This window comes from Lytechinus variegatus, chromosome 11 (genome assembly GCF_018143015.1).
Source record: "Lytechinus variegatus isolate NC3 chromosome 11, Lvar_3.0, whole genome shotgun sequence".
NCBI classification, from domain to species: Eukaryota; Metazoa; Echinodermata; class Echinoidea; order Temnopleuroida; family Toxopneustidae; genus Lytechinus; species Lytechinus variegatus.
Window position 1 is genome coordinate 14,496,481 of NC_054750.1, and position 106,819 is coordinate 14,603,299.

Here is a 106,819-nt window from a genome sequence, read left to right on the forward strand (position 1 = left end):
TTGCCTTGCATGCATTAGCTCCCAGGTATATCTTAGGGTCAAATCACATCAGAATACTTATACCGTGTTTACACAGTGACACGGCTCGGGGGTCCGACACACGAGCCGTGCTCAACACGGCAATTTTATGCTGTTTTTTCGTGTGTAAACAGAAAGCCGTGTCGAATTCCCTTGACCAGGTCACTGCGCGCGCTTTCACTTTTGGCATTGTTGTTGTTCGCACGGACAAGATTCGATTCCAGCGGTGAATTTCCCGCATTTAATTTGCGACGTCATATAAATTCTTCTTCCGTTTGAGATCCGCGAGCCGTGTTGAACTCACCTTTTTATATGTACGTATAAACGCGATCTCTGATCCCTTCTTCGCAGTGTTCAACCCGGTTCGCGGATTCAACACCCGAGTCGAGTCAATGTGTAAACACGGTATAACTGGATCCCTTCATATCCAATTAGTTAGCGGATTGAATTCACATCCAACTGCCAGGTTTCTTTCATATCTGATTAGTTAGGTGTCCATTCACATCTTGACCTGATATTAAGTTGAATTCACTTCTGACCAATGAGCCTGTCTAATTCACATCTGAATAGTGAGGTTTTAATCATCATACTATTTGGCTGGTTTCATTCACATCTGACAAGTTGGCAGATTTAATTCACATCTGACTAAAAAAGCAGGTTTAATTCACATCCAACTAGTCAACAGGGTCAATTCACATATGACTAGTAAGCAAATTTAATTCAAATTTGACTAGTAAGCTGATTTTATTCACTTCTGACTGGTTGGCAGATTTAATTCATACATATCTGATGTTTTAGCATGTTTAATTCAGATCTAAGTAGCAGATTTGAGCAGCCACCCATTTGCAAATTATCAATCAAGATCACTCACAGAAAATTCTAAGGAATTTAATATGCTCATCAAATATATTGTGATTTTCATGTTTTATGATTCAGTATTGCTTAATACGCCTGTAACAAGTGAGGGGATATTTGAAGTGTGCCTTACATAATTAAAGCATGCCTGACATAGCAATACTCATGATTCATCATTGCACAGCCCAATGAATATTCCTTTCTTTCACCTATCCTCACATCGTAACTATTTTATGATAATCAATTGGAATAGTGATAGATGCATAGGGGAATTTACCAATTGTAAAGACAGGCTTTTAATATTTCTTCATCTTCATACGCTTACTTAGTATTGAGTGAACATACTAAACCCGACATATAAATGTGATATTAGGTGGTTTCAGACCGCCTCGAAGTTCGTCAGTTCCAGGTATTCTCTGATCGGGAAATTTACCCCAATCAGAAAATACCAGGTATTTTGGTAATGTGAAAGCAAACTACGCGTAATTTCCCCGAAAGAAAATACCCGCTAAATAGTAGGTACTTGGCGAAATTACGAGAACTTTCGCGGGGATTTTTCCAAGGTCGCAGGTATTTTGGCAATGTGAAAGCAATTTACTGGAACTTTTAGCCCAGCATGTCATTGGGCATCGTTGGGGCGCAGGACCTGTGGGTGGCTGCCAGGCTAGTGATTTTGAATCTCACGCCTTGCCTGCTTATCAGACCATACTGCGCATGCTCGTAACTTCGGGAACTTATCCCGAAGGGTATGTTTCGGGGCGGTGTGAATGCAGGAATAATTAATGGGTATTTTTTAGCCTAAAAAAGTTCTTGTAATTTAACGGGGATTCTCATGATCGAGGCGGTTTGAAACCACCTATTGTGCAATTCAACCCATATGAATGCAAGCCAAGTCCATGTATTGCTCCAATATAATGGAGTGGCAACCCCGAATTGTCATTATCTGATGATTAACTCTGATTCACAGTGATTCACTTTGACTTAGTTACTGGTTCCCTCTTGAAAAACATACCACTTTCCAATCTTCCCTTGGATTTATATTTATGAACATGATTCAGAAAAAAAGGTGAGTACTATTTGTGCAAGATACATCAAATCAGGCTGAAGGGGGGGGGGGGGTGCCCGATAAAAAAATAAAGGCAAATGAAACCCTTAATGTATGTCTATAAGGTCATCAGTTCATGGAATTCATATATTTCATCACTTGAAACAAATGAACAAAATTTCCTTTACAGCAGCCATCACATTGATAATTCAGAAATGAGGGTTCAGGAGTAAAAATCCCCCTCCCACTATCTTTTTATCGGACCCTCTCCATCCTTATCCCTTTTTTGTTTTCTCATTATTTGTCCCTCACTTTCTCTCCCCCTCCACTCTCATTCTTCACTCGACCTCTTATCCCCTTAGCTTTGTGCCTCTAGTACCCCTTAAAATGCTCCCCCACCTTAATAGCTTTCTACCTCTAGCGTTCTTCCTCTAGTACCCCTTAAAATGCTCCCCCCACCTCCTCACCTGCCCCTATAACTCTCCATTCTTGTGGGTATTCAGCGGAAGTGAGGGGGAAACCCAATATAGGATCACAGTCTAACAGTCAGGGTCACCGAATGGTGAAACCTCTAAAATAGGACCAATCGCCAGAGAAAGGGCCTGCGAAGGGAGTTACTTTTTCCAACTTTCCCCAATTCTGTCTCACATTGGAAACTTTATCGCTCAGCACATGATTTTTAATAATTCATCTTTTTTCATAAAAATAAAAAAATATGCTGCATTTGCTCAAAGAGCTTCAAACAGACTCTTTATCTCATTAGGTGACCCTAACGAAACTACATGAAACCAGAAAAGTGTTACACATCCATGTTTAAACTGAGAACAATATGAACTCCCAGGAAACGGAAGGTGTAAAAATTCAGTCACTTACATGCAAAACATGAATAGCACATTTTTCATCACATGCAACTAACTTTTAAAAAAAATTGAAATCTTATCAAAACTTTGCAGGATAAACTAAAAAATAATGTTATGCCTTTATGTACAACAAAAATGGGGCTTAGTGAGTTGAATGGATAGTTTGTAGTCATTTTTTATTCTCCTAAACTCTGTCCCTATTTTGGAATACATCTATTTGGTACCATACAGAACTTAAGAAACTTCAAACTTATTTTCTGGAAAGGCATCCCATTCATCCAGCAAGAAAAGGAAAGTCATAAACATGGCGAAACAGACAATGGTTTTCTCACCATAAAATTGAATATCGGCAAAATTACAGGCCTATAGTTCACTTGGGCATCACAATGACAGCAGTACTTCAAACGTTCCCTATAAATCATATTCAATTTACATACAGATTGATGAATAAACAAAAAGAATCACACAAATCTCTCAAAAAGACTAGCTTGAAAAGTCAAAGTAAATAATTTGACATGTTTTGGTCCATGGCTAATGGATATTTTATATCCATTTCATCTGGTTCCAGTTTGGAATGTTCCCAAAATCTGTGATGAAGCACGGGGAGCTTCCATCACTTAATTTATTGCTAGCAGTCATATCTTGTATGAAAACTGTACATTGGCCATTCAGTAATTCCAAAATACATTTGATATCACTAACCTTTGAAAGTTTTAGTGAAAGGTATAATAATGTTTAATCAAAGTAACAAGTGGGATTAAGAAGAAATCAGTAAAAGTGACTACAATATCAAAAACAATGTAATAGTTGTAATTAGAGCTTATTTCCTATGGTAAATGGAAGGATATAAAGAGATAATAAAGATATAGACTTGCATCACTATAAACACAAATTAAAACTTTTAATTATTTTATGTAAAACCTGAACGATCACATAAGGAAAGAGACAAGCATACAAATTAGTATGTTCAGACAATACAAAGATGTACCTAGTTATACCAATTCATTTCTTGACAATGCAAATTGCCAAAGATTCAAGGGGAGAAATTGTAGTATATGTGTAGTAAAGTGTTGAAAGATGCATGAAAAGTAGGTCGGAGCATCGTTTAAAGATTTTCAAGAACAACAAAACCAGCTCCAGACATCCTCAGGGTAGATATAGATTTTGTTTCAAAATACAAGTGATATTCACACACGAGAATATAATCGAGCAACTTGTCACATGATTTCTGAATACCACAATTTGTAACAGAATACAGCATTCACATTTTTTCTTGAATAGCAGAAATGTAAATATGTTTTGAAAGAAAACTTTGGGTAAGACATATTCTATAACCTTCCAGTGCACGCCCCGGGCTTGAAATTCTCGTTTCTCAAAGTGATCTTCAACTTTCGGTGGAATATTCCTACAATGTTATAAATTTGTGAAATTACGATTCATAGATTCTTGTTCATTGACCTGCACTCTTAGGCCCTTATGCTGAAGCTCAGTTTAACCAGGCACTATACCAATCCCTGGTTGAACCCAGAGTCGACCATGTTTTAAATCTGTCAAAAAATTATGAGAAGCCAAAATGTCAAAATTTTGTTTAAATTGCGTGTTTTTCATGTTTACTGCATGGCATTTCTTCTATTATGGTAAATAAAAAAAAAAATCATGCCCACACAATTATGAATGATTTGGGAGTAAAATGAGCCTCTACTGCTCTAAAGAGATTTTTCACAATTATATCCATGGTTAAACCAAAACTCTTGCCCACAGATTGAATGCAACCTGGGTCAGAATACATGCCTTAGTCTCTTATTTGTAAGAAAATGAAAAATTTGGATCGAAGAGGTGCAATTATTATTATAAAATCTTTGAGGCTCTGAAAATATACTGACATGGCAAAAAGGAAGACAACACAAAAGATATCCTTACCTTCATGTGAAATAGCAATCATTAAATTATAAATAAACTCCTTTTGACAATGACACTCCATGGATGCAAAGTGTGTCAATTGTGTGTACATCTCAGTAAGATGTGAACTAATCGTCATATGGTGTGAACTCACTTTCTTCAAAATTTTAAACATGTAAAATGGAATCCAACACTGTAAAAACTGTGGTGTTAAAACTGACACCAGTTGGTGTTAATAGAGGACCACACCCTGAGGTGCTAAAATTACACCCTAGAGATTGAACATAACACCAGAGTGTAAATGTAACAACCAAAGGTGTTGTAATAACACCTATGAGTGTAAAACTAACACCACCAATTTAATGCAGGTGTAAAACAAGTGGTGTAGTCCTCTATGTACACTGGTTAACACCACAGTTTTTGCTGTGAATTATCAGTGAGGGCTGGAATATGTAAAAAGACTCAAGATATTTGATTTCTGACTAGATAAATCAGATATCATAGGATGATACACCATGAAAATTTATTTACACCCTCAAATTCCTCATAAATCTTTCATCATTACTGCATGTTGTTTTATGGCTGTTTTAATTGGTTGATGCTGATTGCAGTGTTCCACAGCTCCCAAGCATTAAATGTTTCCCCACTTCCCATCACTTCTTGGGAACCAAAAGGACACTAGTAAACATTGATTACTAACTGATATCACAAGCTTGTGCCCTTCTTGCCTTCCACGTATACTACTACTAAGACCTTGCTGAAGAGGTCATGCTGATTTAGTTCAGATAAAAGCATGAACTTTATTAGAATGTGATTATATAATCAAGTCCCCTTAATTGTCTACAAGGCGATTAAGAATGTCTACATTACCCCAATCATGTTTCTGAATTTCTCTGGATGAAATACAGCAAGTACATGGCTAATTTTGACAGTAGATTTAAAGAACCATAAAAGTTTATAGAGAACACAGCAATGATGCAACTCTCCCTAATATGGGCCTTCAAACCGATTAATATATGGTGAAGGTGTAAGGTTGAGTTGTAGTGCCTACATAATACAATAAATAACATGTAAAGTATGTTTGTAAAATATTCTAAAAGTAGAACTAGCATAGTTACACTGCTGTTTAATAAACTTTTTTTTCAGATTTGTACACACTTTAAAATACAATGAGAGTTCTTCTAATTTTCAAGTCCATTACCCTAATTGTGTTAATTGTACATATGTCCAACATTACAGAAGTTCATCTTTGAAAAAAGAAGAGTGGTGAAAGCAGCTCCTTCTGAAGAAGATATCATTCTGCAAGCTTCAAACTAACTACAAAACAACAATCAGTAATTCCAACCATTCTGTGTAAACTGAATACGAGCCTTTGTTTCACAACCAAATAACTTAAATTGTCTTGTGAAAACAGGGGCTGTAAATGCAATAAAAACATTGAACATAATGGATGATGCGGTCTGTAGCCTGCTCAAATACTCAGAGAATTGCTTCAAAGAAAGACTATACACTCAAAAAGTGGGTTTTTATTGGGTAAGAGGGGTGTTAAAATCCTCTTGCTTTTGTGTTGTGATATAAAAGTGGTTGTTAAGACAGAGAGCCCTCCTGTAATTTCCCTCATGTGTCTCGGTAAATAAAAAACTGAGTGAATAGAAACAGTGGTATTAAGGTGATGAAAGATGTATTCCATTAGAAGGCTAGACACAATCCCTCTCAAGGGGTACTAACTCAACTCTAGGGGTACCAACTCCAAGGCAGAGGGGTACAAACTCCATTCCAGATGGTAAGCTTTCTACCTGTGTCTGACAATGGCTTTCAATGATCTACATCATGAAATTGAGCCCAAGGAGTGTGTCTTGGTACATGCTTTCAACCATTATAATGAAAGCTACCAGATGCACTCTGAAAGTTCTTTGAATCAAGCATTATCACTGCTCAAGCTCCAGAAACTTGTAGACCATAGTGAATGAAAGTGGTTTTTGTTTTCACAAATTATATCTGCTGTAAAGTTTCCAAAGCCTTAACATCATGCTCTCCATACACCAGAGACATCTGTATTGAAGAACATTTTTGACATGTCATGAGCACTGAGTTTGCAAATGGAGACCTACCCATTTACAGGACATCTTACACAAAAACAAAAACAAAATATGGAAGGAGCTAGATTTTCAAGGAGACATGAATGCTAGCCCCTTTTTTTTGGGGGGGGGGGAGGGGGCTTCTAAATTATGATGTATATGTAACTTGAGGATAAAGAGTTATTGAAATTAATTTGAATAGAATAAGTTTTCACACTGTCATAACAAGTTCTGACCTTCTCTCTTGCTCACAATGGTAGATAATTTAAGACAAGTTTTCCTCAAATTCATTGCTAAAATGATATACTCAACTCGTTGGCTTGTAAGCAGTGACTTAAATTTGCATTCTTGACATAGGCCTAAACCTTTAATACTAAAAAGTTTTTTTGTTATTGGAGAAAAAAATAGGAAGCAATAATATTGACCACTTCATTCCCAATGAAAAGTCAGTCTTTTTTACTTGTCTCCAAGTCCGCTAAATACACATAGACAATCTATTAAAACATACTTTTCTAGAATTCTTCGCTAATGACAATAAACATCAAGCCTGAGTCATATCGATTATTTTGAAAACCGGTGTTCGACAGCTCTAAATCGATCGAACATCGATGCATCGAATATTGAAGGCGGGGAAAATTTAGTCTTGTTTTTGCGTCGATGCGATGCGCTTTGCATATTGCACTACGCACTGACGATATGCGCTGGCGTTGGCCGGGTGAGCGTTGCACAAGCTGATGACAGAGCAAAGTTCGTTTGTATTTTCCATGATCACAAAACACACAAAAAAGGCCGGGGACCAAAGCAGAATTCTTCCCAAAATATCTTCAACAATGATATTTGCAGATGACAACATATAAGTTTAAAATGAAACAATAATAAAGACATGAATCACGCAGAGTCGATCCGAATGATTTTCGGTCGACTAGCATTCGCAGTCCATTCTCCAGCCCCGTCCGCAGCTAGTACACTCACTCTCCCGAAACGACAGGCGTGCTTGACGTCAGCGCCAGCAAACAATTGCAATCAACGGAGAGCGCTGTAACTTGCCTGAGATTGTGTAGTTGGATCCAAAATGGGCTCCAAATAAATTTATGGGAATAAATACGTAATTTTCTCTGGATGGTCATTTGAATTGCTATTCAATGCTGATATAACGATTGTGAGGAAAGATTGTGGAATATGAGTTATGACGATGTTCGAGAATTAATCCTGATAATGACAATCCAGTTTTTTGGACGCAATTGAGCATGCGATCAAAATAAATACGAATGTTTCGAATCGAGCCCTAATTTCATCTAAATTATTACGATTTAACAAGATTTTATGGTCATACTAAGAATATTGACGATGTCAGCAAAGTATGTTATGTTCATATGGAAGAAATAATACTGGGATTATTTCTATTGTTATTCCATCTCTGGACGTCTCCTCCATAAGCTCCGAGAAAATATGCACAATGCGCATGCGTGTTTGATGACGTATGACATATTTTCCCATTCATGAAATCAGAGCCCAAAGTTGGGCACAAACTAGCTTCAAGTTGATGGGAAAAAATATCAAACGCAATTTTCTCTGTTTTGTCATGTAAAATGTTATTATATGGTGATATTACGAACTTGAACAGAGTTTTTGCATGTAGACAATGTTCGAGAATCAATCCTGACGTGATGATTATTTTTTTTAGACAAGTGCACTAGCTCGACTCAAGAAGTCAAGTCGATCGTCATGAGATGTCCGCCATTGAAAATTGAAACGAAATACCAACGTTTCACATCAAGCTCTAAATTCATATTAATGATTATCATATGCAAATTATGGTTAAATATTACGATTAAATAATGTTCTATGGTCATGATTTTAATATTGTTCATGAAAGCAAGATTTATTTTACGTTGATCGCGTCAATTTCCGGCCATTTTCTGGTTTGATTAAAGAACAGTACTGCGCATGCGCTATGCACGATCGATGGCGGCCATGCATGACTTCCATTCATGAATTCATCGTGCATAAATTATCTCGGCACGAGCAGACGAGTAAGACTCGAACTATGATCGAAATAAACTTCAAATTAATGGTGAATAGCATCATAATTACTCATTCGGTTTCATTTTGGGGGCAATAGAAATCAAGTAAGTAGTAGTAAAGTTGGACATTACTGATATTTTGATGATTGATTGTGTAAACCAAACGAATCGGCCGGCCGACGTATTTTTTTTTTTTTTTTTTCGATGCACCGATTTTGCAAAATCTGCACCGGTGTTCGATGACATCGATCGAACACCGATTTTAAAATCGATTCGACTCAGGCTTAATAAACATATCTCAGTTTTTTTGGCAGCGACTTCAATTAGCGTTTTACATGCTGATGCATTGTGACAGTAACACAGTCGATTCTCAATAGGTGGTTTCAGACCGCCTCGAAGCTCGCCAGTTCCAGGTATTCTCTGATCGGGAAATTTACCCCGATCAGAAAATACCAGGTATTTTGGTAATGTGAAAGCAAACTACGCGTAATATCCCCGAAAGAAAATACCCGCTAAATAGTAGGTACTTGGCGAAATTACGAGAACTTTCGTGGGGATTTTTCCCAGGTCGCAGGTATTTTGGCGATGTGAAAGCAAATTACGGGAACTTTTATCCCAGCGTGTCGTTGGGCGCGGCGGCGTGGGTGGCTGCTGGCTAGTGATTTTGAATCTCCCGCCTTGCCTGCTTATCAGACCACACTGCGCATGCTCGTAACTTCGGGAACTTATCCCGAAGGATGTGTTTCGGGGCGGTGTGAATGCTGGAATAATTAACAGGTATTTTCTAGCCTTAAAAAGTTCTCGTAATTTAACGGGGATTCTTGTGATCGAGGCGGTTTGAAACCACCTAAGTGCACACGCCTACCATCTCTGAACAAGAGCAATTGCAACTTGGAGAGGGAAGCAGTGGGATGACCTCTTTGACACCCTTGAACCTATGTCTGCACCCCTAACAGCAGAGGTGATGACATGGTCTTGGCCCTCTAGGGGGAGCTGAGGTAGAACTGACTCATGTCAGGGTTCTCCCCGAAATATATGGCTGGCTGGGATACTGGAGTTGTTGAAGAGAATCAGGAAATGCCTTCTCAACTCTGTTCTAAATATTAGATCTCGTTAAACTATTTGATAAACCAATTCTTGCATTACTTCTTAGGAACATGTCAATTTTTGGCTAACAAATCTTTTAGTGTTTCTTTAGAGTTAATTCAGCATCACACTCTGTAAGTTTATGCCACAACACTATAGGGAATAATGGCATATAGGAAAATGTGAAGAAAGCGTCTGTGTGCCGGATATGCAACAGACACAGGGAAATTACATCAAGTTTTTTTTTCAAGATGAAAGTCACATACTTACTAGGTCATGAAGCTTACTAATCCCAACATGATTGACAACCAGTGCATTCTTTTCCTGATGCAAAACCAGTCAGAGATAAGTATGAAAAGCAATCGTTCAGCAGATCGATTTTGATAGAAGCGGGCGTTTCTCGTGTTTATATACTCTAGATATTGATTGATAAATGATAATCGTTATGCGATAAATATCAATAAAACATGCAACGTCTAAATGACATACAAATGCATTCATGTAGAATAATTGCATACCTGCAGAATGTGTACAATGAATAACTGGGCAGTTCCTTTGTGGGGGTACATGTAGCCTACTTATTTTACTACTGTCGTATTACCTTCACAAGCAAATGCCATATAGGCCTACTCCCAAAGTAGAATGTACACTGTACATGTAACCTGGGTTGAGAGCGTCAACTCACATTCACATTACCTTGCCAGATGTTTGTCTTGTATGAAACAGCATTGTCCTATGATGAACTGAACTATCATACCAGAATACAACTGCTGATACTAAATAATAATGTTTTCATTTCCTGATGATGCTTGCATACATCATCCAGAAAATAAATCAAGATTTCTAAAATCATCAAATTTGTTGGGAGAGCATGTTAGTCCAACTTACAATCCTACATCACACACAGCTGGTTGTATGGGAGGAATATACTCCTTGTGTCAAGTGCGCCAAGATGACACCGTGACCTCTGACCCAAAATGTCTTTTCCAATTGACCTTCTATCAAACTCAAGCTTGTTAGGGGTTTGGCAGTTTGTTCCGAATACTTTGCCCGTATTCCTGCAAGACTCCACTAACAATGCATAGTCATGTATACTCGAAGCCTTATTTACAATTTTTATTGAAACAACCAAATGATGAACTGTAATCCGTTGTATAAAGTTGAGTAACATCATAACAAGTTTCCTCCGAGAACCAGTGTCAATTAAACATGTTTAAAACTGACTACCAACTTGAGTCTATTTCAGAGACTAATTTGAATGTTCAGTCTCATATATTCACACAAATTCATCAATAGCTAACTATCTGAAAGACATGCCAAAACTTGTTACAATGGAATAAAATTGTATGTCGAAATGACACTTTTTTAAATTTACACCTATATAATTTCATCTTGGTAAATTAACAAAATATCTGATCTTCCATAGACTGCTATGGAGTGTATGAAACTTGTGCTGATTGTTCTTGTTAATAATCTAACCAGTTATGTTGAAAACAGAACAGGGAGGGATTTGGATGTTGTTGTTTTTTTTTGGGAGGGGGGAGCCCTTTCCTAAAATAAAAATAGCTATCAAGAAATTTGTATATATTTTGTTGGATGGTTGCATTTAATTCATCAATATCATTATTTTCATTGAATTGAGTGAGTTGAATGAGTTTATACAATAGGCCTATTTGACTTTTGTTCTTCAAATTGTCTTATTACATTATTACAACTTCTTTCTTTCATTATTACAAAACGTAAACTCTACAATTTACCCTTCGTTTCAAAGGATATTTCATAAATCATAAATAAAAATTGGTGTAGACCCTACACATGTAGAATACTCTCAGCCTTCACAAATAGAGAAACCCCTCTACCCTGGTAAATTTAGGGTATCATTATTGTTCACAAGATGAGTCAGCGAGAGGCCATTTCCTCTACGTTTCTAATCTAGTCACACTCCTTTACTGTGTAACATGTACATGCCGAATCACTAATATGATGAATTTCGCTACAAGCCATAGCCATAAATGTACATTCAAATGTAGATATGTAGCTATGGCACACTCATGTGTGCTAAAAACAGTGCAACTTTATGGAACACATTTGAAAACTAAAAAGTAAGTTAAAACCAACAAAAGAATATTAATCTGAAAATTTTTTTTTTTTGAATTGCTAATAACTATCCATTAAAGCATAGATGTCATTTTGAATCACTTATTATTTGTTATAGACAATGGAGCTTCTATATTGAATTATTTACTTCTAAAGATGTATTCAAGGGCGTAATACCAATATTACAATAAATGTATTTTAACATCTCAGAAATTGTCTTGTATGGTAAGCCAATATCATGAATATGATGCATGATTTCCTACAGAAGCCATTTTTCTACATCCATTCCTTTCATACTGTTTTGTGCTGAACTATATTACAATAAAAAAATTATAACGCTCTAGTGTAGCATAAATGGTTACAAATGACCATGGGGTCAGATGCTCATACACCCCAAATGACTTCCCCCTTCATTCTTCACACGATCACATTAACATTCTTTGACAAGCATCATCCACTTTCCTGCACAGTAAAAATGCTGTTTGAAATTTTATACAATGCTGTTTACTATATGAACCTTACAGTATTTCTTTAACCGTTTAAACAATCATGTTTAATTTATTGACAATTATATATTAAAAACTAAACTTTGTTGCTTTAAACAGTTGTTTAAACTGTTTAAACAATTACTGTAAGGTTCATATAGTAAACAGCATTGTATAATTTCTTTTTTACTGTGTGCTGCCCTCCTCTCTCTTTCTTTATGTATGTCATGGAAAGAATCAGGTTTGACTTAATTTCATAATTAGGATAATGTCTGTAAGGATATCATCCCTGTTTAAACCTTGCTACACCCAATGTTTCTAGAACAACTAAGCATGCTAACCAGTGAAGGATAGAACAACCTTACAGTCACTCAACATCAAGACATCCTCAGGCCTAGCCTAAGGTTGCAGCCAAACCAATTCAGAAGAATGAGATAAACATGAAACCAGCAAATCAACCTTGACATATCATATGGCTACCCTCTCTGCCAAGTTTACATTTAACGTCTTCACCTTCTTACTTCTTGCCATTGCCCCCAAAGGATTTTAAAGGAATAGAGCCCAGGTATAAACCAACAGTAAGTTGACTTGAAATAGTTTAGGAAAGTTTAAAAAATGAAACAGGCATTTTATAAACTACTTGCAACGATTTAAATCTGTTAAAAAGGGGAAAAACAAACCTCCATATATTTACACTTTTTCTTTGAAATTCACTGAACATAATTTCATGGCCTTCCTGGTGTGTCATCTTGTACTTTTCTTGTAGAGACCCAACAAAAGTCAACAGAGAAATTGGTTAATACCTTGAAAGGCAGAGATGAGCGACATCTTTATCAAGCAACCACCCTTCCCATCTCCTTGTTTCTCCATACCTTGGTGATATGCTAGCCTGACATTTCCTGTCATTCATTAACACCGAGTCTTGGTGATCTAAAGCCTTGGGCGCAAGCCTTGCATCAAATTTGGGGAGAGGTCGAAAGCTCAGAAATTGTTTATGAAAAACAACGAGAAAAAAAATCAATCCTTCCAGCAAGAGACAGGTGAATAAATGCCAATGTCATATTTCTTGGCTTAGCCTGATCCAAGAAATGGAAACATTCTTTGGTTTCCTGCTTAAATTACTACATATCCACACACTGGAATATATTAGGGGGCGGGCTACGGAGGGTCCTAAACCCATACAAGTTTGACAACCATGCACAAAAGAAGGAAAGGAAAAGGGTATTATTTTGTTAATTCATTGTCTGAAAATCATATCAAAATCATTTTGTCCTCATTTCATAAAGATTAGAATATTTTCTCCCTCGCTTCTCTCGCTCATACACCATGTTCAGCGACCTTAGAAATTTTAAAAATCATTACACCACAGTATCCGCACATTGGCTTGGAGTGGTTAATTGTCATACTCTCTTCTTCATTATTCTTACAAGAGTTTTGTCTCCATACATGGAGGTAATCTATATTTAGCTATTGATTTGCATTAATTTCACTTATAAATACAAAATATGAATGATTAATATTTAATAAACAAAATTTTAAAGTGAAATGGAATAGGAAACTTAACTACAGGGCTTATAAATAAATCCACAAGGCCTTGTACAAGGTGTAATGGTAACAGAACATGACAATAAAACAAACAGATGACAAGAAGCTTGGTAGACTATAAAACGTAGGCCAACATTCTGAAATCCCCTGGGTCCCTGGATAACAGTCAGCATCACACTGACATACATGTACATTCTCTAACAATTGAAAGTAGATCAATTCATGTGGATTCTAAGAATTACCAGGGTAAGAGAGGAAAACCTGTGTAGCCCTTCAAACAACTACTGGCTGAAAGTGCAAGGTCATATTAATTTACTTCAAATGACCACCTACTGCCATCAAAGTGGTACAAATATCTTAAAGACTGTAGGAATGTTGCTGTATAGAAACCAGACATTTCCTACATGTACAATGAATTTTTCCACCCATGGGACCTGAAGTGCAAAAGTGAAAAGCATTTATAACAAATGACTGAATAAAAATCACACTTTTAGGTTAACACTCGGTACAAAAATTGTTTACCATTTCCATCAGAGATTGATGATGACCAAAGCTAACAAATGCTTCAATCTGCCATTCTGACAAATCATTGACTTCATAATTATGTAGGAGGCCTTAAAGTCGAACAACTGTCAAACTCCCCACTACTCCAGTAGAAAAGGAAGGAAACATGTCCTAACCCCTAACTTTTTGGACTTGTTGGAGACGTTCAAAGAGTAGCCCCCCCCCAGCACATTTTACACTTTTCAAGAAATTCCAAAGCTCTGCATAATATAACTCATTCACAATTTACTAAAGGATGTACATAAAAAATGAATAACATCACCCAACTATTAACATCATAAAGAGATACTTAGGACCTCCATCTTTGCAATGCAATGGAGAGACTAGTAAGGAAGAAATATTACATCTCATAAAAAAGTGATAATAAATAACATTACCCAATTATTAACATTATAAAAAAATATCTAAGACCTCCATCTTTGCAATGCAATGGAGAGACTAGAAAGGAAGAAATAGTACATCTCATAAAAAAGTGATAATGAATAACATTACCCAATTATTAACATTATAATAAAAAGAAATATCTAAGACCTCCATCTTTGCAATGCAATGGAGAGACTAGTAAGGAAGAAATAGTACATCTCATAAAAAAGTGATAATGAATAACATTACCCAATTATTAATATTATAAAGAAATATCTAAGACCTCCATCTTTGCAATGCAATGGAGAGACTAGTAAGGAAGAAATATTACATCTCATAAAAAAGTGATAATAAATAACATTACCCAATTATTAACATTATAAAAAAAAATATCTAAGACCTCCATCTTTGCAATGCAATGGAGAGACTAGCAAGGAAGAAATAGTACATCTCATAAAAAAATGATAATGAATAACATTACCCAATTATTAACATTATAAAGAAATATCTAAGACCTCCATCTTTGCAATGCAATGGAGAGACTAGTAAGGAAGAAATAGTACATCTCATAAAAAAGTGATAATGAATAGCATTACCCAATTATTAATATTATAAAGAAATATCTAAGACCTCCATCTTTGCAATGCAATGGAGAGACTAGTAAGGAAGAAATAGTACATCCCAATAGTAGGTCTGTATAAATGGTGCAATTTACACTTTTTGCTAGTAGGTCCATGTGTGTATAGGCCCTACATGTGAACTATTGCGTATATGCAGATTGAGGGTAGCAGAAATATCCTAAATTTCACTTTTTGAACGCATATTTTACCAAAAGTCAAAATTAATTAAAATGTGCATTATTTGTTAATAGGTACCTGAATTCCAGTTAAAAGTAGGAAAATTATATTGGCATCTACTGGCATCTGCCAAATCGCTGTCAGTCCTTGTCATTAAATCCCCCCCCCCTCCGGAATAATATGCAGTGTACAAGTATGACGAGGGATAGTACATTCTCCGCAGAAAACATTACATACAATATGAAGAAGAAGAAAAATAGGTACAGATTTATTCAAACACATGAAGAAAGTAAACCATTTCAATTTTGTAACTAACTTGAGAACATACATGTACAGTAAGTCTTGAATTTTGTAACCTTTTTCCTCTTCCCTAAAAATACTAAAATGTACATGTAAGTTGATAGTCTATCAGTAATAACTTCTATTTAAGGAGTATATCTAATGTTTTGAAATGTTTGCTGAGGAATGGAAACATTATGACACTTGATATTACCCTCAACTTAAAATGAAAATGATTCTGGGGGCAATGATGCCGAAGAAAAAATGAAAAAACACAATATTTCTATTCCATTAACCTAATTTTCTTAAAAGGAAGAATGAAGATCTACTTTCTATATATCAGTTTTCAGATATCATGTTACAAACAGAAACTGATGGTTTGGGGGAAAAAAGAGACTGTTCGATTATGTTGCATAGGAAGATATAAACATCAATATTCAGAATTTCAGAGTTAGATGTGCTTCAATATGGAAAGAGCGATATTTCCTCCAAGAGTAAGCCCACCAAGAAATATCATCACAGATGGTTCTAAAATCAGAATCAGATGTTAGCTCCCTGTAGAATAAATAGGTCATTTGTAGAGAGCTAATATTCATGTCAAGTTACTTGAATCTTTCCATGCTTGTTTAACTACACTTGCGCACTTCTCTCTCTTCAATGAACTACATAATCTTGTTAATATTATTGTCTCTAATATTGTTTTTTTTATTTCATATCATTTTTCCATACATGAGAGAAAATGGATGCATATAATATTAGTAAAAAGAGAAACAGAGTACAATGCATAAAACAAAAGAATCAAATTTGGTAACATTATATATGAATATTCTGAGACTCTGACAAGAGATTTTGTATTAAAATTAGTCTTGTTAGTTTTTTACCTGTATGTAGAACTGCTTTTCTGACTATTATTGAAGATCATGGAAAATCAAACATATTGACAAACTTTTACTATGAAACCTGAAACCTAGTACCACATATTTTGCAATGAATGTCAATGGGAAATTTGCATTAAAAAAGACTATTTATTGCCTTTGAATCTGATTATTATTATTTCTTACTTACACTGCACTTTTCGCATAAAGCTCTGAATGTTCATACTGATTTAAATTGTGTATAATTAATCATGGAATCTTTAAACTACAAACAGATGGTCTAGATTTGAAAGAACTTCCTGTCCATAAGTAGGATATAAGAGTATGGATTCCCAGCAATTTGTTCCCTGAAATACGCCCCTTCCATATTCACGGAGTTACTACATGTTGAATACTACTGACAGATACTGAGCAAAGATGAGCAGAAGCAGTCGTATGGTATCCTTGAAAGTGAAATGCGATGATTAAAACTTTCCTCCTGATCGGTGAGAGACTTTCGTCACCTGTTGCGAGCCGGTCAGTCTTCTTCCGTTGGCTCACTCTCTGGCTCTCTCACTGAATGTTCCAACAAACTGACTCTATATGATAGACCCTTTCACATTGGGATTTTCAGATCGACTACGGTACAATGGCGTATATCACTCTTAAACCATTTGCACCACAGAGAAAGACTAATGGAATCCATGTGTGGTTTTTGTGGTTAAGCATTTTAGAGTCATTTGAAAAATGCATTTGAATTGCAATCCAATTATGTTTGTCACTCTAATTTCTATTACACTAATATTAAAGATCACTCTCATATTCATTCCTTACATTAATGCTGGATTACCTTCATCTGAAAACACTCATACAGACCACATAAAACCTGTGTTATACCATGGTTATCCAGTGAAGTGCACAGGGATCGCTGAACATTGATTTGGAATCTGCAGACAGTGCCAGACACATGTGGTAATGTACTTACGGAGCCTCAATCCAAGACGCTGCTTAACTAAACTTGGCTCACACCATCGAACACAGTGTTGATGGCTGTACATGTATGCTACATGTATAAACGATATGCAGTAAGACCACATGTCTGTTTGAAGTTCATTGGCAAAGTATAGTGAATCGCAGTCTTACTCATGAAGTACATGTACATTCATGTCTGCGCAGTACAGACTGCATGGACATACTCAATACATTAAAGGGAAATTATCTGTGACCTGTGATGACCCAATTTCATTTCATTCCATTTATACCATTATTTTCCCCTTTGATATTAATAACTGTTAAAAAGTTTCTTGGCTTATATTTCACTTTGGTTATTCTGCATTGAATCAGCATATGAAATTGCTTGTTACATCTTGACCTAAATTTATTGGCAAACATAAAACAAAAAGTTCCACATTTTGCTTTGATCATCCATAGGCCGACATTTCTATTTTGAAATTGTCAAGCATTTATAAACATGATTCAAACATGGCCCCATAGCACAAAAGATACAAAACAATTGAGCTTACATGTAGGCAGAAGTACTGTAGAGATAACTGTGGGGATAGCTACTGTCAACGTCAACCAAACAAAACTATGAACAAAGAGTTTAACTAAATGCAATTATCAACCAATGCCTGCCCAGAGTGAGATAAAAATGAAAAGATGGTAGAAAACAATATGAACATCAACCCTGTATATCAATATCAACACCTTTGAATGCATGGGAGCAGTTAAAGAATGGTTAAGCAATTGATTCCATGCAACATGTATCAGGGCCCAGAAACAAAAAGCTAAGCAATTGATCATGGAATGGTTTCTACCATTGATTCCATTGATTATCGTGAATGATGAATTGTAAAAATCAGCCTTACGATCAATCATGATGTTTTATGTTATGGGGGCCAGGGTAGTCTGTATGATGGAAGTGCAATGACAAGGAACATACAGAGACCTCGATAAGGACAGGACGCACCCTTTCCATGATTCACTGACGAGGCACGGCAAGGCTGCAGACATACATGTTAGGGTAATATAGGAGTTAACACATTGATATCCGATTTCTCTCATTTCCCATTCACTGTTTACGGGGATCTTTCAAATTTGTAGGCAAGTGGTTAACGATTCTTTTAACTCTTGCAATGTTGATGGCACAGGGACTTCTAATAAATGCGTTTTCTGATTTCTCTCATTTCTCATTCACTGTTTACAAGGATCATTCAAATTTGTAGGCAAGTGGTTAACACTTCTTTTAACTCTTGCAGCGTTGATGGTACAAGGACTTTTTGTGCATTTTCTGCATTTTTAATCAATCATTCCTTCTCTTAGAATAAAGGTGATGAAAACAGATAAAAGGGATATGCCTTATCTTTTAAAGTATCCATGATATGCTCCCATTTGAACTTCTAGAAGTGGTAGATTATTCAACGAATCTAGTCTTTAACAATGACCAATAGAGAAACACATCTAAAGTTAATAAGAGATTATATGCCCAAATAAGTATCATACAAATGCATTAAAGTTGATACAAACTAGGTATTACAAACATTTCCTACCATTTGAAAAAGTTACATTTATTCCACATCATTTTAAGTGACTGTTTATAAATTGCAGGGAATTCAAAAATAAGTAGGACTTTATGATGCAGGATTCATAGAAATGTTGAAGAAGTGAAACCCCCTCAGAATAAAGAAGGAAAGACTAAACATGCCAAAAACATCCAACTTCAGAAGAAAACGTAACGAAACACCCACATATTGTGTAGGCCCTACATATAATTAGTTTCCAAGTACATATCAGTCTGTTTTCTTTCTAACTGCTTTTCGAATTTGAGAAGAGATGCTTACAAAGTGAGTTTTATCACTATCCCACAAGTTTTTTTTTTGACAATGTGAGTGATTCTCACTGAGGGACCTTCAGGGAATGTAAGGAAAAACAATTGGTCTGACTACACTTATCATTACATGAAACTTTATTGAATTAATTTGAGTTGATCATCTCTATAGCCCTACATCTTCTTGTGAAAACAAGTTCATAAACTAAGCCTGAGCTCACCTCTTTTCTTTTTCATTCATATTTTCACTTCCTTCCACAAATATATTTTTTAATTAACTGAAATTAACAACAATTGATTCTCATATTCAACATCTCATATTTTCCCACCCTATTAAACTTATCTAAAGATAAAAATTAAAGAAGCTGAATTATTCTGCAAATTCTATATATTTGTACTAAGACGAATCCTCAGGCTGATAAAAAGACATCCTTATAAATCCCTCTTCGATTATATTCAAATCAAATTCAATCAATTTCAATGATCTCGAGAAGGGAACAATCTTCACTGGCAGCTAATGATAGTGCAACATACACTCACAAAAGAATTTCAAACCGTTATGCCAATGAGTACAATTATAAAGCCACCTGAATAAATAATCACTTTTGGTTGTCTATTTCAATTATATCAAAGTGAAACAACCTTCACTTGCAGCTAATGGTGTAATATAAACCAAGAAAAGAATTTCAAACAATTATGACACTGAGTATGTACATCCACCTCTACGCTGAATACTTCTGACAGAACCCATCTCACAAAGCTTCAGAAACTGACAGATAAACTATATCTCATCTTACAACAGACAGAGAAGAATAAAAGAATGAACAGACAAGGATTTAAATTGGAAAGTGAATAGATTGTCAGTGTGCCAATGGCATTATTATTCTTTGACGTCAAGCAATGGTCATACAGGGTTCGTGCTGAAGAGTAATCTTCAAGATCCTAGAAGTTGAAGAATGTGATGTGTGAGAAATGACTTTCATGTCTGTAATGTATCCTTCCTGGGCCCTTGTAACATACAGAGTAGCGATTGATCACAAGGCTGATTTCTTTGACAGATTGCATTGATCATTGTACAGGATCAATCGTCAAAATCAGCCAATGATCAATCACTAGGCTTTATGATACAGGGTCCTGCATGGAGCATTGACTGGTGACATTGACAACCATACCCTTGGCCTTGATTTGACGTATTAACTCTTTGACTACCAAATTCTGTAATTGCCACAGGCTTTGTATAGGACTGACCAAGTTCAATAGGCAATCAGTTAAAATGTCAAATACTGAATTCTGTAATTCTCATTGACTTTATACAAGGATTACAGCATTCAGCAGGCAAAGGGTCTGGTTTCAAAACAGGTGATAATGATCAACAGAAACATATCAGTAACAAGAGACTTAAAGAACAGCATGGTAAATTACATGTAACTGACCAGGTTGGCGTTTCATAATGCTGTTTGTAATTCATGCATGACTTTATACACACATTTTAATACCAGTTCTCGAAGCTATATTGGATTTTCAATCAATTTGATTCCTATCAGCTCAACTTGGATTCCAAAATTTGTAGATAAGAAATTTTGCATCTTAATGCAAAGTTCATAATTTGTAACAATTTGATGATTAAACTTACAGGAAGTAAGTAACTTGAACCATGATGTTAAAAGGAGAATTAATTGAATTCTCATAGACAGACCCAGAAGCTTATACCTTACAACCAGTTTTATAAAAAAAAATAATACCCTGGCCCTTGAAAACTCCAAACATCACCCCACCCCCTCCCTGAACACACACACAGAAGTAGACGTATAAGTTTAGACTCTACTTTTATTTACTGAGTGATGACAGATATGATGAATCTTATCTTCAAAAATTTTTCCTTCATCAGGAATCATCCAGGATACATAGAACTTTCTTGAAAAAGAAATCCTTTGATTGGATTTCACCAGATTATGACACTGGTACAGGGTGGAATATGAGATGCGAATCTCAAGAGTTTCATTCAGTTTAGCCTTGAGATTTGACAACAAAAGTCCTCTGAGAGTTCTGGGTAATTTGAATCTTTATAGGGCTTTTGAGCTTTCATATGATTCAGCCAGCGGAACCGAAAGGAGAAAATCAGTTGTCATTGATAATCCAAATGAATTAGTTTAGTGCTGAACCCCTTTCTAAACCTACTTCTCACTGTGCTATTCACTGCTTTATGAAGAGCCCCACTTCAGACCAGTAAAGCTCGCACTCGCAGAACACAGGTATTGACCACACTCTATGCTGTAGAAAGGCAAAGCAAAGAAACGGAGGCAAACTCTTCCAGTTTTGAAGTGGACACTTAATGAAACCTGTGATCACTTCTCACAATGATGATCACACATCACAACAATCACAATACACCCTGAAAGAAAGGAAAACTGAAGTCAACCCCTCTGTATTATATTCTACAAAGCGAATGGACAGTAATTGGGTTCTTCTGGTGTTAGATTTCACACTTCAGGCATGCACAGGTAGAAGACTGCATAAAGATAAGAAAGAGAAACTATTCTGAAAATATTTAGATAGAATAAAGTTGTAGTAATAGTAGTAGTAGTAGAAGTAGTAGTAGTAGTAGTAGTAGTAGTAGTAGTAGTAGTAGTAGTAGTAGTAGTAGTAGCAGTAGTAGCAGCAGTAGCAGCAGTAATAGCAGTAGCAGCAGTAGTAGTAGTAGTAGTAGTAGTAGTAGTAGTAGTAGTAGTAGCAGCAGCAGTAGTAGTAGTAGTAGTAGTAGTAGTAGTAGTAGTAGTAGTAGTAGTAGTAGTAGTAGTAGTAGTAGTAGTAGTAGCAGTAGTAGCAGTAATGTATTAGTAGTAAAGTAGCGGCAGCAGCAGCAGTAGTGGTATCAATACCACCTAATCAATTTTTTCAAGTACTGTCAACTGAAAGACAAACTTATACCCAAATGTAGGCCAAAATTTCACTTCAGGATGGCATTTTTAATAATTTTTTAAGAAAGTGTGTTACATATTGATAAATTCATTTTAAATCTATACTAAGATGTTATCAACCATGGTTAATAAACAGAGTATTTTCTCTCCCACACATTTTATTCTTAACTTTACATTTTCCTGATATGCATTGCATGGACGAAATATTCTGTTATTATTACTCACTGCTCATCTATCAAACTACAAAAAAAGGAATGACAAGACAATTCTGCTGACAAGAATGTTATATTGGAGCTCAATAAACCAAACCTCTTTTTTCACTACAAGTTTGAATTCAAGTTTATTGCCAATGACCCTATTCTTTTCTCTGTAAGAGAAACATACATAAATAATGGTTTTGACCTTTGACCTTCCATCAATCTGCCCCAGCCCAATCTTCTGCTGACAGACTTACAAAAAGGATTTTCATTTATGGCTTTACCAGACAAACTCCCACTGTCTGATAATAACAAATTATAACCTTGGGGCTTACTTTTTCTTCTTCAATCTATTCTTGATTGAAGAGGTAGGATTACATTTTTTAATCATTCACCCTCTTTCTAAACCATATTCAAATGTTCTTAAATATCAACAAATCGTGCGCCTGAATTTGAACTAGTGCACACGTTTGAATCCAGAATCTTGTCAGTTTAAGATATCAGTTGAAGCAATTGCTTTTGAAAAATAGTTTTTCAAGCATAGAGACTACAGCACTCTGCAAAACAGATAGAGGCCTCCAAAACTGGTCAAACTGCTGACAATATCTCCTGGAATAAGCACATTGTCTTGTTTTCATCTGTTTAAAACCAAATTCTCCATCTAACCCCACCCTTCCTATTTCTGTCTGTTTGTCCCCTTCTGCACTCTCACTCCTAACATGGATCTACTACTCTGTCAGAGTCGTAGGTCCATGCTCCTAAGTACTACACTGTAAAAACTGTGGTGTTAAAACTGACACCAATTGGTGTTAATAGAGGACCACACCCTGAGGTGTTAAAATAATACCCTAGAGATTGAACATAACACCAAAGAGTGTAAATGTAACAAGGTGTAAACTAACACCACTAATTTAACACTGGTGTAAAATAACTGGTGTGGTCCTCTATGTACACCGGTTAACACCACAGTTTTTGCTGTGTATTCTCCTTTCACCCCCCCCCCTCTATGCATTTCTCTATTACTAATTTTGCTTGAGGAGGCACAGGCCTCTACATCTGTCATAGCTCAGGAAATCTCTGAAAATTTGACCAAATGACTTGACTCTCAAAAGAGGATTTATATTTCTGCAGAGGAGACTGATTTTTGGCAGGAAAAAGATTAAGGGAAGGAAGAAATAGGGGAAATAACACTAGTATATGCAGCCAGAAATCATAAATCTGGAAGCACTTAAAATGCATGCTACAAATTTGATCAAAATGACAGGTTGGACCAATGCCCAAAAAGACTATTGTCCAAATGTGGAAGCAGATCTAACAGCTATTTATAATTTGAACATTAATCAAGACAATATGTTGATGTCAATATATGTTTTTTATCAAACTTTCATTCTATGCAGGGTAGAAACACAGAGTTTAATTTAAAAGAAACTGATTCAAGCCTTTTGAATATAGAAGGCCTATAGGGCATAAATTAGACCAACATATCAATGGAAAGAGTGCTCAGTAAAGATGTATCTACAGATAAAACACTACTTACATCGTTTAAAAGACTATAAAATCAGTAAAACAAAAAAGGTTGAATGAAATATTACACATATTGGAGAGACCACAAAACACTGTGAATTGTGAAGTAAAGGACCAACAACTAGTACATGTACTTGCTAAAGCTAAATACTTATTCCGAGATACAGCCTACAAGACCTATTTTTTATCATTGATATTCAACAAAGTTTTACACTGGCAGTAAATCATGGGTTTCTATAACTTCAAATAATGACTTCATCATATTAACTCAGGTAACAATATCATGTAACCCCATCTTCAATAAAACAGAGAGTGTACACTGAATAGAACTTTTCATGCCCGATGATTGTGAACAACAAAACTTACAATCTGAACCCATAGGATGACTAGGAATCAATCATTTTACATGCTGAATAATAAGACCAGAAGAATAGCATTGTTATTGAGAACAATTTTTGAAATGATTCATTTTCGTCGTACGATCCACACCATGGATGGATGTTTTGAATAAAACACAGTTTGCCGTAGAGATCCTTTAACCAAGGGTAATGACATAGGCCTGTATGTACCTTGACATCCATTAGGACTGTACACCTTGGATCTGCATTTGCAGGTATATAGGCCTTCACAGCCACCAAAGCTCACTTTATGTACATTTTACATGTAGCACACATAAACTTTTCCGAAGGGAGTGCCTAAACAGTAAAATGCCAGTTTATTACCCAAAACTTTGTTTACCTTTCCCATGGATGCAAAAGGATCCATTCAAGAACTCATAGAAGTCCAGTACAATTACAACTAATTAACGAGATGACAAGCAATGTATTTCAGACACATCAAGCAACTAAAAGTTTAAATAAAGCATCAGTTCAGAACTGGAAAGGTGGAATTAATGTGAGATTTAAAGAATAGTACAGCATTTAAGATGATGAGAGGCTTATCTAGCCTTAGGTGAGCTCTAATAATGTTAGGAAGCCTGCGGATTAGCACATTCAATAACTACCATGAAGAACTCTTCACTGACAGGTCTTGTTGCTCTCATTGCTTCTTACAGCAGCCAGAGTCTATAGAAGTCATGGAGCCAGGCTGTGTAATTATCGTTCTTCATATTTACCAAGGATTAAAAGTGAAAGGCACTTGAAGCGCCAGCCTCTTCTTTCTTGCCTCTGACTTACTTGTACTGGGAGGGGGTGCCTCCAGGAGGCCAAAAGTTCAGCTGAAGACTCAAGTGGTTTAAAAACAGACATGAATGACTAAATCCTTGCCTTCCCTTAGAAAGTTTTTTTTTTCATGCCCCCCTTTACAATCATAGTCAATTCTGTCTCATGGATCATTATTTCTCTTCAGCTCAGTTCTATTCAGAAGAGTTTAAAAAAAGAGTTTATTATGATATCTTGCTTGACTAAGTTATTAAAAATTCTTAACTACTGAAAGAAGATACCACAATGCCTACTAGGCATAGTCCACACCATCCATCACATCATCACTGAGAATTATATTCCAAGCCCTCTTAAACAGTTCAGTTCAGTTCAGTTTATTTATTTTCTCATCAATATAAAAAACAATATACAATATGTACATGAGTAAAAATTACACAAAAAGAGAAAAAAAGGAAAACTACTTAAAAGTTCATGAGAACTTGTGAGTTGTAGCTCCCGAACAATAACAAAAAAAAACATATAAAGATCAAATGAAAAATAAACACACAGCATCAGCAATCACCAGCATACATACAAGGGGGGACGGGGGACAGTCAGGGGAAGTGTAAAATTAGGCAGAAAAAAATTATTTTGAATATTCACTTATATACACGTTTTTTAACTTGGCTTTAAATGAAGTTAATGTAGTTGAACTCTTGATAACATTAGAAAGATTGTTCCAGAAATGATTTTGACCATATTTTTTGTTGTTATTTTGGTATTTGGCAATGCATTTTGAGAAGTTATGAAAGAGATAGATTTCAATTTTTCTTGAATGTAAGCCTACTATTTATCCAAATGCCTGGATTATTTTTTATATTGAGAACACTGTTATACTATCAGTTGCACTCAACCTGATCGATTAGCGTTCATACATAACATTTCTAATCTGTATAGCCTCAACACTGAATCATCAACTGTAATATAACATCCCAGAGCAAAGTCTCCAAGGGCAGCATAGGCTAAGCCGGAGTGGTCCATAGTGGATGGGTGTTCTGCTGACGTGACAACATGTTCACATTGAATATCCTGTAAACATGGCAGACTTAATATCTAAAACATACTCCGTGCCTTGGCCATGTGTCTCGATCTCGTGGTTCTGATTATTACGAAAACTGAAACCTCATGGGGGGGGGACGTGTGGGAAAGGAATGGTGATTCATACCAAGTTACTCGGATCAAGGATGGAACGGAAATGAAGAACTACATTTGTCATAGATGTTTCTTGAGGAAGTGCCTACGCTTGTGGTAATATGGGGCCAGCCCTACATGTATTCCATATTTCTTGCGAATGCTGAAAAATGGAAATCTATGAAAATGTGCAGCTCTTAGCCAACCAACTAGCGGGTTTCAGTGGCTTATATTAGCATGTAACTAGCTATTGCTAGCATGCTGGCCATGGACTTCTGTAGCTGGTTGAAAAGTTTGTTTTTGTTAAGTATGTGGCACACACATTTCATAACAGTTCATATATAACTATCAAATAGAGTTTTTTTTTTGTTCACTTTTTATTCAATACCATCTTTCTTTGAAAATCTTTATATTGAGGCCACAATTTACTAGGTCACCTCTTTTTGAACCAGTTTGTTATCCATTAGGACAATCAGACAAAAGTATGAAATAGCCGATAAGTAATTGGTAGCAAATGTATCCTGATTCCATAAGCTTCATAAAGTCATAGCTTTAAAAGAAGAGTTCAACCTAGATCTTGGCATGTCCTATAAGACTTACTTTTAACTGAGCATGCCACCTTCTCCTCAGTATCTGGTTCCTGCTGTTGAGGGGGTGATGAACGCTTGTAAATGACATGGGGATGCCCCTCAAGCACATACTTTTTATAATGGTCCACAGGCTCCAACATATACTCCTCTCCATCATGAGATCTGATATATCCATGCTACAAAAGAAAAACAAAATAAAAAATATATGATAGATGTAAACTAATCAAGATTCAGACCTATATTCAGTCTCTGCATCAAAACCAACTTTGGTTGTTAATACTGGCTGGCTCCACCTGTCACATCTAGAATTGATTCTCCCTAAATAGTCAGCCTCTTCACTTCTTTCTTTTTTTCAGTATATGAGTATTTTTATGATAGTGGAGAGTTTTCCAACAGCGTTTTGAACTTGTCATATTTCATATATTTTAAGGTCAATTGTGTTGATTTTTTTAAGGGATCCTCATCTCATGATTTAGAGATAGTACAGATAAAATTAGGCCTAAAGACAACGTCAATTCCTTTTTAAGGCTTTTTATGACAATAGTCAATCTAAGGACATCAAAATGTGACATGCTCAAACAGGGTATACATGTGATGCAAGTTATCAACATATTTCATATGCATTTTGTTGTAATTGTCGTCATTATGTTGTCAAGTATGCAGGGAATAGCAAAACATTGCACATGAATTGTAAGTAAAGTTTTTAAATTACCGATTTCTAAAAGTGGAACACGCGTTACTCTTGGTGTCCACCTTGTTTTGGGGTAACAAATGTTCCACAGCACAGATAGAATATGGACTGGCAAATGAGATACCTTAGTAAAACTTCAATTTGAAAAACTCCTTCAATAATGGATAAACAATGAGAAATTGTTTTCATAATCTACTGAATGTAATAAATTCTGGGTATTTGGTGTCCATCATAACACGCGTTCCGCATCCATTTTTTTTTGGGGGGGGGGTCATAGTTCTGTAGTTAATTTATAATCTGCAATAAATACCCATATACAGAAATCTATAGCACAAAGGTCTATAAAAACAGATATATAAAATCAATCCAAAAAAAGATTTTTAAAAATGTGGCAGCCATTTTCATTTTGGTGTATACGTTTGGGCACTTTGTAACAAATGTTCCATGCATTTTCAGAGGTAGGAGAAATCTGTGAAGGGAAGCAATGGATACAGCCATGTTTGACTGGCAGGATATAATATGTAATCACAAACCAAAAACTTTTGAGATGTTGAACTTCTACATGGAGAAAATATAAGCCAATTCTCTAACTCATGTAACATTTGTTATGATGGACACCAAGCATAATTCATGAAAATGCCAATAGAAACACCAAAAATTAAAAGTACCGGTAAGTTCATATCAACATAGGCGGCGGAAGCGGGGGGACGTGTCCCCCCTAAATTTGGGGAGGGGGGACGGTCCCCCCTAAATTTGGGGAGGGGGGGACGGTCCCCCCCTAAATTTGTTGTTGATGACCTTTTTTTTTTTTTTGCTTGTCAAAAAAATTTTGGTTGTCCCCTCCTAAAATTTTTGGCTTCCGCCGCCAATGCATATCAATGGAGACCACTTGAACTGCCTCCCCTGGTTATATGGATATCTCATGGATGTTAATTGATAACTCATTGTGTTCAGAGCATTTTATGAATGAATTTATATTTTCAGTCTAATGTCACACTTTCCCTCCCCAGTATTGTTAAATTTATACCTTTGTTAACAACTAGCAGAACAATTTTCACCATTTGTAATATCAACAGTAGAATACCCTTGAAGCACAAGACTGAAAATTTATGTCATTTTTGACATGTTCCACAATCAGTTTCAGAAACCCAAACCCCATTCATGCATAACCATGTACAAAATATGAAAGTGACCATTTACACGGTCAGCCCCCCCCCCCCCCCCCCCTCACACACACACTTTTTTTTCAAGAGGTCCAGTCTGTGAGTTATGATTGCATCAAATACAAAATAAGGTAATATCTATTTTCTCAAACATTCTGCACGATTTTTAAATGACCAAATCGAATAGCATCATGATTGACAGTAGCCAGGATTTGAAGAAAAAGAAAAAAACAAAAAAAAAACAAGTGCACACAGTCATAGTTGCCAAGAATGCACGATACAGCATTTTCATTTATTTGAATGAAGAATAAAAGAACAGTGTTAATCAAAGCCTTGCTCGCAACCTCGCAGGCATAAGTGTCGTGGCTGGGGAGTGAAGACAAAGTTCGAACCCCGGCCCCACTCACACGTATTGCGAGGTTAATATTAGTATACTAATACTTTCAAGGAAAACTTTCAAGGACTTTCAAGGAAACTGATGGTGAAACCCACTCAAGGGTTCATTACATGCCGCCGTGCACAGGTTAGTATAATAATACTAACCTCGCACTAGTGTGAGTGGGTGAAACCATTCCGATCACGCCATATACTTTTTTGTTTTAAATCGAATATACGAATTACGATTACTGCTAGCGATCCACAGGGTTGGAAAGACAACACAAAATGGAACTCGTGGGACTGAACAGAACGACAAATTGTTGCAGTCGCCACTATCAGAAGCAAACAATTTTAGATCTTATGTTTAAATTGAGAATCTTGACATGATACTACAAACACAGTTACCTGATTATCATTTTGTAATATTTGAATTGTACACTAGATGAACACCAAAAGTAGAAAGTCCCACGAACAAACAACTATTCGCCGTCGCATGCAGGTTTAACCAAACTCAACGAATGCAATGCGATATCGCGACAGGTGCGTGCGCAGCAGACAGCGAGCACCAATAAGCAAAGGCAAGCAAAGGATTGTCAGATCTTTGTTGGCATGGTGAATAACTTTCGACCAATGAGTGAAGTTGTAATGTGTACCTCAGGATGCGCTGTGTGTTGATAATGTTTGTTGTGCATGTGTGCAGTGCAGCTTTTCATCATAGATATTTAAATGTTTTGTCGATTAGCGGTCGGTCTGTTTATAAACATGGAAGAAAACGAAGGGGGGCGGGGGATCTCCCATTCTCCTATTCATAGCATTTGAATAATAAATTATCCAACATTCTTCGGCTGAGCATGGGCTGAGTTACCTACATAAACATGACCCTAAAGCTTTCATATTTCATTCTTGTCAAGTTTTCTCGTTTAACTCCAATCTACTGACGAAAAGTACTATTAATAGTTTGCTTCTATAAAATCACAATCCAATTCCCCTTTTATGTATTTCCTACTATTCAGATACACACGTCATAAATCGTCATAAATAGGTAGCCTAGTTTCATTCTTAAAAATTGTTAAGAAATCGCAATTAAAAAAATGGTATGGATCATAATGTATGAAATATTATCACAAGAGTTTCTGCTAACTGTGACGCGGAGTGAGCTTGATTTACGGAGCCAATGCGGATGTTCTTATGAAACTATTTCAGAATATTCGTCATTTTCATATTCACTTGTCTGCAACAATCAGGCTAGAAATTAATAGCATAAATAAATATAAAATTAAAATACCAACAGTCTCAATATTCTGTGGGCACTTCCTGATAACCTGATAGATTTTCAACTGATTATAATTTCAGCTGAACACATAATAAATTCGTTCACCTACCTTGAGAATCATACTAAAATTCTTTCTAAATAAAGGAGTTTTTACATTAGAATATAATAACGCTTTATTTATTTTTTTATACAATAATTTGACCAGTTCCTTTTTATGTCATCCTTCTTTCCCTAACCCTCCAGCTAGGAATAGTGTTGTCTTTCGCAGAAACAAGGGACCCGCGGTTCGGAAAGAGGTATAATTTTAATTCCTGTTTACGTCACTTTATGTTTTATTTAGTCCAATCAGTTCGGCTTGATAATGATATCTTAGACAGTAGTCAACAAACAGGTTGGGGTCACGTGTCTGTCTCAGTTACCAGTCTGTCATGATGTTTATCACATAATCAAAGCATTAGGCACAAACCTTGCCTCGAATTTCAGCCCATGCAGCCCAAGATTCCCGACGTAAATGCAGTGAAGTGATTCCTTCGCAATGACAGATTATTTTTGGCCAAATTTAGTTTAGTCTGGATTTCAAATAATCATCCTCGACGTCAAGTTCGGTAAACTTTATTACAAGCTTTCAACAACATTATTTATATTACAAAGAAAGCCACCATCCTTGCTTCTTCGTCAACAAACATATATCTCCTGCAAATTTTGCACCGATCATTCACTAGTCACACAAAAATCAGAAAGAATGAAAGTGTTAAAACTTCAAACAGGAATGAATTAATTCACGATTATCCATATCGATAGCAGATACTAATAACGATAAATATAATATAAAAGATGGTTTAAAATATCACGCCGATACACAAACCATCCCTTTTCTATACCTATTCCAATTTCCAGAGTCTCCACCCCCCCCCCCCACAAACAATGCGGAAAAAATGGGGGTATGAAGAAATTTGGAAAAGGGTCGCATAAATCATAACACTCATTACAGAGTCAGGCAATAAGCAATCAAGAAATCCCCGAAGTGAAAAGGAAATTGTAAAGTTTAGATTTCCATCCCTGGAAATTGAATTGTCCGAGAATTATTGGGGGCACGTGACGGCAGGCAGCCAATTAAAAATCATCCCCAGGGAGATTGGTAATAAATCTATTTTCTGTCAATGTTCACGTATGATATCCTGAATGCATATCACTTTCAAACCAATCATCTTCCTACCTTTGAAAGGTATGTGATGGCACCGCAGTCCTACTAATAAAAAGTTAACCACAGACAGAGAGAGAGAGAGAGGTTTCTAAAGGCGAAGCCCAATTATTTTATAATAATTTTTCCTTCGTTCCTTGAAACGCTACGACGGTAGAACGGAATATCTTTATTAAAAATCACGATGATAAAATATGATCACTATTTAGAATAATGTTGATATCCAGACAGAAATGTCATCTCGTAGACATACACTGTGTTTTCTTGAAGACCCAATATTTGAATACTTGGAAGGTTACTTTTTGTCTGCACGTGGAAAGTGTGAGAACTGCAAACTTTTGATCGGGATTAATCAGCTCACAGATTATGTGAATTGTGTTTTAGGAATTAAGAGCAATTATCACTGGAGCTAAATCATGCCATAAAATCATCCTAGTGATTGTGGTGTTGGTAATTGCTAGCATTTTCTTTAAGGAATAAGAGGGGATCATAAGATCATTCTTCAATAATTTTCGACATCCAACGAGCCCTTATCAAGAACCGGGGAACGGTTTTGAAAGAGGGGGGGGGGGGGGGGGGTGCTGACCATGTAAAAATCACAGTTAGATGGCAATCTGTACGTTTTGTACGTACGTTTATTAAAAAAAGTGTGAGGTGAGCCCTGGTTCAATGCCGTCTGTACACCTTCCATGGAAAATGATAGAGAAAGAAACTTTGCCTTCATAACATTCTTGATAATGCCAATCTTTCCACCTTCTGCTTCGTTCAATTTCCCGTTCAGGCTTCAGCAGATACTTCTTTCATTCAACTGGAAAATGTCATTAGGAAATCGTAAACTTCAAATGATCCTTTTATTACAATCCCAAGTGGGAATTCAATGTCAATAATTATGGTTATTACTGTCCTCTTTGGCTTTTCATAATTCGATTCTTATGGTAACCAAGGATACTACGGTAAACATGGCAAAGAGACCTCTGGGTAATCGTTTCATGTTTATTTTTTCTCTCTAGTCTTCTGAACACATTAAAAAGTGCATAGCAACCGCAAGTTTAATTCACTTTAGACCACAACACAACTCTGAATGTCTCTATGAAAGATATTATAACCATGGAAATACAAACTAAATGTTTTAACTGTAAAAAGAAAAAGGACTGTGGTGTGATACGGGTTTAAAAGGAAGGCGGACGTCACATCCAGGTTCCCGTATCATTAAGGTGTGTGATCATGGTGATTATGAAAGAACCACTTTGATCGGTTCCTGATGGTATTACCACAATAGCTAGGTTCCTCGGAGAGGAACTAAAGCCGTTCGTACCCTAGAAGCTTAAAGCTTAATTATCTGGCATTGCCAATTGGGCATTGTCAGGGTAAGCAATGGCTAGAGTGAGGAAAATGAAATTACACTGAATTCTTTCCAAGTTTCACTGCAATACAATATAATTTAACTGAATTTGCTCAAGTCTTTGGCAAATAAATCATGTTTACGAAGCCATTTGGTTTGATGTAAGAATGTGAGCATAGCGCCCTTCCTCACTCAACCTGCCGAAACCGTTTGAAGTTTGATTCATTGTGACCTGGATTTGTAGCATGGTTCAATTTTATACTGAGCACGGAAGCAGTTCTTCTTTAATCTGGGTCATCAGAGCCCTGCCTGACACGGAACTGCCACGGATTCAAATCAAACTCAAACTTAAATTTATCTGAAATCATATCTATTAAAGGTAAGCCTAATCACCAATTGTATCCGATTGGAAGGATCCACCAGGGGGGGCACAGCCGGTTCGTGCCCACCCCCCCCCCCCCCGAGGCACAATTAAGATTTGGAATGTGAAAATGCCGTTATAACACAACTGTGCCCCCTTGAAAGTGTGGACCTTTTTTGGGAGGTTGTAAGACATGGCTTTGGTGTCGAAAGAAGAGTAGAGCGGGACTCTTGTATCTCACCAACTTTGAAGAAGAATTACATTTCAACAAAAAATCTACCTGAAAAGGAGCTTGCCATAAAAAGCCTTTCTGGACTTTTTGCAATTGGTCCAACCGAGACCAAAGCTCGCAAGTCCAAACCATTTCCTTTTTCACAAAATCAAATTTTTTCTTCTATTCCAGTTCTTTTCTCTTTTTTGCCCACTTATGCAAGAAAGTTATGCATTAAACTGCAAACTTGCATTAGGTTCAGAAGAATAGTGATGTAGGTTCTATAATTAGAAGTAACGGTTTCACTATTATTCGCTGCTCCGATGAATTATAAGCCGAAGATTGATTGCGGTATGTAAAGCCTTTGAGCTTTGATCGTGTCAAACATTACATTATTTGTTACAGCCTGAAGATGGCTGACTTTACAACTTCGTTTCGTTTCATTCTCATTTCTCATGTTTTAGCTTAAACGCACTTTATTACGTGAATGAATTAAAATGAAATGAAAATATTTCTTGTGTTTGACGCTACAGCGACAGACACACCAATGAAATAGACTTGAAACTGATCGAAGGTGTGCCACTGGAAATGGTTTATTTCCAATTCGTCCAATTGCCAACTTGTCTTCTATAATTTGGTCTAATGGTCTAATTGCCAATTCGTTCACTCGCCATTTCGTCTAATAACCTGTTGGTCCAATAACCATTTAGTCCATATAGCATTTGGTCTAATTGGACTAAGTGTTAATTGTGCAAAATGAATGAAAATGAAATGGACATTAGACCAACTGGTTATGAGACGACGAAATGGTGATAAGACGAAGGCCCTGGATGATCGGACCAAATGGTTATTAGACGAAATAATGATGGACGTAATGGCATTAGATTGAATAAAATTAGACCATGTGAGGAGTGGACGAGTTGGCGATAGACAATATCGTTATGGCTTTGATCGATCTGGAGTTAGTTTCGTAGGTAGGACTGCTGCTTGAACGGTGGACTGGAATGAAGGTGGAGTAAATGATGGGGTCCGTCTCAATTGATGTTGGAATTTATCCTGTTGACACACGGCACACAGAAAATCGGACTGTTCATATTTGAGAAAGACCGGCTTTTGTTTATTCGGGCGTATTTACAACCGGGGGTCTCTGACCGGCTTGAAACTTCATAAGCCTGCAGAGACGGTTCCCCTATATACTATCAAACCCGTACCTTCCATAGTAAACATTCGTTTCTGCTGAGAAGGTTGTCATGTTCAGATGAAAAATTGCACGAAGAAAGGTTAGATAAAATGCGTTGAATGATCAAATGCTGCTATCTAATTTAGATATCAATACATCGGGCAACGGTATAGCGTTCTCTTCTACATAATATGTGCTCCGTTCCCCTTCCCCAACAGATCCATAGTATGTGTGTGTGTTTGAGAGAGAGAGAGAGGATGTGTGTGTGTGTGGGGGGGGGGTGGGTGTGTATGCGTGGGGGTGATGATGAGCGGCCATGGGAAAACGTAATCTTGGCCCATGCTCTTCCTCTTCACCCCGTCTTCACCATAAACATAAATACTCCAGGCTTTCGTTTTTTCTCTTAGGATTGTTCTCCTGGAGAAGTCAGCAAACTAACTTTGTTACACATCTTATGATTCTCATCTTATTAACATCTCCTAAATTCACACCATCTTGTCAACATGGTAAACCTCTGTATATGAAATAGGTCAATACTTACTAATCCACGGCAATTGCTGATCGCTACACTTGATTTCCTGTGACCCACGATATGGCCATGATAGTGACACACGTCGACGTTCCGATGTCGCCTCTCGACCCCCGTCGAGTTCAAATATTCGACAACGAACGCTTTAGAAGTGAGTCTATGATTCAGCGTTAAGTTCAAGTGAAATTCATTCCCGTATGCGGAGAGTTTGTAGTTCATTCGACCATGGTGAGGAACGTAGTGGTGTGGTCGACCGTCGTCGTCGGCCACGTGCGACGATGACGACGATGTGTGTTCTTGCTCGACATCGTTCTCACTAGGAGCATGCCTTCGAGTCCTTTTCCTGCTGTTTATAACATCGAAAGATAAGAATTCCCCTCTGTGATCAACAAGGGTTGGGATTATGATTTCGTGATCGCCTACGCGTCTTTGAAGTTCATCTGTGTTTATCCCAAATTTATCCCATGTAATATTATACAGATGAAATATTCCACACAAAAAAACATTTCATCCAAACAACACAGCCCAACGTCGACGTCGAAATCATCGAGAGTTGGCATCCACATCGAGGTAATCGGGGAAAGCATCCATTGATTCCCAGAAACATAACGGATTCCACAACCACATCAGCGATGGATCGACAACAGTTTGGTAGATCCAAGGTCAGGCATCACCATATTCATAGCATCATCGGTAGTCGATTTCATAATAAAATGGGAAAGAAAAATGAGGAAAATATGTTAAAATATGAACACCAATCAGTTCTATAGACTCATGGACATAAAATATATCATTTGGCGGACTCTGCTCACACTTATTGAATCAATCATGTTTAAGCTGATGATAAGGGTTATTGGGACATACTTATCCACTACAATCATGCTCAGATACATTGATTTGTTTACACACGTGCTTCGTTGTTTTGTTTATTTTGGAATTCAATAACATTATAGTTAAAAGCCATATAACCTCACAAAAGTGGACATAATTACACTCATAGACGAAGTAATCTATACAAATGAGGGGATGTCCTTATAATAATCTGAGTATTACAAACTCCCACATCTCTACTTTGGAATTAGTCATTGCAAGCCATATAATTCTAGCAACAACTTGCAAAAATGAAAAATCGATAGTTTCTCTACAAACTGTAGGCTAAATAAGATTAATGTGACAGGTTTTGTATAGGACGAAGAGACTAAAAAAAACACCGAAAAGGTTATGAAAAGGGCAGATTATTGCAATATGAAAAATTGAAATTCCGCTTCGTTCGCAAAGCAATTTATCCATGGAAACATCCCGACCTCTCAGACGGCGACGACAAGACAACTCGAAGCTTTACAACTCACATTAAAGCTTTAAATTACTCTTAAATCAAGGGGAACTTTTATTCTGCGTAGAAGCGGTAACTTGTCCTCTTTAACAACCCAAGTAACCTTATTCCATGGTTATTTTTGTGGGCATTGTCGGAGCCAGACATTTGTTAGAGTTTGTTGGGTATCGATATCGGCTAGGAAGGTGTTTGGGGGATAACAATCCCGGGTCGGCTTTTCACAATACGTGCGGCAACAATGCTCTCTATTGACGGGAAATTTCACGGAGACGAAGCCGAGTACAATGGCAGAAAATCGCTTTGATATTCATAGCGGCCTCCGATGAATATTATCTGATATTAAAGGTAAGCAACTTGGTGCAAGATCAATCATTCACATGGCTAACCAATGCAAGGATCATGAATATTACTTGATATTACTGCACCCATGGCCCAGGCACATGACTGCCTGGCTGATGTGATTCGGAATGTATCTGGTCACCGTGGTGACGTTATCTGGCGGGTGGGGGAATGGGGGGGGGGGGGTGAAGAATCCTGGAAGGGTATTTGGACATTGGTCAAGTACAAAATTAAATGGAACATTCATCCTGTCATCAAGCTGGTGTTCATGATATGAGAAAAACATATGACTAGGCCCTATAGATCGGACGGAAATCAATCAGGGAATAACATGTCTTCTTTAAAAAATCATTTTCTTACTTTTGTTATGACACATGGGGGGCAACCTATTCAATACATGTTTTATGCTTACATGAAAACCAACTTGAATTCAGGGCGGGCTTATCGTTTACAAATTATTTTATAAAGAAAATAAAATTCAAAATATGATATGTTTTCAAAATTCCTGAATATGACAGTCCCGGCAATTCCCCCAAAATGCGGGAATTCTGATAAAATAGAGAAAGTTATTTGCACTTTTCACTTGTGTTATTGGTGGGGTTGCAAAAATATTTTGCATGGCGTCATAACATGGATCTATAAAATTCATAAAACAAGCTAAAGTGTGGGAGAAAATTTTGCAGTGTAACGGTCTAACGGGAAAGTCTCTTTGGCCAAACTTTGTATAATTTCTGCACTATCATTTGGCAGTACTTTTCATATTAAGATGCGACAGTGCGATTTATCTGCCTTTTTCTTAAACTCTATCTCTCCGCGATTGTGTATCATTTACAAAAGGAAAAAACCTTAGAACTCTCAGTTTTACCAGGTTTTACGATCGCCGTTTGAAAGGGATGGGATAATTCCAAGCACCAGAAAAGGCAGGTACCGTTTCTTCATTCACCCTCGCCCTTATCACCAATCCCTTGTCGGGTTTTATTTCTTTACACCGGTTTCTTCTTCTTTTTACCCTTTATACAGAAATAAACGCCTTAGAGTATAGATGGGAGATGCAGGGTATTGAAAATGTGCATGCCCTATGACTAAGAAAGGAAGAAAAGGTAAAAAGAGCGGACTATGAATAGCGATGAGAGGTGAAAAGGTTGAGTGCAGTAGACGGTGATAATCAGTAGGAGTATATATTCTGTGCTATATACCAGTTTGCGGGTTTATAATTACAGCTATCTTATTGCGTTATTCAACGGTGTACTATTAATGCTATATCTTCGAACTTTTTGGTAAAAGCACGTATCCATATTGTTATAAAACTCATTATCGGCATCCGTTTACCTCACCAAACCCATAATAAAGTGACGCTGTGCTGTCTGTCATACGTACGTCACAAAATGTTTGTCCAATTGTTACGTAATCTATATATCGTCATCCTGCCATTCCTGCGATGATGGAATTGAATATCACTGACAAATTAGTAAGAACATAGTACGTCAGTCCTACAGGTGTGCTCATTATGTGAATTTGAGTTAAAGGTCTTTACTATGAAACAGGTGGGATTGTTTTAAATAAAAAAATATGAGAAACTTAAAATTAAATCTCCACAGGTTCACCCAAGAAGTGTATCGCCTTGTATATATATTTAGACCACCTTACACCAAAATAAACACTTTATCAACAAAGGGAAAGGTGTCTGGAAATTGTAGAGGTAGAGTATTACACGGGGTCAGGCAGGGGGCATGGTTACCAAAGTTCGCGACGCAATCACGGAACGTAAATCATGAAGAAATATATCGAGCGGGTGCGGAGCTAGGGGCATGCGACTGTTCAGACTATTTTTCATTTTGTTCTAAATATGTAATACTGTATTTGCAACACTTTGTCGCTTTGATACCATCATTCTCGTCTTACATCATATTGACTTCTATTTAGAAAGTTACAACACATTTTGATGCAGTGAATGATCGTAAAATTAGTACATCGAATCATGACATCACTATCATTACAAATTCTACACCTTTTCGATATTGTTTGATAACGACTTGGTGTAAAATTGACGAATTGGTGTTACCCCCGCGGTGTTATAGTAACGTTCCCATGTAACGTTCTTGTAGATGGAATCCATTAATGCCATCTAGACAGTCATCGTTTTAAAGAACGATTTGAAAGTTTAACTGAAAGTTTTTTGGGGAAAAATATAGAATTCCACTTACAAAGTCATTAGATGAATTCAACATATTATGGAAAATCACATAACTTTCTATCATAACTATGATATATCCTCTGCGATATGAATCGGCAATCAGTGATTCATGTATACTTTACAGGAATAGATCTTCCTTAAAAACCATGGCGAAGGCTGCCAAAGAAAGCACATGGCTTAAATATATAAAATCATGTTTCATACTTCAGGGTGACATAAAAGAGAAGTCTTATTAACCAGGGAATTGTAATGGAGACAATTCCCTTCATTAACTCGCTATCCCATCAACAGTAATAAACCATGGACCTATATGCTCATGATTAAACCGACATCAGTCATCGCATTTGAAACATAGAAGTAGGCCTAAATTAAATCGATTATCGATATGGCTTAGCTACGATGAGATTTAGGCTGAAATCCCAACTGTAGGCATATTAACATGTTATGTAGATCGATCTCGGTCAATCTCAAATGCAAGTTTATTCGAATCACCTGCATGGCCCGAAAGTTAGCACAGCTTTGTTAGAATGTCTTAGTGCTACTTCAATATAGTAATTAAACAACATATATCAGCAATGTTGCAAAATTTACTATCATTGTAAATCATGATAACTTTCTCTGAAGTTTCTTACCGTGATAGTGAGCGGGAGGGATAATTCGTCCACTCAGACATTGAGTCAGTATACCTAGCAGACAGCCGAGGATCAAGGCAAAGTCCGTTATATCCATTGCGATTTGGCTATACTGTGTACATCATCAGTAGAATACAATCATACACGTGTAGTGTTGCATCGGCATATACCTGTTTGAACAGTATGTGAAGGGTAGAGCCCCTCTTAAGTTAAGGTTTCAATGTAATGTACTGCAAAAGACGTTACAGATGTAAGTGCACAGTTGTAAGTTTATGGCGGGACGCATACGTCCCATACATTTAAAATGGAGTGCATTCACTCAATCAATCAGTCAATCCATATAAATTGTTATTATGGGAATGAAAAAGGCAACAAGCTGGATGGTTTTAACATATTCAGCTCACTTTAACCCTATCCGGGTTGTAAGTAGTCTCGACGTTGATTTCACCCGGATCTCTTAGGTAGCTCGAGGTCTCGGTCGTCGGGTCACTTGTCTCTCCCCTTTACGCTATATTTCCCAAAACATTTTCTTTCTTCGCCGGCCTAGTAGCAAGAATGAACGGTCAGCAAATGACCCACGATGGCTACTTCTCACCACTATAAAATATACGATTCTTCAGTGTTCCGCAAATCAAGGATACAACCTAATTTGATATTGATCCACTATTCCCGTGTGCCTCTTCCCTCAGCTAATGGTGAAGGAAATTTAGCGTTCCGATTTTCCAATATGTTGCCTGAGTAATTTGTCTTGCTGAGCTTATTTCCACATTTAAATCCTGGGTCTGCGTGGGTTCGGTCTATCCCCGATAGCTTGAGCAACGATGTGACACACTAAATGCTAGGCACACGAAACTTGGCATAAGTTGATACAGAGATTCAGTAAGTACTGCTGCTGAACTTGCGTACATTCAATACTCGAAGAACTCGATGTGAGGAGTCTTCACCGTGAAGTTATCTGGCTGTGTTGTGTTTGTTGTCTTGCTTGTCCGAGGTAAAACAACAATTCAGTTCTGTTCTTCTCTCGTAAATCTGTAAACAAAAAAAAAAAAAGACCGGAATATGATTACAAGCCCCCTCCCTGCTAACATAAGTAGCGCATCTAATTTTGTCTGAAGGAGAGCAGCAATAATAGACATTCTACTTTGATCGATGAAAGGCTTAGTCCTACAACATCGTTGGAGTAAACTAAACTAACTAAACCGTATGAAAGAGATGATGTGATGGACAAGAGAGAGAGAGAGAGAGAGACGAAGGGTGAGAGTTGAACAAAGAGAGGGGGAGTAGAGAAAAACGATATATAATGAAAGCAAAACGTCATCGTTATTACATGTTCAATTTGTCAATATCATGATCAGCTTACTTTTTTTATCAGAGTTAAAATTTTGTATACGCGTGTATCTAGCATTAACATGTACTATTTAGAAGTTTCGTGGATAAAAAGCATGCAGGGTTACAAAAAAGCTTGAGGGAGAACTTCGCACGTCTTTGATCACTCGTGTGGACGATTGATGGTGATTAAAGGTCACAAAGCAGACTCCATAAATGTCATTAACGGTGAGAATGAACCTGGAAAGCCCTTGGCAAATTACGCTTTGGGGAAATGGCAATAATATCATTTTTTCTAGAATGACTATTGTATTTGTATTGCAACGACTCGAGCGGCCGAATAGATTCCGAACTTTGATGCATGGATTTCATTGTCGAGTGCTTTTTTTATTTCATCACTAAACAAACAGTAATATAACAATAATTGCAGAAAATTACTGCTTCTAATGAGAGGGAACTCATGAACCGTGCAGTGAGTAATACTCAAACCAGCTTCCATATGTCACCATAAGTTCAGGATATAAATATCGTGATTTTAACAATACAAATTATATGAATTATTGTTAACATAATACTGCTTAATGAGAAAAACACACGAAGCAATTAATTACATTATCCCATAAGGAGTCTGCTAATAATATGTACCCAAAAAAGTAAAAAACCTAAAATTGCAGTGGATAAATCATTTGCATTGTCACTCGGTGGATGATAAATTACCTGTTCACTTACTTACCTCGTAAATACTTATTTACTCTGTCTGGTTATTTCCGTTAATGTGTTGCAAATGAATTTACACCATGACAAAGTCCAAGTTCACGAAGTGAGAGATCAAAGCAGAGTTAAAAAAAAATGATTCTAGACTTCAACCAAGGTTATGCAGTCCTGAGCTTTCCAAAATCCACCTGTTAGTTCAAAGAGCTAAGAGTTTGTGTGCTCACCCGGTTGAGAGTAAATATACACCTATTCTTGTGATTGTGTTCCCTGTAAATGAACACCTATACCGACTCTCCAACGTCCTTCCCTCGATAGATTCAACACGCTGAATGAGATGATATTTCGGAAACACCGTCTCTAATCCTGCAGATTCTACCGACTTTACCGCTGAGGGCGCATGCCAAATCGAGACCGAGATTTCTCCTCGGCAGATTGAAGACAAGCATTGTCATGATTGTATTCGAGTTGTGGAGGAATGAAAGACCTCTCATTTTGTGTTATGGGTTGTTTCTCATTTATTTAAATCATAACCATCAAGTGAACTAGCGTACTAACTGGGGTTAGTTGTCTAGACCCAACCACGCGCCCCCTCCCCCAATAAAATATAAATAGACAAATAGCAAAAAGATAATTAAAATTTTGTTTTGTTTTTCATTGCTTTATTTTTAGTCCTATTCAGTTATTATGGAAGGCTATCGGAGGTTTTTTTATTCTCTTCCTTTGCTTGCGAGTAACTCCGTCATCTTCTAAAATGAGAATCCAGCATTGGTAATACAATGGTTTTGTGTTAAAGGGGAAAAATACGAAAAACAGACTATAGAATAGGCTTTAAGATATTTTTAGCTCTTTCGCTTCGTCGTCGTGACTTTTATTTGTACATCAGATTAACTATTTTCTTATTAAAAAGTTCTTTGACTAAGAAAACACATTTTACCTGAACTCGGGTTTCCATTTCCATTATTTCCTTCATTAAAAAAAAGAATAATTCTGCTTTTCGCTGTCGCATAATACCGCCTCGAATAGGTTTTACCACCTCTTATAAGATTCTGAATACAATGGACTGATTACAGAAATGATAGAGATGAAATTGATGAGAGTAACTAGGCCAGCGGAGCATGATTTTCAATGTTTTCAGTATCATTAATCATGTCGCTCTATTTAATGTTCGACGGCCGGGTATCTCTAAGACATACAGGCATCAGTAACGGTACCATGTGACTTTCTTGAACCGTGAAGATGATAGACTAAACATTGAATACTCGTAGACGATAACATATCACATCTACCACCCTATTAGACACGTTCGAATCATAGAGATGTCGGTAGACTCTCGATATTAGAAAGAAATAAGTCTTGAGAGAGAAAATTTTGGCATTTTAAAGATGTTATCATCAATTTGCCACAAAGCCCCTTTGTCATTTTTGTTTTTACTTACTTTACAAGGTGCAGAGTAGACGCGATAGCTCAGTCGGTATAGCGGGGGTTTCGGATTCCGGTGGCCCTGGTTCGATGCCCACTTGACGTGCTAGTGCTCTTTGAAGAGGCATTTATCCTCATCGTCAGGTCCCTCGGAGAGAAAATTAAGCCGTCGGTCCCTTGGTTGTTTCTCGCTTATAAGCGTTCATACCCTCTTAGCAATGAACAAAGGGGATCGGTGGGGGAAGGAAAAATAGGAGAAAAGGTAAGAAAGAATGGAGAAGAGTATGTAAATGATAGGCCATACACAGTCAATGTGTCTTTCTAATACACCTTTATTTGACTGAGAGACAATGTGACATCACATTTCGGTCGTTTTGCTCCATCCCACGAAACATCGTAGCTCCGCCTCTGTAACTTTGCATGGTTATGGCTCTACAAGCTGACCACATTACTCCTATCTATTATGATTATACCTACCACAGGGGCGGATCCAGCTTTCGCCAATAAGGGGGGGGGGGCGAAAAATATTTTCATCAGCATTTTTCTCGATTGGCAGCTATAACCTGATTTTTTGTTGGTTTTTCAGGGGGTAGTCCTAACTAAAGACTGAAGTTTGAAGTATATGTTAGTTTTTCTTGCTATAAATAATGTAAGGTATCTCATGTGGTCTTAATATATAATGCGAGCGCGAGCGATAATTTTCATGTAAAGTCTATATTCCAATTCTTCCCCTCACCTTTTTCTTGTTTCCTTTCGGGGACGGGCCGGCCGTTACGAGGCTGTAAATTACACATCATGGGTATAATACCCTTTTCTTACTTTTCTTTCTGTTTTTCGTAGTTTCTATCAAGTTAAAGAGTACACTTTTTCTGCAGATTGTCAAAAAATAGGGGGGGGGGGCGGGGCGGCTCGGCCCCCTCCTGGATCCTGGTCTTAATATATAATGCGAGCGCAAAGCGCGTGCTAATTTTTTCATGTAAAGTCATGTAAAGTCTATATTCCAATTCTTCCCCTCACCTTTTTCTTGTTTCCTTTCGGGGACGGGCCGGCCGTTACGAGGCTGTAAATTACTCATCATGGGTATAATACCCTTTTCTTACTTTTCTTTCTGTTTTTCGTAGTTTCTATCAAGTTAAAGAGTACACTTTTTCTGCAGATTGTCAAAAAATAGGGGGGCGGGGCGGCTCGGCCCCCTCCTGGATCCGCGCCTGTACCAATCAACCCCCACCTCACTCCTTGAAAGACACCACCCATTATCATGATTATGATCAATAATGTCTCACAATATACCATTAAAAATATATATATTTCACGGTAATCTGACAAGCATAGTCTGTTGGAATGTGTTTCATCTTTACAATCACGAGGTTACAGACATGATGTATGCTAAATTCAAACCATTTCCTTTAATGTGGTGTGCCAGAAACCGTCGTTTGCTGCGGAAAGTGGACCAAGGTGATCACAGAGGCGCCCGACGTCGATGATTGCGGTCAACCGACAACGAAGCTACCTCGTTTGATGACAATCGCGCTAGTCATGACGACATATTTGTTTGCGTGGTCAGGGGATTGGTCAATATCCTCAAATCTCTCTCACTCCCTCGAGTGGCGCACCTATAAAAATAATGATGTAGCGGACTAAAAATCAGAAAAATACAAAGGTCATCAAAATTCTATCTGGGGTTGGGGCACTCCCCCTGGTCACCCCCCCCCCTCAGGTAGGTCCTATACTGATTCCCTGTATTTCTGGGAAAGGTGTCTTGAACTTTTAGTCCTCGATTCAGAATAAGTTTTAAGTGATTGATTTTATTCGTCAAGAATATCGCACGATATATTACCATGACTAGGAAGAATACCAGGATAACCCTTGAAAGCAGTGGCTTATTTCCAATGGGGTCCTCAAGTATTTATATCAAAATAGAATACAGAACTTATCCTCATCCTCAAAATTTGTCATATTATCCATATTTTTGTGATAAAGATTCATACATCAGTCAGTCTTAAGAAGGCGATGCTCTAATCTCGAAGTCCCACTGTCTTCAGGCAGACAACCACTGAAGGATTGCGGATGGAGCGATTTTTACCGCCCCCATCTTACCCCAAAAATGAAAGATAAAGAAGGTGCCAACTGAAACATGCATCATACTTCCTTCCTAAAATAATTTTCCCGAAGGATGATCTTCGTAATATTCTTATTTCAATTCATTGAACATGTTGAAGTTCAGTTCATATGTTTTACCCTCACTTTCCCGTAATCAACCAAATAGTCAACGGACATATATTTACAATAGCAAAATGAAATGATAGTAAATGCAGCAATGGTTAATTGTATCGCGCAAAATATAAGTATATTGATAAAATTAATGATTGGTCGTAATTATGTAGCCACCCCCCCCCCGAAAAAAAAGATGTTATAGGCTTAACATTGTTTTTTATCACAAGATGGTAGCAAGACTATTTGATTATATTACATGTGAAATGAAAATGATGGGCATATCTAAAAAGATAAACTTAAAAAATACGTTAGGACTCCAAAAATGATTTGTCGCAATTTTAATGTGTCCAAACAAAGATTAAACATTCCTGATTATTATCCATAAGGAAATTATGTTTATGAAGAGTCAATATGCATCAGTTTGATATGTATTCGTTTCATGTATACCTTTTGTTTGTCTGCTTGTGATTTGTATAGACATGTGGCTCTTCGTCTTGGTTTGTGATTAATATGGGGTTTAAACCACCATGACCATCAGTTGGATCATAATAGGTCTATGGTTGGATGTAGCAATTTACAAAGATCTACCGTCTTTCATGTCTTTGGTCAAACCTGTCAGCTTGAAGGTGGGCACAAAGAGATGACCTCATCAGCGTCTAAATAGACTATTTTATTTCATTTCACTTCTTTTAATTTCAATCCATTTATTAAATTTCCTTTCATTCCATTCCATTTCATTTTATTTATTTCATTTCATTTATTTCAGTCCGTTCTGTTCCATTCTATACATTCCACTCTTTTTCATCCTATTCCACTCCACTTCCTCCATTCCATTTAATTTCATTTCCTTTCATTCCATTCTATTTCATTTAATTTCATGTCATTCCATTAAACTCCATTTTTAATTATTTCATTCAATTCCACTCCATTTCATACTTTATTTCATTTCATTTATTATTCGGCAATTAATAGAGCATTTGCATCTAATTTAATATCCTTCCATTCCATTCCATTTCGTGTCATTCCATTCAATATCATTTCATTTCCTTTCATTCCATTCCATTTCGTGTCATTCCATTCTATTCCATTTCATTTCATTTCATTCGGCAGTCATTAAAACATTTGCATATAGTTTAATTTCCTTTCATTCCATTCCATTTTATGTCATTCCATTTCATTTCATTCAATTCCATTTCATTCAATTCAATTTCATTTCATTCAATTCCATTTCATTTCAAGATAGAACAATATACAAAATAAACAAACTCAATTGCAATGATAAAACCAAAAATTCGGAAGTATTATCAACTGGAAATTTATGGAGTCTGATTCGGTCATTGACCTGTCGAAGCCAACTCAAGTTACGTTACTAAGAATACAATATATGTTTAAAAAGGTTTACATTATAAGTCAGACAAATTATCGCCTAAGTATCATGTATAGTATATACCATTCTTTAATCGATATCATAAAAAAACACTAATCATTGCGCAAACCTAATCACCCAATTCATGTATTTTTTGGTGATGCCTTAAGTCCACACAAACCCCCCCCCCCCCATCGATCGAATGTCAGTGCTTTGGGTAATTGCAGGACGAAGGGTGTTAAACTGTTGAAGATATGTTTTTTTTTTTAAAATCAAGAATTGTGCCTTTTAATGATTTAACTCCCCAAGCATTTGAATTAAACAAATTATAGGTCTGTATATACTGTCATAATCCCGGATTATGTCGGGTTCCAACACGTAAAGAAATATGCCTGTGCTGGTTGTAAAAGAAGATGGAGAAGGAAAAGTGAAAGCACCTATCTCTTGTGGTCCTACTTCTTGACAGTTGACAGTATCCTGTTGAATGCGTTGTAACAAAAATGGATACCCTCAAAAACTGAGACAATGGTATCTGCAAGAGAGGACCTATCTATTTTGGTCCTACTTCTTGTCAGTTGACAATATCCTGTTGAATGCGTTGTAACAAAAATGGACACCCTCAAAAACTGAGACAATGGTATCTGCAAGAGAGGGTTGGTCCTGATGCGACAGTCACACCAATAAAACCGACTCCTAACCGATTGGTGTTATGTCATTGGTAATAATGTTACAGCTCCTGTTGGTCAGGAGTCGGTTTGTGTGACTGTATCAGTAGTCTTAACAAGGAGTTCTCACAAATCAGGCTTTACATATATTTAGGATCTTGATAGGGTCTTGCAAGGCCAGATTGTGCCTTGCAATGGTTTCGGTTCTTATTAGCGGGCAACAAAGCAGATACCTGAACAATAAGATGGGCCGATCTTTATTCAGAGAATTTGACACGGGGGCTTTGCGACTAATCCCCGTACATGCTGTAATTGTTGGTAAGTCACCAGCAGAACAATTTAGGATTACCCCCCAAAATAGGCCGAATACAAGCAAAATGTTCTGCTTCATGCAATCGGCGCCATTGAGTGGTGCTTGGATGGGGAGGGGGGGGGGGGTGGCACCAATGGTAGACCCCCTACCCCGGATCGAAAAATAGGGGGTCACAAGGGGTCCAACTTCGGCAAATATCCTCTTAAAAATCACAAAACCCTGCAACGCGCGGGGGGGGGGGGGTTGTTAGACCTGTTTTATTGTCCCCCCCCCACTGCATTATTCTATCCGGGGGGCACTAGACGTTCGGTATCTTTTTTGTTGGTAAGGTTTGACAAAGGCCATGCATGGATGTTAATAGACTATATGGCCGTTATTAATTTTACAAAATCGATTTATTTCAGTAGCCCTTCTTCTCTTTATACCGTTTGAATACTAACACTTTGCATGACGCAATTTAATCATGAAGTATATTTTTGATGATAATTGTTCTAAATTAATCAGGATCGGGTTGTGGGCTGTCGGAATTTCTCCTTTTATATCTGACAATCTTTGCCACCAAGTTCCGTCGGATTTGATAGTCTGGCCTGTAGCCCCTTTTAAAAATTACCCAGCAACACCCATTTGCCGCCTCTCCTGGCCCCCGCATCGTCATTGACCGTTTCGGAAACAGACGTAACAACGCATTTCAATTAGTCTAGTTTGCATCATTTAAAGGAATCAATGCAAACAAGTTCTCAATGAATCATTCTATAAGCTAACAGGATGTTTTTTATGTTGATAATACAAAGAATGCAAAGATTTAAATGAGAGGAGTTAAAGAAAAAAGGGAATATAGAAATTAATGATAAAAATGGTAATGGTGAAAAATATTCAAGAGAAGATTTGTGTGGGGCTGGGGCTTAAAAATAGATCAACAAAACAAATTGAACTTTTCTGACCACTCCCCCTTTATCAAACCATTTATCGGCCTCTGCCTTTATAATGATACATAATTTTCTTTCATTTTCGTCATTTTTCTTGTGTTGCTACGCAACGAGTTATACCGAATAAGCAAACACGTTGTGTAATTAGTCTTGGTCTGTTAGAACCTCACTGGCCAGATCCGTTTCATGTCATTAGGTAGAGAGATTAAAGACGATGGATTTAAAACTGATATATTTCCCCTTAGTGACAATGAAATGTACTAATGTTCATTACGCAACATATGTCAGCCCAAATTAGGTCATTTAGCAAATAGTTTCACACTGTACATAGTCCTAGTCTGCAGGCACAGACCCTGATTGGAACTTTGATCAATAAGTGTGCCTCCAAGCAAAGACTAGCACATATAAAACTTGCTGTTACGAGAGAGCCTTCAGTACTAAAGTCATGAGTAGGCTGCACATATAGCCTTAACTCGAGTGAAGGATTTGCCCAGCAGCAGACTAACATAGGCCTGTGGGTTTTTTTACGCACTAGGAAATAATGCTTTAAAAAACAAGGGTATTTGTATAATTTATCATTTCCTATGACATGTTTATTACTTTAACTTAAAGATGGCAGCACAGGGATTCTAATGTGTATCAAGAAATGGAAAAAAAATTAGGAGAAAGGGAAGAAATAAGGACAATTATAGCTCAGTGAAGGTCTTCCGACTTTGAACCACTATGTCGGTGTTCAAATCCCACCTCAGCACCCGAGTCCTTTGGCAAGGCGTTTATTTACATACATTTGCCACTTTTCATCTACATTTTGACACTCTCTATCCAGGTAGGAAAGGTGTACTCGGCAGGAAGAAATGCCTTGCATGCTCCAGTGCCCAATCAAACTTTAGCCGTTCCAAAGCCGGGGTGTACAACTGTGTAACGCTTAGAAACATCGTATAAGGCGCTGTATAAAAATATGTTACATGTTACTATCATTATCAAGAATGTAAAAATAGGCTAGGGTCGTAATATCCCTATAATGAAAATAAGAGAGAAAAAAAATATGACGTCACATTTGGTCGTAGCCCCATAAAGATCGTGCGGCCCGGCACCACCCCTGAAATTCCCTTGCCCGAGTTTCCAGGATTTTTTTTGAATGAATGGACTGGCATCCTCTTTTTCAAAGAATACTGAAAGATGAAAATCACAACCAGGATACAGGTCCAATGAAAGAAAGATCTTTTGATGTCGGCATTATCATTAAAGATCCTGTTCCCCTAACTAGAAGTGTGTAATTTGTCAAAGTCAACTGGACGCAATTAAACGTGCATCATGATTTTAAAATGTGATACAAAAGAATTTTAGAAATGTATACGTACAGGAAAATGATTGATAAACCCTTAGAAAATGGTGCTAATTGAAACAAGCTCTCGTCATGATTGCTCATAACGTTCCTAAAATCACACTATATTGGTATATTACTCTCCTGCTGCGTTTCCTGTATTGATATGCCAATTCTATCCGTCAGGAGACAGATCCGATGGTAAGGCATCTTGAAATAAACTATCAAAAGAAATTTGTCTCCAATAACGCAAATAATTGTCTTTATCAGTGTCTGGATATTCTATTTCTACGGTGCATGGTCAGATGGCGATTCCGGTTGTATATTCTTTTGGCCCTTGGCTATATAAAAAATGACAATGGAACAGACAACCTCGCATTGATTCTTAAAAAGAGGACATCATCATCATCATTATAGATAATTATCGACTGATCCATGATTAACTATATACTACCACTGCATGATGATTAATGATTTCAACTGGATGATCTTCCTTTGACCAATGACGTCATATGAAATGATGGCGTCAACCAGGGCCGGTGCTCGGCAAGACAGTAATGTTGATGGGGATAGGGAGGCAAGACGATTTATATATTTTTAAATCGATTAAAATTATACGACTCAGACCCCCGGCTCAGACCGTTCTTATTGCTACCCTCTTTACCCTCTTTCCTCCTATTTCACCAGACAAATCATTGGAGCAGGGGGGGGGGGGGGGGGGGGGGTAACAGTTTCCTCTACCATTTGTTTGCTCTGCCCCTGTGGTCAACAAATGGTCGGGGCATCTTTCTTTGACAGAACTTGAGGTGATGACAGGAGGTTGCTATCTAATCGTAAAAATATATTTCGATTATTTAAAATTCTTAATCATTATGTATTCCCCTCGATGGTCAAATTCATTTCCTCTTAAAATATAATTTTGTGGTATGTATATTTATTATATATATATTATTATATATAGAAAATAAGATTGAGGGGTATACTAATACTGAAACATGTGAATTAAAATGAAACAACAGGTCCATGATGAAACACAATGGACTTAAACAATGAACATATTGAAGTTTGATATGATCGCGGTGAGGTTGTGATAAAGAGCACCCACCTATCAAGGCTCATATTTGTAAGTTTCATTCATTTCGATAAAAAATAAAACAATTAATATAATAAATGAGAGAGTCAACTTAGGCCCCTTTTGACTCTCTTATTTACTCCATTGGCTCTTTTTTTAGACAAGCAGTTTACAGCAGCTTCTTTTTGCAATTAATATAATACTGCGTCATGAAAATAGGGATAACATATTCAGGCATCACGACATCGCCACAATCCACGAATTCTGCCTCATTGACCATGCTGTCGTTGACTTCAGAATTTGGATTTCCTTTTCTCTCCTGTGCTACATTCTTTTGTTATTCACATAAAGGCACAGTACAAACTTTATTCAAATGATTCATTTAATGATTTATTTCGGAACTGATGCTTTGATGTGTAATGCCCAAGGCCAGTGATATATCAGAGACCATTCTCTTTGAAAGTGAAAGAATGAAATTTAAGTAAATATGCAAATAACGCTTTATATCAATCTTTGACTCCCACTCCCTGTCTTGTTTTGTTTCTCCCTTTGAACGTAGTTCTGCTTCTCTCTATCCTGTAGCCTATCCAGGAGCTTCCCTGCCCGAGGCAGAGATTTGAAAACATTGTCTCGAAATCGAGTTCCCCTTTCACTCTGAAATAATCGACTTTTATATGATTTGGTGAAAGGGGATTCATGACGTCATCGTTGCCAAGCGACTTCACAATCTGTCTATACCTAATTCAAACATATTCTATTAAAGTTTTTCAATTACATTATAGTCCTTTATGACTTTTGAATACTGTCCCGCCATTGTAAAAGAATATGAAGCTTTATATCATGCACCTCCAATGAATCCAGCAAGACACTCTTCAGGTTTCATCTTCGTCCATCCGTGAGGGCGTATGCAAACATTAGATGAAATCATCAAGATAACCTGTTTTGTTACCATTTACATAATTGAAATTAATTTAATTCGCTGCTGAATAATCTTTGAAATTTGTCATCTATTGGTAGGTCTATAGCACTACATACACAGCAAAAACTGTGGTGTTAACCGGTGTACATAGAGGACCACACCAGTTATTATACACCGGTGTTAAATTGGTGGTGTTAGTTTTACACCTATACGTGTTATTACAACACCTATGGTTGTTACATTTACACTCTTTGGTGTTATGTTCAATCTCTAGAGTGTTATTTTAACACCTCAGGGTGTGGTCCTCTATTAACACCAATTGGTGTCAGTTTTAACACCACAGTTTTTACAGTGTACCGTCGTGATGAGTTTTCAAGATTTAAAAGGGAAGATCAGGGAGGGGAGTGGGGGGGGGGGGGTACGTGATTCACCCCATGTGTGCACTGCTTATTGTAGATCCGACATAATTATAACACTACCTCCACGATTATACGTATATATGTATATACATATAGGCCCTATAGAAAAAGATACATAGTAAGATACAAGTAAGATTTTTAAAAAAGCAGCCAAGATTCTACAAGGCTATTTACAGTACATGCATAAAAATGAACATGAAATGTGAAGCTGCAAAAGAACGAAGCAAAATGTTGTTCAATAACAACCCCTCGGAAATTTGCAGATTGTACATGTTTTTTTTGGCGATATTATTCATATTGATGATTAAACTAATTTATAAGTCATCTGCAATTAAATTTGCAAAATTATATTCATGATGGTATCAAGCATACGCCAATCTAGTAGCCAGAACCAACAGCATTTGGGACAGCAAGAAGACTGGTCATTAGAAAAAAAATGATCAGATGATATTGTAAAATCGATTTTTGATGAATTTGAGTGACGAATCGTATTTTCTGAAGTAATCATTCGATTTGTCGATGCCACTATTTTACCACTATTGCGAGCGGCTCGGCAGGTCATTGTAATGGAGGTTAGAAATACTCTTGATAATTATTGTGACGGTAAATAAACATTTGCTATACCACGGGCAAAAAAAATCATATCATGTCTCGCTCGCTCTGCTCACTTGTAATACATACCATATACTATAAATTTCCCCAAACCCATCTTCATTAAGGTATATAATCTTTACATACCTAAATCAAGATGGTTTTGGGAAGTAAAATCTGAGCCAACAAGGTGTAAATTAGTTTGGCAAAATCCTTTTTTTCCCTCTGATCCATTGTTTATTTAATATATTTTTTAAAATTCATTTTTAATCATTGAAGTTCACCTATGCATATTTTTAAGGGGTGCTGTTAATGATGGGGATCATTTTGCCTCCTTTCCACATCCTTTCAACAATTTAGGCCTAGATCTACAATTCTACAAAGAATATTGGTTTATCCATAGTAAGTTACTTTTTACCAGCTTATATATTGCGAATGTTGTACTTATATTGCCATATTTGTCTTATTGTAACTTAGTTTGGGGTAGTAATTCCCGTCTAACCTAAAGAAACTTGTTACAAAACAAAATAGAATAGTTAGAATCATAGCTGGAGCAAGCCCAAGATCTAAAGTTAGCACATTATTCTCTGAGTTTAAACTGTTTACTTTAGAAGAAATTACAACCTACCAGCAATGTATTTTTATTTATCAGTGTATCAATCGGCTTATGCCTGTTAATTTTTCTCAGTTGGGAATGTTTGATACAAATCATAATTTATATAATTACAATACACGCTCCTCTTCATTAATTAATTTGCCAAAACACAGGACCTGTTCTTATCAACATAATATTCGTTTTGAGGTAAAAAAGTGGAACAATTTACCTACAGACATCCGAAATGCACCAAATTTAAATTAATTAATACTTAAGAAAAAAAGGAAAAAACTTATGTCTGGTCCCCAAATTTATTTGTGGGATGATTGGTTTGACAATTTATTTTCTGTTTCAAATGACATACTAGTATTTTATATAAAGTTGCCTTGCCCCCCTCCATTTCCCCTCTTGTTTTGTATTGTACTCTGTTTAGATAATTTTTTTTTCATGTACTATATTGTTTACATGTATGTCACGGTGCACTCATCACAAGCTGTGCTTTCTGAGTTACTCCCTCCATTGTTTTGTTCAAGTTCATAAAATGTATTGATGCTTTAATATCGTTGGAAATAAATGTACTTCATTAATTAATTAATCAAATAATTCATCCATCCATCCATCCATCCACCAACCCTCCATCCATCCATCCATCCATCCATTCATTCATTCATTCATTCATACATACAGACATGTATAGGCCTACCTTTTTTCTCGACATGACACCGTATTTTTTTTTTTTTTTTTTTTTTTTTTTTTTTAAACAAGTGCACACCTAGTTACCAATAATGCATATAGCATTTATATTTATTTGAAAGCAAGATAAAAGAGCTTTGTAGATTAAATGCTTTGCTCACGGGCATTGGTGCCGCGGCCGGGGATCGAACCCGGACTTTCCATGTATAGCCATGCGCCTTAGACCCCTCGGCCAAGGCACCCTCACGATAACACGATATCCATTGATGTGGTATCGTTTTGAGTATCGTCAACCCTCAGAGTTCCACAAAATGACGGACCGAAAATTGCAGAAAACCAGCTTAGTGGATAGGCCTTTGAGCAAAGGAAAGAGCGAGGTTAGTTCTAGGTGTTGATAGTTGTATGATTTTAGTCAAAAGTACAATATAACTGTCTGGGGTGCATGTTATTGTTGATTTTGCGAAGTTGAATATATGTCGAGTCCCATATACCGGGATTTGTGTTTGTAGATGGTGACTTTGCTTTTGGAAGAGAGTGGACATAGTCTGGGGGGTTTGGTGTCCGGACAGTTTATCTTTTTGAAGCCTTCTTTTTTGTCTTTGGATTACACTAAAAATATGAATTAAATACTTGTTATCATCATCTTCTATTTTATTCTTTATAATATTTCCTAACATTTGCATTTTGTACTAAAAATTGATGAAACTTCGCTTGTATTTTTTTTCTCCAAATTATGACTTTCTAAAAATCGTCTGGACACACAACAACTGGGTATACATGTTAACGTGTATGACAGACCAAAAGCTTCAGTCTCTGTATTTTTGGCTCCACTCACCAATACATAGACTGAGGAGCTTGGAGGCCTGTACGTAGATCTACAGACACGTATTATTAGCAGTAACGTTCGACCTAACTTCATTCGGCGGAAACCCGATCGATTTTCGGAGCGCTCTACATAAAATGTCACATTATAAAATAGAAATTACATCCAAATTTACAGAAAAATATATAAAATTCAGAAATATCGTACATGTACCTTAGACCGCAGTTACTGCAAATTACTTTCAAATGATGATCAAAACACAGTCATCTTCGATCCTTTCGTTGGTCAACATGATAAGTTGCCATCTTGGATGATGTCATTATCCTTACAGAAGTATTTCCCAGTCGCTATACAGTGCGTGTAAAAAAAAACGGGACAGATTTGAAAAGTCTATAAAATTTTTGTTTCAAATAATGATGTATATATTTTGGTGTTAATAGATGCTCTAAGGTCTTATCTTTGAAATGCAATTTACAAAAATAAATTTTATTCATGATTGAGCGAACACGGGACATTTTTGTTTGGGGTTCAAAAAGAGGCTTGCGCCAGAATTGCAGAATATGTGTAATACAATGATCAGACTTCTTGCTAATCAGGAGACTTCCTCTTGACCTTTTCATTATCTGTGCCACAATTTTCGAATTATGCTCTCAAATTTCATTTACAAAGTTATTTATTAGATTGAATTATTTCGTTTTTTCATTTAATCTTCTCTTACCTTTTAATTTTCCTTCATAAGTAACTGCGAAAAGAAGATTTTTTTTGTCAACCCAAGCAAGAAGATTTGAATGATTAATTGGGAAAACTTGTGATTATTAAAATTGTTTTATTTTGTGAAACAAATAATGTTATGTACCTTTAAAAGACATGAATCTATTTTTCAGTGGGTCATTAATTCCTTGACCAAGTTTAATTGCTTGACAGGAAACACAGGAAGGGATTCATGTCTTTCAATGACAATGGTGTATTGAGTCAATTTTGAAGGAACTAGATATGGCAGATCGGGTAAAATGTATTAAAAAGTTGTGAGCGAGCGAAGTGAGCATGCAAATATTCCCACTTTTTAATTACAATATCAAATTTTGTGACAGATTTTGACATAATGTTCAGAAAATGATATCATATTTTACTTTCTATCTGTCCTTTTATTTCCTGTCCACTTTTTTTGGTCATGATTTTTTTAATTGGGGGGGGAGCAACCCGAGTGCCCACCCATCTGTGTGGCTTTGTTCAAAAGGCACCATAATCTTTGTAGCACATAATGAAAGGATTTGAATAAAAAAATCCATGCTCTCCCATAATTCGGTTGGAAAAAAAATAATTTTAGCTTGAAGAAGGAATATTCAAAGCTAACAGAGAGCATATTAAAAAGAAATAACAGAATAATTCAAGCAAATAAATAGATCTGAAAATGAATTTTGACTGCATGATTTGAAAAGTATGGTAAAGATAATGAAAAGGTTAAGAGGAAGTCTGCTAATGAGCAAGAAGTCCGATCATCATATTACTCATATTCTGCAATTCTGGAGCAAGCCTCTTTTTGAACCCCCCAACAAAAACGTCCCGTGTTCGCTCAAGCATGAACGAAACTAATTTTTTTTTAATAGCATTTGAAAGACCAGACCTTAGAGCACCTATTAACACCAAAATATAGAAATAATAATTTGAAACTAAAATTTTATAGACTTTTCAAATCTGTCCCGTTTTTTTTTATACGCACTGTATATTGGGACTTGTCCTGCTGCTTTGCGCTCGTAGACATAGATGTGCTTGCAATCGGAATTTGTCGCTCGCATTGATTTTCCAGGATCTATCGATAATTCTAATCGGAAAGCCTTGATAAAAGCATAACTCATTGAACGTAGAGGGCAGCAACACACAGCTGCCATTTTTTCCTCTCCGGCAGAAAAGTTGAAAATATAAGGAATAAATCATCAGTAACATATATTTTATTGCAATATGTATAGTATCAAAAGAAAGATAACAGTCTAACGAAAATATTGTGCCTTCGTTTAAGATAATGTAATGTCACTTAGAATTAAAAAAAACAACTCTTGACAAAACCTGGTAGCCCGAATGGGGAGAAATGATTACACATGCAGGCTCGCACTAACACACTACCTTCAGTGAATGGGGATGACAGTAAAATGTCAGAAATTGTCCCCAGAAATGACGGTTATTCCTGTCTACGTGTATGAAGGCGGGAATACTGGGGTGACCATAATTTGTGCACATTAAAAAAATTATTAAGTTGATTATCAGTTAAATATTTCTCACAGTTCTCACAAAATAAATTAAAATTTCATGGCAATCGACAAGTGCGCGCTCGGCTCAAAAAGTGTCATAAAAAAGTGTGACTTTATTTTGCACACGATCGCAAAGCTTTAGAAAATAAATCAAGCAGACAAACATAACTAAGATAATTATATCAGATGGAGGTTAACATGCCATAAATTCGGTTGGTATCACATTTTACTTACTTACATGTATTTGGAGACCTCTGCTTGCAAACTGGCGATTTCTTGATGCTTGTCGAGAAGATTAGATTTTCTTGGAGCTGACGTAAAAGGTAACAAAATTTGCTGTTTTGTCAATATTTTCACAAATTGAGACCTTTTCAAGAAAAATACCATTCTGGGTAATATTGGGTCACTTTTTCTGTTGGTGATCAGTTTTTCAAGATATTAAAAGATATTTGACTGTGCGCAAAATTAGGAAACATGCAAATGAAGGTCACACCACCATAAAGCTACGCAGTCTATTTACAAAGGATAAAAACTTGACAATTTGAATATTTGAACAGATAGTTTTGTTGTCTCACCTGCATTGCAGAGTGAGACTATAGGCGCTGCTTTTCCGACGGCAGCGGCGTCAACATCAAATCTTAACCTGAGGTTAAGTTTTTGAAATGACATCATAACTTAGAAAGTATATGGACCTAGTTCATGAAACTTGGCCATAAGGTTAATCAAGTATTACTGAACATCCTATTAGAATTTCATGTCACATGACCAAGGTCAAAGGTCATTTAGGGTCAATGAACTTTGGCCGATTTGGGGGTATCTATTGAATTACAATCAAAACTTTAAAAAAGTTTTTGGATCTGATTCATGAAACTTGGACATAATAGTAATAAAGTATCACTGAACATCCTGTGCAAGTTTCAGGTCTTATTATCAAGGTCAAAGGTCATTTAGGGTCAATAAACTTTGGCCAAATTGGGGGTATTTGTTGAATTACCATCATAACTTTGAAAGTATGTTGGTCTAGTTCATAAGACTTGGACATAAGAGTAATCAAGTATCACTGAATATCCTGTGCAAGTTTCAGGTCACATGATCAAGGTCAAAGGTCATGTGAGGTCAATGAACTTTGGCCACATTGGGGGTATTTGTTGAATTACCATCCTATCTCTGTAAAGTGTATTGGTCTAGTTCATAAAACATGGAAATAAGAGTAACCAAGTATCACTGAACATCTTGTGCGAGTTATAGTAGTTTTCAAAGTCAGCACTGCTGCTATGTTGAATCGCGTGATGCAGGTGAGATGGCCAGAGGCATTCCACTTGTTCTTATTTATGGTTAATATTTTAAAGTTGATTAGGCTAGTGATTACCCAGAGGAAAATATCACAATAAATACTCAAAAATAAAAACAAAACTTACACTATTCTTTAAACACTGACTGATTTTGCTGCCGGAAGCGAAAGGGAACCTAATTATGAGCATAAAGCTATTTACATGTATTTATTTCAAATATTTAAAAGAAGGGTAGCCCAATCAGCAACAAGCTGGTTTTCGTTGGGGCCCTTCATAAACAAACACAAATATAAAACGTGGTTACACATTCAAATATAAACAAAGAATAGAGTATAAATACTATATTGAAAAATTGAAAAAAATTAGATAATGAAATAATCATAATTAACTATGGAAAATAACAAAATAGATAAAAAAATATGATACTGTACAAATGTTACCTAAAATTAAACAAAAATTATATATACACATGAAAATGATAAGATATGTACAAAATGAGGAGAAAGAATAGAATAGATTCCACTGTTAGTCCCTATTACATATCAAATGTTTTTTCCCATTTTGCCATTTCCCGTTTAAACTGTTTAATGTCTTCTATGAATCGGAGGTGTTCGGGTAATTCATTCTAATGCAATGGGCCTGTGACAAAAAATGATTCTGGTAAAGGTAGTATGAGCATATGGCACCCTGATTATCATCTTATTTGTGCTCCTCGTTGTTTGAGAGGATATGCACTTGAATTTTCATGCAAAGAAATTGTATTTCCTGTGTCCCGATTGTAAAATGTGATAATATTGTAGGAAAAGAAGAAAATAGTGAATATAAACCCCAAACTTCAAAGAGTTTTTGGTTAGATCTAGAATCACTGCATTTTGTGGTACAGGCTACAGCCCTACAAAGTTAGAAAATTGGATAGGAATCCAACACCCTGCAGTCACAGTTCCATACACATACCTCTTATTTACTGCAACCAACCTGCCTGTGGAGAATCTTTATTAGCCAGGATGTTCCTAGAGAGTATAAATCATTCATTATCGTGTGCTTACTCCAGGAGGGGGGGGGGGCACTCACATATATTGGTGGTACCATACGGGGATTTGGCGCTTTAATTACCCCCTCTTCAGACCTAATTTTCAGTTCTCTAGATACTCCGAATGACAAAATTTCAGTTCAGAAGCTGCCCAGCCCTGCTCGCAAGACCCCTGTTACGAGACATCTCAGTTCCCCAGCCCTCCAAAAATTGTCAAGCGCGAGCATGATGCATGTACGGCTTTACAACTCCCTACATATAACTAGTAGCCCCTCCATGCATGGCGAGTGCATCCACAGCGCTCTAAATACAATGCCGCATTTCCGTTCCATAGGTCTACCCTGTTTTTCACACACTACAATATATATTTAGTTCCCAAGACCCCGTACTTTACCTATTTAGTCAGTTCCTTAGACCCCCATTTCAGAGCTTCGTGAGGCATACCCCAATTGAAAAATAATTTGAGTAATTTTCTCTTACACTTTTTCTTTTAATCCACAGATGAACATAAGTACCTTTGCCCTGCTATTTTCTGAAATGGTTCAGTACTGTCAGAATAGAGTTTCATCGGTTCCAGAACTACAAAGCAAGTAAGTTATCTGCCACCATCTCTGTGTGTATACATACAATGAATGCATGTCCCTTGAAATTGTTTACAATTAAATGTTGATGCGTACTGTTCATTTATCATTACATTTCTTTTGGTGCACCATTCTAACAAATAAAACCTGTGGGTGTTTTTCACAAAGAGTAAAGTTTGACTTAGAGTCATGTGTAAACACCATAGTGTACACAGTCTCTAACATGTTTCCGTCCTATTAGAATGAACTGACCAATGTGATGATGCATACCAACTGTGAAATGAAGTGAAAATTTTAGTCAAACCTAAATCTTAATGGACATCTACGCAGTCAGGAACCAGTGTGTTTGACCATACCAACTTGACACTAATTATTTTTATGATGTCGTTGTTTCATCATCCTTTATACCCTTATCCTTATTCCTTGTTATCGAAAACGTCTTTATCGCTAGTCTTGTCAATAATCGCTTGATTTTTGCCACTTAGCGATATCACTAAACTTTCTCTCATTTTCGATATTCCCTATATTATGTAGGGAAACAGTGATATCTGGAATACACGGAAAAAGCCTTTTGAAAGTGCATTTTCAAATGGAAAATCACTCAAAAGTATTTTTCCTCAAACTGCACAGAACAGCAGCAGAAATTACTCCAAATCTCAACAAAATACGAATCCAATGCTAGTCACAAAACGCGATCTCACCCCCACTTTGCTATAATCATGACAATGACAATCCAAATATCCTGACTGCACTTGACTCTATTCGGTTGAATCAAAAACATCACAAGCGCAAGTTCGATTTTGGCGAAGTACCAACTAACGTAGAAGGCAACACATGGTCGTTTGTTGCTGCCCTCTACGTTCAAAGATGTACAGCACGATATCATGATGGCGGATAGGCAAAAGACTGACTGCTCAGAACGATGTCCAAAAAGCCCCCAAATTATCGATAAAAATTCATCCAACCCTAAAATAATGCTAATAACGTGAAAGGTGAGGATGTATTTATGCTAAATATATTATGTAATCATTTACATCTGATGAACGCGGATTTTAAAGTGTTCTTGGTACAGTGGCAGATACAAATTAATGCATAAAAAAATGCGTATTGATTATGTTCTTTTGTTGATAGTTATAGATATCAGTAAGATATTTTTAGTGACATATCGACAGAGAATTTAAATAATGATAACATCTCTAGTACTTTATATTGTTGATGTTATATGATCCTCATGATTATCAATATTAGCGTCATCACTATTCTTTCTGATTATTGTTAATATTTTATATTCAGAAATCTTTTTGAAGCAAAATGCATATGAGTATGCATGTGTACACTGTACTTTCACTTGATCCAATCTTTCAATTTTCCTGTTTCCAGGCTATCTGACATGGGCCAACATGTAGGAGTTCGAATTCTAGACCTGCTATTCATCAGAGAAAGGGGATTGAAAAGGGAAACCAAACTTCTCAACATTTTGCTCTTTATCAAGTCTAATGTGTGGAAGGTAAGTACAGCAGTGCCTTTCAGTTGACAGTGTGTTTACTTTGATGGTGCCTGTCCCCTGCATACATGTACATGCTTATCAAAGCAGACCAAAAGTGTCCTGCTCTAAAGTTGAAAGATAATTTGATGCATGTATACTAATTCTTTTCTAGACTAAAATCGGTTTTAAGGAATTTTTAGATGATGAAAAGGGGGACCAGATGCCATTTTCTTTTTAGTACATTCTTTAAAGGGGAAGTTCACCCTGAAGAAAACTTTTTTGTAAAAATAGCAGAAAAAATAGTAAAAAATATTGGTGAAGGTTTGAGGAAAATCCGTTAAAGAGTAAGAAAGTTATTAGAGTTCAAAGTTTTGGATTTGTGACGTCATAAACGAGCAGCTGCCCCATGTGTTATGTAATATAAAATGCATGAAATTCAAATTTTGTATGGTTCCTGATGCCTTAATTTTGTTTTCTATTCATGATCGGGTGTGAAATGATTTGCCTATTGATATACAAAAGGTTCAGTGAAAACCATTTTCAATTTTCTGAGAAAATGACATTTCATTGATTTTTTTTACCATTTGCTATGTAGAAATGCTGCTCGCATATGACGTCACAAATCAAATAATTGAAATTCTAATAACTTTTTAATTACTTGATGAATTTTTCTCAAACCTTCGGCAATATTTTTTATTATTTTTTCTGCTATTTTTACAATAAACTTTTTGTCAGGGTGAACTTCCCCTTTAAGGTGTTTTTTTGTGTGTGTGAGTTGGAGCAGGAAAAGCCCAAACTTTTTGAGCCAACCAGCTCAACTTTGCTACATTATGTTACAGTTTACATTGGACTATATGGGAATTTTAGGGGCTCATGTTTATTGTTCTAGAGATCTTGAGAGCATTTTTGGGGCAAATTTTCCCCAAGTCCCTGTGCAGTTTTTTGTCTCACCTGCGAAGCAAAGTGAGACTATAGGCGCCGCTTTTCCGACGGCGACGGCGGCGGCGGCGGTGGCGTCAACATCAAATCTTAACCTGAGGTTAAGTTTTTGAAATGACGTCATAACTTAGAAAGCATATGGACCTAGTTAATGAAACTTGGCCATAAGGTTAATCAAGTATTACTGAACATCCTATTAGAGTTTCATGTCACATGACCAAGGTCAAAGGTCATTTAGGGTCAATGAACTTAGACCATGTTGGAGGATTCAACATCAAAATCTTAACCTGAGGTTAAGTTTTTGAAATGTCATCATAACTTAGAAAATATATGGACCTAGTTCATGAAACTTGGACATAAGGTTAATCAAGTATCACTGAACATCCTGGATGAGTTTCACGTCACATGACCAAGGTCAAAGGTCATTTAGGGTCAATGAACTTTGGCTGAATTGGGGATATCTGTTGAATTCCCATCATAACTTTGGAAGTTTATGGATCTGATTCATGAAACTTAGACATAATAGTAATCAAGCATCACTGAAAATTTTGTGCAAGTTTCAGGTCTCATGATTAAGGTCAAAGGTCATTTAGGGTCAATGAACTTTGGCCGAATCGGGGGTATCTGTTGAATTACCATTATAACTTTGAAAGTTTATTGGTCTAGTTCGTTAAACTTGGACATTAGAGTAATCAAGTATCACTGAACATCCTGTGCGCATTTCAGGTCACATGACCAAGGTCAAAGGTCAATGAACTTTGGCCGAATTGGGTGTATCTGTTGAATAACCATCATATCTCTGTAAGTTTATTGGTCTAGTTCATAAAAAGTGGACATAAGAGTAACCATGTATCACTGAACATCTTGTGCGAGTTAGAGTAGTATTCAAAGTCAGCACTGCTGCTATATTGAACTGCGTGATGCAGGTGAGACGGCCAGAGGCATTCCACTTGTTTCCTGGTGGGACTGCATAATGGTATTCTTGTACACAAATTGTCATTTCATGCAATTTGTATGAAAATGCAAAAATTTTGATATAAAACAAGATCTACATAATGTTTGTTTTATTTGATTTGGAAGCTTGTATTTGATTGCAGAAATATACATGCATGTATTATGCATTGTAGTTTTCAATAAAAGAGCCCAGAAAATCTCCATTCACTGCAATGTTATTGAAACTTATCTTACTTTGCAGGTTTATGTAGTACAAGTGTCAAGATACCATGTAGGTGTATATCATATTTAATTGCAGATATTACAAAGATATAGAGTTCCTAAATTGTTGAATAGCCAGTGTTTATTTTGATTTGATACCTGGACATGAATATGTATGTTACATTCCAAAGGTGAAAATCCCCTTTTGTTTGTTGTTACAGGTTCTGTTTGGAAAAGAGGCAGATAAATTGGAACATGCAAATGATGATGAAAGAACTTGTATCCTTAATGAATGTACAATATTTTGCATACATGTACAACGTAAATCCAGTCTTGCAAGAGTGTACATGTACATGTTTGTGTTACAGGGGATCGTTTCATGAAAGGACTTGTCGGACGTTTTATCCGACAAGTCCCATTTTATCCGACAGTTACCATAGTAACAGTGCCTCACAGCCAATCAGAGTCAGAGAAAGATGTCAGATCTGACAACTTGTCGGACAAATATGTTGATGAAACGCTCCCCAGATATACCAGTGTTGCTACATGTACATGTACAATATACATTTGTACCTTCCTTGAAATGTATCAGATAGTCAGCTAAAGCTGGATCAAACACTTTAAAAGGTGGTACCATCAGTGTTTTAATGTATTAATATCATATTGGCATTTTGTCAACATGTACACCTTTAGAGAACTTTAACACAAGCACATTAAAATGGCCTTGCTCCTTTGTCATTTTATAAAATCCTTTGCATGATGTACATATATTCAGACTTAATTTGGGAGATATTGGTTTGAAGGTTTGATTCTTGGTTTTATCCTTATATGATGATCTATGAATAATTTCTTATTGTCTTGAAAATAAAGTAAAGTAAAGTAAAGTAAAGTAAAGGGGAATACTCTGGATACAAATGGGTCTATATTGAACTCTCATTGAAGTTATGCTACAATGAGCATTAGAATCAAGATACAATTTGTATGAAATAACACTTTGTGCAGTTTTTAATGAAAAGAATATTGTTAGAAAGAGAAAAATGCTCTAAAAATGTACTGAAGAAAACTGATACCATTCCCCACACAGTATATATGTATGTGGGTAATGTTCCTGATTAAAAAGCCATTTTGATTGCGCTCATCATTACATACTCTTAATTGGCAACACAATGACAAATACTTGTAACAAAACATTGTTGAAAATGCACATTGGTAACTTTTCAGTATTTTAATGCATTAATCATTACTTCTGAGTCATGTTATATCCATATCGTTTTCTTTTTATATGAAAGTGAATAGAAAATGAATAAGAATATAAAATATATGATTGTTGCCACTTTGAGGTGCAAAAGATGACTACCAGGGAGTTACGTTTCTAATATCTATTTACAGTGCAAATCCGGAATGTGGGATGGTGGGATTGGAACTTGGGATACCAGGGGAATGTTTCATGATGTAGCAATTTTTACTGATCAATTTTAATATGCTAGGATCTCAGTATAAATGTATATGAGAATTTACCCATGTCAGTGACATTTCATTTGATTAAATTATTTAGAAACAAATAAATGCTTTCCTTGTATAAAAACATACCGCTAGTAGGCCTACTGCGACAGACAGTGGTAGTACATGTAGTTCGGCTATTGCTAACCACTTGCTGAGCAACCAAGCATGCGCTGAGCAATACTGTTCATCTTGGTTTAAGGTGCTCAGCCGAGCAAGGAGTTTCACTCATTTGCGCATGCTCGAGGCAGTGTGTATCCAGCTCACAGACCCGATTCTGTGCCGCCAGGAGTGTGTAAGAACCCTTTAATTATTTTAGTTGCTTCGCTTCAATATACATGTATAGCTGGTACCAAGCCGAACTTTTTTACTTTACAGCCAATCACGGCTCGCCATTCAGCATCCATTGTCTAGTTACAGTTCTATTATATACTGTTTTGCTCTAGCGTTATAGCCATTCATGCAATTTTACTCTGATGTGTGCATGTCGAAAAGCTTCAGTATGTCCGTTTTTAAGGCTATTTTACGATTTTGCGTCACCAAACACTTATTAAGACTGGAATGAGGAATTTGTCATTTTCCCATTCATTTCATGCACTTCCTAATGAAATTCTGGGACCTATTCAAAATTGGGGTCATGTACATACTGTATAAAGAAGCAATAATTACCCATGTTTCACCCATTTTGGGCAAAAGATGGACTTGGGCTTTTCTTATTTTTATATGCATGTGTAAAGAATTATTTTAAATGGTCTTTTCACAATATTTATATTATAATACTGTAGATGGCTCAGAATGGAATACCAGAAATACTTAAAAGAGTTGGGACCAATATTCTAGGAATCACATATGGGTGGAATATTGGGCCTGAGTGGAAAATTTCTGGCATTCCATGAAATAATCCACCAATATATTCATTACTACCTATCCACCCCCCAAAAAAGGAGAAAATTTGATTGAGCAAGTCATGTCACCCATCACCATTATGTACATGTAGTTAATCTGGGGGGTGTTTCACAAAGATTTAAGTATGACTTAGAGTCGCACTTAAATACCGGGTTGCGTACGGTATGAAAGGCTTGACCGCATTGGTCAGATCGTCTCAAGAGGACGCGCACTAATGCGTATCTATCAATAAGATCGCGCGTTGCATATCTTGTACGCGTCGGCATTTAAGTGCGACTTAAGTCATACTTAAATCTTTGTGAAACACCCCCCTGGCCTCACTTCATAACATGAAATTTGATTGTAGAAATTTGCGAGTTACAACGTCTTTAAGTATCATTGTGCTCTATGCTGCGTATCGCCTTGCATTAATTGTTGTAGGCATTATGAATACGCACTTGAATGTTGAATACGTTCTCATATTGAACAGCAAGTTTTGTACAGAAGCCTATGGGATAATCGTCAGATTTTGTCCTGTCAGGCATTTGATGCAAACCAAAATACACATTTTTAATGCATCGTTAAAACAATATAAATAATAGGTAATGGGATATATTTGGATTGCATGTTTTTTCATTTTTATTGTTTATTATGTACTTTCACTGTTCTGTTGGAAATAATGAAACTACATTTTGTCAGTGAAAATTACTGAATATTTGTTTAATGAATGGACTTTGTTCCATCTTGGGATCTGAATTCCCTGATCCTGAACACTATGGTTTGAGTATATGTTTGTGAGGCTCTCTGAAGAGGTTTTGGAGAGCAAATGTAAGTCATTCAAGTAGGCAAGCATTTAAAGATATCTAGAGATAGATCTGAAGTACCACAGAAGATAAAACAAAACTCTTTATTTTTCTTGAAGTGTCAAGTGGCACTTGACTGTTCCCACTAATGACCCAAGTTTCCTATATATTGTACATGTAGTCATAAGATTGGGAAGACTAGTGTTGCGCTAGTTGAAGAAATAATATACATGTATGCAGACTTTCAATTTGAAATTCAGGTGGAAAAATAAAGCTTGGAATGTTCTTGTGAGGTGGAGACCCTCCTCTGTAACTGAAGTTTAAGTTTGTTTTAATTTTCACTTTTGAGTTACACAAAACACTTACAAAATTATTTTTCATTTCATCCAAAATCTTTCTTTTTGTCTTATCTGCGAAGCAGAGTGAGACTATAGGCGCCTCTTTTCCGACGGCAGCGGTGTCAACACCAAATCTTAACCAAAGGACAAGTTTTTGAAATGACAGCATAACTTAAAGACTATATGGACCTAGTTCATGAAACTTGGCCATAAGGTTAATCAAGTATTACTGAACATCCTGCCTTAATTTCAGGTCACATGAATAAGGTCAAAGGTCATTTAGGGTCAATGAACTTAGACAATGTTGGGGAATCAACATCAAAATCTTAACCTAAGGTTAAGTTTTTGAAATGTCATCATAACTTAAAAAGTATTTGGACCTAGTTCATGAAACTTGGCCATAAGATTATTCAAGTATTACTTAGCATCCTGCTTGAGTTTCACGTCACATGACCAAGGTCAAAGGTCATTAAGGGTCAATGAACTTTGGCCAAGTCGGGGGTATTTGTTGGATTACCGTCATAACTTTGAAAGTTTATTGGTCTAGTTCATAAAACTTGGACATAAGAATATCAAGTATCACTATTTAACATCCTGTGCGAATTTCAGGTCACAAGACCAACGTCAAAGGTCAATGAACTTTGGCCATAATGGGGGTATCTGTTGAATTACTATCATAACATCAAAAGTTTATGGATCTGATTCATGAAACTTGGACATAATAATCAAGTATCTTTGAACATCCCGTCCGAGTTTCAGGTCACATGACCAAGGTCAAAGATAATTTAAGGTCAACGAACTTTGGCCATGTGGGGGGCATTTGTTGAATTACCATCATATCCATGTAAGTGTATCCATCTTGTTCATAAAACGTGGACATAGAGTAACCAAGTACATGTATCACTGAACATATTGTGTGAGTTTCAGGTCACATGACCAAGGTCAAAGGTCAATGGACTTTGGCCATGTTGGGGGTATTTGTTGAATTACCATCATAACTCTGTAAGTATATCAATTGGTCTAGTTCATAAAAACGTGGATAAGAGCCATCAAGTATCACTGAACATCTCATGCAAGTTTCAGGTCACATGACAATTGACAAAAGTCAAAGGTCATTGAACTTTGGCCATTTTAGAGGTAATTATTACATGTAGATTGCTGTCATAACTTTCAAAGTGTATAGATATGGTGTATAAAATATGGATATCGGGGTAATCAAGTATCACTGACAAGTTTTAGGTTACATGATCAAGGTCAAATATCAATGAACGTAGTATTGTATCATTATATGAATGATGTTTTTTGGGAATAATTATTTTATACTTACATGTAGTTTTCAAAGTCAGCACTGCTGCTACATGTATATTGACTAATCTAAACTAAAATCCCCCCAAATGGGTTTGCATAATATGCTATTATGCAAACTTATTTAGAGGAATTCTAATTTTTCTTTGAGAACGCTTTTAATAGTAGAATTGCAGTTCGAGGGCAAATTAGAAAAAGAAAGATCTTTTGCTAGATCCTAATGTACATGTAACACAGACTTTAGCAATAATTACATTTTTTTACACAATTTTCCCTTAAAAATCAAGTTATCTAAAAATACAAATTTGTTTCATAATGCTTCATAGAACAGTGCATCAATTTTGAAAGATGCTACTATTGTTAAACACTAAATTGTTCCTAAAGAATTTGCTGGTATCAACAGAATTCATGCTGTGTATTATCTCCCATAGCGAGGTTATGGCTTGGCAGCGTAGCTTCCAATCAATTAGAGAACAAGGTTTTTTCCATGGAAACCTGAGTCATCTCATTCTCAGATGATTCCTGACTCCATGGACCTAGCTGACGACAAGCCATACATTGTAAAAGATGGAAGATCAAGTAGCTTTGACCTCTTAACTAGATGTACACATTTGTTGAGCGTTGTGGCCCAGTAGATTATTCTCCGGAGTTTGAAACAGAGGGTCGTGGTTTCAAATCCTACCCCTGGCATAGTTTCTTTCAGCAAGAAATTTATTCACTTGGTGCCACACTTGACCCAGGTGAGGTGAAGGGTATCTGGTAGGAATTAATTCCTTGAAATGCATATATATGTGCTTAAGTAATAATGCCCGCCAAGCTAAGACCTTTGGAAGCATCTGGAGTCATTACAATCATAATGTGTTGCGCTATATGTACCACTGCCGAACAAAGTTTGAATGAATCAGCTGACAATTGTACTGTATGGCAGTCAGTTGGCCGATCCATTGCAAATGTTGCGCTTCAAACTACTTCCTCAATTTTTGACATGAAATTCAGAACATAGGCCTACATTTGTCATGGGATAGAGATGTGCAAGACAGATATTTTAGCACTCATGTGTGGCAAATTGGGTGATAATAAAAATGTCAATAGGGCTTTAATGTATAACAGCCCATAGAGCATGTTCTAAAAATGTTTTAAGGGGAATATCTAGCTAGGGAGATTTTTTTCAGTACAACCAGTACCTATATGAAGTGGAGCATCTCTGTGGATATATTGGTTTATATGTTGGTTTATATGTTGGGCACTTAGAGCACACTAGGACTGTGACACAAATTTTAGCAATTGATCATAGGGCTTACTTTAGATATTGATTACATAATTGCTATTTGTAATCAGTTTGAGTCATGATTGATCTCTAATTCTTGTGGTAAAGGTGTCCTAAAGTGGGTTCATTTTTAGATGACATTGACGTGATGTTTATTCCTGTAACTTGACCATGGTCATAAATGTTTGTCCAAACAAGAGATTGATGTCCACTTTGCTTTCCGCTTCTAATTGGGGAATGCAATACTTCCGGTTAAAAACCTGCCAACTTTTAGAGCACCATTTCTGAGTAACTGGTCAAGTGGTGTCAGACGTCAAACATGACTCATTCGACACGTTCACACACAATGCCACCAAATTCATTGATTACATTAAATTCGTAGGCTTATAATCTAATTATGATTGTTATTATTTTTGTACTTTGTTTATCCAATTTGACTCGTTCTGTTGCACATTATTTCAATTGAGGAAATTACAGCAGAGATGCATCTTCCTTGAAATGTAATGTTTATCGGACATGTCTAATTAATGCTGACCAGGCATGTTCATTGTAATGTGTTTAAAAGAATCTTTAAGAAGGAACCACCATGTCAATGTGGTTAGGATTTTTAAGACTGTTTTTCGTAATGCAGTTTGGCATACAGACAAGATAAAGTCAAGATTGCTTGAGATCATAGGTAATAAGTAGCCAATTCAATACCCCAATGCAGAAGATAACAATCATATGTCTGTATGTCTTGATATGAGTCATGAATCTGAGATGTCATTATCATGCACATAACATACAAGTGTAATATGATTTAGCATGACTTTTTCCAAATTTTTATATCAAAAGTTTGAATTACACAGCACAATAGTTTTAAATCTGCACTACTTTTTGCTGACAAACAGTCTATAGGCAGCAGGCCGACTCGTTGAATATCCATTCACTCATTGAAGAGCAAGGGATAATTGCAGTAAGGAATGATTTTATTAGAAAAGAAAGTAATTACATGTATCAAAGCATGTAAATATGCAATTTACATTTACAAAATATTGAACTTCTCCCACATATTAAATTTCTTGCCAGGATAATAATTTTCTCCTTTCATTAGTCTGGCCCACCTTTTTAGCTCTTCTCAGAAAAACTGGATGTGGTTTCAAAGTGTAAACTAGGATGAACGTGTTGGCACACAAAGAGTCGGTGAGCTGCTGCATAATTTTTTGCTTGTCAGAAGTGTTTGAGTCAATGACCTGTTCAAAGAAATATTTTGGGGGAATTTTTTAACATTTTTTTTTTACAGTTTTATACTTTGCCCTTGAGTGAATAAAAAAAACCCCTGCTACCTTGGATTAACCATTTTGGAGAAAAATACATTTGGCTTACCTTTTGATTGAAGCCCTTATACCACTTTCATGAATCAGCTCCACATAATTTCAAAATAGTCTGGATTATCACCAGCAATAAATGATAAGCAAAATGTGATGTTCATCATATTGCCTGAAGACAATGCAGGACTACTGCGTTAGAGAAAGTGAAGGCAAACTCCACACTATTTGATAATCCTTCATGATTTCCAAGATGAAAGTGAGTGCATCAAGTCTTTAGCAGCACTTGAATAATCCAGACCATTCTGACCTTTGATGTTTCATGAACAGGAAAAGTCTGCACCCAAGAATTAATAATAATAATTATCCATATTTTATTCTTTGTAATATAAATCAGAAATTTAAATCCTTTTAAATTTTTGTTCAATTAATGTTTGATGTTTCTTATAATATTGAAATAAAAAAAGGGAAATGGCAGCATGTGATGTCATTGACTCATTTGCACATCACGTTCTCTTTGTTGAAAATTAGCTAAAACTCTTTGATTGACACATTATTCTGGTTTCATTTCTCTCTATTTATTCAAGTCAACTTAATGTTTTGTTGGACTTAAACATTAAATATTAAAGATGAGTTTTTTTATATTTTTGATAATGATTCAATTCAAACTTCTGCATTGATCAGAGGTTATCCATTGGATCTGTTATTACGAAGAAATGCAAACCACTCTCCATATTAGCCTCATGCCAATAACTGATCATCAGTCCGATACAGGGGTAATATGATAAAATGGTCAGTAATTAGATAATTATTACTTTGAAAAATGTCTGGGAAGAAATCTTGATCATCTGTAAGCATACTCCTGTTGTATGATGTCTGCATTCTGCACAATTAGTTCCGCTACTTCTCCATTCATTTTGCTATTAAAAGTGACTTCAAAGAATTTAAAAAGTGAAAAGTGATAAAAAGTGAAGAAGAAAAAAATAGTGAAAAGGAAGGATTTCTGTATACCTCAAGTGTTTAAAGAGCATATTCAGTGGTATACAATGTTCGATCATTGACTGATTGCTATTATTTAATGGGCCACCCACATTCTTGAAAAAAGCCATGTATTTAAAAGCATGGATGAATAAAACGTTAGCAAATGAATGAATGAGATCAAACCATGAATGAATGAGTATGAGAACAAGAATGAGAATACTCAGTATTCCAATATAAAATAATTATAAGATGCCTACTACATGTAGTAAATGTAAAGTTAAAGAAAATAAAAGTTGTAGGCAATGAGATGTGTTCTTACCCATATGTCACCCAAATATCTCCAAGGCCTTATTTCCCTTCGTTCTTCCTCTTCTGTCAGATCCCTATGTTCATCATATTCCAATAATTTAATTCATGGCTCTCGCACTAAGACCCGATATGGTGATCGTGCATTTTCTGTAATTGCTCCCACCCTCTGGAATAAACTCCCAACTCGTATCCAAAATGCTCCCTCCGTGGAAATTTTCAAATCGTCACTTAAATCTCACCTTTTCTCATAACTTGTTTTCTTTTTTCTTTTTTAATGGATTGACTGTATATTATTATAATCTGCCAACCTGTGCGCTTTGAAACACCAGTATAAAGCTCCCTACAAATATTATAATTATCATTCTTCTTGTAAACAAGAACAGGAAACAATTGAACACCTGTTGTAAAATGCATGTATTATCAACAAGAGTCTGCCATGTTGTAGGATAACATAGGATACAAAATCATACTTTACATTGTTATTTATTTCCTATTGTAATTGAAGAATGTTTACATGAATTTATCACAGTGTCAATGTTCCTTGACTGTTTATTTGATCAGATTATATCATAGAGAAGGAGTCTGTTATCAATAAATTTATTTCAGTGCCAAAGGATAAAGGTATGTATTCATCTTTTATCATTTGTTCTAATCTTCCAATTGATGATATTCACATACTTTGGAATTCTATTAAAGTGTCAGTAGGGTGAAAACAGGGTGGTTCATACATGTATTTACATGTAGATAATATATTTCTTTTTACACTTTTTCTTTGGCATTTTTATATGCCCGTCCTACAGACGTGTTATGGTTTAACGCTCGATGTCCATCTGTTCATCTGTTAACTTTTACTTGTAAACGTGATAACTTCAGTTTAACTGAACGTAAGCTCATAGAATTCAGTGTGTATGATACTAGCATGGATCCCAGGAAGCCTATCGATTTTGAGGTCAAAAGGTCCAATGTCAAGATCACAGTGACATGTTTTTATCTTACCCTTCTGAAGTCCTTGTAAACGTGATAACTTGAGTTTAACTTGACCTAGGCTCATATAATTTGGTTTGTATGATACTAAGATGGATCCCAGGAAGCCTATTGATTTTGAGGTCAAAAGGTCAAAGGTCAAGATCACAGTGACATGTTTTCATCTTACCCTTCTGAATTCCTTTTTAATACAATAAGTTTAGTTTTACTTAACCTGGGCTCATATACATGTAATTTGCTTAGATCTAGCATAGATCCCAGGATTTTATTGATTTTGAGGTCAGAAGGTCAACGGTGAAGTCACCACCTTCCACTTTTCTTGCTTGACCAATAACTCCATTTTCTGTGATACAGGTGGACGTATTATATGCTCGCCTAGTAGCAACACTCTTGTTTTAGAATATTAAAGTATTTTGTTCATTTTGTTATTGGCAATGGGATCTACCATAGTATGCCTTTGTCTATCTGTTTTTGGTGCCCCCTCCCACACCCTACCCCCACTTGGTTTTTATTTTTCTCTATATACTAAACCTCACTTGTAAACATGCCTGTAATTGGATACCCTGATAAAGAACGCAATTGCACCCTTATGATTTAATTTATATTCAGTCAAAGTTGGAGATGAATTCCCCCCAAACCAAAATGATTAGAATAGAAATGTACTAGTGTGACTGTGCTCTGACTCTAACTTTGTTGATCATAACCAAAGCAGGGGTCTTGTTGCATAAAACCGGTTATAATACCAAATTTGCAATAACAGTTTAAAGCTACTGAAATTAATCAATTTGACTGGATGATAGAAAACTTGTGCATTTGTTATTGTCATGAAATGGGACCTATGTCTGGAAAGTGGGTTGATGGTAGGGGTGAATAGCAGGATAGAAGCCAAGGTCATCATCTCATGTTCACAGTCATGGTAGCAAGTATACAACACTTGCAGTTCATGGTGGCTTGGTTGAGTTCCTGTGGAATTTGTACAGTAGATGTCGTGCATGGTCTTAGTTTTCACACTGAAGCAGTCAGGTTGAAAGCATGTTTCAAGTTCATACCCTGGCCTAGTATGAGTTCAATTTCACCTCATTCCTCTGGATTCTGCCTTATACAGAGCATATCAAAAAAGTTTACACTTTGAAAAAGCCCTGGCAATTGAAAAATATACAACATGTGGGTAATTTCTTCACATATGATTTTTGGTTTGGGTCTCATCTATCCAATGAAACTAAAAGTTTTGTCAGAATGTTACAATTGAGTGAGCACTGTCCATTTCTGTAAAGCTTGCAGAAATCTGTTTACGCAAAAATCCTCGTTTTCATGCTGTGTCAAGGCGGGGAAAGGGCTAAATCAAACTTACCCTGCGAAAGATTTATCTTACATTCCCCTTTCACTTTTAGTTATTGAAATAAAACGGATACATTCAAGCATTTTGTAACAATTTTGCCACCCAAATTGAAATTTCAACACTTATTAAGCACAACCTTTACCCTATTTGTGCCAGCTGGATCTGAGGACATAACTGAATCTGAACAAAAGTTTATTTCAGAGATCTCCTGCATTTTTTTACTAAATTTTTATCATTGAAAGTGGGTTTACATTTCATTTTTGTCTCACCTGCGAAGCAAAGTGAGACTATAGGCGCCGCTTTTCCGACGGCGGCGGCGGCGTCAACATCAAATCTTAACCTGAGGTTAAGTTTTTGAAATGACGTCATAACTTAGAAAGTATATGGACCTAGTTAATAAAACTTGGCCATAAGGTTAATCAAGTATTACTGAACATCCTATTAGAGTTTCATGTCACATGACCAAGGTCAAAGGTCATTTAGGGTCAATGAACTTAGACCATGTTGGAGGAATCAACATCAAAATCTTAACCTGAGGTTAAGTTTTTGAAATGTCATCATAACTTAGAAAATATATGGACCTAGTTCATGAAACTTGGACATAAGGTTAATCAAGTATCACTGAACATCCTGCTTGAGTTTCACGTCACATGACCAAGGTCAAAGGTCATTTAGGGTCAATGAACTTTGGCCGAATTGGGGATATCTGTTGAATTCCCATCATAACTTTGAAAGTTTATAATAATAATATACATGTAGGATATTTATATTGCGCACATTTCCACCTTGTTAGGTGCTCAAGGCGCTCCTATATTACCCGGCTAAGCTAGGCGTTCATAGCGCACACAGCTTCTTAAGGAATTACTTCCTACCGGTACCCATTTACCTCACCTGGGTCGAGTGCAGCACATCGTGGATCAGTTTCTTGCTGAAGGAAATTACGCCATGGCTGGGATTCGAACCCACGACCCTCTGTTTCAAAGTCCGAAGACTAATCCACTGGGCCACAACGCTCCACTGATGGATCTGATTCATGAAACTTGGACATAATAGTAATCAAGCATCACTGAAAATTTTGTGCAAGTTTCAGGTCTCATGATTAAGGTCAAAGGTCATTTAGGGTCAATGAACTTTGGCCGAATCGGGGGTATCTGTTGAATTACCATCATAACTTTGAAAGTTTATTGGTCTAGTTCATTAAACTTGGACATTAGAGTAATCAAGTATCACTGAACATCCTGTGCGCGTTTCAGGTCACATGACCAAGGTCAAAGGTCAATGAACTTTGGCCGAATTGGGTGTATCTGTTGAATTACCATCATAACTTTGAAGTTTATGGATCTGATTCATGAAACTTGTACATAAGAGTAATCAAGTATCACTGAACATCCTGTTTGAGTTTCAGGTCACATGATCAAGGTCAAAGGTCATGTAAGGTCAATGAACTTTGGCCATGTTGGGGTTTTTTGTTGAATAACCATCATATCTCTGTAAGTTTATTGGTCTAGTTCATAAAAAAGGGAAATAAGAGTAACCATGTATCACTGAACATCTTGTGCGAGTTAGAGTAGTATTCAACGTGAGCACTGCTGCTATATTGAACCGCGTGATGCAGGTGAGACGGCCAGCGGCATTCCACTTGTTCATTTAATACTTGTTTCTCCAAACTTTTCCCCAGCTTAGCAATGATTAACAAAATGTAAATCAAGCTTAAGCCATTCCATGTAAATCACAGCTCAGTGTAAAGCACATATCGTCACGATGGCCTTGGTGTGTGGGGGAGTGGGGTGGGGCGAAATGCACTCTTCGAAGTGTTTTGGGCAAGGAAACAAGTCATTCAAGGTAGAAGATATCTTCAAATCAATTTTACTAGCTAAATCCCATGTGTTCTTTATGATTAAGGTCTACTTTTATTCGCATAACTATTTCAAAGTTCTGCGCAAATAATTTTTCACTAACTTTTCAAAAGTAAGTGGTGCCCACTCAAGCGGAAATATTTTTCGACAGTTATATCGTCATTTGCTTTAATAATGGACCTGATCCGATGTTAAAATGTGGAAAATTTTCAGGATATTACAAATGCATAATTTTACAGGATTTTTTCAAAGTGTAAACTTTTTTTATACGCACTGTATAATAGATTTGTATGTCTAGATGAGTCTTGCATGATTTATAAAGTTAATGGGATAATATATTAGATGATACAGCCATCGTCATCATTCAGCATTACCTTCAAGAAATTGGGAATTCGAGATACAATATTTCTTTCATACCCCAAAGAATATTTTTGTACCTCTGCAAGAAATCCACAGGACAATGAGAGATGTATTTAAAGAAAAAGAGCACTCAGCTGGGAAATTGGGAAAAGTTGTACAAACCATGATGAAAATGAAATCAGAGAATACAGTTTATACCAACAGATGGGACTGGTATCCCAAATAATGTAGTCCTGATTATCCATGAAATGTTTTGTAGAATGCCTCGTGTTCAATTTCAAGATCAACATATGTTTAATTAATATTGTGTAGTTGATAAAGTATTCAATATAGGGATCATGAGCATTTCACTGGTAATCAAAAGGAACTGAATCAAATGTTTCCACTCTATTTAATTTTCACATTTGGACAATCTGCATCGTTTTTATAGTCTCTCCTTCAAGGTGAAAAGAATGAAATAATAATAATAAAAAGTTGATTTGTACGGAAGTTCACACGTTATGGTCTGATGATCAATTATGAATCATCAAGCAGTTGTGTCGGGCATTCCGATTCTTTGCTACAATGCAACTTGCTCGTCAGCATATGCTATGATTCAGCCTTGAGGCTTGACATTGTCTCCGTTTAAGATTAAAGTGGTTGTTCCAGTGACACAAGGTGATCAAAATGTCATTCTAATCAAGTGATTGGATAACAAGTGGTTAAACACCAGAAGCTTCAATGGGCGATAATGCCATTTGCATTGGTTGATTTGCCTTCTGCTCATATTCCAAGTATATACATGTATGGGTAGCAGGACAAAATTATATAGTGAATTATAGTTATTGTCAACTTTTTCAATCTCGAAACTTGGTGTAGAATCCAATGTCACATGGGTTAAACAGGTTTATGTGAAGTCCCTTTGCTGGGCTGTGATTGAAGGTAAAGACTTAAACATATAGATATGTGTCATATACAACAACTGTGTGTTGGTTTGAAATGGAACTCCACCCAATGAATACCAGATACCAAAGTATCTAATTGACTTTACAATTATATTTTTGCTTACACAGCAATATGTAGGCCTATTCCATATTGAGTTGCTTCAGTATAAATTTGCTGCAGATCACTTGTTGAATAAAGCCATATCTGTGTGGGTGGAGCATTGACCTTCGTGGGGTAGAAAACTGACAAGAAAGGTGGCAAGGCGAGGTTGGTGGTATCCCAACAGAGCCAACCTTTATCACACCATCAGAAGCTGTCAAATCTGGCTGGTCTAAACTGGGTCAGCTTCCTCTCTTCACACCATCATGTTACCAGTCCAGGGGTGTGATTCTATCCAGGGATGTATTCTCTAGTCCAGGGTGGATGTGTCTATTTGGTGTTCTGGTGGCTTTGTTAAATTCTTCTCATCAATGATTATACATTCATATCTCAATAGTGAGAATGGTCTAACAAAGTTTGACATGGCCAAGAATAACAGGAGTCAATGAAATTACAATTTAGGTTAAATTGACGACTTCATTTTTGTTTGACCGAGTTCTGGACGATCAAACACTTGGACATTGTCCAATAACTGGCTATGTGCCCATGATGAAACTGTAGGGAACTGTCTTTGAAGATGTGACATTGCTTCATGGAAACAAACCACAGGTTTACCTGTTAACTACCTAAGTCTTCATTTTCCATTTAGTCTGACAGAACCCTGTACATGAAGGCCATCAGTACTAGTCAGTAGACGGTTTCAAACCGCCTCGATCACAAGAATCCCCGTTAAATTACGAGAACTTTTTAAGGCTAAAAAATACCCGTTAATTATTCCTGCATTCACACCGCCCCGAAACACATCCTTCGGGATAAGTTCCCAAAGTTACGAGCATGCGCAGTGTGGTCTGATAAGCAGGCAAGGCGCGAGATTCAAAATCACTAGCCCAGCAGCCACCCACGCCGCCGCGCCCAACGACACGCTGGGCTAAAAGTTCCCGTAATTTGCTTTCACATCGCCAAAATACCTGCGACCTTGGAAAAATCCCCACGAAAGTTCTCGTAATTTCGCCAAGTACCTACTATTTAGCGGGTATTTTCTTTCGGGGAAATTACGCGTAGTTTGCTTTCACATTACCAAAATACCTGGTATTTTCTGATCGGGGTAAATTTCCCGATCAGAGAATACCTGGAACTGCCGAACTTCGAGGCGGTCTGAAACCACCTAATGTGCTTTGTTCACAATTTATCCTATGTGACGGTTTGGTAGTTCTACAAATGGTAGTCTACCTTTTGGACGTTAAGTGAAGGACAAGTATTAAGTTAGGGACCACTTTCTCATCGACTGATGTCCTTTGGTTGTGCCCTACATGTACACTGTACATTGACAGAAGCATTTTTAAGAGATTCACACTTGTCTGTTGGTATGGACATGGACCTACTACTCTGGTCCAAGGTATCGATGATCAGATTGTGAATCACCTTCACTCCATCAGGGGTGTGAGAGTTCAGATATTTAGATTATTTCAGATTTTGTTTTGATTTTCAGCTTAATTTCAGCATATTTTTGGCTTTCCTGTGTACAAAAATTATGGGAGTTCTTTCTATTTCAGACTTTTTCAACACTCTTCAGCTTTGTCAGATCTTTTTATTTGTAACCGCTCACACCCCTTGCCCCATATTTTGAGTGTTGTTTGACACCTGTGTATAAGATAGTACTTTTTTGTGTCGTCACAGGATTTTGTTAAAATATGTCAGAGAAATTAAAGGTTGGTTCGTTATCCTGCACCCTCCTGGAAAATAATCAAAGTGCAAATCAGAGTATTGGGTCAGGTTCATTGAATCACCGGATATTGCTTATTGTGACTGTGAGACAGTTCACAGCATAGTCGAGATGATGTCAGGTATGATATCAAGTCACTGTAAAAACAAAGAGCATTTGTTTTCTCCTATATTGTATCCTCATTGATGAAGCATGATTTTGACAGGATACCAAAATCATCGGGAGTGATTAATCGTGAACATTGTCAGTTGTTATGGTCAAGGTTTATGGAGAATCTTCAACATTTATCTGTTTCACACCAGTTGATATTACATCATTGATATCGTCAGTGATTTTACGAACTGGCTCAAACCTAAATGTAATTTTTGGTCAAATTTTCGAATTTTTTTTTGGTTGCATATTCTGAAAGCCCGTCATTCACTCTATTGATTTGCCAAATTTCAGATCAAAATTTGCATCATTAAAGAGTACTGGTAATAGAATAACAATTTTTTTACGAACCTGAACAACCTTCTCCTTTGATTTTGGAACTGGCTCAAACCATACTTGTGTACTATAAAGTCTCTGGAATGGCGCGCTCAGGTCAAAGACCCGACCTAGATGCTGCGCGTATGTGCTTTGTGCAGGGTTTGTGCCTCTAAATATCAGGTGCAGGGCATGAAAAGTTTTTTTAGAACTGGCTCAAAATGTGGTTGCTAAAAATCAGCAAATTCTAATGCATACATGTACATGCATTTCATTTCAAATATTGAGAGAATGAACACGAATTGCTGACAAAATTCTGCATATTATTAAAAAAGATAGAATGTATGCTTCAAATTGGTATAAATAATTGATCTGCTTTCTTTCAAAGCGTGAAGTTATGAGGGTCTGAAAAGCATTAAAACTTTAAATATGATTATCTTAATATCATGTTTTGGAGACCAGCCAAGGTTTGAGCCAGTAAAATCACTAACGATATGTTTGCTTTATAAAGATCTCAAGATTGCAGATCAAGTACTCTCAAAGAATCGAGTCATCTGCATCTGATATTATGTATAAATGTCACTTCTTTTGTGCTAATTATGCACTATTTGATAATTTCTTTCTAAAAAAATTATGGGAAAGGGGGGGGGGGGATAGGGAATTAGAGGCTCTTAATAATTTGGCTGTGCAAAAGGTGGTTCAGGTCTGACCAGGGCTGTGCCACTGCCACATGTATTTCCAGATGGGAAAGAAAAGCTAACTAGCCCCTGGCTACACTGTAGAGCTCAAGTTCATAAATTCATGCCTACAATGGGCAAGTTGGTCGGATAGATTCCAGCCTCCCAAAAAGAAGTTCTTCAAAAAACTCTTGTGAACCTCAGTCAATTATGTCATTTTAGGTGGTTTCAAACCGCCTCGATCACAAGAATCCCCGTTAAATTATGAGAACTTTTTAAGGCTAAAAAATACCCGATAATTATTCCTGCATTCACACCGCCCCGAAACACATCCTTCGGGATAAGTTCCCGAAGTTACGAGCATGCGCAGTATGGTCTGATAAGCAGGCAAGGCGCGAGATTCAAAATCACTAGCCCAGCAGCCACCCACGCCGCCGCGCCCAACGACACGCTGGGCTAAAAGTTCCCGTAATTTGCTTTCACATCGCCAAAATACCTGCGACCTTGGAAAAATCCCCACAAAAGTTCTCGTAATTTTGCCAAGTACCTACTATTTAGCGGGTATTTTCTTTCGGGGAAATTACGCGTAGTTTGCTTTCACATTACCAAAATACCTGGTATTTTCTGATCGGGGTAAATTTCCCGATCAGAGAATACCTGGAACTGGCGAACTTCGAGGCGGTCTGAAACCACCTTATCATACATACAGAATAGGAATGACAGTCAGCAGTCTACTTTTAATGGAGGTGAAGAGTTCATGGCGGTTGTCAAGGTCAATACAAGTCATTTATTTGAAGGTAGATTAAAATTAAGGATCTATTCATTTGAAATTCATAAGAGAATCATCCTTTGAAGTCAGTGCATACATTTCTTGTGTCTCATCAAGATAAATAGGTTACATAGCATTATGTGCTGTGGTGAGGATTTAAAGAGAAACAAAAATGATATAAGATTGAATTTAGGTATGATTCATAAAAAAAGAAAAACCACAATCCTGTGATGGAGCCCTCAAGAGAGTTGGTATGGTCAGGCAAGGCGCAGACTCAATATTACTCACTTAAATTTCCTTTCATAAAATGACTGGGAAAACCAGGTCATCCGTTCACTAAGAATGCTCTCAGGCAACAACTTATCTTTGCTTGTAAACTTTACTTTTCTTTTTCAAATGGTTTAGTTCCCATAGATTGTCATTCTCTATCATTTGTAGTGAATAGGCCTACACATTGATATAATGTGTCTGATTTAAATTAAGTGTTCAAATGAAAATAATTGTGAATTATTGACAAAAAAGGCACTGCATGAATTTTTGAGAAAATTTCACTTCATAAATTTTTTAATTGGTCGGCATACAGGGATAAGTGCTTGCATGTGAAGACACATCATGAAGACTTTCTAAAACTTAGTGTTACTTTTATATATAAACTGTATAGAATTCATAAATATTGGTATTGCCTTTGTTGATTCTTTTTTAGACCTGGTTGGTGTTTCATAAAGCTGTTCGTAAGATACGAATGACTTTACGCACGACTGGTGATCCTTTCTTATACTATGTGATATCCCTGTATAATTGATTTATGACCTAAGAACATGTTCCAGTGTACGTAAAGTTGTGCTTAACTTTACGAACAGCTTTATGAAACACCCACTACATGTAGGTGGTAAAATATACCAATGGACCAAGGGTGAATGCACCCAAACTTTCCACAGCATAACTTTTATATGCTTTTCACACTGCACTTTTTTCCTAAATTGGTGGGGCTAAAGGGGGTCTTAGCCCCACCAATTTCCTGGGGTTAAGCTTAGCCCACTTCATTTTCACACTACGTTTTAGCAAAGTGGGCTAGCACGGTAAATAGTACGGTACTATCTGGCCCTGCAAAAAAGCAGGGTTAGCCGGCTTATTGTAGTGCTAGCACCACAATTGCGGTGCTAAGAGATGCAGTGTGAAAACGAAACAGGGCTAAGGAAAGTGGGGCTAAGCATTAACCAATCACAGAAGTCGAATTGCACGTTAATCATGCTCTGTATGGTAAAATCATCAGTATTCATGAGCTGAGGGATAGTCCGGGGTTAAGGCATTAACCACGGTTGAGCAGATAGTATGGGGTTAAGAAAGACAGTGTGAATCGAAAAAAAGATAGTATGGGGTTAAGGATAGTATGGGATTAAGGAAATGCAGTGTGAAAAGGATATTAGTCTCCTGATAGATAAATGTGAAGGCTAACTAGGAATTGGTTTTGAGGTCAGTGAATTAAAGAAGTATGTGGTATGAACATGATTGTGTGGTGAAGTGTGGAGTCAATATTTATTAAAAGTGAGATATATTCTTTTTATTTTTATCGCTATTTGATGTGGTTGTGGTCAAATTCTTCGATCTAATATCACATATCATTATAATACTTTTACATGGAATCATCAACCAGCTCTTAGAAGATGTAAACAGAAAAGAACTGTATGTTACTTTCTTGAATGTGTCAATCATCTTAGTCAGAGATGAGTTCTTGGAGTCTCATATGAAGCTGTCATATTGAATAGTGAATGATCAAACCCCACTTAAGATGCAGTATGGTCCACATATGTAGTGTTTTAGATTGGCATGTATCTCTTTGATGGTGGTAAATAATTTCAAGATTTAGAGCTTCCAAAGGTCAGTTTTATTGCATTAATTATCTCCACTACTTACTGATAGTTTACATGTCCAGTAGGTGATGAAATTGTAAAACATATCACAGATGGAATTTGAGATTCCAAACAATTAACACTCACAATTACTTTTCAATTCATGATTCGTGATAAATACATACCAATGTGTTATAAAGAATTCAAATGGCATCTCATGGCTTTTAAGAAATAGTCACTCTTCCTTTTTTAGTTCAATATTGACCAGAAAGTCCATTCTGGAATAAAGTAATTGCCCATCCAGCGACATGCTGTAAAAGCTATGTTTTCTATAAATACATTATAAAGACCTAAGAAGCAGAGAGACTTATTGCAACATTATGTTATTCACTTTTCACAGCATGAACACTAAACAGAAGAATTTTTCAGAAGAAGAGGGAACATCCTCTTGTAAGAAAGTTCTGTTAAAAAGAGAGCAATTTTTTATTTACCCCCTGTGAGTGTTAGATTTATAATGGTTTAGAAGAAATAAGGATGAATGGATTTATGTGTTTGTGTAAATTATTTTGCTTGTTGTACCATTTATTAATACATAAAAAAAGAACTTCTAGAAAATACTGATTTATATATTTCATTTTTTTATACAATAAAAGTTATTGCCTAAGATGAAAAGAAAATGATGATATTGTGGATATAACCCATTTCTATGAAAGGTGATATCATGATTAAAAAATAATAAATGGCGTGGAAAGTTTTTCAACTTTTTTTGGTATCAGGTAATAAAAAGAGGGTTTCTTTGAATGTAAAACATGCAAACTGGTCACATTTATCTATCTGTTTGATTGCATGCATTAGTCAGACCTATATTTTAAAAATAAATAAGTGAAACCATTAAATAACAAATGTGGAGGAAAGAGGAAAGAAACCCTATTTTAGGGGGATGTTTTTGTAGGATTGGGAGGGGGTATACACATAGTTTCAATCACATTTAGACTATAAACCACATCATTAGGCAGTATTAGAACCAGTTGAGACAGAGATGAAGAATGGGTACAGACACAGCTATATTATTGTTGAAAGTCCACCTAATACCTTGTGATGAATTGTTCAATTTGTATGCATTATTTCCTTTCATCTTAAGCTTCGCATTTCTTCTTTTGTCAGATGTGGATTTCAGTTGACCACCCATCTAGTTTTTGCTCTTTTCCACCCTATTCTCACAGTTTTATCCTCCATTTTACCTCCTGCTTCATTTTCTCCTTAAGTTTTGTTTGGTGATTTTATTCTTTCAACCTCCAAGCTTTTCATATTTTTTCTTCTTTGTGTCATCTCCTCTTTCTCTTCCATCTGTTTCACTCCTCCATGCATTCTGTCTCTCCCATCAATATCTTTCTTTCTTCTTTCTTTTTTTCTTTCTTTCTGTTTGTCTGTCTGTCTGTCTTTGCAGGCACAGACCCTGTTTGAAACTTTGATCAACAAGCGGGTCTCCATGTAAAGACTAGCATATAGAAAACTTGCCTGAGTGAGAGGGCTTTAAGCGCACAACATATTAATAGGCTGCACATTCAGACCCTTAACTTGAGTGAAGGGTTGCACAGCCGACTAGACCATTCATGATGGCAAATCAAATATCTGTCATTCCATCTCTCAAATTCTTAATCCCACCTGTTTACTGTATTTCCCTCTTGTATATGAACAATTTCTAATATTTTTATTTTGCATTGCCTCTTACTCCATGAGGAGTTGAGGACCTGCTTATTTGCAAATCTCTGAAAGGCTTCCTCAATCAACCTTTTAAAAGTTTTTTTTTTATCCCGAGCAAAGTACCGGAACTATAAGATTTAAGGCTTTTCATTGGAACAATATCATGAAAGCAATCTATACTCTTTGATTTGGAAAGGACTGACAACTGTTTTTTTGTTCATCATACACATGCAAAAAACATCTGTAAATGGCTTTACTTGTAAGTTTTAGGGGGAGAGCAGACATTTGCCTTTGGTAATACCCCTCCGATAAAGTTTGAGGGGTTTGACTTTTGACAATCCATAAAGTAAAAAAAAAAGCCTAATTGTAACCTATGCTTTTTGCATTTCGTGCAACCTTCATTTTGGTTTCTGTTCTTTTCTGGCTAATATTAATTTATCCACAAACATATATCATCCAGATATTGATTTAAAAATAAATCATACTGTATGTCCGAAAGTTCAATATCTTAGTTGTTTGATATATTTCAGATCTTGCACTGGTGCAGGTGACTGCGTGCATTTCAAAATCTAGACAGTTTCATGATCTCTCATTTCTTTATATACATTTTTTGAATAACTGGTGAAATGAAACAGGACAACTATACATTTCATCATTAGCTAGATATTCAGGTACATCCCGCTTTGTAAACTGTCTAAACAAACCACTGTGATAATTCAATTAACAAAATAAAGTCTCATCGATCCCACATGATTATTTTGATTGTTAGAAGACATTCAAATCTATTCTTGGAACTTGGCAATTCCTGTATAGACATAACATGTTTGTTTCATTGATGTAATGCATGTGGCTGTTAATTTTGGCAGCTGACTTTGACAAAGTTGTTGGGTGTTTTTTTGTATTACATAACTTCAGATTGGGTATATTATTAATGCCCTGTTTTCATTATCCTCTTGAAATGCAAGTAATATATTTTGTATTATGATGGAGAGAGATGTTGAAGGCTTTCTGATTCCTATGATACTCTATTGGCAGCATGTGATTGATTGATATTATTTGTCAAGAATATCACAGGAGATTACAATGAAATTGAAGAATACCTTAACAGGATAGCCCATGAAAGCCGAAAGGCTTATTTCCAATGGGGTCGTATAGTTAGTATAAAACATTAATATATTGTAACAAAAAGTATAAACTACGACAAGTACTGGAATATGGTAAAAAATACACATCCATCAGTCAAATAATTTGCAAACATGTGAAGCAAACAATAATCTTCCTTATATATGGAACAAGATTATATTTTAACATACCCTAACATTATCTACAATACTAGAAACAAACTACAAAATGTGTGATTTTTACTGGTAATACTGTTCTCGAGTAGCTTCCAGTTTTAGGTGCTTCTTTAATGCACTCTTAAATTGAGAAAAAATTAACAGCTTTTACTTGATTAGGAAGAGCATTCCAAGATTGGATGCCATTAAAATAAAAAGGTTTCCCTATATGTCCTTCACGTTCTGGTAATACAAAATCAAAATTACTATTTCAAGTATCGTACCTATGGATATTCGATACACTGGTGAAATTATTTGCTATGTATAATGATCTAATGTATCCGAATAGAATATTTTCTGTACATGGTGTAATACTAATTGGTGTGATCTGTGATCTACATGAAGTAATCCTGCCTTTCCAAGTTCATTACATCCGACATGTGCTCTTGGTCCTAAAACATGTGTGCCATTTTATCAGACCTTGCCATTTTGTTTGCCACTCTTATAGTATCTCCTATTTAGCCAGGATAGCCATCTCAGCTATTATACCTGGTCTTCCAATGGGCCCTGCAGAAAGAGTTGCATTTAAACGCATGCCAAGAAATCAATCGCAAGTCCCAAATGCGCGCAGTTGATTGGTTGAAAATCAAGTTGCGCATGATTTTTAGAGTTGCGTTTGATTGCAACTTTCTGCAATGGGCCCCTGGTCTTCCAATGGGCCCTGCACAACAAATAAACCGAGCTTGGCGAAATGACAAGGTCTCATGTTTGAAAGTCTTTAATATGACTTGGGCAGGGATTGAACCCATGACCTCCTGTTCATGAGGTACATGTAGGTGCTCTTCCGCTGAGCCACCATTGAATGTTGAAAACATATGAGGAAAGACTTTTTTCACAAATTTTGTGGGCTTGGGATGAAGAGAGATCCCAGTGTGGGCACAGGCAAACGTGGGCTCCTTGCACCAGTGTGGTAGCTAGTAGTGCATACAGATGATACAATGGTGTGATACAATGCATTCAAATTAGCGGAGGTCATGACACAGTGACCTTTGACCTTTCCAGCGTATACTCACTGTCTTCAACTTTCCAAAGAATTAAAAGAAAATATACATATTTTAAGGGCTTATGGGAATATAGCTGATGTCAAATTACACAATGACTAATAGATTATGCCAGACAAATGACGTGGATGTACATGCTAGACCAAGAGGCTACTTAAGAAATAAGTTCCTTCCTTAATTGATTTTACCTTCTGGTCTTATTCTTCACAGAACAGTTGAAATTGATTTGTTCCTTCCTAAAACTTGCTTCGATATATTAATGTCACTGTTCTTTTTTCTGTTCAAGGATTTCTTTGTAATTAAACTGGTGATACGAAGTAAATGTATCATTGTCAGCATCTAGAAATAAAGACTTCACTTTAACCCTTCACTTGCAAATGTTGCAATACTGCACATTCATATATTTAAAGTCAACAATTGTTTATAATCAGTTTTCACTTTTGTACCAGGGATGCTTAATGATAGCTTTAATTCTTCAGCAACATTTACAATAGTGCAAGTCTGTCATCTTGTATTGTAGCATAAAAGGTTCACTCATTAACAATTGCGGAGCTAAGAGATGCAGTGTGAAACGAAAGTGGACTAAGGAAAAGTGGGCATAGCATTAGCCAATCACAGAAGTCGAAATTGCATTTTAATCGCACTATGTATGGTAAAGTCATCAATATTCATGAGCTCTGTGATAATCCAGGTAATAAGGCGTTAACCCTGACTATTATAAAGCAATTAGTATGGGGTTCAGAAAGATAGTGTGAATCCAAAAAAGGTAGTATATGGTTAAGCATAGTCCGGGATTAAGGATAGTATGGGGTTAAGGAAATGCAGTGTGAAAAGCATATTAGTAGACAAAATTAACACAACCTCAACCCTCGAAACTATGAAAAAAAAATGGCCACCAAATTGCTGTTGACAGAAATTATCTTTTTGGAAATGCTTTTGGCAAATTGGGTTTGTTGTAGGAAACCTAGTTTGTCTGATGAATATTTGTCTGTCCTAACACTCAATACTCCAAAATCAACATGTATCGGTGTCACATCTTTCATCATATTCATTCAATCTTGTTATAACTGAGTGTCAGTTCTCACACCTCCACATTGGTGTGATAAAGTCTGTTTTACCTGGAAGCTATGTATGCAATGCAGTGGCTTGCCAGTCATAATATTGCCTTTGAACTAGTTTCAAGGGTTTCCAGGGAGGGTGTAGTTTGCCATGGAAATGAGCTATAAACTTGTAAGCCAAGCTTGAGAGAGATAAAGAAAGCAGTGGCATAATGAGCCAAAAGTTTTGAGGGGGTGAGATATGGAGCATCAGGCAAAATTCATAAAAAGTTGCAAGCAACCAAAAATTTTTACAGTTTTATTACAAGTTTTTGTGATAGATTTTGACATAAAATTCAGACAAAACTCTTACATATCCGTTTTTCTTTTTTTCTTTTTCTTTCCTTTACTTTCTTTCTTCTTGGTCATGATATATATATATATATATATATATATATGTATAATTTTTTTGGGTGGCGGTCAAGCATCCCAAAGCCCTCCCCCCCATCTCACTGAGAGAAAGAGAGAGAGAGAGAGGAGAGGAAGTAAATATGCATCACAAATCACTATTCAAAGCCTGTATAAAGTTTAACTAAAACATTTGGGAAATTCCATAAAATATGTATATACATCCGACCCTCTATATTTGGGACCTTCATAAAATTTTCTGTCTCTGATTTCTTGTTCTTTTGACAGTCTGTAATGTTCTAAAATGACCATGAGTTGGTCAGTTTATGATGTGAAGTAAAACTTGGTAAAAAATTACCAAAACTAAAAATAGCCTCTTAGACATTTTCATTGTAAATATCAGATTTCAGATCTTTTGCACAATCAAACGTTCAAACTGAATTATCTTTAGATTTAACAAAACTCCATGCAGGTTTTGATAGAAAAGGGCAATAATGGCTGATAAAACTAAAAAAAGGAGTACATTATTGAATTATTCCTCAATTCATTGGCTTACATGTACTTGTTTATGTAATGTACTAGACACATTTTCCTATTAATTTCTCAAATGTAGACCTATAACTTGAAAAACTTTTCTAACCTTTTTTTTTGCTTCTTAGAAATTAAACAGAAAGGAAAAATTAATTTAGTAGAATTATAGCAGTTGCTATTAACTGTTGTTATTTATATGATGATTATGTTTGTTCATCAGATACAAGTTAATTAAGATTCTCCTTCCATGTATATATATATATATACATATTAAGAACTTCCTTTTACTCCTAAAGTCCAGGAGATAATGATCTGACTGGTAGACATATCTGATTCAACAGTATATCTTTAATGATTAAAGTGCATTTGCACATTGTAGACCTTTGGTCAACTCAAGTATTGGTATAGCCAACACGGATTACAACAAATTGTTTCCGAATAAACAGTCCAGCCCAGTTATCAATTCTAATCTGATTTAATGGTGAATTACATGTATCTAAGTAGACAGGAAAGCTGAAGACATGCATAAAAATTGATATTGGCAAAGAAGAAAAATGCAAGACAAATAATTGCAAGGATTGCATTATTTCCATTGTTTTAGGAAATATAATTCTTTTAAAGGGTAAGCAAAGTAGTGGAATAGCTGAAAAGATGTTTTTTAGGGAGAAATAGTGAGTAAGTCAACCGTTAATCATCGCTTGTCTAACATTTTCACATCCAAAATATTTAAACATTGGAAATGATCTGACCAAAGAGTTTGTGTAGTCCCAATCATGCACGCATAACACTAAATGATAAGGAAAACTTTTGGTTAGTTTGAAATATTTTACAGGACAGAGCAATTTTCATAATAAATCCCATGATTCTTTATAAAGACAATTTAATCAGCAACACTACACTTTGCCCTGCCCTCCAATTATAAAGAGATTTAAGAATTTTCCTTTAGCATGATCAAGGATATTAGCAACTGCTTCCATTTTAGGGCCGTCTGCACCATCCCGAGTTTTTAAATTAGCGCGCTTTTTCTGATCTGGCAAATTATCCCGATCTGAACAATCTCGAGATTATTTGCAATGCAGACGCAATTATCGTGCTATTTCATAGGATTAATATCGAGATTGCAATCCCAAGTCAACTTGGGATTATTTGCAAAGTAGCGCGCTATTTCACGAATTATCGCGCTAATTCGTAGGTGCAGACGCACTTGGGATTATTTATACACGGTAATGCATCGATACCTCGCTCGAGCAGGAATTGCTCTTTTTGCAATGGTGGAGACGGGGTTTCTTGAATCTCGAGATTAATCGCGAAGAGGGCCGATCGGGCTAAAATCTTGAGATTGGGCAAACTCGGGATGGTGCAGCACCGCCTCGAGAGCGTTAGGAATGACATCAGATATGGATCCAGTTCTAGCAATGGATAAAGTGATTTGTTCTATACAGGTAATGTACATGTACCAGCCCCCTCCCAGATGTAGCATACAATCACACACCCCTTCTTGACCTTTCAGTATTGGGTGGGTCACTCAACTGTATGAGGTCAAGAAACTAGAAAACTCCCCTCCCATTGCTGGTCAAACAAACCCCAATTCAAAAGATAAAGATGGGCAAGGCCAGGGGAATCAACAAAAGAAACCTTTTAGGAATGATTGCAGTTTTTTTTTTCAGTTTAAACACTTGGTAGGGGTGAACCCTTGAAAGTGTGAAAGCTGTATGGTGGAGCAGAACAAACATGGACACTGTCTCCCTCCCTCATACGGAGAGAAAAGATGCTTGTGATGTCTGTGTATGGCCTCTTGTTCTCACCAAGAATCAAACAAGAATAAAAGATGAGAATAGAGGATGAAGAAAAGCTCAATAACTCCTTGATAAGATATAAAATGACCTTTAAGACGACTCTTTGGAGCTTCTGTGTCATTAGAACGTCTCAGTTGTGTGCAAAAGGTTATTATATCAACTTTTCTTTTGCCGTCTTGTTCACAAATACAATGGATCTTCTTTTGAGCATGTAACCTACCTGTCATCAATATCCCTTTTCATTGTATTCTCTTTCATGTGATGAAAAACAATGCTTCTCAATTTATTCTACTTTTTGAATACCTTCACTATTTGAAAATTATGTCTGTGATTTAATTTACTATCATTTCATTTCTAGACCTTGCATTACTTTTCCTTTTGTCGCAGTTGACGATTAGACGTTTAGACAGGGCACAATGCGTTCTTTATTATAGTATCATCAATTATTTTGTATCCGAATTTACGTCATCCTTTCTTCTGTAAGATGTGAACACACAGCCTTGTTTATTGTTCTGTCTATTGTACAAATGTTGCATTAATGGATATAATGTATAGTACTGTTGTCCTCTCTTATTCATTTTATCTTCTCTGGCATGGACAAATTTATAGTAAAATGATATTTTACTATAAACGCATCCAATAAACATGTAATTATCTGATTATATAATTTGCAATCGGATTATGTGCTTCTTTATCATCCTTTTCTTTTTCCAGATAATTTCTGGTGAGACATTGATAACATATTTCCTATTTGTTGTCTGAAAAATGGGAAGGCAAGGTTTCACTATATAAATAAATTTTGCTACGAAATTTAAACAGAGCAACATACAGAAAATAGATAAAACAATCAGACCCAATCTACTTATTCCATTTTCAGCCGACTGGTGTCCGTCTGCATATCTTAATATTGTATTGATGTTCTATGCATTATAAACATTGTGACACAAAGTCACAAACCATGAAAGAATCTTTCTGTCATGGAAATTATATTTGAAAAAACAGTGGAATAGAAGAACAAGCTGATTAAAAAAAAACCTACTTAAGTTTTAGTGGAATATTCCAGTCTATATATCAACTTTCCCTTTCAAAGTTTATAGCGTCTGGTTTTTGCACCAGATCAGAAGTCAGAAATTTTGTGGTACATGTACATGTAGGTCCTCTTTGAAATGAAAGGCTATTTTACTCATTGTAATGTCCATTGAATAATGAATAATGCAAGAAGACAAAGAATTGAATAGATGATTGAGATGGCTTTTCATATTCCCTTTGATGTACCAGAAGGGGGTGTTTTGTCATCACTTCTATTCATTGCCTTCTTAAAGAATAATGGGATCTTCAAAGAATACCTCCAAATCTCATACTACACTCCACTGTGTAAATAAAGGATGAAACAACTGGGGATGGGAATCATATTAGATGCATCCACACCTCCATTTACAAGAACTTTTTATGTGATGTAGAACAAAATGATTATTTGCTATAAATTGTAGTCTTGTATTGGCATGTGGAAATGAGGGAAATAAATCACCAAGGGCCTTATTAAAATATCCATTTATCAAAATGAAAGATTTTAATTCAGTTAAAATCAGTGAGTTGTAGTACAACCATTTCATCTTCATGTTATTTTTGAAGAAATATCCATTGAGAAAGGTTGTTCACAAGCCTTCTGATGTTATTCAACCTCATAGTAGTATGATCCGTTACGAAGACTATGACTGGCCAACGGTAACTTGTGAGAGTTTTTGAACTACATTTTCTGCAATCAGTACCATTGCCATGACTGGTTTGATAAATCACTATGATTATTGTACACGATTATTAGATCAGCGTTTCAATCATTATGCAGATATTATCTGCATAATTGGGTTTATGAAAGGGGTACAAGATTATATCTTAGATAAAAAGGTGATCTCCGAACACCAATTGTATTCAAAATATAAAACAAATTTTTGGAGCATTAACTAGCTCTCTTTATTTTATAGATACTTTCCTGATTGGGCTTGTGTGGAAGCCCCATTATTGACCTGTTGGAGTTATCAGAGTTTGCAAATAGAACAGACAAGATCCCCCAGATTTGGGGACAATCGCTATCTTTGTCAAGTAACAATGAAGATGAGGAGAAAAGAATAGAGTTTCTCTGCGATAAACTAAAAAAAGAAAATCACACTTTGAATGGATACTTAAAGGCAGTACTGTGTAATTTATGTGAATGCAATGATTAGACAAGTTTCTATTGCATTGTCACTGTATTGTGTAGGATGATGAATGGGGTACAATCTTCATTTGGTGACTTATTTGCCTTTTTTCTTCAGACTTGTAAAGCAGGGATAATAGGAAGGTGGTAGGTCTTTGAAATGATTGTGGAACCACAAGGTATTAAAGGAAAGCTGTGTAGTTACTGTTTTTGTAAGCTTAAAGGATTGCTCTCTGTCATCACGGGTTTCCTTTCATTAGATTCTATTATTCAAATTTTGAATAAATCAGTGATCTATTCCGGATTGATTCTATGATCAGTACCCTGTAAAATGGCCCCTTAATCAATTTTATTTCATATTACATTTTGTCTGGAACATTTGATTAGATTCTTGACCTCAAAATAAGAGATTGAGTATGTGGACACAGTCATTATCTCTCCCATATTCATACAAAATTACTAATGATTTCTTTAATTTGATTGAATCCATTTCCTATTCATAGCTCAAATCGTTTGTCTTCTAGATCTTCATCTACTCAAAACTAATTGGTAATCAGCGGTGTAGTGAGTCAAAAAATTTGATGGGGCACAATATGCATGTATATGTGAAAAAAAATTTGGGCATTTTCATATAAAAAAGAAAGTCTAATTTTGTGATAGATCTTGACATAATGTCCAACACACAGTATTTAAATTTTTATTCACCTTTTCCATTCATTTTCTCCATATGATATATTTCTGATTTTTCATTCTTGGCCATGGAAGATATGGAGGTCAAATCCACCCCCCCCCCGTCTTTACACCAGTGTTGATAAACTTCTCTTCATTCTTAAATCTATATCATGATCGATTTCCCTTTCCGCTTTGGTCCCTCCTTGATCTACTATATCTTGGACTCCTATATGCTTTTCACACTGCAGTTCCTTAACCCCATACTACTCCTAACCCCGGACTATCCTTAACCCCATACTATTTTTTTTATTCACACTGTCTTTCTTAACCCCATACAAATTACTTAGCCGGGGTTAATGCCTTAACCCCGGACTGTCACACAGCTCATGAATATTGATTTTACCAGACAGAGCGCGATTAATGTTCAATTTTGACTTTTGTGATTGGTTAATGCTTAGCCCCTCTTTTTCTTAGCCCTGTTTCGTTTCACACTGCATCTCTTAGCACTGCAATTGTGGTGCTAGCACCACAATAAGCCGGCTAACCCTACTTTTTTGCAGGGCCAGATAGTCCCTTACTATTTACCGTGCGAGCCCACTTTGCTAAAACATAGTGTGAAAACGACGTGGGCTAAGCTTAAACGCGGGAAATTGGTGGGGCTAAGACCTCCCCTTAGCCCCACCAATTTCCCGGTGTTAAGGAAAAAAATTGCAGTGTGAAAAGCATACTAGAATCCCATATCCTTGGTCAACAATACAGTGGAGGGACCCTTTGATCACCCCCTTAATCATTCCAATCTACTGCTTTATTGAATCCATTTTTAATCCCATGAACAACTAAATAATTGTTTCCTGGTAATCCATTGTAAAGAATCCTTGCTCGACTTTTCCATCAGCTTTTGGGCCCCTGTAACACAAAGCTTAATAATTGATCACGATTCTATTTCTTATGATTGATCATGCACAATAATAAATGCAATAAATCGTAGCGACCAGCCCCATGTTCAGTCACTACGCTTTATGTTACACAGCCCAGGATTGGCTTTTGTGCTGTTGCCTATAATGTATGTTGCAATGTCATTTATCAGCTTCTCCATTGATCAACCTTTTATCATTTTAATGAACTACTTGATTGATTAATTTGTTGATATCTTCGACAGCTTTTATTTGTCATATAGTCTTCGGTCTTTCATTTAAGGAACCTTGATCAACTTCCTTCCTATAAAGAATATCTGGTTTGATGTACATGTGTCCATGATGCTCATCTCTGCGGCTGTGAAACTTCTTTTTTTTTTTTTCATTAGTTCACCCACAGACTGGGTCAGGGAATTATGGACCCGGAAATATTGTTTCTGAAGTAGTAAGCACAATATTTCAATGAATGTTGCAAGGAAATTGTGTGTATCACAAGCAAAAAGCGTGTAATATTTGATATTTGATTGGATCCTTTAGAGAAGTGACGCAGCACTTGGGGGAAACTAGTGACCTTTGACCACATGGTACAGACTGAGAATTCTGGTCTGAGACATTTTATAAATCCTCTATTGTATTTATTGGGAATACTTTTGTGTTATCGTGAGCTTGAAAAAGTAGTAAACATTGTTTCCTTAAAGGACAAGTCCACCCCAACAAAAACTTGATTTGAATTAAAAGAGAAAAATTCATCAAGCATAACACTGAAAATTTCATCAAAATCGGATGTAAAATAAGAAAGTTTTGGCATTTTAAAGTTTCGCTTATTTTCAACAAATGAGTATATGAATGAGCCAGATACATCCAAATGAGACAGTTGATGACATCACTCACTCACCATTTCTTTTGTATTTGATTATATGAAATATGAAATATCTTTATTTTCTCGTCATTGTCATGATCGAGAAATGAAGTTTCATTCCTCCCTGAACACGTGGAATTCCATTATTTTAACATTTTGTGCTTCAGGCAAGGAGGTCCTTATCGTCAAATTCGTAAAAATTGAAATATTGTATAATTCAAACAATAAAAAACAAAAATAGTGAGTAACATCATCGACTCTCTCATTTGGATGTAACTGGCTCGTTCATATGACTATTTTGTTGAAAATAAATTAAACTTTGAAATATCATAACTTTCTTATTTTACATTCGATTTTGATGAAATTTTCAGCATTGTGCTTGTCTGATTTTTTTCTATTGATTAAAATCAACATTTTTCTGAGGTGGACTTGACCTTTAAAACACAAATGTTTAAATAGGTTCTTAGACCAACTATCTTCTTGTCCAGTCTGTCTTCTGAGAGGAAAGCTGCCTTTCCCTAGATTCAACATAGAGGGAGACATACAAGAATGGCTGGGGAAGTCTTGTGCAGGCTCCCCCTTGTTAAAGGACAAGTCCACCCCAACAAAAAATTGAATTAAATGAAAAGAGGAAAAATCAAACAAGCGTAACACTGAAAAATTCATCAAAATCAGATGTACATGTAGAATTAGAAAGTTAAATTTCACAAACCAGTTATATATGCATATCCTGGTTGGTACATTGTGGAAACGATGAGATTAATGACATACACACTCTTTATTTCTTTGAAATACATGAAAATATTTTAATTTCTTCTCATTGCCATGTGAAATAAGGTTTTATTCCTTCTTGAAACTGTGAAATTACTAGTATCTTAAAATTTTGTTGTTTAATGAAGAGGGTTCTGATCAAATCTATAAATATGAAATAATATTTTCAAGCAATAAAAAACTAAAGAAATAGTGAGTGACACAAATCATTGACTCACATTTTCATATCTTCAAGTCGTTATATAGATGTATTTTGGAAAATAAGTGAAACTACAAAATGTCTCTACTTTCTTATTTAACATCTGATTTTATAAATGAAAATTTCACTGTTATGCTTATTTGATCTTTCTCTATTGATTCAAATCATCATTTTTCAGGGGTGGACTTGACTTTTAAAGAGGACCACCTATCTGACTATGTCAATGCCTCCAGTTAATATGTCATCATCATCATCATACTCATGAAATATGAATCTCAGCTTGTAAACAAATAAAACTTTTCACTACACATGAACTCTTGATGACTGTCTAATATCCATCAATGTTGACTTGATATCAATGTCTCTGAAGTTAAAGGCTACTCCATTTCCTCCTCTGTAAACTTTCATTTGGATCTCTCTTGTGTATATCAGGTTGATCATATGTCAAGTTTTGTATGAGATCACCCACTCCATATACTCTTTTGTTGTTGTTTCACAAAATGGCACAAAGTAGAGTATCATTAAGTTAAAAGGATTTTGATTTTTTTTGCATTTTTAGATGGTAAATTGCCAATTCGTCCACTCACCACATTGTCTACCTTCATGTAGTCTAATGCCATTCTGTCCATCAAGATTGCGTTTAACAACCATTTGGTCCAATCATCACTTCATCTAATCTCCAGTTTGTCTATTACCATTTCATCTAATAACCAGTTGGTCTAATACCCAATTTCTTTTCATTCATTTCGCACAATTAGCACTTAAGTTTAATTATTGAGATTGAGATTGGTGGTGATTTTTTACCTGATTGCTAAGAAAGCATGAATGCTTGTAAGCAAGCAACCAGAGGACCGACGGCTTAAGGTCCTCTCCGAAGGACCTGGTACTGAGGATTAATGCCTTACCAAAGGGCACTAGCGCACCTAGTGGGAATCGAACCCGGGTCACCGAAATACGAATCCCCCGCTCTACCAACTGAGCTATCGCGCCGCCTTATACCACATGGTGTATGGACTAAGTGGCTGTTGGACCAACTGGTCAATAGACGGAAAGTCTATATGAAAGTAGACCGTGTGGTGAATGGACGAACTGATGGTAGAGCAAATGAAAGTTGATGAGTTGGCAATTGGCATTAGGTGAATTGGAAATAAACCTTTTAGACATCTTGAAGTAACATCGTTCTCCTCACGAAGTATCAGAGCATTATGAAACTTGCTTTTTACATTACTATAATGGTAATATGAGATAATTAAAATAAATGAAAAATTTGATTTTCGTTTGCAGAGTGATAGATTTTTTTGGTCCCATACTGATTTATGTGCACCCTAAATTTATCATGTAATGCGTTGATCCAAATATTTTATAATTGCTTGGAAAAATCACTTAAGAGAAATATCTAATGTGTGCACTGTATTGAGATTATTACAAAATGTTATAGTTTTTAATATTTTTTCATATGCTCCTTGTGATCTTTGAAAGCTCAATCTGATCAAATTCAGTAGATTCTGTTGAAGCCTGAATTCTGCCATATTGGCTCAATATATTTCCTTGTGATTCAATTCAATTCAATTCAATTTATTTATTAGGTAAAAAATCACATGAGTAGATATGTACATTGTAAAATGTGAGGATCAAACACCCTAGAAAAGTCAGAGGCTTGAAAAGCAGGGGGATGCATGACAAATAGATTACAGTGATACAAATACAGCAAATAAATTATAATAGGAATAAAATACATAGGAAATAGCAATCGAAATAATACATGAAACAAGTTACAATATTTACAATACATGACAAAACAAGACAAAACATAATATGTTGATAGGTGTGAAAGTTCAGTTTGTAGAGTTTTGTTTTTTGATTCCGCTTTCCCTGGTTTGAATCCCAGTTGGTGAGCTAGCACTAGTGCATTTTGGTATTTAAGGCATTTATGTCCCATGGAGAGCACCTTAAGCCTTTGGTCCTCTGGATTAATAGCCATCAGATATCATATCACCACCATATTGAATGTTGTCAGAGAAGTTGAGATGTTGACATATAAGTTTAATATCATGTCTCAAGAGATGAATGCAGTCACAGGAGAACTTTAACTCAACATTTTTGCTAGAGGTCATGTTAAAAATGTGCAATTGCTTCCAGATATTTGTGCATTGTCTCTGTTCTCTAAGAACAAGAAATCATTCAGTCGTAATGTCTAATTGATGTGAGAGGATAGGGAGGAAGGAGCAAGGATTGAGAGAGGAGGAATAGAGAAGTGAATCAAACAGATGAGGAGGAAGATGGGTTGTAATATAGTATTGCCCCCCCTTGTTCTTTTCTCTTTTGCACACTCCTTGTAAGTGATATCCCTGTTATATGCTCCATTATTCCTTGATGCGCCATACTTGTATGATTTGTTCAACCCAATTGCTGTCTTTAATATGTTTTCTTCCCCAGAGGAAAATCATGACTCTGTGGCAAATAAAATTATGCAGAACATTGTCAATGAAACCATTCAAGATATTTTGTGAATTGCATCCCTTTCCCCCTTATACTTCCCCCCTTATAGGCTTGAAATATGAATATTGAATTCAGTAAAGATCAAGTCTACCCCAGTAAGAAATGATTTAAATATTAGAGAAAACACATTCTTTGTATTCCTATATACTTTTCCCCTGAACATTGATTAATGGTCATATACTTGTTCACTTGTATCTCACTCTACAGGTAGTTTGAACTGTGCAGCTTTCACCGCTGGTATCATTGAGGCTATACTAAATGGATGTAACTTTGTAAGTAAAAAAAGGAAGAATATATAAATATAAGGGAAGATGATCTTGAAAATGTTGCATAAAAAATACATAGTGTAGTAATAACTTTGCAAATTTCCATGGTAGCAGGGTTTAGGAGCCAATTAAAATGAAGTATGAATAAATTGAGGAAAAAAAAAACTACTATAACAGCCAAGTTTAATACAGTGGGAGCTCAGTGTTGAGGTGCAATAGCTCAGTCGCTTGGATTCCAGCAACCCAGGTTTGATTCCCTCTTGATGCGCTAGTGCCCTTTGGTAAGGCATTAATCCTCGCTACCAGGTCCCTTGGAGAGGACCTCAAGCCGTAGCTCCTCTGGTTGCTTGCTTACAAGCATTCATGCTTTCTTAGCAGTCAGGTAAAAAAAAATATATATTTTGTAAAACTGAGGGGGATGGAGGGGCGGTGAGTTTTCATAGACAAAATATTTTTCTTTGAAAAGTTTAAGATTATCGGTTATTTATAGAGGAAACAAGTGAACAATTTCTGTCTTGAGAAACGTAATGAGAAGGATATCTTGCACCAAGCACCTTCAATCAATGATATTTGCAGTATCTACAATCAAGAACAAAGTTAGCAATTTTCTTTCCATATCAATGTCAACTCAAGATGTGAACAAGGCTTCAGTCAATCCTAATCATCAATTCTCACCAAGAATGATCAAAGTTGATTTATATCTTGTCACCCACAGAGCTAATAAAATGCAGAGCCAGAAAAGTGCTATTCTTTTTGTCATAAATACATTTTTTTCCTATTTTCAGGTTGCAACCAATATGGAATACCAATATCTAAGTTCATGTCTGTAGAGGGAAATTATAAATTCATTTGTGTTCACCTTTACCAAAGTAATTTTTTTTATACAAAGTCTAGAATAGCTTTAAAAAAATTATTGGAAACATCAAATATGATGTCTTATTTCAGAGATAAAACAGTCTTTGCTTGATCATCTTTTGAAAGGAGACAAAAATTTTCACTTTTAAATCATTAATTCATGTTCTAAATTGGTTTGGAATAGTAAAAGCACATAGAGAAATTTTATTGATTATTATACGTAATAATGAATTTAATATTGTTACTATAAAATATGGAAGCAAAAGATGAGGTAGTCCTTGAAAAGACAGAATATTCTTTTTAAAAAGTAACATTCCCTCTGTTTCTCACAGCTTTTTTGCCTCATAATCTACCAACTTGTAGGGCCATCATGGGAGTTGTTAAGCTGTATGCGAACATTCTTACATTTTATTAGCCAACACTGAAAACTTCCTGAAACTGTATAGAATTGGTGGTTTGAAACATTACCAAATAATTTTATTTTGACATTTATGATTGAATTTGAAGGACTGAAATTGGGAGGCATAAATTAGCACCTGTGGATTAGACACATTGTTACTCTCTTCTTGTCTCTGAATGTAAATTAAAAAGAACGATCCTACAAAGTGTTCAGACTACATTTATTTTCAGCTGTTTTTTAAGGGATGAATTAGCATTAACCAAAAAAATATGACTCACTGATAGCATGAATGGAGTACTGTACTTTTGTTATTTTATGTCAAGATAGTTTTATCAAAGAATAAACTAAAAAAAACATAGTGTTCTGCTTAGATGAATTTCCAGCACCTGTTTTAAAAAGGATGTCATGACATTAACAAAAGCAGAAAAATTTGCTTTGCAAATGGAATGACATGTATATCATATATTTTGTAAGTGTTTGTGTGAAAGTTTAGATGAAATGGAAGTAATAAACAACTAATAAGCAGGGTTTACAGTTAGATAGATTCACAGAATTAAAAAAAAATATAGGATCAGGTGCTCTATCAAAATAATGTGTTTCCATGTATATGTCTTGTAAAACCCCTTTCTCATCCACGGAATGAGCTGAAATTTTCAGGATATAACATTTATCAGAAGCTTTCAAACTTCCAAAGTCTTTATAAAAGAGCTCAAAGGGTTATTTTGAATAAAAAACAACACATTCTGGGGGGGGGGGGGGTTACGTCAAATTTAAACTGTAATAGCTGAAAAACCTATTTGATTACTACACTTTTATGATAGGCCTATTAGAATACATTGTATTAGTGATACTTTAGTATAATTCACATAACTGACTCTTTTCCAAAGCTTGAGTCGAGAAGGACTGTATGGGCTCCAATTTGGTACCGACGCATTTGATGTAGTCATGAATATTCAAATTTAAATCTTGGATTGGTATTATTTTCAGATTCTTGCCTCAATTTTTAAGTCACCTGCAAAGCAGAGTGAGACTAAAGGCGCCGCTTTTCCAACGGCGGCGGCGGCGGCGTCAACATCAAATCTTAACCTGAGGTTAAGTTTTTTAAACGACGACATAACTTAGAAAGTATATAGACCTAGGTAATAAATCTTGGCCATAAGGTTAATCAAGTATTACTGAACATCCTATTAGAGTTTCGTGTCACATGACCAAGGTCAAAGGTCATTTAGGGTCAATGAACTTAGACCATGTTGGAGGAATCAACATCGAAATCTTAACCTGAGGTTAAGTTTTTGAAATGTCATCATAACTTAGAAAATATATGGACCTAGTTCATGAAACTTGGACATAAGGTTAATCAAGTATCACTGAACATCCTGCATGAGTTTCATCTCACATGACCAAGGTCAAAGGTCATTTAGGGTCAATGAACTTTGGCCGAATTGGGGATATCTGTTGAATTCCCATCATAACTTTGAAAGTTTATGGATCTGATTCATGAAACTTGGACATAATAGTAATCAAGCATCACTGAACATTTTGTGCAAGTTTCAGGTCTCATGATTAAGGTCAAAGGTCATTTAGGGTCAATGAACTTTGGCCGAATCGGGGGTATCTTTTGAATTACCATCATAACTTTGAAAGTTTATTGGTCTAGTTCATTAAACTTGGACATAAGGTTAATCAAGTATCACTGAACATCCTGTGCGCGTTTCAGGGCACATGACCAAGGTCAAAGGTCAATGAACTTTGGCCGAATTGGGTGTATTTGTTGAATTACCATCATAACTTTGAAAGTTTATGGATCTGATTCATGAAACTTGTACATAAGAGTAATCAAGTATCACTGAACATCCTGTGCGAGTTTCAGGTCACATGATCAAGGTCAAAGGTCATGTAAGGTCAATGAACTTTGGCCATGTTGGTTTTTTTTGTTGAATAACCATCATATCTCTGTAAGTTTATTGGTCTAGTTCATAAAAAGTGGACATAAGAGTAACCATGTATCACTGAACATCTTGTGCGAGTTAGAGTAGTATTCAAAGTCAGCACTGCTGCCATATTGAACCGCGTGATGCAGGTGAGACGGCCAGAGGCATTCCACTTGTTAATTAAAAAAAATAACTATGAAAAATCATTCAAGATGAGATTCGAACTTGTGTCAGATGGTCTTGACTGCAGTTGGCTTTCTGATTGCACCACGCCAATCGAGCTGATTGATGTGTAAAAAATTATGCTATATTCTTATGTTTCTTGTGCCCATGATTGTTCATGAGGCAGGCATACTGAATTTTAATAAACCCAAATATATCATTTGGATTTTTCACCTCGGTACTGTAATGGAGCTCATACAGTCCTTCTGGCTCGAGACAAGCTTTAGTTTTATAGCTCTCTTAAATCCCAGGAAACTGTTTTTGCCTGGTTTCATGATGGCGCTATTGTAATCATGTCTGTCCCTAGACTGAAGCATTTTATCTTAACCCACATTTGTGTTTTAGAAAAATAAGAGACATTTTTGCTGCTGTTGATTGCTTGTTTCGGATTATGTACATTTACCAAGTAATTATTACATCCCCAGGGACATCCATTCATTATCATTACATGTAGGCCTAGGTGTCGTATGTAATTTGAATTTGGAGAAATGTTGTTTTAAAAATATTTATTACTAGTATTAGTCAATATCTGTTTATTGTCTACAGAAATGCTATATTAAAGGTACCATAACTACCTTGTTCTTACTTTTTCTCTTTTTTCTGTGCTCGTTTTTCCCTTTCTTCTGTCCTCTCCCTTCTTGCCCCCCTCCTGCTTTCTATCTGCCCCCCCCCCCCAACACAGCCGGCAAAGGTAACTGCTCATTGGCACAAAGGAACCACGTACATGATCAAATTTGAAGACTCTGTTATTGCTAGAGACAAATCTCTGGAACAACGCTAGTCTTTCAGAAAATGTTTACGGTAAACTACAGCATGTATATCTTCGCTCGAGGAAGACAAGAAAGAAGGATTTAAGGGGCAGGTTGCTGTCTTAGGATGCTGTCTTTCTCGGATGATCCTCTTTTTGTATTACATGCTCTGTTAAAGGAGAACTATCAATTGGAACTATCAATTGGAAAGAAGAAAATGTGGTCTTTATATATATCGTTTGCCACTAGAACAGGTATGATTTTTTTTACCATCTCAAAATATTCCAGTGGCATTTCACAAAGTGAAGATCATATACCTGGCTTCATGGCAACTGATAACTACTTCTTGGTGACGGCACTGAAGATGCCATTAAATGATCTGTTGGAAGGATTCAAGATGAAAAAAAAATATTATTTACATTTACCAGTGATGGATGATGGTGGTTTGAATTATTAGGAGCCAGAAGCATGTCTTGTTGTGCTATACTCATTGAATATTGGACCAAACCTAGATATTTGGAGGAGGACACTGAGAGGTCTATTGGCGAGACAACATTAAGCCATTTTATAAGGAGATGTTGCATCTGGAGAGCATTTTTTCGACATTTAATTTGACAATTTGTCATATCTGGGAGCTTTCCTTTATTATGATTAGCTAAGAAGCACAGTTCCCAAGGTAAATGTTGGATAAAAGACACTCAGATGAAACGACTGACAAGTCCTTTCATGTGAAATACCCCCCTAGATGTTTAAGCCAGCTTGTGCCAATGTACTGTATTGAGTGGCAAGTGGTTTTCTCCTTATATCCCATTTCTTGATGTGAAGGATCATTTGTGTTCATAACAAAAGAAATTAATTTAGAATCAAATAAACATACATGTAGTTTATGTGCATCAGCATATGCTGGTTAAATTGGTGCATCAGCCCCTATACTTGTACATGTAGCCTTGTAGGGACATGACATACATGTACTCATTCCTCTTTTATTATTATAATAGAATAAATTAGATTTGACCAATCATGTTGCTGAATATAAATTTATATATTTTATGATTGATTGGTTGCTGAGCCTATTGCTACTTAACATAATGGGACAGTTAGCATAATTGTAAATCCTTCATGAGACACCCCAAAGAAAGAAAGACCTACTTGCACAGAATAATTTTGTGTGTGTGGCTGGTTTGGATATTATGAAAAAAAAATAGAATGACTCTTCAAATTAATACATGTATTGAAATTGAAATAGTTTATGAAAAATACTTCATCGCAGCCGAAAGCCAGATTGCGAAATTCTGTACAAGGTAAAATACAACATATATACAATATCAATGACCATAACAAAATGATGTGTTAAAGTAATAAAATAAATGTTATATGTTGAAATTTTTAAAAAGGAGTAGAGTTGAATAATTGTATACATGGGATAACAGTAATCTTGGATCATTGTAACCACGGTATGATTCTATGGGGATAGAGGCAGTAATTCATGTGCTTGCTTGAATAAGATAAACAAAAATTATAAACAAATGGTATTTCTTTAAAGAATTGAAGATAAAATATAACTGTGCCGGAATAAGGGGGAAAATGAAAAGGATCTCAATAAGGTTGGTAGAACTGCTTAAAGGGATTTTTTAATGAGATTAAGTGTATAATTATGTAAATTATTCAGGTACATGTATACCTGGCTTAATAACAAGAGGTTAAAGTATCATAACATGTCTATTGTAGTAATAAAATGAACTATAGTATCCTGAATTGTGCAATACCAGCCCCATGTAATTGTAGAAATTCATTAGTCTATTAATTGTTCCTTTCTAAAAGAAGAATGTTCTTGTCTGGTAGATTAAAAGTGAGTCAAGTGATGAATTGTATTATTTTATTTGAGTGTCATGTTTGCGAGCCCATTAGAATCAAATGACCGTTAGTAGATATGTACATTAAATGTAAAAGCACTTGGAGACGTCGTTCTGAGTATGTTAAAAAGCACAGTAAACATAAGAAACATACAACTTGAAGGGGAATGAAACCTTTGGAACCATTAGGCTTGTGTCGAAACAGAAAAATCAAAGAATAGGAACAAAGAAAGTTTGAGAAATATCAGACAAATAATTAGAAAGTTATGAGCATTTGAATATTGCAATCACTAATGCTATGGAGATCCTCCCATTGGCAATGCTACAAGGATGTGTGATGTCACATGTGAACAACCTTTCCTTTAATGGACTATAAAATACCCCAGAAATGTCTCTTTTGTTTTTTCTTATGGTGATACAAACTCTTTATCCATGTTTTGTTCTTTAAAGATCTGTATTACATGCCCTCCTATAGAAAGAATATATGCTGTACTGATAGATGTGAAAAAAGAGGCAGTTTAACTAAAGTGAAATATGTACTAAAGTAATGGGGGGAGTTGTTCACAAGTGACATCAAACATCTTTGTCGCATTGCCAATGTGAGGATCTCCATAGCATTATTGATCGCAATATTCAAATGCTCATAACTTTCTTTTTATTTGTCTAATTTTTCTCAAACTTTCGTTGATCTGTTTCTTTGTTTTTCCTGT

The 106,819-nt window shown here is 36.2% G+C and overlaps 2 protein-coding genes across 4 annotated transcripts; one reads left to right on the forward strand and one right to left on the reverse strand.

Moving 5' to 3' along the window:
- Window positions 1–26,302: 26,302 nt before the first annotated feature.
- LOC121424101 (A disintegrin and metalloproteinase with thrombospondin motifs 6-like) lies at window positions 26,303–43,674 on the reverse strand. 3 transcript variants are annotated; one of them, XM_041619699.1, is made up of 4 exons: window positions 43,538–43,674; window positions 40,063–41,091; window positions 35,577–36,004; window positions 26,303–27,411 (listed from the first exon to the last, which is right to left on the reverse strand). In XM_041619699.1, exons 2-4 carry the CDS (start codon window positions 40,157–40,159, stop codon window positions 27,211–27,213), a joined length of 726 nt encoding a protein of 241 aa, XP_041475633.1. In that variant the 5' UTR covers window positions 40,160–41,091; window positions 43,538–43,674; the 3' UTR covers window positions 26,303–27,210. The 3 variants fall into 3 exon arrangements, with proteins under 3 accessions (XP_041475633.1, XP_041475632.1, XP_041475631.1); XM_041619698.1 differs by lacking the exon at window positions 43,538–43,674 and adding an exon at window positions 42,327–42,427; XM_041619697.1 differs by lacking the exon at window positions 43,538–43,674 and adding an exon at window positions 42,122–42,427.
- An 11,188-nt stretch (window positions 43,675–54,862) lies between these two features.
- Window positions 54,863–104,446, forward strand: LOC121423891 (trafficking protein particle complex subunit 5-like). The gene is made up of 7 exons (XM_041619421.1): window positions 54,863–54,995; window positions 60,511–60,599; window positions 61,971–62,097; window positions 64,392–64,449; window positions 73,427–73,486; window positions 100,041–100,105; window positions 104,190–104,446. Exons 1-7 carry the CDS (start codon window positions 54,885–54,887, stop codon window positions 104,286–104,288), a joined length of 609 nt encoding a protein of 202 aa, XP_041475355.1. The 5' UTR covers window positions 54,863–54,884; the 3' UTR covers window positions 104,289–104,446.
- Window positions 104,447–106,819: the final 2,373 nt, after the last annotated feature.

Coding starts and splice junctions, on each gene's coding strand:
- LOC121424101 (XM_041619699.1), bottom strand. CDS start 40,159: ATGGATATAACGGACTTTGCCTTGATCCTCGGCTGTCTGCTAGGTATA. Junction 36,005..40,062: donor CCCTCCCGCTCACTATCACG/GTAAGAAACTTC, acceptor GGATAAACACAG/ATGAACTTCAAAGACGCGTA. Junction 27,412..35,576: donor TCAGCAATTGCCGTGGATTA/GTAAGTATTGAC, acceptor TTTCTTTTGTAG/CATGGATATATCAGATCTCA.
- LOC121423891 (XM_041619421.1), top strand. CDS start 54,885: ATGTGGTATCGTTTTGAGTATCGTCAACCCTCAGAGTTCCACAAAATG. Junction 54,996..60,510: donor TGAGCAAAGGAAAGAGCGAG/GTTAGTTCTAGG, acceptor TTTAATCCACAG/ATGAACATAAGTACCTTTGC. Junction 100,106..104,189: donor TACTAAATGGATGTAACTTT/GTAAGTAAAAAA, acceptor CCCCCAACACAG/CCGGCAAAGGTAACTGCTCA.